This window comes from Emys orbicularis, chromosome 1 (genome assembly GCF_028017835.1).
Source record: "Emys orbicularis isolate rEmyOrb1 chromosome 1, rEmyOrb1.hap1, whole genome shotgun sequence".
In the NCBI taxonomy this organism is placed as follows: domain Eukaryota; kingdom Metazoa; phylum Chordata; order Testudines; family Emydidae; genus Emys; species Emys orbicularis.
This window is the reverse complement of record NC_088683.1, coordinates 143,027,064-143,170,333: the sequence shown is the minus strand read 5'-3', so window position 1 is coordinate 143,170,333 and position 143,270 is coordinate 143,027,064. Positions and strand designations below refer to the sequence as shown.

The following is a 143,270-nucleotide window of genomic DNA, read 5'->3' as shown; positions in this document are numbered from 1 at the left end:
TGTCACAGATCTTAGTGAGTGCCCTTTGTTGGCCACCCACTAGGATTGCTGTGAGGGAATTCAAGCCTCTGTGCTCTGGTTCCCCAGGGTCTTTCAAGTCCCTGGAATCTGAACAGAGCCGAGCCAGTGTCCTAATCTCACAGTCCCTAGACATGCCTATTGCTCTATCTTCTATCTGGCACCTTCCTCCAAGTGTTGGAACCCACTGTCCAACCACCTAGCCTTCTGGGCACAGTGCTGACCCTTTAGACTCCTCTATACTTAATCACACTCTCTCCCAGACCTCCACCCAAAGGTGTGAAGCTTCTGGTTTACAATTTAACTCTCTCAGGGACACACAGATGTTGTAAAGCAATCAACACTCGCACACCCATTGCCCTGTCTAACATCTCTATGGTCTTTTCTATTTAATCATGTAAGGCACAAGAGAGTACAGATCATACTGAACAATAAAACATCTTAAACACAATGTCCCTCATTAGCTCACCTGTCCCTTGGGAGTTCTTGGGGGCTCATCAGTGTTCCATCAGGCAGGCAGGGTCTTCCATCCCCTTGTCTACGCCACCCCTGCAGCAGCCTCCCTCATCTTAATCTGGTGCAAAACATGTCTCTCCCTGTGAGTCCCTTTATAGACTCCTGCTGGGATCCCTTGCTTCTTTTGTTCCCCTTCTGGTCACTTCCCATTACTCTCAAACCTTCAGACAAGAGGAGGAAGTGTCTTCTCCCAGCTAGAGCCAACTCATTGTCCTAAGGTGTTTTATTTTGAATAGACCATTGTTGAGTGCTGATCACTCACCATTGTCTCTGGTCTGGCAGAGATATGACACAACCCTCCTAACTCATGGGATCCACATCCATATAGACATTCCATGACACAGTAACTTCATAAAACAAATTTCATAAAATCATCCACAGTTCAGAACTGGTACAGACAGAACTCCCAACATTGTCTCAAAAAGTAGTTGCCAATGGAGAATCATCCTCGAAGGGGGGAGTTTCTAGTGGGGTTCCAGTACTAGGCCCAACACTATTCAACATTTTCATCAATGATCTGGAAGTAAATATAAAATAGCTGCTGATAAAATTTGCAGATGACACAAAAATTGGTAGAGTGGTAAATAACAGTGAAGACAGAGTATGCGTACAGAGAAAGCTGAAGGAAAGGGTAGATCCATTACTTAATGGGGAAGGAGAGCAATTAACATATAACAGAGAAGGCTGAAGTGCTTAATGCCTTTTTTGCTTCAGTCTTCACTAAAAAGGTTAATTATGACTATATGTTTAACACAATGAATATTAACAGAGAGGAAGGATCTCAGGCCAAAATAGGGAAGAACATGTTAAAGAATACTTAAATAAGATAGGTGTATTTAAATTGGCAAGGTCTGATGAAATTCACCATAGAGTACAGTATTTAAGGAACTAGCAACAGCAATCTCTGAACCTTTAGCAATTGTCTTTGAGAACTCATGGAGGACAGGTGAGGTCCCAGAGGGCAAATATAGTACTTATCTTCTAAATGGGGACGGGGGGAGGGAAAACCCAGGGAATTAGAGACCAGTCAGCCTAACTTTGATACCTGGAAAGATATTGAAACGAATGATTAAACAATAAATTTGTTCAAACCTAGAGGATAATAAGATGTGATTTGTCAGGAACAAAGCATGCCAAACCAACATAATTTCCTTCTTTGACAGGACAACTGGCCTAGTGGATACTGGGGAAGCTGTAGACATGATATATCTGGAATTTAGTAAGGTTTTAACACAATCCCACATGCCATTTTCATAAGCAAACTAGGGAAATACGTTCTAGATGAAATTACTATAAGGTGGATGCACAAGTGGTTGAAAAAACATTCTCCAAGAGTAGTTATCAATGGTTCACTATCAAACTTGGAGGACATATCAACTGGGGTTCTGTAGGTGTCTGTCTGGGGTCTGGTACTCAGGTGATGGTGTGGAGAATATGCTTATAAATTTTCCATGTGACGTCAAGCTGGGAAGCGATGCAAGTACTTTGCAGAACAGGATTAGAATTCAAAATTATCTTTATAAATTGGAGAATTGGTTTTAAATCAACAAGATAAAATTCAGTAAAGATAAATGCAATGTACTACATATAAGGAAGGAATAATCAAATGTACACTTTTTTTTTGATTAAGCTAAAGAAAATCTGATGATCTCTTCTTGACCCACCCAGCTCTGCCAAATGCCCCTCAATCCTGCTCTTCAGCAGCACCCCTTATTCCAGTCCTGGGCTCCCCACACAGCTCTGCCAGTGCCCCTCAATCCTGCCCTGCAACCCCCCTGCTATTCCAGTGCTGGGTTCCCCACACAGATACACCTTCATCTGGAGATCCTGTACAGTCACAATTTTAATCCTCTTCTCCTCTGGCTAGAAATCAGGGGCCCCCTGAGAGGTATGTGGAAGCAGCTCTGGTGTGTTCAGATGAACTTCTTCACAGCATTAGAAAACATAGAGTAAAAACCTACAGGGAAAAGGAAGTTGGTGAGCCAGGCCTGCAAGTGTAGTGGGGGATGGGAGGGGAACATTCCAGGCATGTCTGGATGAGAGTAAATTCCAATCGCTGCATCCCTCTTGCTCACTCTCCCAGCCGCATCATGTCATTCATGTGACTACCTCTGTACTTTTCCCACTTGTTGAAGAAGAGCTCTGTGTGGCCGAAAGCTTGTATCTTCCACCAGCAGAAGTTGGTCTAGTACAGTCAGTGGTTTTCAAACTTTTTTTCTGGTGACCCAGTTGAAGAAAATTGTTAATACCCGTGACCCAACGGAGCTGGGGATGAGGAGTTTGGGATGTGGGAGGGGGCTCTGGGCTGGGGCAGTGGGTTGGGGTGCAGGAAGGAGCTCCGGGTTTGGGGGGGGGCTCAGGGCTTGGGCAGGGGATTGGGCCACGGGCTTACCTCTGGTGGCTCCTGGTCAGTGGTGCAGCAGGGGTGAAGAGGCAGGCTTCCTGGCTGTCCTGGCACTGCGGACCCCACTGCACCCCAGAAGCGGCCAACAGCAGGTCCGGCTCCTCGGTGGAGGTACGCTAGTGGCTCCATGTAGCTCTCATCTACAGGAACCAACCCCCCTCCCCCCCCCAGCTGGTGCTCAGAGTGGGGGCAGCGTGCGGAGCCCCGTGGTCCCCCCACCTAGGAGCTGGCCACTTCCGGGGCACCGCACAGTATCAGAACAGGTAGGAACTAGCCTGCCTTAGGTGGGCAGCACCGCTGATGGGACTTTTAACGGCCTGGTCGGTGGTGCTGGCCAGAGCCGCCGTGACCCAGTCCCTTCCATTCTGCTACCCAGTACTGGGTCGCGACCCGCAGTTTGAAAACCACTGATCTAGTAAAAGACATTCTCACCCACTTTGTCTCTGTACTTTTCAGCCTGCCCCATCTCCCCCTCTCTCTTATCTTCCTCCTTCTCTGTCTCCTAGTCTCCCTCCTTCATCTCTCTCTGTCCCCTGACCCTCCACTGTTCTCTTTCTTGAGTTCCCCTATTCTCTACCGTCTGTTTCTCTATCCTTCCTCCTGTCTCCCCCCTTCATCTCTTTCTCTCCCTTTTTCTTCTTTAAAGTGAATTTGTTCCTGCCAAAAGGTGACAGATAAGTAGCCCCCAGACACTGAATCCTCTCTTAGCTACCAGATTGGTACAGAATGGGCAGCAGCAAAGCAATCTCTCCCTTACCCCCACCAGCATGCTTCAATTAGGGTTGCCAACTTTCTCTAATCGCACAAAACCGAACACCCCTGTTCCTCCCCCTCCCCTGCCCCTTCTCCAAGGCCCTGCCCCCTGCTCGCTCCATCCCTCCTCCCTCCATCGCTCACTCTCCTCACCCTCACTCACATTCACTAGGCTGGGGCAGGTGGTTGAGGTGCAGGAGGGGGGTGAGGGCTCTGGCTGGGGGTGCGGGCTCTGGGGTGGGGCTAGGGATGAGGAGTTTGGGGTGCAAGAGGGGGCTCCGGGCTGGGGCAGGGAGTTGAGGTGTTTGGGGGGTGCGGGCTCTGGGAGGGAGTTTGGGTGCAGGAGAGGACTCCAGGCTGGGGCAGAAGGTTCAGGGTCCTGGCGGTGCTTACCACGGCTTCCAGGAAGCAGCCTCCAGGTCCTTGCAGCCCCTAGCCACATAGGCAGCCAGGGAGGCTGCACACACAGCCTCGTGCCTGCAGGTGTCACCCCTGCAGCTCCAATTGATCCCAGGTTCCCGACCAATGGGAGTTGTGGAGCTAGCACTCGGGGTGGGGGCAGCGCGCAGAGCCTCTCTGGCCGCTCTGTTGCCTATGGGCCGCAAGGACCTGGCGACTGCTTCCGGGAGCCACACAGAGCTAGGGCAGGGCTTAGCCCTGGGCCCCTGCTGTGCCACCGACTGGACTCTTAACGGCCCAATCAGCAGTGCCCACCAGAGACTCCAGGGTCCCTTTTCGACCGGGCGTTCTAGTTGAAAAATCGGATGCCTGGCAACCCTAGCTTCAATCCTGCCCTGGAGCAGTTAAGAGGGGAGCTCAGTCTCCATAGCTCATTCAGTCCTTTGCCTCTTAGTCTTTGTAGCTGAGACAAGTGATTCAGTAGTGCTAACTGGAAGGAGCGTGATGATGAAACCCAACCGTTATTTTATGATGTGGGTGTGTCTGTCCCTCTGGAGACCAGACTGAGACTCACCAACTCATTTCACACAGACCTTGCTAATAAGCATCAGATGGGCATGACTCATGTTCATTAATGACTGCATGGTCTGGTACATAAGGCACTAGACTAAGGCCTTGTCTATAGCAACACTTCTTGCATCTAAAGCCAGGGTGTAAATCTACCTCACATGAGCCTGCTATGCACTAAGGTCTTCTCTACACAGTGGGGTAATGCACAGTGGGGTGGGGAGGAGGCAGAGGAGGCAGCTCTGGGGAGAAGGGATCAGCCTGCATCCAGTGAGGGGGATCTGGGGGGGGGGAGGGGCAGAGGAGGCAGCTATGGGGGGCAGGGACCAGCCTGCACCCAGTGAGGGGGATATCTGGGGGGGGGGGGCAAGGAAGCAGCTCTTGTGGGCAGGGATCAGGACAACTTTAACTCTGCTCCCTTGTGCTTCTGCATTATGATACAATCTTTAGTTACATGGACACAAACTATTTTTTCCATTCCCTTCCAGCCCCATTTGGTGCACAAGATGGACTGTATAGATTGAAGGTGTTAACTTGCCCACTGGAATTCAGCCATCTGACTGATCTCCCCTTAGCAAAAACCCTTTTCCTGCCATGCAGACTACTGAATCCACTCTCCCTGGATTGAAAAGAGTTTTGTGGCTTGTTGCTGCTTGTGCTCAGGATCTGTAAGGATACTTTAAACCAGAGGAGCAGTGATGCTTCTTGTTAGTTGTGCCGCTGTTTGGGACTCTGAGTATTCAGAGGCTTTCTAGACCAACTAAATTAAAAACAAAACCAAAAAAACACCACTAAAGAAACAGCCCTTCTCTTCACCTTGTGAGGCTTTTCTATGTCTTTCTTTAATGTTAAGTCAACCAAAGTCAAATCTCTGCGGGTGAGAAGGAGGATCCTCTCCAATCAACCAACCTCTGCTGGGACATGAAAAACGAACTCATATTGTGAGGTCCAAACCAATGTGAGTAAAACATTCTTTTCACATGGGAGCCTCTATTAACATAATCAGCGAACTATGTTCCAGAAAATCACTGAGAAAGGTCTGGCTCTGGGTTTTTCTGGTCTCTTTTCCTTTTTCTACATTAGTTTTTCTTCTGCATTTTCCCCTACAATCTGTCACCCCATTTTAAGCTGTTGTCTCTTCACTCCAGCTTCCTTGTCATGTTACTACAGATTTAATCTCTTTCCAGTTTCTCTTTCACCAATTTCAGTTTGGCTCTTTTATTCATTTACTCCCTCCATTTTCTTTCCTTTCCCTTATGCTGTTGCTTCTCTTCCTTCTACTGAGCTAAACCTTTATCTAATGCTGGAGGTATGTATATGCCCACCCCCCCCTTACTGAAGCATTTGAGCACCTCACAATCTTTAATGTATTTCTCCCCATAATACCACCGTGTGGTAAGGAAGTACTATTATCCCATTTTACAGCTCAGGAACTGAGAAACACAGAGCCTAAGGGCTTGTCTACATGGGAGGTATTTCCAGTTGTACTAGTATAATTATACTGGTATAGTTAAACCACAATAATTACACTAGTATAACCCCCATGTGGCACTCTTGTTCCAGTATCAGAGTGCCTTCCAAAGCGACAGCTGCTAAATTGGAAAAAAGGCACTTTTATTCTGGAAAAAGAGCGTCCACACACAGAGTTTTTTGGTATAGCTATAAAGGTGTTTAAATTGACATCTTTGCTTATACCGGTCTGACTTTCCTGTGTAGAAAATCCCAAAGGGCCAGATTTACAAAGTGATTTGAGGTATCTAAAGAGGCAGATTGGTGCCTTGTGGGATTTTCAAAAGTGAGTTAAGCACCTAAAACAGGGACTGTTGCAGCAGCAGCAGAGGCTGGAATGACACCAGGAGGAGATAGATGGCCCACATAAAGCTTGACTGACAGCTGATTGCTTCCCAGGGGCTTGATGTGAATGGTGAGAGGGAAGGGCGAGCTGGTTGCTATGGCAACAGCTGAAGTCATCTGACTGGTTGGAGGTCAAAATGACAATTGACAATACAGGAGCAAATTAGTTTAAATCCGATGATAAAATCTAGGGAGGCCATTGGGATCACCACCTGCCCTGCAGCTGCCTCTGATATCCAGTCTTGGGACCCGCTACAAAGCTTTGCAGATGCACCTCAATCCTGGCCTGCAGCCCCCCTGCTACTTCAGTCCGGGGGGGCCTCCCAAAGCTGTGATGATACACTTCAGTACTGCCCTGAAACAACCCCTTGCTATTTCTGATTTCCTGTGTCTGGGTGCCCATCTGGTTAGCATCACACTTTCAGCCAGCAAAGTGGTTGAAATACAGAAGTAATATATGCCTTGCCAGTGAATATGTTCACATAGATATTTATTGCCATCTGGTGGTTAGTTGAGGAATAGCTGGAATAAATACAAAGATTTTTCTCCCTATACTTTCCTATCCATTCCTTTAGAAAAGCTCCGTTCTCTTCCCTTCATTCCAGGAACCTTATTCTGTGTATAAGGTTCTTTCTCAGACCCTCATCTTTATTTGCACCAAGAATAAAGTTGCCACATTATTCTTATTTTGGGTCAAATTTGTTAGGAATGTTAGAGTCATAGATTCATAGATTCCAAGGCCAGAAGAGACTACTGTGATCATCTTGTCTGACCTCCTATATAACACAGGCCATAGAACTTCCCCAGAATAATTTTCTAGAGCGGATCTTTTAGAAAAAAATCCAATTTTGATTTTAAAATGGTCAGTAACAGACAATCCAACACAATCCTTGGTAAATTGTTCCAATGGTTAATTACCCTCACTCTTAAAACTTTATGCCTTATTTCCAGTCTGAATTTGTCTACCGTTAGGGTTGCCAGGTATCCAATTTCAACCGGAACATCTGGTTGAAAAGGGACGCTGGCAGCTCCGGTCAGAACTGCTGACCGGGCCATTAAAAGTCCAGTTGGCAGGGCTGGCAGGCTCCCTACCTGGCTCCACGTGGCTCCCCAGAGGTAACGACATGTCCCTCCGTTCCACCTCGTAGTGGAGGCGCAGCCAGGGGGGCTCCACGTACTGCCCCCACCCGGAGCGCCAGCTCCGCAACTCCCATTGGCCAGGAACCGTGGCCAATGGGAGCTGCAGGGGCAGCACCTGCGAGAGGAGGCAGTGTGCGAAGCCCCCTGGCCGCGCCTCCGCCTAGAAGCCCAGGGATGTCGCCATTTCCAGGGAGGCCCCCGAGGTAAGAGCCACCTAGAGTATGCAGCCCTCCTGCACCCCAAACCCTGCCCCAGCCCTGAGCCCCCTCCTGCACCCAAACTCCCTTCCAATGCTGGCACCCCCTCCCGCACACCAACACCCTTCCCCAGTCCGATAAAAATGAGCGAGTGAATGAGGGTGGGGGAGAGCGAGTGCCAGAGGTAGGGGGGAATGGAGTGAGCAGGGGCGGGGCCTTGGAGAAGCGAGGGGGCAAGGGTGTTCAGTTTTGTGTAATTAGAAAGTTGGCAACGCTATCTAGCTTCAACTTCCAGGCACTGGGTCATGTTACGCCTTTGTCTGTTAGTTTCGAGAACCCATTGTTAAATACTTGTTTCCCATATAGATATTTATAGACTGTAATCAAATCACCCTTTAAACTTCTCTTTATTAAGCTAAATAGATTGAGCTCCTTGAGGCTAACACTATAAGGCATGTTTTCTAATCCTTTAATCATTTTAATGGCTTTTCTCTGAACCCTCTCCAATTTGTCAACGTCCTTCTTGAGTTGTTGACACTGCTGGAACTGGACACAGTATTCCAGCAGTAATTACACCAGTGCCAAATACAGAGGTAAAATAACCTCTCTATTCCTACTCGAGAGTCCCGTTTATGCATCCCAGGATCGCATTAGCTGTTTTGGCCACAGTGTCACACTGGGAGTCCATGTTCAGAGAACAGATTAACCACCCCAGCTCATACCACGGCTGCCATCCTGCCCTCAGTCATCATGTTTCCCTTTCACCTAGCATGTTAGGTCTCTCTGAAGTTCCTCACAGTCTTTTCTGCTCCTGACTGACCTACATAAATTTGGGTCATCTGCAAATTTTGCTACCTCACTACTCAACCCCCCCACCTTTCCATGTAATTAATAAATACATTAAACAACATGAGACATAATACAGAACCTTGATACCCACACCTTAATCTTTTGCCATAATGAAAACTGACCTTTTATTCCTTCTCTGCTTTCTGTCTCATAGCCAGTTTTTGATTCATGTCAATACTTTCCCTCTCACCCCATGACAACTTAGTTTCTTTGTTAGCCTCTTGTGCAAGACCTTGTTAAATGTATTTTGAAAGTCTAAATAAATTGTGAACTGGTTCTCCTTTATCTACTGACTACTACTTTACTGACACATTCAAAGAAATGTAAGAGATTTATGAAACACAATTTTCTTTTGCAGCATCTGTACAGGTTAGACCCTATCACATCATCATCTTCCAGGTGTTTTGTTATTGTTTTAAATTATCTTTTCAACCATTTTCTAGGTACAGGTATAAGCCTGACTAATTGATCATTTGCCAGATCACTGCTAGACCCTTTTTCAAATACAGGAACAACATTTGGTACCCTCCAATCCTCTGGAACAATGGTTAGTTTTTTTTATGAGAGATGGCATATTTTTGCTAGCAGCTGCTCGACTACTTCATACTTGGGCTCCTTCAGAACTCTTGGATGTAACCCATCTTGGCTTTGTGACTTATTGATTTTCAAATGATTAGGGCTGTCAAGCGATTTAAAAAATTAATCGCAATTAATCGTGCGATAAAAAAATTAATTGCAATTAATCGCACTGTTAAACAACAATAGAATACCATTTATTTTAAATATTTTTGGATGTTTACTACATTTTCAAATATATTATTTTCAATTACAACACAGAATACAAAGTGTACAGTGCTCACTTTATATTTATTTTTGATTACAAATATTTGCACTGTAAAAAACAAAACAAAAAATATTTTTCAATTCTCCTCATACAAGTACTGTAATGCAATCTCTTTATCATGAAAGTTGAACTTACAAATGTAGAATTATGTACAAAAAAACCTGCATTCAAAAATAAAACAATGTAAAACTTTAGAGCCTACAAGTTCACTCAGTCCTACTTCTTGTTCAGCCAATCACTCAGACAAACAAGGTTGGTTACAATTTGCAGGAGATAATGCTGCCTGCTTCTTGTTTACAATGGCACCTGAAAGTGAGAACAGGCATTCACATGGCACTGTTGTAGCCGGCATTGCAAGATATTTACGTGCCAGATGCACTAAAGATTCATATGTCTCTTCATGCTTCAACCACCATTCCAAAGGACATGCTTCCATGCTGATGATAACGATCCAAAGCAGTGCGGACTGACGCATGTTCATTTTCATCATCTGAGTTAGATGCCACCAGCAGAAGGTTCATTTTCTTTTTTGTGGTTTGGGTTCTGTAGTTTCCACATCAGAATGTTGCTCTTTTAAGACATCTAAAAGCATGCTCCACACCTCGTCCCTCTTAGATTTTGGACGGCACTTCAGATTCTTAAATCTTGGGTCGAGTGCTGTAGCTATTTTTAGAAATCTCACATCGGTACCTTCTTTACGTTTTGTCAAATCTGCTGTGAAAGTGTTCTTAAAACAAACAGGTGCTGGGTTATCATCCGAGACTGCTCTAACATGAAATATATGGCAGAATGCAGGTAAAACAGAGCAGGAGACATACAATTCTCCCCGCAAGGAGTACAGTCACAAATTTAATTGATGCATTATTTTTTTAACGAGATCATCAGCATGGAAGCATGTCCTCTGGAATGGTGTCCGAAACATGGAAGGGGCATACAAATGTTTAGCATATCTGGCACGTAAATACCTTGCAATGCCGGCTACAAAAGTGCCATGCGACCGCCTGTTCTCACTTTCAGGTGCCATTGTAAATAAGAAGCAGGCATCAGTATCTCCCATCAATGTAAACAAACTTGTTTGTATTAGCGATTGGCAGAACAAGAAGTAGGACTGAGTGGACTTGTAGGCGCTAAAGTTTTACACTGTTTTATTTTTGAGTGCAGTTATGTAACCAAAAAAATCTGCATTTGTAAGTTACACTTTCACGATGAAGAGGTTGGACTTCAGTACTTGTAAGAGGTGAACTGAAAAATACTATTTCTTTTGTTTATAATTTTTACAGTGCAAATATTTGTAATAAAAATACTACTACAAAGTGAACACTGTGCACTTTGTATTCTGTGTTGTAATTGAAATCAATATTGAAAATGTAGAAAAACATCCAAAAATATTTAATAAATTTTAATTGGTATTCTATTGTTATAAGTGTGATTAATTGCGATTCATTTTTTAATCACAATTAACTTTTTTGAGTTAATCGTGTGAGTTAACTGTGATTGACAAATTATCAGTTTGCTCCAGCACCTCTTTTTCTGACACCTTAACCTCTGAGACCTCAGCTTGGTTACCAAAAAAGAGCAAGAAGGAGTAGGTATCTTCTCAACATCCTCTGTGCCAATAAAGCATTTAGCTTCTCAGCAATGTCCTTATCTTCCTTAATTGCTCCCTTTAACCTCTGGTGATCCAGAAGACCCACTGATTCTTTCACAGTCTTTCTGCTTCTGATATACTTAGAGAGTCATTTTTACACCTTTAGCTATTTGTTCTTCAAACACCGTTTTGATACTTCCCAGAGAGGAGATGGGCACTGCCGAGATAAAAGCACCGCCCATTGAAACATCATGGAATGACAAGTTGGTCACGGATGCACACACACACACACACACACAATTTCCCTCTTACATATTGCCTGCTTTAATTTACATTCCTGGTTATTGGCTTAACTAGGGTCAGGTTTCCAAATTTTGAAGGATTTCTGACTCAAATAGCCTCTCTCAGGCCTGGTCTACACTAGGCTTTTATGTCGAATTTAGCGCCGTTACATCAAATTAACCCTGCACCCGTCCACACCACGAAGCTATTTAGTTCGACATAGAGCTCTCTTAAATTCGACTTCTGTACTCCTCCCCAACGAGAGGAGTAGCGCTAAATTCGAAATGGCCATATCAAATTAGGCTAGGTGTGGATGGAAACCGACGCTAATAGCTCCCGGAGCTATCCCACAGTGCACCACTCTGTTGACGCTCTGGACAGCAGTCCGAGCTCGGATGCTCTGACCAGCCACACAGGAAAAGCCCCGGGAAAATTTGAATTCTTTTTCCTGTCTGGGCAGTTTGAATCTCATTTCCTGTTTGGACATCGTGGCGAGCTCAGCAGCACTGGCAACGATGCAGAGCTCTCCAGCAGAGATGTCCGTGCAATCTAATAGAAAGAGGGCCCCAGCATGGACTGATCGTGAAGTCTTGGATCTCATCGCTGTGTGGGGTGATGAGTCCGTGCTTTCAGAGCTGCGCTCCAAAAGAAGGAATGCAAAGATCTACGAGAAGATCTCTAAAGCCATGGCAGAGAGAGGATACAGCCGGGATGCAACGCAGTGCCGCGTGAAAATCAAGGAGCTGAGACAAGGCTACCAAAAAACCAAAGAGGCAAACGGACGCTCCGGATCCCAGCCCCACACATCCCGTTTCTACGAGGCACCATCCTAGGTGCGGCCGCCACCACTACCCCACCAGTGACCGTGGACTCTGAGGATGGGATATTGTCCGCGGCCGGTTCCTCGTCAGACATGTTAGCGGACGGGGAAGATGAGGAAGGAGATGAGGAGGACGAGGCAGTCGACAGCGCTTGCACCGCTGATTTCCCCGACAGCCAGGAGCTCTTCATCACCCTTATCGAGATCCCCTACCAACCGTCCCCATCCGTTACCCCGGACACAGAATCAGGGGAAGGATCAAGCAGTAAGTGCTTTAAACATCTAAACATTTATTTTTAACAGAACTGGAATATTTATAATATTAACAATGGGTTTTACATGAAGTGATTTAAACATCTAAACTTTTATTTTTAACAGAACTGGAATATTTATAATATTAACAATGGGTTTTTCATGATTTCTTTGCCTTAGGCGCTTAACTATTTAGTCCCAACTATTTAAAAAAAATCTAACAATGTCCGGTTTTTCATGATTCTGCTGCCCAAGACGCTCCACTCTTTAGTCCCTGCCAGTGCAGCTACACCAAAATCCGGTCTATATGTCCGGATATAGAGACGAAATCCTCATGGGAGATCTCAACGTAGCTCTCCTGGAGGTAATGTTCAAGCCTGTTCATCAGGTTCCTGGGGAGAGCTATCTTATTGGGTCCTCCATGGTACGAGACGTTTCCGCGCCAGGAGACAATCAAGTACTCAGGGATCATTGCACGGCAGAGCATGGCGGCATACGGCCCTGGTTTTTGCATGCTTTCCCTAAGCATCCGTTCCTTCTCACTGTCCGAGATCCTCATCAGGGTGATGTCGCTCATGATGCCCTGCTTTGAATTAGGGAGGGGAATGTTAGTATTGGGACTGCTTTACAGCCACGCGGTGGAGGCGGGAGAGGGGCAGCATACAGGGATCTTTCCCTGGGACAGCCGCGAGGGGGTGGGACAGGGGCAGAGTTCATGCTTGCCTGATTGCTGGCAGCAGAGACTGGCATTGCTTTCAATGTGAAAGGAGGCCAGTGCTACTATTAAAGTTTTAAGCAGCCACAAGTCTACGGCTTACCATGTTTGCCTGCTACACAAGTTCAGGTGTCCTGCCCCGCTTCTCAGATCGCCACTGCAAGACCCCAGGCACTGAAGTCGAGGGCCGAAAATTCGACCTTGTCCTGAGTGCGCATGTGAGAGGTGCAGTGCATGGTCTTGTTCACAGAGAAAGACTATGTTCTTTGTTCACAACTTCATTTATCTGTCTCAGGAATTCACTCCCTTTTTCCCATTCCCACAGACACATCTGCGACTATCTCCCAACCCAGCCTGGCATCACACTCCCAGAGGCTAGCGCAGATTAGGCGGCGGAAGAAGAAGACGCGTGAGGACATGTTCTCAGAACTAATGGGCTGCTCCCGAGCCCAGGCAGCCCAGCAGACACAGTGGATGTTCTGCAAGACCGGAGGCAGGAGGACAGAGCCCCGCTGCAGTCTATCTCTAACCGCCCTCCCCCGCCACCAAGTCCCACACCCCCCTCACCCAAAGTCCAAAGGAGGAGGGGCGGCAAGGGCCGTTAAAACTTTCAGTCAACCCCTGCAGACTGCTCTAGCACTAGAAGGCTCTCATTCCCCAAAATTTGAAAAGTCCTTTCCTACCCACCTCACACAAGCCCCCGTCCAAGTTTCACACGCCCCCCCCCCCGTTTCATGTGTGGTTCATAATAAAATATTCGTTTCTGTTAATTACTGTTTCCATGATTTTCTTTTGGAGGAGACTCTGTCTGAAGGGGGGGAAGGGGATTGGTAATTGGACAGGACAGTCACCTTTAGCAGGGTACAGAGGCGGGGGCAGGTCCAGCATCAGGACACATACACAGTGCAGTCACTAGTTACCCTGGTCAGTCTGGGAGGTGGTTTTCATGTTCTGTGTGTGTGTGTGTGGGGGGGAGCGTTTGATCTGTGACTTTGTGGCGGGGGAGGGCAGTTACAGATCTTATGCCGCGGTCCTTATCCTGGATCACAGAGCCACGCAGCAGGGGATCTGTAACCCTCCTCCCCCTGCCAGAAAGTCACATAGCCGACACATACACGCTGTCCCGCCCAGGAGTGCTGGCAGGCTCCGTTGAAACAACCAGTCCACCACTGCGGAGCCTGTCATTCCTGGAGTTTAGAAGCATCATTTGCATCAGAACACTAAACCCGCCCCCCGCCACAGTCTGCGTCCCTGGTTTAAAACATTCCCTCGAAAACAGTAATAAAGACAACGGTGTTCATTAACAAAACAGAACAGATTATATTTTTTGGGAAGGTGTTGAAGGGGGTATGTAACTTGGAAGGATAGTCAACATTAACTGGGTAAAGAAACGGGGGCAGGTTCAGCTTCTGTGTCCACAAACTTAACAGTCACTGGTTACCCTGCTCAGTCTGGAACCTAGCTTTCAAAGCCTCCCGGATGCACAGCACCTCCCGCTGGGATCTTCTAATCGCCCGGCTGTCTGGCTGGGCGTAATCAGCAGCCAGGCTATTTGCCTCAACCTCCCACCCCGCCATAAAGGTCTCCCCCTTGCTCTCACAGAGATTGTGGAGCACACAGCAAGCTGCTATAACAATGGGGATATTGGTTTCGCTGATATCACAGCGAGTCAGTAAGCTTCTCCATCTCCCCTTGAGACGGCCAAAAGCACACTCCACCACCATTCTGCACTTGCTCAGACGGTAGTTGAACAGTTCTTTTTCTGTGTCCAGGGCGCCAGTATAGGGCTTCATGAGCCAGGGCATTAGCGGGTATGCTGGGTCCCCGAGGATCACTGTAGGCATCTCCACATCCCCAAGAGTTATTTTGTGGTCCGGGAAGTAAATACCTTCCTGCAGCCGTCTAAACAGACCAGAGTCCCTGAACACGCGAGCGTCATGAACCTTGCCCGGCCATCCGACGTTGATGTTGGTAAAACGTCCCCTGTGGTCCACCGGTGCTTGCAGCACCATTGAAAAGTAGCCCTTTCTGTTAATGTACTGGCTGGCCTGGTGGTCCGGTCCCAGGATAGGGATGTGAGTCCCATCTATAGTCCCACCGCAGTTTGGGAATCCCATCGCGGTGAAGCCATCTATGATGACCTGCGCGTTTCCCAGGGTCACTACCTTTGTGAGCAGTACCTTAACGATTGCGTTGGCTACTTGCATCACAACAACCCCCACGGTAGATTTGCCCACACCAAAGTGGTTCGCGACTGACCGGTAGCTGTCCGGCGTTGCAAGCTTCCAGAGGGCTATGGCCACTCGCTTCTGGACAGTCAGGGCTGCTCACATCCGGGTGTCATTGCGCTTCAGGGGAGGGGACAGCAACTCACAAAGTTCGAGGAAAGTCCCCTTCCGCATGCAAAAGTTTCGCAGCCACTGGGATTCATCCCAGACCTGCAGCACTATGCGGTCCCACCAGTCCATGCTTGTTTCCAGGGCCCAGAATCGCCGTTCCATAATATCCACATAACCCATTGCCACCGTGATGTCCTGGGCGCTGGGTCTCGTGGTTTCTGACAGCTCTGTGCTACTCTCCGACTTCAGGTCCTCACGGCGGTGCCGTAGCCTCCTCTCCTGATTTCTCTGCATCTGCCTCAGGGAAAGGTGTATGATAAGCTGCGAGGCGTTGAGAACGGCCACAACTGCAGCGATGGTCGCAGCGGGATCCATGCTCGCAGTGCTGTGGCGTCCGCGCTGTCACTGATCAGAAAAGTGCGCGAACTAATTTCCCGCCGGCGCTTTCAGGGAGGGAGGGAGGGCGGTAGTGACGGACGGATGACGACAGTTACCCAAAAGCACCCTCGACACATTTTTTTACCCAGAAGGCATTGCCGGCTCGACCCAGAATTCCAATGGGCAGCGGGGACTGCGGGAACTGTGGGATAGCTGCCCACAGTGCACCGCTTCCAATGTCGACGCTTGCCCCGTTAGTGTGGACTCACAAAGTCGAATTACTGTCCTTAGTGTGGACACACACGTTCGACTTTGTAATATCGATTCCACATATTCGATTTAAGTGAAATCGAACTACTCTCGTAGTGTAGACATACCCTCAGACATTGCCATTTAGCCATACTGGCTTACTCCTTACCTTCCTGGTTCCCTTTTTGCTCAGTGGTGCTCAGCATATCTTCTCAGACTCTTTTTTTTTTAAAGTAGCGTACGTGCAACCTCAATGGATTTCACGTCCTTTACTTTTTGATATGCTTGCCTCTCATTCAGGATGAAATGGCATGACTGTTCAGTAGTTTGAGCTATTGTGATCAAATGTTACGTCCAGCCTACGTTCTCAGACTGGCCGCCTCCAAAGTGGAAAACTGACTGTAAAGGAGTACTGCTGGGTTTTAGAGTCTGTGAGGTGTGGCTCTTCTCTGAAAAGCAACTGGAAACATGGCATTGTGTGAGTCTGTGTTTATTGTTTCACAGCCACTCCTGAATCAGATCTGCTCAAGCAAAAAAAGAAAAAAGTTTTTTCTACTGCCAGACCAACCACCTCAGCCTCAGATCCGAGAATCAACCTTTCCTTCTTGTGCATCATTGCCAATAACAAGGTTCTGCAGGCCAAAATCTGCCCTCAGTGACACCTATACTGCACAATCTTCAATGGGTTTGCACAGGTATAACTGATTGAAACATAGCACACAATTCTGTTGATGTTGCAAAGGAAGGAATAGAATTCAGCTTCCGCTCGCTGAGCTATTTTGACTCAGCAGGGCGAACGGGCATAAAAACAGTAAAAACTTATTTTAATCAGTCGAGTCAGCAGATTAGTCAGAGCACATCCTGGGAACATATCTGCTGAGTAAGAAGGCACCTCTTTTATATAGTAACTTTTGAAAGGACTGGGCTATATCTGAGGTCTGCGCTTTGAGCCTGTAATGACACACCATACACAACTGTATCTCAGCAAACTTCTGGGCCCTACAATCTGAGGCTCACTATCTATCTGAAATACTTACATGGCTCCCATCCCAATAGTATCGGTGTGCCTCACAATCGTTAAGGTATTTATCTTCATAACACCCCTGTGAGGTAGGAAAGTGCTATTATCTGCATCTCACAGATTGGGAACTGCGGAACAGATAAACTATAGACCTGATCTAAAGCCCAATGGAGTCTTTCCGTCAGCTCTAATGGGCTTTGGATCAGCCCCTAAGGGTCAGATTTTTAAAGGGAATTAGGCTTCTAAAGAGGCAGATAGTCGACTAAATCCACCATGTAGGTACTATGACATTTTCAAAACTGTCGCTCAGGCACTGCCTCACTCCGTAGGTGCTTAAGGTTCTACCAGTCAACAGTTTTAAAATAGCCTAAGTCAGTGGTTCTCAACCCACAGCCTGCTTGTGGCCCAATCAGCACACAGCTGCGGCTCATGTGACTTCCTCAGGGCCATGCAGGTAGTATATATATTGTGTGGATGCGGCCCACATAACACAGAGAGAAATGGGCAACACATGAACCGCCGGCTTGGGGAGGCTAGTCACCAGCCCTGCCCCTTCCGCCCAAGGCTCCGCCCCTTCCACCCCCACCCCCCCCCACTGGAGCCCAGAGCCCCCTGCCACACGGTGGCCACCAGCCCGGTCCTGCCCCAGGCTAGCCCCCCAGCCCCGGAGCGTTGGGAGAGCGGCCAGCATGCAGCCCCAGCCTCCCCAGCTCCGGTGTGTGGGAGGGAGGTTGGGTAGCGTGCAGCCGCAGTCCTCTCAGCCCTGGAGCGCCGGGAAGGCGGGTAGCCCCAGCCTCCCCAGCTCTGGAGCACAGGCAGCATGCGGCCCCAGCCGGAGCACTGGGGGGCTGAAGCAGGACTAGAGCCGCTGCATGCAGGGAGGCAGGGCCCCATGCCTGGCTGTTTGGGGAGGCACAGCCTCCCCCAGCCTATGTGACCCGCAGCCCATGCATAGAGAGCTGCATATGTGGCCCACAATGGTAAATAGGTTGAGAACCACTGACCTAAGGGCTGCTGCTGCCCCAAAGCGAATGAGCTGCTCAGAGCCCTAGCTCAAGCCAAAAGCCCAAAGCAGGATTTTTAAACTAGGTGAGGGAACGCCTATTTTGCCAAAAGGGCCCAATGTTGTAGGTGTACTCTGAGATTGCCTAAAATTCATCAGACCCCACAGAGGGAGGTGGATGGAAGACAGCTGGGTGAGAGAGGTATCAAGCATGAGCTGGAGACAGAGAGGGAGAGAGATGACTGTGGCTACTAGGGCATGGGCTACCTAAGCAGCTGACCTGGTTTAGGTGCCTGACTCCAGGAGAGCATTCACAGCTGAGGATCCTGAGTAGATCAGCCAGGCACACCAGGTCAGCTGCTTAGGCAACTAAGCCTCCCCGCGACCCCATCTTCCCTCTCTTTAACATTTAATTCTTGGCTAAGTTAGGCGGCTCCACACACCGCTATCTGGCTCCTGAGAACACCTTTCTTAAGGCATTTAACTATCCTCATGCATTCTATAGGGAGCCTAGGCAAAGCCACCTCACACAGGGCTGAAAATTCCAATTGGATTGTAGGCATTACTCCGCTCAGCCGAGCAACACCTAAATCTTTTTTAAAATCTGGCCCTAAGTGACTTGCCCAAGGACATATAGGAACACAGGAATTGCCATAGTGGATCAGATGTAAGGTCCATCTAGTCCAGCATTCTGCCTCTGACAGTGGCTAATACCAGATGCTTCAGAGTGAGAGGTCAGTATCCTGTAGTAGGCAGATGGGAGCTAATCTGCCCTCCCCCACATATATCTCATCCTGGTCCCTAATAGTTAGAGACTGACTGAAACCCTGAAGCACAAGGTTTAATATCCCTTCAAAATTTGTCACCATTAATTATAACTCTGGATATTCTTGATATCCATACAAATGTCCAGTCCCTTTTGGAATCCTGTTAAGTTCTTGGCTTCAATTACTTCCTATGGCAATGAGTTCCACAGTTTAATCACACATTGTGTGAAAAAGTATTTCCTTTTATCAGTTTGAAATTTCCCACCTTTTAATTTAACCAAATGTCTCCTTGTTCTTGGGTTATGAGACAAGGAGAACAGAAGTTCCTGATCTACCTTCTCTAAGCCCTTCATTATTTTATATACTTTTATCACATCCCCTCATATCCGTTTCCTTTCTAAAATAACAATACTAATCGTCTCTCTTCATATGAGAGATTTCCCAAGTCCTAGATCATTCTTGTTGCTCTTCTCTGAACACCCTTTAGTTCTGCAATATCCTTTTGGAGATGGTGTGACTAAGGCCTGGTCTACACTACGAGTTTAGGTCGACTTTAGCCGCGTTAAATCGAATTAAGCCTGGACACGTTTACACGACGAAGCCCTTTCTTTCGACTTAAAGGGCCCTTTAAACCGGTTTCTTTACTCCACCTCCGACGAGGGGATTAGCGATAAAATCGGCCTTAGGGGGTCGGAATTGGGTTAGTGTGGACGGAATTCGATGTTATTGGCCTCCGGGAGCTATCCCACAGTGCTTCATTGTGACCGCTCTGGACAGCACTCTCAACTCAGATGCACTGGCCAGGTAGACAGGAAAAGCCCCGCGAACGTTTGAATTTCATTTCCTGTTTGCCCAGCGTGGAGAGCACAGGTGACCATGCAGAGCTCATCAGCACAGGTAACCGTGATGGAGTCCCAGGATCGCAAAAGAGCTCCAGCCTGGACCGAACGGGAGGTACGGGATCTGCTCGCCATCTGGGGAGATGAATCAGTGCTGGCCGAACTCCGAAGCAGTAAAAGAAATGGCAAAATATTAGAAAAGATCTCCAAGGCCATGAAGGACAGAGGCCATAACAGGGACGCACAGCAGTGCCGCGTGAAAATTAAGGAGCTAAGGCAAGCCTACCACAAATCCAGAGAAGCAAACGGAAGGTCCGGGGCTGAGCCGCAAACATGCCGCTTCTACGCAGAGCTGCATGCCATTCTAGGGGGTGCAGCCACCACTACCCCAACCGTGTGCTATGAGTCCCTCACTGGAGAAAGACACAGGGAAGCGGGTTCGGCGGACGAGGAAGATGAGGATGGAGAGAACATAGATAGCTCACAGCAGCAAGGAAGCGGAGAAACCGGTTTCCCCAACAGCCAGGATATGTTTATCACCCTGGACCTGGAACCAGTAACCCCCGAACTCACCCAAGACCCTGTGGGCACACAGGGGACCTCTGGTGAGTGTACCTTTGTAAATATTACATATGGTTTAAAAGCAAGCGTGTTTAATGATTAATGATTAATTTGCCCTGGCAATCGCGGCCAGTACAGCTACTGGAAAAGTCTGTTAACGTGTATGGGGATGGAGCGGAAATCCTCCAGGGACATCTCCAGAAAGCTCTCCTTCATGTACTCCCAAAGCCTTTGCAAAAGGTTTCTGGGGAGGGCTGCCTTATCCCGTCCGCCATGGTAGGACACTTTACCATGCCAGGCCAGTAGCACGTAGTCTGGAATCATTGCATAACAAAGCATGGCAGCGTGTTTGCTGGCATGCAGACAACATCCATTCCTTATCGCTCTTTGTTATCCTCAGGAGAGTGATATCATTCACGGTCACCTGGTCGAAATGGGGCGATTTTATTAAGGAGACATTCAGAGGTGCCCCTTCCTGCTCTGCTGAACAGAAATATTCCCCGCTGTTAACCACGCGGTGGGGGGGAGGGGTGAAGTGACCATCCCAGAGAATTGGGTGTGTGGGGGAGGGGAGTTAGTTGGGTTTGTGCTGCACGTTAAACCTGAAACCGTAGCCCCTCCTTTTACATTGCAAACCCATTTTAAATGGCCAACCCAACGGGTGCTTGGTATGGTTAATGAGAGCAGTACTGTTTTAAACCATCCCCACTTGATTACAAGGTTAAAAAAGCCAAAAGACTGTGTCTTACCATGGCTGCCTGCTAGCTGAAATCTGTGGCCTGGCACTGCGTGAGTGATCTCTCACACCAAACCTGCAGGCTCTCAATATAAGAGGAAAAATGCGACCTTGTAACGAAAGCACATGTGCTGTGTGATGTGAACAGCAAAATCTAACGTGAAAGACTGTACCCATTGTTCTCCAAAATGTATCTTTTTTAACCACCTCTCCCTTCTCCTCCACCAGCTGCAAATGTTTCACCTTCACAGAGGCTAGTGAATATTCGAAAACGGAAGCGAAGGACGCGTGACGAAATGTTCACTGAACTACAGACTGCCTCCCACGCTGACAGAGCACAGCAGAATGCGTGGAGGCAGTCAATGACTGATTTTAGAAAAGCCCAATATGAGCGAGAGGAGAGGTGGCGGGCTGAAGAGCAGAGGTTGCGTGCTGAAACGCGGGCTGAAGAGGAGAAGTGGCGTCAGCTTGTAAACAGAAAGCAAGAGTCGATGCTCCGGCTGCTGGAGCATCAAACTGATATGCTCCTGCGTATGGTTGAGCTGCAGGAAAGGCAGCAGGAGCAGAGACCGCCGCTACAGCCCCTGTGTAACCAACAGCCCTCCTCCCCAAGTCCCATTGCCTCCTCACCCAGACGCCCAAGAACACGGTGGGGGGGCCTCCGGCCACCCAGTCACTCCAGCCTAGATGATTTCCAGAGCAATAAGTTTTAAAGTTTTAAAGTGCAGTGTGTCCTTTTCCTTCCCTCCTCCCCCACCCATCCCGGGCTACCTTTGCAATTATCCCCCTAGTTGTGTGCTGAATTAATAAAGAATGCATGAATGTGAAGTAACAATGACTTTATTGCCTCTGCAAGTGGTGCTTGAAGAGGGGAGGGGAGGGGAGGGTGGGGTGCTTGGTTTACAGGGAAGTAGAGTTAACCGGGTGGGTGGGGGGGCGGAGATTTCATCAAGGAGAAACAAACAGAAGTTTCACACCGTAGCCTGGCCAGTCACAAAACTCGTTTTCAAAGCTTCTCTGATGCGCACCGCGCCCTGCTGTGCTGCTCTAACCGACCTGATGTCTGGCTGCGCGTAATCAGCGGCCAGGCGATTTGCCTCTACCTCCCACCCCGCCATAAATGTCTCCCCCTTACTCTCACAGATATTGTGGAGCGCACAGCAAGCAGCAATAACAATGGGGATATTCTTTTCGCTAAGGTCTGAGCGAGTCAGTAAGCTGCGCCAGCGCGCTTTTAAACGCCCAAATGCACATTCCACCACCATTCGGCACTTGCTCAGCCTGTAGTTGAACAGGTCCTGACTCCTGTCCAGGCTGCCTGTGTACGGCTTCATGAGCCATGGCATTAAGGGGTAGGCTGGGTCCCCAAGGATCACGATAGGCATTTCAACATCCCCAACGGTTATTTTCTGGTCCGGGAAGAAAGTCCCTTCCTCCAGCTTTCGAAACAGAACAGAGTGGCTGAAGACGCGAGCATCATGTACCCTTCCCGGCCAGCCCACGTTGATGTCGGTGAAACGTCCCTTGTGATCCACCAGGGCTTGCAGCAGCATTGAAAAGTACCCCTTGCGGTTTATGTACTCGGTGGCTTGGTGCGCCGGTGCCAAGATAGGGATATGGGTTCCGTCTATCGCCCCACCACAGTTTGGGAATCCCATTGCAGCAAAGCCATCCACTATGTCCTGCACGTTTCCCAGAGTCACTACCCTTGATATCACCAGGTCTCTCATTGCCCTGGCAACTTGGATCACAGCAGCCCCCACAGTAGATTTGCCCACTCCAAATTGATTCCCGACTGACCGGTAGCTGTCTGGCGTTGCAAGCTTCCACAGGGCTATCGCCACTCGCTTTTCAACTGTGAGGGCTGCTCTCATCCTGGTATTCTGGCGCTTCAGGGCAGGGGTAAGCAAGTCACAAAGTTCCATGAAAGTGCCCTTACGCATGCGAAAGTTTCGCAGCCACTGGGCATCGTCCCAGACCTGCAACACGATGCGGTCCCACCAGTCTGTGCTTGTTTCCCGGGCCCAGAATCGGCGTTCCACGGCATGAACCTGCCCCAGTAACACCATGATTTCCACATTGCTGGGGCCTGTGCCTTGTGAGAGGTCTATGTCCATGTCAATTTCCTCATCACTGTCGTCGCCGCGCTGCAATCGCCTCCTCCTCGGCTGGTCCCGGTTTTGCTTTGGCATGTCCAGGCTCTGCATATACTCCAGGACAATGCGCGTGGTGTTCATAGTGCTCATAATTGCCGCGGTGATCTGAGCGGGATCCATGATCCCAGTGATAGCTATGGCGTCTGGTCTGAAAAAAGGCGCGAAACTAGTATCTAAAGACCAGGGGAAGGAGGGAGGGAGGGAGGGAGGGAGGGGCGAGTGACGACATGGCGTACAGGCAGAAAATTATAGGGAATTAAAATCAAGAAAGGTGGCTGTGCATCAGGGAGAAATACAAACAACTGTCACACAGAATGCACACCCGCCCCCCCCCAGAGATTGAACTCCTAAGCCTGGGTTTAGCGGGCCGTTGATTTGACGGAGGGAGGGGGGAAGGAAATGAATACAGAACAAATCTATTTTTTACATCTTAAGACGACAGTGCAGCATGACTGATAGCCCTCGGCATTTTCTGGGTGCTTGGCAGCAAATACTGGGCGCTTACCAGTATGACGATGACGGATACCAATCATAATATACTATTTATTGCCAAAAGGCAAGGGGTTGCTGCTGTGTAGCAATGTAGCCCTACGTGTGCCAGCCACATGTCTGCCAGCACCCAGATCGCCCTCGGCCTTTTCTGGGTGCTTAGCAGACAATACTTGGCAGAAAATAGTATACTACGACTGATAGCCATCATTGTCCGACGAGGACGGTTAAAGGCAAGGGGTTGCTGCTGTGTAGCAATGTAGCCCCACGTGTGCCAGCCATATGTCTGCCAGCACCCAGATCGCCCTCGGCCTCTTCTGGGTGCTCAGCAGACAATACTTGGCAGAAAATAATATACTATGACTGATATCCATGATTGTCCGACGAGGACAGTTACCAGTCGTAATAAACCATCTACTGCCAAAAGGCAAGGGGCTGGTGCAATGCAGCCCTACGGCTGCCAGCCCCACAGCTACCAGCATCCCGATCGCCGATGAAGGCTACCACTCATGCTGCACCGACTACCGCCAAAAGGCAGTTAGCTGCTGCTGCTGTGTAGCAATGCAGTCCCACGTCTGCCGGCACCCGGAAGACATATGGTGACGGTGAGCTGAGCTGAGCGGGCTCCATGCTTGGCGTGGTATGTTGTCTGCACAGGTAACCCAGGTAAAAAGGCGCGAATCTATTGTCTGCCGTTGCTGTGACGGAGGGGGAGGGGCCTGACGCAATGTACCCAGAACCCCCCGCGGCACTGTTTTGCATCATTCAGGCATTGCGATCTCAACCCATAATTCCAATGGGCACCGGAGACTGCGGGAACTGTGGGATAGGTACCCATAGTGCAATGCGCCGGAAGTCGACGCTAGCCTCGGTACTGTGGACGCGGTCCGCCGACTTCATGCACTTAGAGCATTTTATGTGGGGACACACACAATCGGCTGCTACAACCGGTTTCTATAAAACCGGCTTCTATAAATTCGACCTAATTTTATAGTGTAGACATAGCCTAATACTGCACACAGTATCCAGATCAGGGCACACCACTGATATATAAAGGCATTATAAAATTCTCTGTACCAACCTCCATGCCATTCCTTATGTATCTTAACATCAAACATTTTTCTGACTGCATGTGCACATTGAGCAGAAGTTTTACTGAACTGTCTACAATGAGGCCCAGGTGACAGTTAGTTTAGAACCCTGTGAAGTGTATGACTGTCACACAGGAAGCCTGTGGCACAGCAAGGACTTAAATCTGCGTCACACAAGTATCAAGCTTTAGTGCCCTAACCACACTCTACCATCATTCCTCACTCTGCCCTTTCATTTCTCCCCGTCTTCTTAAGGTTTACCAACACCTTAAAGGGCAGCTCTACCTTGAAGTGACTGTATTAAAATGACTTCTTATTCAGGTCTGGTCGTCACTACGGGTGAAATGTATCCCTGTGCAGTGGGCATGAGTGGAACTTAAGTAGGCATAGGCCTTGTGCTACCCCTCTATGAAGAGATGGATTTCACCCTATGTGATTTCAGTCATATCTGCTAACTTCAGTGAATAAAACAAGATTTTAACTGCTATTTTACTCCTGTCTACCCTGCAGAGTTCACACAGCTAAGGGATAATGACTGGGATACTATTCTGACTCATGCATCAACAGAAGAACTTTTAACTGAGTTCTGAATGCAAAATGTTTATTGTTTGTGATGCATGAACCAGAAGAACCAAGCCCAACTGTCAGATCCTATCTTGTGTTTGCAGGACCAGCCATTAGAGAAAACACCGTTTTACTAGTAAACTGAACAGATCTAAAGTGGGGATTGCTGAGACACCAGCATGGAGCCTCATGATGCCATTTTTAGTGGCAATACTCACTTGAAAGGATTTTTTTCCTTACAAAGGTGTTTTTTAGGAGAACCACTGATGGCATTATATTAATTCCTTTCCCCTATGATCCTTAACCTTCCCTTGTTTTGAATCCCTTTCTTTGTCTTGTGGTGTTTGTATTATTAGACAGTGGCATTTCATAATGTGTTATTGATACAGCACTTGGGTTTTATTTTGTTGTGCAGTCCTGAACGGGTTGGAGATGGGGATTTGCGCATGACAGAAAGTCTCACATTATTAATTATTAGTTTGTAGAATTTCTCTTCTAAATCCATGTAAGATCCAGGTCTCTTCTCGTTAAAACTATTAATGAGCAAGATCCATATTCTCTCAAAGACCCTCTCTTTGCACCCCACTGCAGTAACTGTGGTCAGCTAGAATCTTCATGGGAGCCAGGAACAGAGCACTCTCAGTGGGGAGTCTTCAACTGTGCTACCACCAGACTCCAGAAGCCCAAACTTAGTAAGCACCTATAGGGAGCAATACAAAACCAAACCTTCACACAGGCCATACCTAATAACAAAGCTAGAGGGTAGGCTAACATTGTTCCTCCTGGAAAACAGTCTCCAAGTCTGATCCAGATTAAGGCCTGAATCCACAGTGACTTAGGTGGTGAAATATACCCAAATGTTCCCAGCAAGTGACTCACACCCCAAGCTGTAGATGAAGGTGAACACCCCCCTCCACCCTGGTCACTGCCAATCTGACCTGAGGGGAAATTCCTTCTCGACCCCACATATGGCCATCAGTTAAACCCTGAGCATGTGAGCAAGACCCAGCTAGCCACATACATGAGAGAGAGAGATGCCACCTCAGAGCACCTGCCCACCCTGTCCAGTGTCCCATCTCCAGCTGTGGCTATCTGATGCTTCAGAGGAAGGAGGGAGAAAAAAACCCACACACCACAAAAACCCTAAGAATACATTAGGGGGGTGGTGCAGGGAAGAAATCCCTTCCTGACCCCTGCAAGCAAGTAGCTGAGGCCATGAAGCATGAGATTTTAGGAGCATACGACATAAACCGAAATGGACCTCCAAGGCTGCCGAGACCTATCCCCCACCAGCACAAGCAATCCTATCATACAATCCCACTCATAAATTTGTCCAGTTGTCTCTTAAAACTGTTTGCCCCCAAAGCTCCTATTGGCAGGCTTTTCCAGAACTTCACTCTTCTGATAGTTAGAAACCTTGTTCCAGCCTGAATTTTTTCGTGGCCAGAGTACACCCATTTGTTCTTGTGCTATGCCAACTTAATAATGCCACCTTCACAAGAGGTGTAGAATCAATGTAAATGTAGTTAGGTCGATAGTGCCAGTGTAAACACTGTGTTGCTTACATCAGCGGTTCTTAACCAGGGTTTCAGGGCTCCCTGGGAGGGCACGAGCAGGTTCCAGGGGGTCCTCCAAGCAGTCAGCATTAGACTAGCTGGGGCCCAGAATGACATTATTACATTGAAAGCCAAAAGCCCCACCACATGGGGCTGAAGCCCAGGGCCTTGAGCCCCATCACCCAGGGCTGAAGCAATGCAGCTTTGCGTGGGCCCCTCTGGCATGGGGCCCCAGGCAATTGCCCTGTTTGCTACCCTCTAATGCTGGCCCTGGCTTTTATATGCAGAAAACCAGTTATTGTGGCACAGGTGGGCCGTGGAGGTTTTTATAGCATGTTAGGGGGCCTCAGAAAGAAAAAGGTTGAGAATCCCTGGCTTACATAAACGGTTATTGGCTTTCAGAAACCATCCCACACTGACAATCCAATCGGTACAAGTGCACCTGGTCAGGACATGCACCAGAGACACAAGGAACAAAGTGTAGACACATATAAGCAATGTAATTACTTGGGCAGATGTATGCCAACATTTGGTGCATACTTGCCCTCACAGTGTCACAGATAAATACAAGGTGGAACAGATTATTTAGCATAAATAGTTAAAACATATTCCAAGGGACCATTCAAGGTGAAGTGTCCTGTTAACACCCCTCCAGTCATAGGGAGGGAGGGAGGGAGGGAGGGAAGGAACAGGAAAACAGCTGGGATTGTTAATGGGTTATAGACTGTTGTAATAAACCATAAATCCAATTTCTCCATTCAGTCCATGATTTTTAGTATATATAGGGTTACCATATGTCCGGATTTCCCTGGACATGTCCGGCTTTTTGGTGCTCAAATCCCCGTCCGGGGGGAATTTTCAAAAAGCCGGACATGTCCGGGGAAATAGGGAGGCATAAGCCAGGGTCTGCCTGGCCCCAGCACGATCCGCCGGGTCCGCAGCGCAGCCCAGCCGCCCCGGCTACATTGTAGCAAGCTCGGGCGGGGGGGGGGGGGGGGCGCAGCCGTAGAAGGCGGCGGAGGGGCTGCTGCTGCCCCTGCAGGCTGGGCGGACTGCGCGCCCCAGCCAAGCCCGCAGGACCACGGGGAGGCCGGGCCAAGCCAGCAGCTCGGGCTTCCCTCGCGGGCGGGGACCCCCCGGCCACTGGGGGACCCTTCCTGCGGCCCCGGCGCTGCGGGAGCTGTTCCAGCGGGGACAGGCCGGGGAACGTGCTCGGCGGCAGCAGGGAGTGCGGCGTGTGCCGGGGCTGCAGGGACCCGCGCCACCCCGGTCACCGTTGAGCTGCTGAAGCCGCCGCCAGGCAGAGGCTGCCAGGTGAGCGGGGGAGCAGGGCAGGCGGGGGGTGCAGAGGCTGCAGGGCGAGAAGGAGCAGGGCAGGGCATAGAAGCTGCAGAGGCAGGGGGGCGCAGGGGCAGGGCAGGCGGGGGGCGCAGAGGCTGCAGGGGCGGGGGGGTGCAGGGGCTGCAGGGCAAGTGGGGAGCAGGTGTCACAGAGGCTGCAGGGCAAGGGGGGTGCAGAGGCTGCAGGGGTCACAGAGGCTGCAGGGGGGGGGGTGCAGGGGCTGCAGGGCGAGTGGAGAGCAGGGAAGCACTTAGCAACCCCCAACCAAGATCAGAGCAGGAGGGAGAAAGGGGAATGCAGGGTGCTCAGAGGGGGCAGAGTTGGGGCAGGGACTTTGGGGAAGGGGTTGGAATGGGGGCGGGGAAGGGGCGGAGTTGGGGCAGGGCCAGGGCCCCCATGGAGTGTCCTCTTTTTTCAGTGTTGAAATATGGTAACCCTAGTATATAGCAAAGTTATGAATTTAAGCTTCCAGGTAAGTCTTTTGAAAGCGCTGTGCAGGTTTCCTTTGGAGCTGAGGACTGACAGGTCAGATACAGAGATCGCTTTGTGGGTGAGTACTTTTCACAAAGCAATCACTCCGTCTCTCTAATAGCCTGGGACCAACCTGGCTACAACGCCACGGCAGGAAACACTGGGGCGGCATAGCAAGGGCTGCACAGAAACAGTCGCTTAGGGAAACACACTTACAAACGTATCTTGAATACTGAGGTAAGGGACAGGGCATCAACAGGCTCTGCTCAGCCCCGCGCACAGTCACGGCAGAACAAGCCAGTCCTGACCCCCCCCGGGGTTCAGCCGCCTCAGCGCTGACCCCTTCTAAGGGGGTCGAGGGGCTTCTGCCCGCCCACGTGGGCCCGGCCCCAGCGGAGCCTGCCGCGGGCGGTGCCAGGGGACGGGCCACTGCTGAGAGCAGGACTGACGTGGACACCTGAGATCCAGCCTGAGAACACCGCAGCCCGCGAGACCACACGACATGCACCGTCTGTATCGCCCCCCACCCCTGACCGTTCAGGGTTCGCCGGAAGTTGTCACGCTGGACAGGAAGTGCCCCCGTTTTACAAGCAACAACCGCTCCCCACCCCCTTCTTCGTCTCCGGTCCTTGCTCCCTGAGCCGCAACCAAACCGCATGGACACGCTCAACACGACACTTGATTGACATGTCGTTGGTAACCCATGGGAGCTCCTTCTTACTCGCGCTCTGGACCGCCTCCTCCCCATCCTTGACCAATCGAAGGGGCAAATTACCCTCCATCCGCTAGCTGATGGATGGGATCACCAGCCAATCAGCGACGGAGGTTGGATTTTCATCCCCTTCCAATTAGCATCGAGGAATGAGGGAGGTAGCGGGAACGGGCCTGAAGTGGGGGGTGTCAATCCCCCTTGGAACCACTGATAAGGGGGGGAGGGGCGGAGAGTGCGCGCGGCAGGGCCCCTGCCCAGAGCGCGGTGCTCCCGTAGCCCGACTGGGCGCCCGCGCAGGGGGCGGGGTCAGGCTGCAGCGTTTGTCCAGCGCTCCCCCCCGCCCCCGGGAATGGAGGGTTCGGGCCCCAACCCCGGTGCGGGGAGCAGCTGCCTGGAGCCCTGATAACGCGCCGCCCCGCGGCGCTTCCCGGGTGGCTCCCCCTGCGGCTCTTCGCCTCAACCACGTTCCCAGGCTGGGTTCGACACGGGCCTGGGTGGAGCCGCTTGGGCTCTGCGTGTGGGGCTTAGTCAGCTCCTTAAGGTGGATCCGCGCAATTGGCCAGAAAGTCCTCGCACATCCCTGCAGTCCCCCCAGCTACGCTCTCCCGCCCTGGCTCCTCACACAGCCCTGCCAATGAGCCTCAACCCTGCCAGTCTCTCTCCTCTCTGAGCTCCCCACACAGCCTGGCCAATGTCATAGAATATCAGGGTTGGAAGAGACCTCAGGAGGTCATCTAGTCCAACCCCCTGCTCAAAGCAGGACCAGCACCAACTAAATCATCCCAGCCAGGGCTTTGTCAAACCAGGCCTTAAAAAACCTCTAAGGATAGAGATTCCACCACCTCCCTAGGTAACCCATTCCAGTGCTTCACCACCCTCCTAGTGAAATAGTGTTTCCTAATATCCAACCTAGACCTCCCCCACTGCAACTTGAGACCATTGCTCCTTGTTCTGTCATCTGCCACCACTGAGAGCAGCTGAGCTCCATCCTCTTTGGAACCCCCCTTCAGGTAGGTGAAGGCTGCTATCAAATCCCCCCTCACTCTTCTTTTCTGCAGACTAAGCAAGCCCTGTTCAGTCAGCCTCTCCTTGTAAGTCACGTGCCCCAGCCCCCTGATCATTTTCGCTGCTCTCTGCTGGACTTTCTCCAATTTGTCCACATCCTTTCTGTAATGGGGGGCCCAAAACTGGATACATTACTCCAGATGTGGCCTCACCAGTGCTGAATAGAGGGGAATAATCACTTCCCTCAATCTGCTGGCAATGCTCCTACTAATACAGCCCAATATGCCGTTGGCCTTCTTGGCAACGAGGGCACACTGCTGACTCATATCCAGCTTCTCGTCCACTGTAATCCCCAGGTCCTTTTCTGCAGAACTGCTGCTTAGCCAGTCAGTCAGTCCCCAGCCTGTAGCAATGCATGGGATTCTTCTGTCCTAAGTGCAGGACTCTGCACTTGCCCTTGTTGAATCTCATCAGATTTCTTTTGGCCCAATCCTCCAATTTGTTTAGGTCACTCTGGACCCTATCCCTGCCTTCCAGCGTATCTACCTCTCCTGTCAGTTTAGTGTCATCCGCGAATTTGCTGAGGATGCAATCCATCCCATCATCCAGATCAATAATGAAGATGTTAAACAAAACCAGCCCCAGGAACCTTAGCCCTGCTATTCCAGTCCTGGGCTCCCCACACAGCTCTGCCAATGCCCCTCTGTCCTGCCCTGCAGCTCCCCTGCTATTCCAGTCCTGGGCACCCCACAGCGCCTGGCCAATGTCCCTTGGCCCTGCCCTGCAGCCCCCTTATCCTCCCTAGGGGAGAGGGATAGCTCAGTGGTTTGAGCATTAGCCTGCTAAACCTAGGGTTATGAGTTCAATCCTTGAGGGGGCCACTTAGGGATCTGTGGCAAAAATCAGTACTTGGTCTTGCCTAGTAAAGGCAGTGGCCTGGACTCAATGACCTTTCAAGGTTCCTTCCAGTTCTAGGAGATAGGATATATTTATTTATTTGTCACCCCATGGGTGAAAATGTCTATGCAACTGTGGATGGTTAAGAGGGTAGGTATTTTATATCCTGGAGATATGAGCGTCGCATGGGACCACATATGAGAGCTGTGTGTTATATACAGCAGGAAAATGTAAATTTATCACATTGTGGTGAGGTGGACAATTATTATATGGAACAAGGCATTTGGAGTGGAGCTGGGGGGTGGGTGAGGGGAGCTCCAGAAAAGATCTATCGTTTGGAGGAGATATTCTTTCATGATCATTTATGTTATTAAATGGTTATCTTTTATTATATTCAGTGAAGGACATAGATTATTTCAGGTAGGGATTATCATTGGAAGATTAAATTATCCCACAGGGAAATAGGAGATAATCACAGGGGTCATGAATTATTCTAAGGGAGTATGAGATTATTTTCGTTATCTTAAAGGGGTATATTAGATTATAAAATACAAAATTATGAAATTAACATGTAGGATATATCATGCCAGAAAGGTATACAATTATCATATTGTGTTTGTGAAATTATTACTCAGGATACGTGGCTATCACAGTGCAGGGCATAAGATTACCACATGGGAGGATGTATTGCACCAAAGGAAAAGAATTTAGCATATGGGGAGATAGGAGTTTGTCACATGAAACTTTATGTGTTGAGACACAAGAAACTATACAGGTAAGAGATGGCACTTGAAGAAATAGGGGTCTAAAATTAGGTTTGTAAATGCATGTTTAGGCATTGACCTCAGTGTCACCTATTGGGTGCTCAGCATTTTTGCAAATCAGGCAAGTACCTAAACACGGATTTAAAGTGCCCAATTTTAGGCTCCTATTTCTGAAAATCTTGATCAAGATTATCACACGAAAAATAGATGGCACTAGCTAATATATTACATAGGGATATACAGTATGTATTTCCACATGGTAGTATGAGATTTTAACACGGAAGAATGAGACTGGGGAACATGGTATTTAGGAAATTTTCATTTGTACATTTTTTCAGGAATAGTAAAGTAAAACCCAAAGAAACATGGTTTTGAAAAACTATTGTTAGGGGGAAATAAAAATATTAGAGTATCTTCAGGTCACATTAGATTACAAAGGTATCTGTTTACCACTACTGTTAATTGTGAATGAGAAAACAGGCCTTTATTAGCCAGGATGTAGAAATTAACCACCATCCCACTATCAAAAGCTGTGGGGTCCTGACTGCCAAAAACAAAGCCACCTTTCTCACCTCTCTGGATACCAGAAACCACAAGTGCTGACCATCCAGCTGTCAAAATCTCCAGCTTTCCTGGATATATTCACCATTCAGTCAAGTGTTTTCTACATAAAAATCTGTGAAAACTTGAAAATATAGGGGCATCATAAATTGAATTTAATATAAAAATAAATTACACAAGGACTACTCTATTCTTTTTCTGACTCCATCTGTTGTCTCTTGTTTTACACTTAGATTGTAAACTCTTTGGGGGTAGCGACCATCACTTTGTTCTGTGTTTGTTCAGTACCTTGCACAATAGGGTCTGGGAAGGAAGGAAGATTATTACACTGGCTGGGATTTGATGGAGGGGATTACCACAAGATTTAGAGGGTTAGGAAATTTATCACCTGGGTTGGGGGGAGATTATCATATGAGTTGAGGACCCCATGAGGACATGGGAGATTGTCAAACTGGGACACTAGGTGGAAGGTTGGGAGTAGGTTATCAAATAGATTGTGGGGATTCTTAGGTTTGATGAATGGTTTTGAGGAGATAATCACATGGCAGGGTTAAAAGATTATCTCAGATTGGGGGGATATCACCAAAGGATCTACAGTCACATAGGCTCAGGGATGGTAAGAGATCATTATGAACTGGGACATTACATGGGTTGGGTGAGGTTATCACGCATATCTGAATTATCCCACTGAGATAAAATTATCATCTGGGTTGGAGGGATATTATTACATGTGGGATTGCAGGAAAGTTGTTATATATTGATGGATAATATCAATATTCACTTTAAAGCATTTTTTAGATTTGTATTTAAAAATTTACAGCTGTGGGAAATTAGGGGGGGGTAATAGTAGTATTTAACGACAGTAGATGCTGAGATTCAAGAAGTTAAAGCTTTATAACCATTAACAACTAACTGTCAACATCACATGTCAACATATACAAATATCATTAAATCAAACTCTAATAAATTCGCAACTAGCATTTGTTTTACTTTGCCTAGCTGTACATTTTGATTATCGGTGGAAATATTTTTTTCATTAGTTTGTGTGTGTGTACCGTGAACCACGGTCAAATGAATTGACATTTACCAACATTTACTGATAAAAATCTAATCTTTCCAAGCCTGATTATTGCCTGATTTGTCATAGGGATACTGATGTGTGTGTGTGTGTTAGTGTTATTGAGAAGATGATCATGTAGGGGGAATATTACATGGGTTGGGATTATGGATCGGGGCGTTATTCCCCAAACGGATTGGGGGGGGTGGGATTTTCCAGGTGGGTTTAGGAAATTATTCCTTGGGGTGGGTTTAGGGGGGTTATTCTCTAGGCGTGTTGCGGGCGGGGGGGTTATTCCCGGGGTAGGCTGGGTATCCCCCTCTCTAGGAGCCTCCTTAACCCGGGGAGGCGGGGGCGGCCGCAGCCGGGGGGAGCCGGGGGAGGCGGAGCGGAGGCCGGGGAGGAGCCGGGGCCTGCAGTGGAGCCGCAGCCCGGAGCAGCAGCCGCAGCAGCCGTGGGAGCGGCGGGGCCCGGGAAGACTCAGCGCCGCCCGGACGGGGCGCCCCGCAAGGAGCCCGGGGAGCCCCCCAGGAACGAGCCCGAGGCCCAGCGGGAGGTGGCGGAGGCGGCCGCCCAGCCCCGCTCAGGCCCAAGAGCCGCCGCGGCCTCCAGTGGCAGCCGGGCCCGGGCGAGAGGAGCCGGGGCCTGGGGAGGGGGAAGCCAGGGAGAGCCCCCAGCTAGCCCGGGGTGACAGCCCCGTCCCCCGCCGCGGGAGAGACCCCAAATCCCAGCTGTGGGGCGAGAGCCTCATAGGCAGCTCCCTGATCCGCAGCCACGGGGGAGAGACCCCGATTCCCAGCCCCAAATATCTGCCAAGCGGCGGACTCAGCCCACTGACCGGGGCGAGACCCTCTGCAGCCCCCTACCCATCCGGGGTGGAGCCACCCTTAGCTCCCCAGTACTTCGTCAGAGGGCGCAGAGAGACACCCTCCCCCATCCCTCCAGATCTAAAATAGACGAGGAGACACCCCCTCCCCCATTTTTCCCAAGCCCAGCCAGACAGTCAGTGGGGAACCTCCAGGAGAGAGACCCCTTATGTCCATCGGGGACAGAGCAACCCCTCAAATACTTAGCCAGAAAGAAGCAAAACACCAAATAGTTACCCAGTAATTAATTAACAACCATTCAGTACCCAACAAGAAAGTAAGGCCTGGGGAAGAGACACCTCTCACCGACTGGCAGTGCCTAGAACACAGTTTTAGATACCAACCTGGCAAGGGGCACTCCCCCCTGAAAGAGGAAATATCTTCACACTCCTATAAAGAGACTGTCCCAGTATCCCATGTAAGGTGGGGGAGAAACACCTGCCAGCCAGCCACCAGGGAAGAGAATAGAGACTTCCCTGAAATATTCACAGTTAGCAAGAGGAACTCCCCCAGAGAAGAGGGAGATTTGCCTGCCCCAAAAGGGGACGTGAACCTATAGGGAAGAGAAAAGGGACCCCCAGTTAGGGAGGGAAGGGGGAATTGATCTCCCATATAACCAGAAAGCCAGTGGGGAGAAGAAAACAGTATCTCCCCAGAGTGACAGCCCTTAAATAGTTAGCTATTAAAGAAGAGAGAAAGGAGGAGATCCCTATCCTAGGATACCACCAGCAATTTAGGGGGCAGCCAACCCCAAGCAGATCATTCTACCTCTCAGGGTCCCGACTTCATCCACAATCCCCTCCCTCTCAAAATCTGAAGAAGATCTTGGAATAGCTGGCAGCAATGCTCTGAGGATGGAGTCCAGGGGAGGAGTGTGAAGGGCAGCACCCCAAAAACCAGTGCTGGAGATAACGCCCCCCTCCCTACAGAAAATCTTCCAGACAGAGTGAGTGACCACATTACATCACCCCTCTTTTCCCCTCAGTTCTCCTTCTGTCTATTCCTCTCTATCCTTCTCACTTCCCATCAATTTTCTCTTCTATCTATACCTCTCTGTAGCTCTCTCCATCTTCTCTCTGTCTTCCCATTTCTGAATACTCCCCACCCTTCTTTCCCGGTGTGCCTTTCTCCATTTTTATTTCTGGAATTAATTGTCTCCTTTTATTCATTATAAAGAACCAGCCTGATTTTCTTTCCAGTGCATTGCTTTTTGGAGACCCTAGCCTCAGGGTATTGTATCCAAGTCCCTCTGGCATTCCCCATCCACCATCAGTCATTAGTGTATTGACTTTATTGTGGACTCAGCCTTCATCATCACTGACATGAAATACATTTCTCTCATCCAGGGGGCAATACGTGGGATCATGCTGATTGAAAAGACTGTGGAGGGGGAGGGTGAATCCTAGCACTGGTGCTCTAGGGGTGTGTATCATGTAATGCTCATGTGTGAATCTTGCTGCTAGTAACCTAGGGGTTGCAGAAACCTACTGTGCTTGGGACTGGGAGTTGTGTGAATATCAGTATTAGTACTCTCGGATGTAGATCCCACTGTACGCAGGGGCTCTGGGAATGAGCCCTTTGGTGTGAATCCCATTGTACCCAGGGTCTAGGAATGAAAATCTCAGTGGTAGTACTGGTGGAACCCACTTTCAAAACTAAGAGGATCCATTCCATTGCTACTACCCTTCACATGTGGATCCTGCTCTATTTAGGGTCTGGGAATGTGAATGCTGATGCTTGTGTCATGGGGTACAGGCCCTGCCGCCTTGTGAAAATGGGATAGTTAAATCCCACACCAAGGGAGCCCTCTGACACTACCACAGTGCTCCCTCTCCTTCCCCAGAAAACACAGTTACCCTGAGTCATTCACTGGGAAATCAAGTCCAAAAGAGACATCACCTCAGAAGAGACAAATTCAGATTCCTTTAGCAGATGCAGCACCCCAAAGACAGTCCCATAAAAATCCCAGTCTGAGGTATCCCTTTCCCTGTTCAAGATACTGGCATAAGTTCATTCTCCTGAGACAGTCGCAAGGAAATCCAAGGCCAAAGGATCCCTTGCTGTGACAGATACCAAGTCAGACTCCAGTAGGAAAATACATAGTAACAGGGAAATCCAAGAATGAGGATCAAGAGGGATTCCTTGGTGTAACTGGACAGTAAACTCAGACAAAAGAGTGTGAGGTCACCCCCAGATGACTCCCCACCTTTGCCATTGCATTTTGACCTCTCTGTGATTCTTAGGGTGGCACAGTGGATTTTACAGAGGGAGACTGAAATCATAATGTTTGTGTTCTGGGGGTGCTATAAGATGCCCTCCCACATGTTGCCTCTCTAGTTTTGAAATCCATCTGCTTTGAGTAGAATACATTGTCTAGTGCAAGGAAGGCAATAACAGACATTTTGGCCTTCGTACACTCAAAGGGATTTACTGACTCTTCCTGCTCTTGGGGTTAATTTACCTTCCTCTGCCCCAGCTCTTACAATAATGACTTGACATTTTTCTAGTGCCTTTGGTTCAGTCGGATGCCACAGCACTTTACTGAATGTGTATGCCAGCCTTGCAAAATTCTGCTTGTCCACAGCAAGTAATATTTTGAAGGGTGTATAAAAGATTTGTATTTTCATTCTTCTCTGTCATTGTGATAAAGGATGAGTTTTTAGATTTTGTGGCTGAACTGGTCAATATGACAATTTTGCAAGGCGGAATGCTGTGTGGGGCCTGTGCATAATTGTTTGTTATTTATTCATTAATTGCTGACAGAGTACTCAGTGCTGTTCACAAATTAGGACAATCTCTGCCCTGAAAAGCTTGCAGTCTGAAAGACAGATATGCAGAAGCCAGGACATGCTGGTAAATCCAGGGGAGGGAGTAACTTGAGGGGTGTATGGTTTGCTGGTTTTTGTTGTTGTTGATACTTATTTACCTGGATTGGGTTAGGGATGGTCTTAATACTTACTCCTGCCTATGAGTGAAGGACACTGGACTAGATAACCTCTCGAGGTTCCTTCCAGTTATATGATTCTACAATTCTGTGATTGTTAACCCAAGGCTGAAATGCTGCTGCCTCTGGGGTGGAATGCTGCAGCCATCCTGCACCAAGGATGTTACATAAAGGTGTAAGGTGGGAGGGGAAGGGAAGAACATTATTTATCTCCATAAATGTGCAAGGTGCTTTACAGACAAATAACAGGTTTATGTCCTTAGGAGTGTAACGAAGACATTCAAACCTGGGTGCCAGTCAGGCTTCTAAATCCACCTAAATAAGTGACCTGATTGTCATAAGTGTCCATCAGCCCACAGTTGACTTCAGTGAGAGCTGCTAGGTGCTCAGCAGTTTGAAAATGAGGCTACTTATTTAATTGCCTGAATATAGATTTAGAAGCCTAACTTCAGGCACTCAGGCTTGAAAATTTCATCTTTACAGTATAAGCAATATGATCCTTTGAGGTGCTGAGTGTCCTCAATTTCCAAGGAAGTCAATGAGAGTTGAGGGTACACAGTACCTTTCAGGTTCAGGCCCTAAATAAGATTTCACATTAGATGAGAGAGATTAAAGGGGCAGGACATGAGTTACCTAAATGAATGATAGCATATAACATTAGTCTCATCACGTCTTGTTGGTTCCTTGGATTTTGTTTTAAAATCCATGGTTTTATGGACAGTACCTGGGATCAGGATAAGGGGTCAGGCAATACCATATTGAACTGAAATAGCAGGGGCAATTTGAGGAGGCTGAATGTTAGTACCCAATTTGGAATCTGATTGCGACCCCTGATTCTTGTGAAAATTATTGAATTCAGGGAGGTGGGACACTTGTAAATTCAATTTTTTTGCTTTAAGAAATGTTACTGACCTTGAATGCTAGAGGCTGTTCCTTGGTTCTCTTTTTAACCCCAGGGGCCACAGCAATGCAGGCATCTTCCATACACTACCCCCACCAATGGACCTCAGCCCTGGCCTTGTGTAGCCTCCTGTAGCGGGGAGTTCAGTCTCCATGACCTGTTCAGACCTTTGGCCTCTGCTGAGAATGTCAGCAGGGAGACCTATTAATGCCATCTGTGATGTGGGCATCTGCCCATGAAGAACTGCACTAAGACAAGTAATTCATTTCCCCAATTCTCCCCAGCAATCAACTAGTCCCCCTAACCTAAGGCCAGATTGTAACCATTATCTTACAGGCAGAGCACTGTGAGTTCTACAGCTGCAGAATAGTGCTTCAGAATCTCAGCTTTCATTTTAAAATAAATTATATTTCTAGGCCTGATGGTTTTGAAGATAACCTTGAAAACATGAATCAGGTATTTGAGTCTGCAGAAGCTACTCATTCAGGCTCTAAGAAGTGTGAACTGCCCATTCATCTCTATTGGATGTTAACCTGGAAATCTAAAGATAACCATTTAAATGTCAATAATCACTAACTATTTCACTGCTGATTATTTAAGAGAAACATCCAGCTAATGTGCTCTTTCCATTCCCAAACTGCCTCCCACACCTCCCTACGTACCAATAGCCCCAACTGTTCCCTATCCTGCTCTCAAAATCTTCAGCTTGAGCTATGAAAATGTCTATGATACAAGTTATGCACTGTAAGTACAAAAATCTGTGGCATATTAAAAAAGTGAAAATGTGGAGACAGTTTAAAATAAATTGCATTTAATGTACAAATGAATAACACAGGGGAGACTGTACTGAATGCACTATTCATTTTCATATTTAACTCATTTTAAAACCTCCATTTTAAAATGTAAATGAAGCTGGTGCAGAATATCCAGAAGGGCTCAATCCAGAGACCTTGTAGCAGAGTTCAGGGCCATCTGGTTAAGGAATTCTTGGGGCTTTATTGAAATGTGAAAGGCTCATTATCCATTTCCCCATCACAACATGGGGCCTGATTGGGATTGGTGCCCTAGAGGTGAAAGACTCAGAATCCCATTGCTGCAACTAGTTATCTGTTTTCCTCTGCTGATTCTCACTCCATGTCAGCACTCTCCTCAAATCCCTTCAGTGGCTTCCTATCTGTTATTGCATCAAATTTAAGTTCAGCTTCTGCACCTTTAAGGCCCTGCGCATTTTCACCCCACCTACGTCTCTGCTCTGATTTCCTCCTACTCTCCTGCACTCCTCCCAGTTCTCTCTTTACTGATCTTTGCATCTCTTTTTTCCACTCTTCTTTGGGTCTTCTATCCTGCTGCCCTGTATGCCTAGGACACTCTCCCTGTCCTCATATGCCAAGCATCCTCCATCTCCTCCTTAAAACCCATTTCTTCCAGGAATCTTTCCTAGCTGCAGTGCACTGGGCCCCTCATCAGTGGTCTTCCACACTGGTGTTGTGACCCTGTCTTGCCTTTACCTTTGTTAGATCATATGCTTATGGGGGCAGGGAGGTCTCTTGACCTCCAAAACACTCCCCAGAAAAGATAAGCCTAGTGTATAGAGCACCTGATTGGGACTCAGGAGATCTGGAGTCTCTGTTAAGCTCTGCCACTGGTCTGCTGGGAGACCTTGGGCAAATCACTTTGCCTTTCTGTGCCTCGGTTTCCCCACCAGTAAAATGTGAGGAATGAAACTGATCCTTTATAAAACACTTTGAAATTTAAGGATGAAAAGTGCTATCTAAGAGCTAGGGGGTATTATTATTCCAGATCTATCTAAGGTAATGAATATTAGGAAAAACCTTCTGAAATTAAACAAAAAGCCTTTCAGACCTTGCTTATGCATCATGAAGGAGCAAATAGAGAGCACAGACTCAATTTTTTTCCTTTGCAGGTCATCTGTAAGCTGAAAGGCCCCATAGCTTGTCAGTGTAGTTTTAAGTTGTTTTAAACTAAAGTAAACTAAAACTAAACTAGCTTTAAGTTGTTTAAATATGTTTTAAATTGACTTAAGCAAAGACTAGGCTGACCTCTTCCCTTCTCCCCTTTTCCATAAGGATACCACAGGGCTCCATCTTTGGCTCACTCCTCCTCACTCTTCTGTACACACTCTTTTGGTGATCTCATCTATTCAGTTGGCTTCACTACCATCTTTATGCCAATGACTTGCAAATCTACCTCTCCACTCCTGACCAGTCTTCCTCCATACAGTCGTACATCTTAGCTTATCTCTTGGACATCTTCCCTTGGATGACTCAGTACCAACTCAACATGGCCAATACGGAACTTTGAACTTCCTTCTGAAACCATGCCCATTGTCTCCCCCCCCCCTTCTCTGTCCCTTTTTTACAACAACACCACACTTCTATCACCCAGACTCACAATCTATGTATCCTTTCTGACCACTCCCACTCTTGCCCCACAAATGGAGGTTGTGTCCATATCCTGCTGTTTCTTCCTCCATAACCTAAGATCAACCATTTCTCTCTATCCACACAGCTAAAATTCCTGTCCAGGCCCTCATCATCTCCCATCTTGACTGCTGCAGCCACTTCCTCACTGCCCTCCTTGAAACAACATCAGCCCCTGCATAACACAGCTGTTAAAATCATCTTCCTGGCTTGTTGCTCTTGCCATGTCATCCCCCTCTTCAGATCCATCTGTTGGTTCTCCATTGTCCACCCCATCACGTCAAGCTTCTTGTCCTCACTTAATGCCCTTCACAATTCTGTGTCTCCCTTCTTATCTGCCCTTGACTTCTATTGCGTCAATGCCAACATAAGAACGGCCATATTGGGTCAGATCAATGGTTCATCTAGCCCAGTATCTTGTCTTCCGACAGTGGCCAATGCCAGGTACTTTAGAGGAAATGAAGAAAACAGGCAGTCATCGAGTGATCCATCTCTTGTTGCCCATTCGCAGCTTCTGGCAAACAGAGGCTAGGGACACTTCAGATCATGGTTTTGCATCCCTGCCCATTACGGACCTATCCTCCACAAACTTATCTAGTTCTTTTTTGAACACTGTTATAGGCGTGGCCTTCACAACATCCTTTGGCAAGGACTTCCACAGATTGACTGTGCATTGTGTGAAGAAATACTTCCTTTTGTTTGTTTTAAACCTGCTACCTATTAATTTCATTTGGTGGCTCCTAGTTCTTGGGTTATGAGGAGTAAATAACACTTCCTTATTTACTTTTTCCATACCAGTCATGATTTTATAGACCTCTATCAAATCCCCCCCTTAATTGTCTCTTTTCCAAGCTGAAAAGTCACAGTCTTATTAATCTCTCCTCATATGGATGATGTTCCATACCCCTAATAATTTTTATTGTCCTTTTCCGTACCTTTTCCAAATCCAGTATATCTTTTTTGGGATAGGACAACCAGAACTGCACACAGTATTCAAGCTGTGGGTGTACCATGGATTTATATAGAAGCAATATGATATTTTCTATCTTATTATCTATCCCTTTCAGGGCCGCCCGGGGGGGGGGGGGGGGGGGCGGGGCAAGTGGGGCAATTTGCCCCGGGCCCCGCAGGGGCCCCCATGAGAGTTTTTCGGGGCCCCTGGAGCGGGGTCCTTCACTCGCTTCTTCCGCTCCGGGTCTTCGGCAGCAGTTCGGTGGCGGGGGGTCCTTCCGCTCCGGGACCCGCCGCCGAAGTGCCCTGAAGACCCGTGGCAGGGGGTCCTTCCGCCCCGGGACCCGCCGCCGAAGTGCCGGGTCTTCGGCGGCAATTTGGCAGGGGGGGCCCCCTGCTACCGAAGACCCCAGGCCCCCTGAATGCTCTGGGCGGCCCTGATCCCTTTCCTAAAGATTCCCAACATTCTGTTAGCTTTTTTGATTGCCACTGCACATTGAGTGGATGTTTTCAGAGAACTATCCATAATGACTCCGAGATCTCTTTCTTGAGTGGTAACAGCTAATTTAGACCGTATCATTTTATATGTATAGTTGGGATTATGTTTTCCAATGTGCATTACTTTGCATTTATCAACATTGAATTTCATTTACCGTTTTGTTGCCCAGTCACCCAGTTTTGTGAGATCCCTTTGTAACTCTTCGCAGTCTGCTTTGGACTTAACTATATTTAATAGCTTTATATCTGCAAATTTTGCCATCTCACTGTTTATCACTTTTTCTAGATTATTTATGAATATGTTGAACAGTACTGGTCCCAGTACAGACCCCTGGAGGACACCACTATTTACCTCTCTCCATTCTGAAAACTGACCAGTTATTCCTACTCTTTGTTTCCTATCTTTTAACCAGTTATTGACCCATGAGAGGACCTTCCCTCTTATCCCATGACAGCTTACTTTGCTTAAGAGCCTTTGGTGAGGGACCATGTGAAAGGCTTTCTGAAAATCTAAGTACACTATATCCACTGGATCCCCCTTGTCCACATGCTTGTTCACCCCCCTCAAAGAATTCTAGTAGATTGGTGAGGCATGATTTCCCTTTACAAAAAACATGTTGATGTTTCCCCAACAAAACATGTTCATCTATGTGTCTGATAATTCTGTTCTTTACTATAGCTCAACCAATTTGCTGGGCACTGAAGTTAGGCTTACCAGCCTGTAATTGCTGGGATTGCCCATGGAGCCTTTTTTAAAAATTGGCGTCACATTAGCTATCCTCCAGTCATCTGGTACAGAAGCCGATTTAAATGATAGGTTACATACTACATGACCAGTATGACCTTCTGCTTGTTCTCTTCTTCCAGAAACATTCCATGTACTTACTTCCACACCATACTTGTGGAATGCCCTCCCTAGTCTAGCCAGTCCATAAAGCCATTACCTTATCCTCCTTCAAATCCCTCCTCAGGTCATTCTACCATGATACCAACAGGAAACTGCCAACCTGTAATGGCCAAGCAGGGGGCAGTGAGGATCATATATTTATGTATTTATATATTTTAAAATTATACATAAAGTTCAGATTATCAGCTTGTTACCCTCGTCCTCCCTCCCTGTTTCCCTTATAGAGAAGGAGGATAAAAAAGAAGAGGCTGGAGAAGTAGAGACACCCTGCCACCCCACCCCCCAAAGCAACCAGGAAGATGAGGGATGGGTTAGAGTAACAGAGAATCCCTGTCACAGTGGTCAGGAGGGTCTGGGGTAGGGAAGAGAGAAAAGGCTCCTTCCAGCATCTAGAGGGGACTGGAAGGGGGATTTAAGATCTTATCAGGTAGCTACTATTCAGAGGATGGTATGAAAAATGTATCCCCTTAGGAGTCCAAAACTGCAGGATGCAGAATTCCCAGTAGAGATTCTAGCTTCCCAGCCGTAGAGAGTTGTTAGAGGGTGTAGGCTTTCCACTAGAACATTGCTTCTTGGCCTTGCTGTTGGCCATCCTGCTCATAGATTTCATATAAACTTTTGGCTAGGAAGTCTGACTGATGGGTGTTGGGTGTTATGCCTCCCAAAATCCCATGTATCAAATATGCTTCTTTTAATTAATTGGAGTGACTTTAACTGGCTCATAACAATAACAAAAATAAAAAGACAGAGAGTCCTTGCATCTGAAGAAGTGAGGTTCTTACCCACGAAAGCTTATGCTCCCAATACTTCTGTTAGTCTTAAAGGTGCCACAGGACCCTCTGTTTCTTATTTACAAGCTACATCTAGCATCCCTTCATTCCTACGTTCAGTCTCCAACTTCAGCTCCAGCGCATCTGCTTCCAAACTCCTTGGGCAACCACATGCAGTGAACACATTCCACAAATGTCTCAGTAATCTTATCAGTGGAAGTGTTTGTCATATGTCCTTCTGTCCACCTGGAATAAGCATCAACTACATAGAAGTCCATTTGCTTATTATGTGCAAAATGAACGTGGAATCTTTGCCAAGTCTTAGGCTATGTCTACGCTACCACTTAGGTCGGTATAACTTATGTCGCTCAGCTCTCCCCCCGAGCGACATAAGTTACACCAACCTAAGCACCGGTTTGGATAGCGCTGTCAGGGGGAAAGCTCTTTCCTGTCAACTTAGAGCGGCTACACTAGAGAGTTTACAGAGGCGCAGCTGCACCACTGTAAACTTTCCAGTATAGCCGTAGTAACCAACTTCTATGGACGGTATGGAACGGTTTGTGACATGTGTTGGTGACTACTTCAGAGTTCACATTGACTAATCTCTTTCAGTGTTTTGTTCAAAGCCTGGCCGCCAAAATCAACTTCTAGTCAGTTTTTCATTTTCACTATGCAGGGGTGAAGTTCATGTAACTCAGCCGGGCTCCTACTGTGTAAGCCTTGTATTACTGTTGTTATACCCCATAGTGAACAGTCATTTTTCACTGATGAATCCATGTTTGTTACAGGAATTAGAACTAAATTTCTCCTATACGAACAGTCCTGCAGAAAGAGTATATTACATTATTTTAACCCAATAGGTCTTTTCATTTCTGTGACTATCTTTTTTGCAGTAATGGGAAGATCTTCTGAGTGGGTGATTCTGAACAGTGATCTACTTCTGAGTCTGTCTCTAATTTCAGAGGCAATCTCGATAGCGTATCAGTGTTAGTGTGTGCTGTACCGAAGGTTTGCACTGGATATTATACTGATATGCAGCTAAGATTAAAACCCATCTCTGCATCCTGGATGCTTCCAGGCCCGGAATACCTTCTTTTGGAATTAGTTTTCCTATCAGAGGTTTGTAATTGGTTTCCAAAGTAAATTTCATTCCAAATAAGTACTCATAAAATTGAGTTACTCCAAAAATAATACCCAATGCCTTTTCCTCAGTATAAAAGTAATTGTTCTGTTAATGTTCTTGAAGAAAATGTGGTTGATTTATCTTGCTCATCTTTGCATATGTGTGAAATTACAGCTCCTACCTCTACTGGTGAAGCATCACTTAGTAATAGTGAGGAAAGCTCTGGATTAAAATGTACCAGCACTGTAGAACTCCTCAATGTGCATCTTCAAAAGCCTTATTTTGTCCTTTGCTTCAAACCATTTTACATTTTTTTCTGTAACAGTGTAAACATTAGGCTTATTGTGTATATATATTTGGGATAAATCTTTTATAGTAGTTTTAACAAAGTTAAAAATGACCTCAGCTGTTAAGCATTTTTAGGTAGAGCCATGTTCTCAATACCTTTTGTTGTTTCTTGTAAGGGTTGTGTTGTCTTCCCCTGTACCTGTGCTAGGCCGTAAATAAGTAACTTGGTTATTTTTCTTAACTTTAAAACCACATTTTTTGCAAAGTTTTCAGAATCCCTTCAACATTTCTCAAGTGTTCCTCTGCATTTCTACCATATGTCTAAACAGCCGACAAGAAAATAAAAACCTTGGTGAACTTGATCTATCCATTTTTAAAAAAAATCTGGCAGGTCACTGTCTACACTGAATGGTAGCCTTTTGTGCCTATACAGCCTTTTATATGTCTCCATAGTAAGGATATTTTAGAATCTGGCTCTAACATGACCTTATGATATGTTTGAGGCAGGTCAAGCTTTGTAAACTTTACCCTTCTTGACAGTTTAACACATAAATCCTGTGGTTTTGGAATTGGATTCTGATCTGCTTGCCACCTGGGGCTTATGGTGACTTTATAGTCCTCACAAATCCTCACACTTCATCAGTTTCAGGAACACACACAGGCAGTGCAGCCCATTCACTAAACTCAGCAGATGAAATTATTCCCTGCTCCTGCAATTCTTCTAAATGCCTTTCTGCAGGTTCTCACAAAACATAAGGCACCGGATGAGCCTTAAGAAATGTTGGTTTGGCTTTTAAATATATATTCTGTTATGCTTTTCACTAAACCCGTGACTGTACCAAAAATAGATTTTTCTTTTTCTTTCGCCACCAGACCTAACTTGTGGTATACTTTATGTTCTTGAGCCAGTTTGTGCCAATTAGAGAAGGTCTGTATCCTAATACAACAACAATAATAACAGCAAACAAGTACCCCAGTAGTTTACATTTATTTGCGGACATCCTAAAACTTTGATTGTCCCTTGATTATAGCTTTAAAGTGCTGTGTTAGTTTCTCTTAGTGTAACATTAGCAAATTTCCCGTTCAAAAAATCAAAACTACTGCATTACTTTTATCCATTTACATGAACACAGAATAAAACATTTGAATCCCTTCTGTCTTGCACTGCAAATAGTTCTGAGTAGCCATCTTGTTATGGACAGGCTCAGAGTTTGTAACAGGCCCCTCTATATTCGCTAGTTGTTGTACTTCATTCTTGTAGGTGACAATAATTTCCTTTTATTGAATTCCTTTCTCCTCTGTGGTTTATGGCCAGCACAAGCTACATGTCCTCTGTAACCACATCTCCAGCACTTCAGCTTGTTGGAAAATATATTACTCTGCTTGCTGGGTTAGTCCTAAACAATGGAACCACCGACTCCTGGGTACAGTGACTCCTGTCAGCTCCTTGCCCTGTGGGCTGGGCTTTCCTTTTTCCATGTGGCATGTAGGCAGAAGTGCACTCTCAAACTGCAGTGCTTTCTTTTGGCTGACTCAGATACCAATAGCGTGTCCACCACTCCTTCCAAGATAAGTTTCATTTGTGAATAATACAGAGCAGCCTCTCTCTTCATTCTGGATTTCTAGTTCCAGAAACAAAGCAATTTCCTGAGTCTCACAGATAGTTACCAGTATGGCAGGTTATAGATGGTGATTTGAGACTAGCCAGGAAATCAGATATGCTTTTTCCTTTCTGGTTTCTTAAGTGAAATGTATCTCTCTCAGTGAGGAAGTTTGTTTGGGGCAGATAACATTTTTAAGCACTTCATTCTAGTCTCCCTCATTCATATCTCGTGGTTCTTGAGGGAAAACAAAAATCTCTCAAAACTGCAAATGTTTCTCACAGACAAACTTAAGAAAATTGATTTCCCCCCCGTTATTCCCTTCAGTGTTATTGGTATAAAAATATTGCACAACCTTTGCACATAAACTTCAAAATCCTCGTTTCTTTCATCGGAGTAGAAGTTATCCATATTTCCATACATGGCTAGTTTTATCTTTTCTTTTTCTTCCTTTCTTTTTCTAGGCCTCCTCCTTCACTGCTGTCACTCTGATCATCTTGCTCTTTCAAAGATAAGGTGACCCTGGCATTGTCAACAGTGATTTTCTCCCAAAAGCCGACTGTATCTTTTTACTGCCTGAGCCAAAACCTTTCAAACCAGGGAGCCCAAAGTTAGGCTTCTGTATCTATATTTTAGGCACCTAAGTAGAAGTGGCCTGATTTTCAGAGGTGCTGTGCAACCTTAGCTCCATTGATTTCAGTATGAGCTGCAGTGCTCAGCACCTGTAAAAATCAGGTCACTTCCATTTAGGTGCCTAAAATATAGATTTAGCAGCCTAACTTTAGGTTCCTAAGATTGAGTATTTTGGCCACTGATTTTCAGGGGATCAAAATGAAACTAAAGTATCTAATTGGTACAGTTTTGGGGTCCTTTAAAAGCTACACCCAGCCTCATTTCATTCATAGTTTCACTCCAGCTGCACCTGATTCTAAACTGACAAGTCTATTGAGCCCTGCCTCAAAGAGTATTCCAGACCATAAAGGGGCAGTAACCACACATTTGCACAGTTCTTAAAGCTACATACACCACCTCTAATACGTTTTCAGCCCTGCCATGTGAAGTTAGCAGTGGTGCAAGGAGGGGCATGACTGATTGAGTGGAAGAACTTTGCAAATTAGCTGGTCAGGCAAAATAATAATTTCTTCTGCCAGCTAGTCAGTGGCATGTACAGTACAGGGAACCTGAGATGGGGGAGGCCAGCTTCCATTTTCAGCCTCAGGTCGAACATGCTGGTCAGTCACCGCACCCAGGATGTTTATTACTGCTCACTGAACAAGCTGTTGACTTGCCTTAAAGTATCACTTGTCCTGAGTGAATTTGTGGTTATTCAATGTCAACTGATTATGGGATTTTTCTTAGTCATTTTCTCTCTGTCTGAACCACGCAAACCACTGTTTGCTTAAGTACAGATTTGGACGAGTGCTCTAGAAGTTAAAGGCTCTAGACCCCATCTCTCTGACTCTTCCTGAGCTGGGGTTATGTTGAAACTAGTGACCAAGAGGTGAAAGACTCTATCCCATTTTCAATCCTGTCTGATATTATGATTGTACATCTTTACATTTATGCCTATAGGTGATGTGAATAGTGTTAGTGTAGGTATTTGACTGACCGTAAAATAGATGTGTACAGTTAATTCTAGCTGGCTAGATAATGTAGTAGGGCCTACAAAAACACATTGATTTGGATTCATCCAGTTCATTCTGTGGTAGCAGGTTTTTCTGTAGTCGAGAGAGAGAGAATAAGAGAGGTGGTAGAGGGAAGATTTGCCAGACAGTACAAAGGCCTGAGTGGGTAGTGGAAGTTGAAAGAACCATGAGTGTTGTAGTTGTTCTGGTTTACCCTGTGATGCCAGATGTTACATGCTATGCAGTGTTGAGCTGGTTCACTATTTGGATAGGAGACATCTAAGGAAAACCCAGTGTGCTGCCCAAAGTAGAGTGAGGGCACTCTTCCCTACAAGTCAGCAGTGACTTAATTGTACAGATTGATTCTAGAGCAGGGGCATGCAAACTACGGGCCACATCCAGCCCATCAGACCATTTAATCCGGTCCTCAGCTCCAGCCGGGGAGCGGGGTCGGGGGCTTGCCCCACTCCATGGGGCTCCCAGGAAGCAGCCGGCATGACTCTCCTCTGGCTCCTACGTAGTACGCGGAGGCCCAGCCAGACGGCTCTGCGCGCCGCCCTGTGTGCAGACACCACCCCCGGAGCTCCCATTGGCCGCGGTTCCCGGCCAATGGGAGCTGCAGGGGCAGCGCCTGCGGACAGGGTGGCGCGCAGAGCCACCTGGCTGCGCCTCGGAGACAGAGGGGGGACATGCTTCCAGGAACTGCTTGCGGTAAGCGCCACCCTGAGCCTCGTCCCGTGACCCAATCCCCTGCCACAGCCCCGATCTCCCTCCCGCCCTCCGAACCCCTCGATCCCAGCCCAGAGGATCCTCCTGCACCCCAAACCCCTCATTCCTGGCCCCACCCCAGAGCCCGCGCCCTCAGCCGGAGCCCTTCCCCCCTCCCGCACTCCTACCCCCAATTTCATGAGAATTCATGGCCCGCCATACAATTTCCATACTCCAATGTGGCCCTTAATCCAAAAAGTTTGCCCACCCCTTTTCTAGAGTTACCATGCTGCTGGAGGTACGATCTTAAGATAAGTTGTCAAACTGAGAACCTGACCAGCCTGACTGCTCATGGTCATTAAATATCCCATAGCACCTCTCATAAGAGACAGAACAATAAATCCAACATCGTGGCCAAACTTCATTTTAGGAAATTATACTCTTTCCCCCAAATTTTCCATACAGTTTCTATTGGATACAGGATTCTTCTTCACTTCCCATCCTAAACTGTTATTTAGTGTGGCTGTGTACTCTTAAACAATTGCTGTGTTTCACCCCAGAGGCAGCTGTGTTAAGCAGTGCCTTGTGTATGTATAAATTCAAAACTTGCATTACTTATGGAGATAATTTAGGAGTCACTAATGCAAGCTTGAGGGTAATATGAAAGTTATATTTAAAAAAAAACCTCTCAAAAGTTAGGAAATGAAAAAGCTAAGATACTTAACCTGTGTATGCAGTGTACATATAATCCAAATCTACCCTGGCATGAGTCCCCCAATGAAGGCAGGGGTGTTGGGCTTGCATTTATAACACTATTGTATATTAACCTTATATTTAACTACATACATAATAATCCAGAATGCTCCATCTATGCAACATAAACAAATTAAAAGTCCTGTGAAAACTGTAACTTTTGCATTTGCTGAATTTCGGATGTTTCAAATTTGAATCTTAAAGTAGGATAACATTGAAAAAGAGAGAGAGAATTTTTTAAGCTCTGTTTTTATTTTACTTCATAATTCCAGGGTTGCATAGTTAAAATCTTACACAAATATTCATTTCCATAATGAAATAGCAGCATGAAATCACAGCTCCATATTAGTTTTGTTATTCTATAGTCCTGTACATATTAACATGACTGAGGTTTTGTAATGCACACTTACAAAATGGAATATTTAGTTGCTATTTATTTTGTTTCTTTTCTCCCGAGTTGGCCTTGAGTCTAGTCCTTAATGAGGCCAGACTATGTGGAAAGTTGCATGCTATTGAAGTTCTGCTGTTTTTAAGTTATATAGACACTAAGAACGTTTTTTGTTTGTTTGCTTGGTTTTTTTACACTGGGAAAATTTATAGTTATTTCACCCTTGTATAATTCCAAAAAAGGGTGGATGGATTCTGCTCAAGTTTAAAAAAAAAAAAAAAAATCTTTGGGATGAGACCAGTTTCAGTCTTCAGCCTGAGAGGAGATATTTTCAATAAGATATGTGCAGCTGAAAATGGGCTTGCAATGGAAGGCCTGATGCAACGCTACCTGTCAAGATTGCTGTATTACTCTAGCTCAGGGGAGGGCAATCTATGGCCCACGGGCCGGATCCGGCCCGTCAGCGCTTTCAGTCCGGCCCGCGGGATTGCCAGCCCCGTGGTGCAGCGGGGCTAAGGCAGACTCCCTGCCTGCCTTGGCCCCGCGCTGCTCCCGGAAGCGGCCAGCACCATGTCCCTGCGGCTCCTGAGGGAGCGGGCGGGGCAAAGGGCTCCATACGCTAACCTCAGCTGCAGGCACTGCCCCCCGCTGCTCCCATTGGCCGAGAACGGGGAACCACGGCCAATGGGAGCTTCAGGGGTGGTACCCGCAGCAAGGGAAGCACGCGGCGGAGCCCCACCCCACCCCCAGGAGCCACTGCCGGACATGCTGGTCACTTCCGGGAGTGGAGCCTGCCTTAGTCCTGCTGTGTGCCGCTACCACCCCAGAGCCGCTCGAGATAAGTGGCACCGGGCCAGAGCTTGCACCCCACACCCCAACCCCCTGACCTGAGCCCCCTAACCTCCTGCCTTGAGCCCCCTGCTGCACCCCTGCCTGAGCCCCCTGCCACACCCCTCCTGTACCCTAACCCTCTGCCTTGAGCCCCCTACTTCACCCCACCTCCCTGCCCTGAGCCCCCTCCCACACTCCATACCCCCTCCTTCACCCCCTGCTCTGAGCCCCCTCCTGCACCCCTCCTGCACCCCTTGCCCTGAGCCCCTTCCTGCACCCCCTCCTGCACCCCGCACTCCCTCCCGCACCCCAACCCCATGCCCCAGCCCTACATTCATGTCCCTGCATACAATTTCCCCACCCAGATGTGCCCCTCGGGCCAAAAAGTCTGCCCACCCCTGCTCTAGCTCATCACTATTGTATCTGATGGAATGGCTGATGCTGGGAAGATAAGTAAGTTGCAGTTGGGCCTTTCCTTTCCTCATTCCCTCCACTCCAGAAGCAGAATAATGTTTCCACCAGCTACAGATAGGGTGGTGGCATAGTTTCACTTTTGTGTATGTGTGCTGGCTGTGTGATTAGAGAGGTGTTGTCTGAGTGCTGGGTGTTTGAGACAGTGTTGGTTGTTGTCTTTGAGCGCTAGATAATGTCTGATTGTTTGGGTGCATGGGTGTTTGAGCCCTGAATATTCTATGTAGTGAGTGAGTGTGTGTATGAAAATGCAAGCCCTGTGTGTGTGTATGTGAAAGCCCTGGGTTGTGTGTGTGTTGAGAGTGAAGGCTGGGTGTAGAACCTTGTGTGCTTTTGTGTTGTGAGAACACTGTGGCGTGTGAGTGCAGGGTGTTGTGTGAAAGAAGCTGGGAATTGTGTCTGTGTACAAAGGTGCTGGGTGCATGCATGTCTGGATCTATGCGTGCACACTGTGTCGTCTTGGAGTATCTATATTTAGAAAGGATATCTACTGGTTACACTCACTCAGATGGGTGTCTCCGTGCCTCAGCTGATCCAGTCAGTGTGGGTGATGCACTTAGTAGGAGGCGCCACCTGATGGTTTTTCCTGAGTAGGGTGTGTGTGTGTGATCTGTTACCGGAGTGTGTTGTTTGTGTTCGACTGTTGCCTTTATGTGTGCTGACATGCATCTCTATACAGTGATCTTTTTAAAAGTGAATTTCATATTGGTGAAAGGTGCAGAACTTGCAGCCCCTAAAGACTTAATTCCCCTCTTTATCTCCAGAACAGGTACAGTGCAGGCTGCAGTCGTGCAAACTAACTATCTCAGCTCAGATTCAAAGGGACCATCACTGGCAGGGATGAGAGGGAAATTCAGTCCTTGGTGCAGCCAATTAGTGCCAGTTGTGATGTTGTTTTTTAATGATGACCTGACCCCCTAGAACCTGGATGGTGATATACCTGCCCATTTCACACAGGTTACCAAATATATTGTTTTATTGTAAAAATGTGGCCTCTTGAATTGAATGCTTGGGTATAATTACTGCTCTCACTGGGCAGGGGTGCTTTATTTTTATGAGGGGAAATATGGTCTTGTGACTAAGGCAAGGATCAGAGTCAAGAGACCCCAGTTCGGTTCGACCCCAGTTCGGTTCTCTACCCTACTACAGACTCACTGTATCATAGGACTGGAAGGGACCTTGAGAGGTCATCTAGTCCAGTCCCCTGCACTCATGTCAGAACTAAATTTATCTAGATCATCCCTAACATTGTGTAACATTGGACATGTCACTTCTCTATGTACCTCAGATTTTTCAACTTGGGGATAATAATACTTACCTACATTTCATGAGGCTTAATTCAGTCAAATGCTTTGAGATCCTTAGGAAAAAAGGGCTAAAGAAGAGCAAAGTCTTAATTATAATGATTCTGTTTTCAGTCCAATCTCAGTCCTTCCTTGATGTGGTTGATATAATTATGTGTATATACCACTAAAGGTGTGTCCTTTGGGGGGGATTTTTTATGATCCCTGCCCCAAGGAACTTACAAACTGGGTTGGATACAATGTGATATGATGTAGGGAGAGATTACCTTGGGCCATGGGGAAGAAATTCCTCCCCCCACCCCCAATGAATATATTGCCAGTCCTGACCCATACAGGTGATCTTATTTAGGTGTGACTTGGATACAACATGAGGGACATTCCTCCCTAGCTATGATCCCACTCCTGAGCTGAGGAGGTGACTTTATCAGGCTACAGCTGGGCGATGGTGAGAGGGATGATCCCCCTGGATACCATACCAGTCTTGGCTTGCTGAGGTGATGCTATCGCGGTGTGCGTGCCTGGGCAAGTGGAATGGCCCCACTCCCCGGGATAGATCCCTCTCCTCTCCTAGTTAGCTTACCTGAGTCTGACTGGGATACACAGAGCAGGACTAGGTTACTATTCCAGGACAAACTGTGTAACCTTATCAGAAAGCCGGATTGTCCTCCCAGGGATACAATCCCAGGTCTGTAGTGACACAACCTTCCCTGGCTGTGACCAGTGAGCAAGGTACGCTGATGTGGGGGAGTACATCTTTCCCTCCATTATCAAGGTACAGTTTGCTTATACTCAGCAGTCCTGTTTGTTCCTCTCTTCCAGGGAGACAGTGCGGCTTCCGGCATCATGGCCTCTGACCTGGAAAGCAGTCTCACTTCCATAGACTGGCTCCCCCAGCTCACCCTGCGAGCTACTATTGAGAAACTAGGGGGTTCCTCGCAGGCGGGGCCCCCAGGGGCTGCCCGGAAATGCCCCCCAGGTTCCCCCACTGACCCCAACGCCACCCTGAGTAAGGATGAGGCTGCAGTGCACCAGGATGGGAAACCGCGCTACAGCTATGCCACTCTGATTACCTATGCCATCAACTCGTCGCCTGCCAAGAAGATGACACTTAGCGAGATCTACCGTTGGATCTGCGACAACTTCCCCTACTACAAGAACGCTGGCATCGGATGGAAGGTGAGGAACGCTGTGGCTGGAGCAAAGTCTCCACCACCTTAAGAGAGCGCTCGTTCTTTTCTCAATACAAAACGTACCCACTAAGCAAAGAAAAGAGCCAGGTGTAAAGGCAAAGGTCTAGTTACCAGCTGGAGGAAGTGCAGAGCCAGATGACCCTTCACAAAAGTATTCTCTGCCAATCTCTTCCTGGCCCAAATACCATCCTCACTGTACCTTCTGTGGGCGTACAGAGAAAGCCTTGGCCTCCAGAACTGTCCCTCCCTCTCCTTTCCTTAGCCTCTGTCCTGGTCCATCCTGCATGTACACAGACAGCTTTGGCCTTGAGTGATCTCTCACCCCATCCTGGGCATACACAGCAGTCTTCAGTTTCCTCTGCAGCCCTTATCCTTCCTACGTAGCATTTATTTACTTCTCTCCGTCCCTCTGCAGAACTCCATTCGCCACAACCTGTCTCTGAATAAATGTTTTCGAAAGGTGCCTCGACCGAGGGACGATCCTGGGAAGGTAAGTAATTGACGTGTTCCCGGGTGAGTCACTTAAACCACAGGGAATAAGCTAGTGTTGCCCTTTCTGCCCAGGTGGTTAAAACTTTGAAATATGTAGTATATATGTTAAAACAATGAGATGTACTGCTGTATTCGATGACTCCAGAAACATACACTGCAAAGAAATGAAAATGGCTTTCAGCCCACTTTTTTCACCCTGCCTTGTGATCTTTAATTAGATTGAAATATTTTTTTCAAAGATTTTTTTTTCTGCCTTTTTTTTTTTTAATATTAGAAATGCAGATCTTGTATAACCTGTTCTGCCTGAAAGACGTCATGGGTGACTAAAGAACTGGTAGGATTATTACATCATGGGTACCGGGGAAATGAAATCCAAGTACCAGAGAGCAGAACTGATATTTGTTTAAAGCTGTTTTATAACTTCGGGTTTTAAAAACAATTATCACCCACTGAACTCAAATACCCCAAAACAGTTGTAAGAAAAGCTCGCTTTGCTAAAAATTCAGCATCTCTGCACCTCCAGTTAGGTCTAAAGAGGAAACACCCAAGCTGCATCTCTGAGTTCCCAAGGGAGACTACCAAGAAAAAAAATATTCTGATATTACTAATGTAAATATATTGACAGGAACATCATGAGTCTTTTTTCTATATCATAATGCTTCAGAAAAGGGCCCAAGCCCAGATTCTTTTTTTCTTTGCAGATCACCTTTAAGGGACTGGGTGCTCAGTTGACATCACTTAGGTATCTAGGTAATACAGAATCATCATTTTGGGGATCACAACTCGTAAGGCTCAGTTAGTTAGAATGCCCTGTTTCAGTAAACCCTAACTGACTGCATGCTAGTGTGCGGGTTGGCCTTCACTTCTAAGGCCACCATGTCCTGCCTCTGTAATGATCAATCTAAATCACAATCAGAGGTTAGTAACAGTCCTTGAGTTTAAGGCCAGAAGGGGCCTCCAGTTCAGCTAGTCTGACCACCTGTGTATCATAGGCCACTAACACCTGCGTGCTAAATCCAACAATCGAAATGAGACCAAACCGGTGTGCACCACAGGCAGAGAATAGAAGGGACTGAGGTGCACAAGACCCCCATGGCCCTGCAGTGGCATTGAAATGAGTGAGATATACCCAGATAATCCTGGCAAGTGACCTGTACCCACATGCTGCAGAGGAAGGTGAAAAACCCCCAAGGTCACTCCCAGTCTGACCTGGGGGAAGATTCCTTCCCAACCCCACATATATTATCAGTTAGACCATGAGCAAGAGCCAGCCAGCCAAGCACCAAACCACAGTCTGGAACTGGGTCTTCAGAAATTTCCTAGCAAACATGCTTTTAGGTCATCTTGCCCACTCGGATCATTATAGCTTAATTGGTCTATACTCTTATTACTAACAAAGAAATTCCATGAAAGGCAAAGGACATTGATGGGGTGGGCAGGCATAAAGGATGTGCTAGGCCAGGCCATCTCCTTCCATGCTGGATCAGACCCTTCGTTTATGTTTTCTCTTGACCTGTCTCTCAAGGTAGCTGGCACCTGGAGTTTCAGAGGAAGGCATGAAACTCCCACAATAGCAATGTACTTCACTGTGCAGTCCTATACTACAGGAGGAGAACATCTTCCTGATGCCCAGTTGGCATTAGCTCATGTGCTGTAGCATGGACATTGATGGCCCTGACAATTGATATATTAGTTGATGTTGTGCGCGGTGGGTCTCAGTAACATCCTGCAGCAGGGAGTTCCTCTCACCATTGGGTTTTCTTTCCAGGGTTCTTACTGGACAATAGATTCCTGTCCAGATATCTCCCGCAAGAGGCGGCACCCTCCAGACGATGATGTGAGTGTGATTCTTTTCCGGGAGCGGATGGGGCTGGGGGTGGGATGAACTCCACCCTTACTCCAGAAGGGAGTCTTTCCAGGGCCAGCTTGGGGTCCTGGTGGGGGAACAGGACGTGTCTGTAGGGAGGTGAACATGGAGTCTGAATTCTCCTCTTGTCCCCACCATGTGTCTTCCATTGCCGTCACCCAATAGCGCCATCTAGTCCTGTCTGAAGAGCGGCTTTGTCCTCTTGAATGTTCTTCCACTACAGCCAGTACCTCGCTTTCCTAGGGCAGAAGCGTGTACAATGTGGGAGCTGGCTTCTCATCTGCAGCTTCCCTTCTGTCTGTTTCTAATTTCCTCTCCTCTTCTTTTCTCCCCCTGCTCACAGTTATCACAGGACTCCCCAGAACAAGAGGCAAGTAAGAGCCCACGGGGGGCTGTCCCAGTCAGCACAGAAGCCTCTCTGCCCCCTGAGGCTACCCCTCAGCTATCACTGCAGAGCACCACACCCATTGCCAACTACAGTCAGGTGAGTGGCAGAGGAGGGGGCGGAGATGGGCGAAGTGGGAGACGGGGTAAGGGAGAAAGGGGGACAGGGTGGCAGAGATGGAAGAGTAAATCAGTGATGGGGAGGGCCATAGGGAAGAATGGAAACAATGGGCAAAAGAGGGGCTGAAGAGGGGAGATCAGTGACCAGCAGGGAAGTAGGGAGGAAGTGGAACAGGGGAAAGGAGCAGACGGGGCAGGGATAAAGCCATTAGGGTGTGAAGTGGCTTGAGGATGGGCTGGAGCTAGTATGTCCTTGGGAGGGAGAGGAGGATGCAGTCCCCCATTCTGGTAGGAGAGTTGCGAGGATTTTGAGGGGGAGACAGACAGGTGATATGGGATTTGCTGGGTGTTCTTTTTCTGGGAGCAACCCTCTATCTTCCCCCTCAAATTCCTGAAGTTACAAAGCCAACAATCTATATAGATATTTTTTTCCATACTATTGTCTGGTCTTTAGCAGGGCACAGGGCCCGTGGATGTGGCAGCCACTGTGGCGGGAGGGCAGGGCCGTGAAGGGGCAGATGTGCCACCCCCGCTCTACAGTACTAACCACGACTTCAAGTTCTCCTACTCTGAGATCAACTTCCAGGACCTGAGCTGGTCTTTCCGAAATCTCTACAAATCCATGCTGGAGAAATCGTCCTCTTCCCAGCACGGTGAGTATCAGATCTAGATGCATGGCGCATTGCATGTGTGACCCTGTGATATCCCCTAGTGATGCCCCTCCCGGCATCTCTGAGTCACTTCCTCTTTCTAGCAGCATGTGAAAAGAGGGTTCCCCTGCTTTCAAATGCTAGCTCCCCCCCGCACACACACAATGTGTAGTCCAGAAATTCTCCTTTCTCAGGCTGTCAGCTAGGGTGACCAGACAGCAAGTGTGAAAAATCGGGATGGGGATGGGGGGTAATAGGAGCCTATATAAGAAAAAGACCCAAAAATCAGGACTGTCCCTATAAAATCGGGACATCTGGTCACCCTACTGTCAGTCCTTCTCTCTCTTTCTGTAGAACTAACAATGATTTTTAAAAATATCTGATGTTGAATCAAAAGGAGCAAGAAAAATTCCTAAAGGGCTAGAGGGATCAGCTTGTGAAGAAAGGCTTGAAAAGATAAATATGTGGAGGTCTGAGGTCATGAATTACCATCTAAAGGTGCAAGTATTGTCAGGTTGTAAATCGCAGGAGACCGACAGTTATTTGGCATAAACTAGAAGTAGTGGGATGAAATTAGGCTGTGGAAGGGTCTCTTCAAAGGAAGGAGTGCAAGGTCCCATCACTTGGGTCACTTAAAAGTAGGACTGGACAAAGCCCTAGAGAATAACTGTAGAGGAAGGGATAGGGTGGAGTGGACAAGATATAACCTACTAATCCAGTCTCATCTTGAATTCCTCTGGATTCTGTGATTCAGGGATCAGCCACTAGAGGGCAGTGTCACACTTGCGACAAGAATAGGGGATGCAGAAAACCTTGAACAATTTCAGCTTGCTGTCCCTATATTTAAAGAGAGACATCCTTGAAAAGATCAATCTGGTATGGGTAGGGCAATATTATTAAACCAGGACCTACCATATATCAATAATCACTCAACTTTCAGTCAGTCAGTCTTTCCACACTGCAGTCAAAATCTGCTACTCTAGCAGGATCAAACAAACCTACAAGCAGAAGGACTCCAGTGGGTCACAGCTCTTCTGTGACAACAATAATAATGATTTATTATTTGTATTACCCTAACACCGACAAGCCCTAGTCATAGAGGAAGGCCCCATTGTGCTAGGTGCTGTACAAAAAGTCCAACCTCTAAACTGTTGGGAGCCCAGCAGCTCTCATAAGCTAAGCAGCGTCAGGTTTTGTCAGTACTTGGACACCAAAGGGAAACTCATGGTGCTGCAAGAAGTGGTGCTGGTGACTTTCCCCTCTGAGTCAGCACTGACCTCAGCGCTAGGGGTGCTGTGCTCATAGAGCTGCTGCTGTTGGTTCAGATGTAAAACCAAAGCCTACTTTTGATGATCGATTCAGGAGCCCCATTGCAGGGAACGGATAGCTCGGGGATTTGGCAGTGGTATACTGGGCCTTTCATTTAGATTGCTCAAATTCTGGTCCTGTTGATACTGAAAACAGTTGTGGTGCATGTGACTTGTCTGGCTGTTCTCCGTTCTGTTCCCATCATCACCAAAACTAGCTAATCCCTCCCTAGCGATCTTAGCTGAGAGCCAAAGGGTTGAACCAGCCAGGGAGACTGAGCTCCCCTTTCGCTCAAGTTAGGGTTTTTGAAATCAGTGGAAGTTTCTGAGTGCTCAGCTCTTCTGAAAATTAGGCCCCTACTTAGGTGGCGAGCTATGGGCATAGCCTAATTTTGGCAGCCAGTTTTGAAAATCTTGCCTAGGAGTGTTATCTCCATTCTCCATGCCAAAATACTGCTTGGTAAATATTTGTGCTGTCCTAAATTCCTTTCACAGCTTCAGTTGAAGGCAGTTTTTATCTCTTCTTCTGTGTTGTGTGGCTGTTAAACAGTTGCTGCCTTCCCCCCAGAGGCAGCTGCGTTTCAGCAGTGTGAGAGTGACCCTTGTATATAACTCTGTAGAGCACTTTAGGATGAAAGCTGCTAGAGTAGTATTAGAAAGCCCAGATCAAAAAAATGGAGATTATTAATTCGTAACAGTGACTTAAAGGTGATCTCTGAAGGCAAAACCAAGTGTGCATGTGCCCTTTTATTGCTACTTTTACAGTGTCCTAAAGAAGCCTGAGAAATTGAGATGGGGTTGGGGGTTTTTTGCTTGTTGGCCAACCAAAGCAATATCTCACGTTCAGCTTGATGGCAGGCATTTCTGTGTTAGGATGTTTGTCAGTAGCACAGTACATTTGAATGCTGCATCTGATCAATTGCAAGATTTCAGGGAATGTTCTGGGCATTAATGGGCAGAACCCTGTAGATTTTGGTGAAGACTGGAAAACCAAAAGGAGAAAATGGCAGGCACATAGAGCCCCTGGTATCTGGTTAGCAGATCCAGCAGTTTCAGCCACCTCTGTAATTGTCTAGAGATCAAAGGACAAATTGATGACAATTATTAATACCTTCCTGCAAAACAATATCCCCACCTCAGCTCTTCCCTTCTTTCCAATACAGTTTTAAAATGTTGACACCTTGAATGACATGTCCCAGACAGAAAGAAAAGAAATGAGAAGGGGTTGGAGGGTGTGGGAGGAGGGGGGAAATGAGGGTTCACACAGAATTCTTGGCATGGCGGGGATGGGGTACTCTAGTGTGGGGGAGAACCGAGGGCCATGGGAGAAATACAGAGCCCCTAGCATGGGGGGAGGGGATGGGGAACAGTGATATTGGGGGGAGGAGACATGGGGGTACACAGACCCCCCTGGCATGGGGAATGGTGTGGAAGGGTTGCAGAGTCCTGAAATAGAGGGGATGGAAGGGTGGCGCACAGGGAGTTTCTGGAGGGCATAGAGGAAGGCAAGGAGCCTCTGATGTGTGCAATGCACTCAGCCGACAGAAACAACAGTGTGTGCAGCCCTCTAGTTATTTACATTAGAGAAGTGGCAAAGTTTCTAGCCCAAGTGCTTTTGAGCTACAAACTCAACAACAACAACAACAAAAACCATACCACACCCACAAAAGGAAACTCGGGGGGGGGGGGGGGGGAGAGGGGGGAAGGAACCAAATCTCACATGTCAACACTCATGTCATCTAAATGTCTTGTCTGACTTCGGCTTTGTGCAACACAGTCTCCTCTAGCAGAACCACACGTATGTGATATTTCAGGAGAATGAGTTCAATTTTGGTAAAACTGCATTAAATAAAAACGTGGCCATTACTTAGCCCAGGGGTTCTCAAACAGGGGGTCAGGACCCCTCAGGGGGTCACAAGGTTATTACGTGGAGGGTCATGAGCTGTCAACCTCCACCCCAAATCCCACTTTGCCTCCAGCATTTATAATGGTGTTAAATATATAAACAAGTGTTTTTAATTTATAAGGGGGGGTCGCACTCAGAGGCTTGCTATGTGAAAGGGGTCACCAGTACAACAGTTTGAGAACCACTGACTTAGACTATGGAAAGGCCTGGGTCATGTGCTATCTGTTTGAGCCTCTAGAGGGCACTCTAATGACTGAGTGCATTATTAGGGTAAGTAGGATGAGGTCACACACAGGCAGGTGTTTGAGCTTGGCAGCCACCTTACCCACATTTCTTAACTCTTGTTACTCTCTCCCTGCAGGTTTCTCTTCTCTCCTTGGCGACATGCAGCCCTCCAATCACAACTACTACATGTACCAGCAGCAGCAGGGCCCCTCATCAGTGGGGGCTGCTCCCCCACTCCACACCCCAAGCCCAGAGGGCTGTCCACCCCAGGGGGGCAAGCAGCAGGGTGGCGATGGCTATGGCCCCCCACCTGTGATGTCCATGCACCCACCCCCGATGCAGCATGGAGGGTACCACCAGCACCAGCAGCACCACCCGCACACCCACCCACAGCAACAGCAGCACCAACACCAGCAGCACCAGCAGTCACAGGCTTCAATCAACAACGCTGGCTTTGGTGAGCTGCAGGCGATGAAGGGAACTGCTGGGGGCAGAGGGGGCTGGGATAGTGTTGGGGTTCAGTAGGGTGCCCAGGGCTCCAGTGGTGAGCTCCCTCACAGCAGCGCCCATGCACTACAGAAGATGAGATACAAAGAGGGGGGAGAGGCTGAAACTCAGGTCTGAGTGAACTTGGAAACTGCATTCACCTTTCGCCTCCAGCAGAGGGGGATCCAGCCCCACAAGGCATGGGGTGCAGAAATGAGGGGGGAGTTGAGTACTGAATGACCAGGGAAGCTGAATTTCCTGTCCAGTGCAGATTTAGGGTCTTTTGGCAAGTAAAGGACAGGGCCAGGTTCTGTTTATTTTGTATTACATGGGGGCAGACAGGGTCGGATTAACTTTTTGTGGGCCCGGCGCCAAACATATTTGTGGGCCGCAATGGAGCATGGTGAGGGGAGGTTGGTCCTGGAGCAAGGGGCTGGCCCAGGGAAATGGGGCATGGAATGGCGGAGATGGTCCTGCTCTGCCCATCCCAGTGCGAGGGCACTGTTTACACACCAGCAGTCGCCAGATGCACACTGGCCTTCCCGGCCCTGTGTTGCCAGCCTACCCCTTCCCCTCAGGGGCGGGCCCATGCTGCGCCACACAGCCCCCCTGCCCAACACCCCCTGACTCCCTATGCCCATCCCCCACCACAAATACACAGCACCCTGCACACCACCACCCCTGCCAGTGCCCCCCCCATCCACAGCCCCACCACAACTGCCCACTGCCCCACACAGAACCCCCACTCCCTAGTGCCCCAACACACACAGATCTCCCCCACCCACCACTGCCCAGTGTCCTTCCCCACAGCCCCATCACCACAACTACACAGTACCCGCGACAGACCTCCCCCCAATGCCCAGCACCCCAACACACACAGACCTCCCCCCACTGCCCAGCGCCCCTCCAACAGAGCCCCCCACTACCTAGCACTCCAAACACACAAGCCTCCCGGACTGCCCAGCGCCCCCACCCCCTCACAGCCCAGCACTCCCCGACAGACCCACTCCCTCACGCCCTGCCCCCTGGGCACACTCACTGGCCTTGCTGAGCCAGCGCAGAGCAGGGATCCCCCCTCCCATCACAGTGCTAGGGAGCAGGACCGCTAAAGCTTGGGAGCACAGAGCGGTCCCGTCCGCCGGGGCCCCACCCGGCCCTGCCTGCCTGGCGCTGGTGCCTGCAGTGGAGGAGGCGTTTCCTTGCAGTGGCGAGAGGGGGAGGAGCCGCTGGCTTCCCCAGCCCGCTGCTTCTGCAGAGCGGCAGGGAGAGGCTGAGGGCTCCTCTCTGCCCCTGTCACTGGCAGGCAGTCACCGGGGCCGGAGAGGAGCACTCAGCCGGTTGGCCGGCCGAGAGGAGTGAGCAGTGGCCAGAGGTGGAGAGGAGCCAGCAGCTGCGGGTGCAGCGCAAGTGGAGTGGGCTGAGCCAAGGCCCCTTTTTGTGGATGGGCCCGGCACCACTGACGCGATTGTAAACCTGGTACTGGTGGGAGAAGAGGGGTGTTACTCCCTTGTAACTGTCTTGTCTGCCTGGCTTTCCAGCATTCCCCCCTGAGTGGTGCTCCAACATTGACTCGCTGAAGGAAAGCTTCAAGATGGTGAACCGGCTGAACTGGTCTAGCATTGAACACTCCCAATTCTCAGGTCAGTGGGAGATCCCACCTCTTGCTTGGCCCAGTGGGAGACCCAGGTTCAATTCCCTGCTCTGCCACACACTTCCTGTGTGACCTTGGGCAAGTCACTCAGCCTCTCTGGGCCTCAGTTCCCATCTGTACAATGGAGATAATAGCATTGCCCTGCCTCTTGGATTGTGGGGAGGAGAAATCCATTCAAGATTTTGGGGCCCTCAGATACAGCGTTGATGGGGGCAACTAGAAGATAGATGGATGGCTTCCCAGTCCCTGCTGCTGCTTGTCCCACTCATGTGTCAGAGATAACACGCTGCGACTAGAAAAAGGGAGGTCCCCAGAGAATGCACAGCGAAGATTAAAGGCGCACATGGGGTGGGGAAGCCCTGAGTGTGGAGAAAGGGACTTTATGAGGGGATACAGCCATTAGAAAGGAAATGGTGAGCCCCTGAGTGTGAGGAAAGGAGGATTCCCGGGGGAGTACCCATAGGGTTAGGGATTAGGCAAGGGGAGGGAGCAATATGCATGAAGTAACTGGATTTCATCCCCCCCCATTGCCCTTGCAGAGCTGATGGAGAGCCTGCGCCAGGCTGAGCGGAAGAACTGGACCCTGGATCAGCACCACATTGCCAACCTCTGTGACTCCCTCAATCACTTTCTCACCCAGACTGGTCAGCTCCCTCACCTGGGGGGCCCTCAGCAGCCCCCCCGAATCTCTGATTCTTGCGCCCTGAATAGTGGCAAGCAGGAGCAGTCCATGAACCAAGGTACACAGGAGGGTGGGCAGGAGGGGGACCCAGGATGCCGTGCAAATGGGTGAGGCAGATTCCCAGTTGTGTAGAGGTGGTGGACACCTTGTCACCATGCTAAGCACCATGGCACTGAACAGCCCAGTGCTACGCTGCTCAAAAACACTCAGTCTTTGTCAGTGTCTTTCATATGGACTGTGTCCCACCCAGTGCTTAATTTGTAATGAAAGAGGTGCCGGGGCTCAGCCCTGACCAGCACTGGCACAAATTAAGCACTGGAGAGAAGAAGACGGTCTCCTCTGCATTGAAGATCCTGTGGTAGGATTGAGAGTAGGATGATGCACTATGAGGAGCAGACAAGGGCAGCGCAGAGAGATCATGGCCTTGCAGCAGCTTGATTTTGACCCGACTTTGGACATGTCTAGGGAGGGGGCGATGGGCCAAAATTCCCCACTTTAACCCAGTAGAATAACAATATAGTTTTGGTACCGTGGCTGAGCTGTAACGCACTGTCAGGGCCTGTCCATTGAACACTTCCTGATTCTCCCTGGAGTGTGACAGTCAGTCTGTTCTGCGGCTGAGCTGCGACGCCCAGTCAGTGCCAGGCGAGCTGGGTGAGGGGATCACTCATGGTTCTTTTCCCTTTCCTTTGGCAGTGAACTCTTATGGTCAGCCTCAGCCTCCCCATCTCTTCTCCGGGCCATCTCCTATGTACCAGATTTCCACCCAGGACAATCCAGGGTATAATCGCCCAGGTAAGGGGTGAAATGATGACATGGTATTACGACTCCCACCCCAGCTGTCTCTGCCGTCCAGCAGCACATGCTGGCAGGGCCTTTCCCCTCTGCTGTTAGAAAGCGGGAGTAGGGCTGAGGGAGCCTAGACTGCAGGAGGTCCCCCAGCAGGACACTGCCACAGCACCGGGGAGAGCAAGTTCTGTTGCCCGACTCCTCTCACCCCCCACATCTCGTTGCCCATTCACACCACTTTCCCATAGCTGGGTGCTCCCTGGGCACTGCTGTGAGGGAGCTCATGTTGACAGACTCCTTAGGCCTTAGTTAGATGCTGATTGAACACTGTTGAGGGCAGCTCATGGGGAAGCTCCCATTGCTGCAGTTACCCTTAGACCACCTGACCCCCTGCTGCCAATCTGGACACTGATAGGACATTGCCTTGGGGTGGCAACGTGTGCTGCCTGAGGGGGAGTGTGTCCCAGCAGGTCACTGCTGTGGGGAAGTTCACGCCGCCTGAGTCCTTCCCCTTTTATTGTTCCCAAGAACCCAGTAGGACAGAGCTTGACTTCTCCTCTAACCATCTCTTTCCCCTTCTCTCCCTCTTCCCCCTCCACTCAGCTCACCATCTGGTCCCCCGGCCTCCAGTCCCTCCTCCAGGCGCCAATGAGGAAATCCCCGACGATTTCGACTGGGACTTGATCACCTAGCGTGTTACAGACTCGAGAGCCCGTCCCTTGTGAGGGACTTGGGGGGGAAGGGGGGCATGGGGTGAAAGGTCGCAGGTCCAGCTGCCCATGCCTCCCTGCCTTGCCTGTATATAGATATATATTCTCTCTCTGCGCCAGAGAAGACACCGCAAGATGCTGCCGAAGATAATCCTTCCTTGCGTCCTGTTTTACCTTCTTTTTTTTCTTTTGTTCATTATTATTATTATTATCAGTAATCGAGCACGGCCCTCCCCCACTGGCCTCGGACACATCAGATCGGCTTCCCCACATTGCGTGGTGCCCTGCGTGGGGCGGAGGGTGGAGAGATGGCTCCCTGGTGCCATGACAAGACCTCGGAAGGCCGAAACCTCAAGAGCATCTTTCTCTGCCTCCCTCATTTTGCGTTTTACAATCCCTCTTTGCCGGTGAATCTGTTGTATTGGCTACCGGAGTGAGAGAGCCTAGTGGACCCTGGGAGCCTGTAATTATGTTGTTTCGTAAATGTTGTAAAGGTCAGGGGCTCAAAGGGACATTGGAGGGGTGATTTTAGCTTCGTGATCGTTCTCACACCAGCAAGGGACGGCAAGAGAAGGAGGGAAGACCCTGAAGATAAAGAAAGCAGAATCTCTGCGGGGGTGAGATACAGCTGGGATTTGGGCCGAGCTGGGAGAGGGAGGCCCTGAGTGCAGAAAAAGGAGAATTTCTAGCACAGATGCATTTGGGAATCAGAGAACACTGCCGTTTGTAAGGAGATCAGAGGGAATCCTGACCTGTTTTCTAGGCTGACTTCTGCAGTCTCTGGGAATGTGAAGCCCACCCGTCAAGTAGGGGAAGCTCAGCAGGTGTATTTTGCACAAGCATTGGGGGGATTGGATACAGCACATCAAATAAAATTCCCTGAGGCTTTTAACGTCACCATTTCCCCCCCCATCGCCATCCCTACAAATATGCAGTGAGGCTTTTATTTGCATCTCCAAAGAAGACACATGCAAATTAGGAAGCACTCCCCCTACCCCCTCAGTTCTTGTTCAGTTAGTTATTTCCCCCATTAATTTCTTTGGAGACTGTCCTTGCCTGTGGTGTAAGGATGCAAGCAAAGGGAGTCTTGTCTGAATAAATACCCGGTCGGTGGTTCCCATTTGGGGAGTGAACCAAGGGTGGAAAGAAGAAGCCACTGCTCAGAGTTGAGGGAGATTTGGGGACTTGTAGGTTAGAGATTGGAGTCATCCCCCTCCCCCCAGTTGAAGAGGTGTGAGGCGTCACAGTTGTTATGTTTCAGAAGCACCGATGACAGGACAGGAGGTGTGGGGTAGATATTTAAACTGCACAGCCAAAGTGAGGAATGGGGAGGATGGGTCAGACCCCTCACACGTCAGCTGGAGAGAGAGGGTGAAGAGTCGGTACATCCCAAAATCCAGACTCTGTGTGAGCACTTGCAAAGCAGGAAGAAGAGCTGTTGAAGCAGGAATGAGTGTTGAGTTGCCCTTCCCCCAGCTGTGTCCCCCGGCTGTCCCCCTGTTTCTAGCGTGGCTCTGTTCTGTCAAACCTCATGTTTCCTCTTTCTGTTTTGTAACCCCCTAGCCCCTGTTTATCGGTGAGGGGAACCAAGTTGGAAGCAAACCATCATGGGGACTCAACATCCCAAGGGTGGGGGAGATAATTTAGCATCGCTTTAGAATTTGCTGTTGAGATAAACCAATTGGATCTTTGTCGGGAAGATGGACAGTCTTGGATTTGACGGGGGGTGGGGGGTACTATTTTTTGTTGTTGTTGTTTTTTTTAAGTGGGGGCGGTCATCATTGAGCATTCCCAAGAGGAGTGGGGAATCCCAGAGCCGACTTCAGCATGGAGTTAGCCAGCGGTTCTGTCTGCTGCCCAGGATGCGACTGATAAGACCAGGAAGCCATGTTCAGCTGGGTTTCTGTGGCAGACAGCAGCAGAGATGACCTCCCTCCGGATGCCACTCAGTGCTTTGCTGGGGATGTTTCCAAGAGCCGGGCCTGTGGAAGTTGTTCAGAAGGCTGCTTGGCCTTTCAGAGAACCCTGAAAACAAACCAAGATGGCTCCTTTGTGTAGTCAAGTGCTCCTCACTTGCATATTCATTTGCCTTGTTTGCATATTCAGTTGCGCCTCATTTGCATATGTAAATATATGCCGGTCAGTGTGCAAATTAGCCTCGCCCCTCACCCTTGAAATACTGTGCATCATTTGTGGGCAAGATGGCATCGGATTGGACACATGGAGTCAAAGGGCTTCGCACTGGAACTGCACTGCAAGCTGGTGACATAGACTGTCAGGAGTGAAGGGATGCAGTCAACGGGGATCAGCCTGCAAGTGAGAGGAGTCCCTTGCACACCCTTGCACTGTGGTGTGGCCCATGATGCTTGTGTCAAAGAGAGAGGAGAGGGGGTGTGGCCTCACAAGTTTATTTTTGTGCATGCTTTCTTAATAAAAACAAAAAGTGAATGTTTATGGTTTAACCCTTTTGGTGCTGGTGTTGAGTTATTTTTCAGTGGCGGCTGCTCAGGTGAAACACAAGATTTATCAACTTTATTGTGAGGGTTTGGCTCCTACCTGCATAGCCTGGAGAGAGAGGAGGAGCTGCCTGCACCAAAGTCAGATATGAAATCAAGACCCTCTGTAGGGAAGACAGCCCTAGGAGCTAGTGAAAGAGCTGCACTGTTGAACCTTTTCACTTCATATAGATCAGTCAGTCTTTCGGCCTGTTCATTCTGTCCATTGCATGATGCACAGCAGAAAGGCAGCATGGAACTACCCCAAATGTAATGGGAAATGTTTGTGTTTTTAATTATTTGCCTGTCACTGCAGTGCATAACTTTGCATTTATTAACACTGAATTTCACCTTTTGTTGCCAAGTCACCCAGTTTTATGAGATCCCTTTGTAACCCTTTGCAGTCAGCTTTGGAATTAACTGTCTTGATTGATTTTTGTATCACCTGCAAACTTTGCCATCTTACTGTTTACTCCTTTTTCCAGATCATTTATGAATATGTTGAACAATACTGGTCCCACCAGAGATGCTGGGGGGAGCCCACTAATTACCTCTCTCCACTGTGAAAACTGATAATTTATTCCTTACACAGTTTCCTGTTTTTTAACCAGTTACTGATCCATGAGAGGACCTTCCCTCTTATCCCATGACTACTTACTTTGCTTAAGAGACTTTGGTGTGGGACTTTATCAAAGGCTTTCTGAAAGCCCAAGTAAACTATAGCCACTGGATCACCCATGTCCATGTGCTTGTTGACACCTCCAAGAATTCTAGTAGATTGGTGAGGCATGATTTAGCCTTCCAAATGCCATGTGGGCTCTTCCCCAACATATCACATTCATCTCTGTGTTTGATAATTCTGTTCTTTACTATAGTTTCAACAAGTTTTCCTGGTACTGAAGTTAGGCTTACCGGCCTGTAATGTTCAGGATCACCTCTTAAGTCCTTTTAAAAAATTGGCATCACATTTGATTTCCTCCAGTCATCTGGTACAGAGGCTGATTTAAGCAATAGGTTACATACCACAGTTAGTAGTTAAACTGTGGTGCCCAAAACTGAACACAGTACTCCATGTGAGACCTTACTAGGGCTGAGTAGAATGGAAAAGTTACCTTCTGTGTCTTAAATACAACACTCATGTTAATACACGCTAGAACATTAGCCTTCACATTGTTGGCTCGTATTCAATTTGTGATCCACTATAACCCCAGATCCTTTTCTACAGTACTACCATGCAGCCAGTTATTCCCATTTTTGTAGGTGTGCATTTGATTTTTCTTTTTTAAATGAAGTACTTTGCATTTGGCTGATTGAATTTCATTTTGTTGAATTCAGACCCATTCTACAATTTATTAAGGTCATTTTGGATTCTAATCCTGCCCTCTAAAGTCTTTGCAACCCCTCCCAGCATGATGTCATCTGCAAAATTCATAAGTACACACTGCATTATCCAAGCCATTAATGAAAATATTGAATAGCACCTGACCCAGGACTGACCCCAGTGGGTACCCATGAGCTATTCTTCCCCCCCCCACCCCATTTTGACAGCAAACCATTGATAACTCCTTGAGTGAGTACAGTGTTTCAACCACTTGTGCATCTGTCTTATAGTAACTTAATCTAGACCACATTTCCCTAGTTTGCTTATGAGAATGTCATATGACACGTGTCAAAACCTTACTAAAGTCAAGATATATCACGTCTACTGCTATCCCTCCCTTGCCCCCCCTTCACTAGGCTAGTAACAGTGTCAAAGAAGGAAACTAGGTTGGTTTGGCATGATTTGTTCTTGGCAAATCCAGGTTCGCTGTTACTTACCACCCTATTATCCACTAGGTGCTTACAAATTTATTGTTTAATAATCTGTTCCAGTATCTTTCCAGATATTGACGTTAGGCTAACTGGTCTATAATCTCCGGAGTCCTTTTTGTTCCTCTTTTTAAATATAAGTACTAAGTTTGCCCTTCTCCAGCTCTCTGGGACCTCACCTGCCCTCCATGAGTTCTCAAAGATAATTGCTAGCAGTTCAGAGATTGCTTCAACTAGTTCCTTAAATATCCTAACTTGAATTTTGCGAGGCCCTTCTGACTTGAATACAGCTAACTTACCTAAATAATCTTTAATGTGTTCTTCCCTATTCTGTCTTGTGTTCCTTGCCCCTTGTTGTTAATATTAATTGTCTTAAACATTATCTTACGATTAACCTTATTAGTGAAGACTGAAGTAAAATAGGCATTGAACACCTCTGCCTTCTCTATGTCTCAGTTGTTAGCTCTCCTCCACTAAGTAGTGGCCTTACACTTTCCTTCACCTTTCCCTTGCTCCTAATACATTTGTAGTACCTTTTCTTATTGCCTTTTATGTCCCTTGCTGGGTGTAATTAATTTTGTGCCTTAGCTTTTTTGATTTGGTTCCTACATGCTTGTGCTATTCTTTTGCATTCATCCTTAGCTATTTATCCACATCTCCACTCTTTGTAGGATTCTTTTTTGGTTTCCACGTCATTAAAGAGCTCCTGATGGAGCTATATTGGCCTCTTACTATTCTTCCTATATTTCCTTCCATCAGGATTATTTGCAGTTGTACCTTTAATATTGTCTCTAAGAAATTGCCAACTCTGCTGAACTCCTTTTTCCCTTAGATTTTCTTCCCAGGCGACCCTACCTACCAGTTCTCTGAGTTAGTTAAAGGCTGCTTTTTGGAAGTCCATTGCTTCACTCCTTCCTTTCCTTTGAATCATTAAATCTTGCGTATCATGATCACTTTCACCCAGTTTGCCTTCTATCTTCAGATTTGCAACAATTTCCTCCCTATTAGTCAGAATCAAGGCTAAAATAGCTGCCCCACTTGTTACTTGTTCCACCTTCTGAAACAAAAAGATGCCCCAATACATTCCAAGACTTAGGGAATTTTGTGGTTTGCTGTGTCACTTTCCCAACAAATATCTGGGTAGTTAAAATCCCCCATTGCTACCAAGTCTCATGTTTTGGATATTTCTGTTATTGGTTCTAAAAATGCCTCATCCACCCCACTTCCTGCTTTGTGGTGCATAGTAGACCCTTACCATGATGTCACCACTGTTTGGTGCAGCATTTATTTACACTCAGAGACTTGGGAGTCATGGTAGTGTCCATGTGTATAGATAGCGCTCCCTTGCTTTAAAACTTTTCCATATGCATCTTTTACTTTGCACATCTAGTCGAATTCTAGATTTGGAATACTCTAAGCATTGGGGAAGTTTATATCTGATCAGAACTGTGGCTTTGGCCTATCTCTAAGATTTTGCACTGAAGGAAACAACAGGCTGCTTGTGTGCATGAGTATTTATAGCACTGTGTGTTTTTGTGTGGTCACTTCCTTCCATATCTCTCAGTCCTTTCTCGTGTCTAATAGACGCATACAGTTTGAATTCAGGCACACCACCTTCCGAGCCATCTCACTTCTGAAATTTTACAGAAGGGGTGACTCAGCTCCAGCCTGCTCAGGGTTACTTGCTGGATAGCAGTCGGTGCTCTGATTACTTGGGTATCCAGCAGCTTTAGATGCAGTAGGGACATCTTCATGATTGGTGGGACCTACCTCAATTGCATCATCACTGTACCTCAGGCTGTAATATCAAGGGGACCTTCTAAAGCCATAAAGGAGGGTCCTACTTCTAATGAACTCATGTCCACAGCATGAGGTTTGTTTTTCAGAAAATTGCCCCTTATGCCCCAGTTACTGATTTTGTGCAGTGATGTATTAGCTGCGATGTAGAAACTCTCCTTGAGCTGCCATGAAAATAAGAGAAGTGGCCCTTTGGGGACAGGAATAGTAGGGTGGATGGCCATGGTTAACTGAAACTGAAAGGCCGTAGGAATACTGGCCTGAAAGGCAGCTTCCAATGCTGATGAGCAGGTAGGGGATGTCTGCTACAATGTACTGTTGTGAGGAAAACTAGAATTCCCAGAGTACACTCCTTCTGGGCACTGCTGTGAAAAAAGTTCAGGGTCCCAGCTGAAGCAGAGTTAAGGGTGGGGAAAGGTACAATGACAAATTCCAAGGAGAAATGTCGAAATAACTTCTCCCTGTAATTTAGCAGGTAGAGATGATGTGATACATGCTCAATAAATGTAGTACATAGCTATTCTGCAACCACATTCTTATTTAGTAATGTCAAGGAGTAACTACATAATCTTCTCACAAGTGCACTTCTCTCTCTCTCAAATAGTGGGCTCTCTGCCTCCCTTGTATGTCTCATCAGAAGATTCCTTTTTTTTGGCATGTCTAACTCTCCTCTCTTCAGGAGGCTATTAAAGGGGAGGTTGGCCTGCTTGGAACTGCTCCAGTCCCCATGGGCATCCCATACAGATTATTGTCAAACTCATTGTTCTGGCTCTGCTGTCCTAAAGCAAAAAGTCACTGCCATGGAAAGTGCAAATGTCCCCGCCCCCCGCCCCCTCGCCCTGGTAATGCTGTCTGGAAGACCCATTTTAGAGGGTGTTGCTGCTGATATCCCTGTATGCTGAGGTCTTGGTCCTGTCCCGTGAGTAGGAAGTGGAGCGTGTAACTTCCTCGCTGAAGGCGCCCTCCAAGATGCCCTGCACCGATTGGCGTGCCTTCTGCCTGAAGTCCCGCCCCACAAATACGTAGAGCAAAGGGTTGATGCTGCTGTTGGCATAGGCCAGTGCTGTAGAGAGGTGGTCCCACAATGTCACTGCCTCCCTAAGTCCAGTGCCTGGCATAGCTAGGAGAGACAGTGCCCCAACTACATGGAACGGAGCCCAACAGACAAAGAATGCAACCACCACAACCAGGATCACTCGCAGGGTCTTACCACGGGGTTTGGTAAATTGAGCTCCATGCATCTTGATGACTATAAGGATGTAGCAAGCTGCCATTATGATAAAGGGAAGGAGGAAGCCAAAGACAATCCTGGTAATACTGATGATCAGTAGGGTGGTTGGCCGACTGCTGTTGGAGAAGTAATCATTAAAGTTCCCCAGTAAGATAGTATCATTGTCAAGGCTGCCAGGAATATCAGCACTGGAGAAACCATCAGGATATTCACCTGGGGATACGCCAGAGATCATGGCTGAATCATTCCCATAATCCATATAATCTCCATAATCCCTATCATCTCCAAATTGATAACTACAAACAGTTTTGCCAAATTCACCTTTGAAGGTCTTACGGTAGAGGAAGGCAGGACAACACATAACGAAAGCCAAGAGCCAGATACAACCGCACATCACTGATGCAAGCTTCACAGTACGGTGGTTCTGACACCAAACTGGCTTCATCACCATCAGGCACCGGTCAATGCTGATGGCAGTGAGGAGGAAGACGCTGGCAAACATGTTGAGGATGATGGCTGATGGGATAACCTTGCAGAGGAAGTGGCCATATGGCCAGTACTCATGGAGGATCAGGTGAATGATGGAGAATGGCAGAGACATGCAGCACAGGAAGTCAGCGATGGCAAGGTGCAGGAACCACACAGTGTTCACGGTCCGCTTCATTTTCAGGCCAGCCACCCAGATCACCAAGCCATTGCCCAGGAGGCCCAGGATAAAGGTGAGAATGAAGATAATTAAGGAACCAATGATTTCTGGCGCGTAATGTAGTGTGGCCCCATCATCTGGCTTGTATGTGCTGTTACTCCTCAGGAGCAGAGACATAGTCTTTAGATACTGGTGGGGAAAAAATAGAAGATCATTTGCTATACCATTAACACACCCCACTGCCAGCTGTATGTGCCCATCCCCAAGATTACACTTTCTGTATGTATCAGAACATCCTTGTGTGGGTTGTCAGCAGTCGGGATTGAACCTAGAAGCTATCAATATGAAAGCACAAGTCCCCCCTACTGCCTGAGCAGGAAGACCTGGCTGTACTAGTGCAAAGGCTGTAGCAAAATCCTACGTATCTATGTGGTCTAGTCACTAGAAGTGGTCATAGTGCCAAAGTATAAGTGTTGGTGTACTCAGGTTCTCCTATGTCCAAAATCGCCTTTAATGCCAGTACTATCCTTAGTAGATATTATCCTTTATTTACACTCTCAGTTACCCTAATTCCAGCTGTCCCTCCTCATTTCCTTTTAACTCTCTATAAAAGATATATATATATATATATATATATATATATATATATATATATATATATATATATATAAAATTCTCTCTTTTACTGCAAAAACTCAGTCTTAGTTCCGCTTTCCTTTAAAATAGAAGTGGTTCCCTCTCTCTTGGGTGGTGAGGTTTATGCCTTGAAAGCAATTTTTGTATTCCCATGAGCCTCTGATTTGCAACTGTTTCCATGATGTAACAACTAAAACGGTGGAGTCAGCGATTCCATACAGAAGGGGACATTTCCAGCAAAAGTCTTGTGTAAACCTTCCTTCTCCCCTGCTTTCCTACCCAATGCAGCTTAAACCTGAGCATCCCCCAACCCCCACTATTCCAAGGAAGGAGAGACACAGGATGAAGAGTAAGAAATAGATGGATAGAAAAAGGAAAGGTAAATAAAGAGGTCTATTGAGAGAAGAAGAGAAATTGGAATATGGAGTAATAACAGTACTTAATAGATCTCAAAGACCTCTACATACGTCAGAAAGTGTGATTATGTAGCACTTAGTCCTGCCATGAGTGCAGGGGACTGGACTAGATGACCTCTCGAGGACCCTTCCAGTCCTATGAGTCTGTGATTATCTCCAGATGAAGAAAGAGGCACAGAGAGATTAAAGTACAGTTTTACTCTGAAAAGCGGCAATGTAAAAACAACACCTCTCCCTCAGCCCTTGGATGTGTTCAGAACCAGATTTACTCACGTGAATGACTAAAATAGTTTTGACTGCTTTTCACTCGTGTTCCCCTAGCAGAGCCAAGATAGCTCAGTGAGAGGGAGCTTGATTCTATTTCTTCCTGTGCATTAACAGAATTGTTTACAAGTTCCAGGCAGTTAGACCGATGCCAGACCCATAAAGAGAATCAGGTTGCAGACGTATCACTCAGGGCATGATAGGAATATAGTGAAGTTGCACAGGGATAACCAAGGGTTTAATTCAGCATGCAACATCTTCATTATTGCTGGTGAAGCATGAGAAGGACAGAACCCAGCGTGATTCTGTTATGATTATTATCATTATTATACATTTCTGTTACACTAGCAACTGGGCTCCAATCAGGCACTGAACACACATAATAAAAATGAAACAGGCCCTGCCCCAAAGAGTTTACAGTCTGTAACATACGATGAGACAAAAGATGGATGAAACACAAAGGAGGGGAGGACAAGGTAAACAATGAAACAATAATGATTAACATAATAAGCAGCAGTCTTACCACATCAGCTGCCTACCCATTGTCAAGAGATTTAGGCATCACAGCAGAGGTGATTTTTAAGAAGGGACACTATGGATTGTGATGCGGGAGCTGCTCCCAAGTCAAGGGGCAGCATAGCTGAAAGCATGAAGGTGCTTGAGGAAAATGGCCAATAAAGGCTTGGTAAGGGAGGGCTAAGCTGCCTTCAAAGTAAAGACTAGTACTTTGTATTCGATACAGTGAAGATGGGAGAGCCAATGAGGGAAACAAAGGGGTGGTGGGTGTGGGGGTGACGTGGTCAGAGAGACCACTGAGGAAGAGTAGCATTTTGAATTGATTTGAGGTGTGCATTCCAAGATCCCAGAACAAGGCCAGGTCTACGCTACAGACCTATATCTGTATAACTGCATCGCTCCAGGGTGTGAAAAATCCACAGGCCTGAGCGACGTAGTTACATTGACCTAGTCCCCTGTCTGGACTGCGCTACATCGATAGGAGAGCTTCTCCCACCAACACACCTGCTGCCTCACGGGGAGATGGATTTACTACGCAGGTGGGAGAAGCTCTCCCGTTGGCATAGGAGCATCCTCAATAAACACTGCACTGGTGCTACTGCGGCCCTGTATCACTGTATGTGAAGACAAACCCCAAGTTTGTTGGGCTGGGAGTTAGAGCAAAAGGACCTTGTTTTACTTGTCACCAGATTGCATTTGATATGTACATACATAAATCCTTGAGAGAGACGGTCAATGTGGGACTCACAATGCTGCTTTTCAGAGCAGAAATGCACTTTAAATGATATCCCCTCATGGAGTCAGTGACACAGATGGACTTGAACCCAGGTCTCACTATTCCTCATCAAGTTGTAATAAATCCCAGTTCTGCAGGCAGGAGGCAAAGTTACTGTATAAACCACACACCCCTTGAAGGGCTGAGGCTAAATGCCTGCTCCTTCAACTCCAAATCACAGGCCATTATTATTCCAGCTAGAGATCAACCCTGTCCTGCTTATTGTACTAGCAGGTCCCTTATCCTTCCTGAGGGGGTGCTGCTATGGAGAACCTCCTTCGCTGATACACACACAGAGCCAAGACAGAACGCTGCCCTCGCCACTGGACCAAGCTGCCTCTCAGAATATATACAGTGGCTAGTCAAAAGAAGATGCTTTATACAAACTGAAATCAATCCTGTTCCAAGACAGGGAGCTGGATGAATCCATCTAGAGGGTCCTGTCACACTCTCCCACCCAATGTTTTCTAGATCCCTAAAAGAGAGAGGCATAGGGAGAGAGAGATGCTTTAAGAGTGATAGAGAAATTGCAGAACAGAAAGACAGAATCCTGTCTGTCTTTTGTACATACCCCGGTACAGCAGATTCCTCAATGGACTGGGGAGCAAGAACCACTCTGATCATAGGTCTTGTCTTAAGCACTGGCTCTGGAGTCATCAGAGAACAACATATATGGTCAGTTTAGGAACTGACTTTTTTTTTAAGCCCGTTATCTTAACATTTTTTGCACCCAAGCGGAAGGACAAGAATGAGTCACTTCTGTAATCAAATAACATGAGCTGCGAAATATCTGGCCTGATGCTGAAACAGTGGCATGTGGGGTAGTATGGTGCTTACGACAAGAAGGAATGGAAGAGTAAGCAGACCTATAAGTTATTAGGGAGCATAGATATGCCTATAGGAAATCAAAGTTTTCATAAGAAAATTGGACTCACCGCATGAGATCAAAGCAGTAGATTTTGTCTCTTGCCTCTTGCCAAGCTAACACAGATCATTGCTCCATCTAGTTCAGTATCCCATAGCCTGCTGGACCACATCACATTACTGGTCTATTTTGTCTAGTATCCCACTTCCTGGTGTACCAGATCAGAACACTGATCCATCTGGTCGTGTATCCTGTCTCCTGTATATTGGATCCATCTAATCTTATATTCTAACTCCTGTTAACCTGGTCCATCTAATTTGGAATACCATGTCCAACAGAGGCGAGTGCCAGATGCCTCAAAAAGAAGACACAAACCCCTATAATGCACCTCACTGCAAGGAAATTTCTTCCCAACCACCAGCTGATGATCAGATTTTACTCTGAAGCATGAGGACTATTAGCGTCAGCCATTTTTACCGTAGGTAGCATCACTGAAAATACTACAGCTTTCGATTCATGTAGGTGTCAAATCTTGTTACTTTTACTCCACTTTTTACCTCAATAGTATCATGCAGTGAGAAGTTACACAGATTAATTTGCCAAGCACAGTGGGGCCTTACATTCAACTCGACAGTATTTCTATTTGTCTGTGTAAACCTTACACTCAACTAAGTGCCATTTCTGTTTCTCTGTCTGTCTGTAACTCAATGGCAGATGAGTCTAATGACAATGGCCAGCACATGAAAAATACCTTTAGTACCTTCCAGTGACTTTCACTCAAGCCAGACCACATCACCATAAATAAATTACATAAAAGAGGAAAGAAAAATATAATGAGCTTCACAAAGCTCTGTACCCTTTCCCCAGCAGAACTGTAAGGAAATGAATTTGCATCTCTTTTCAATGATGTTGTTTTCTGTTCTGAAGCAATCAGAGGAAATGGATTTGAACACTTTATTTCCTTATATGGCAGGGGGCCAGTCATGAAGAAGCAGGGGGGCTGCAGGGCAGGTCTGAGGGGCATTGGCAGAACTGTGTGGAGAACCCAGAACTGCTGTTAGAAAGCGGGAGTAGGGCTGAGGGAGCCTAGACTGCAGGAGGTCCCCCAGCAGGACACTGCCACAGCACTGGGGAGAGCAAGTTCTGTTGCCCGACTCCTCTCACCCCCCCCCATCTCGTTGCCCATTCACACCACTTTCCCATAGCTGGGTGCTCCCTGGGCACTGCTGTGAGGGAGCTCATGTTGACAGACTCCTTAGGCCTTAGTTAGATGCTGATTGAACACTGTTGAGGGCAGCTCATGGGGAAGCTCCCATTGCTGCAGTTACCCTTAGACCACCTGACCCCCTACTCCCAATCTGGACATTGATAGGACATTGCCTTGGGGTGGCAACGTGTGCTGCCTGAGGGGGAGTGTGTCCCAGCAGGTCACTTGTGGGGAAGTTCACGCCGCCTGAGTCCTTCCCCTTTTATTGTTCCCAAGAACCAAGTAGGACAGAGCTTGACTTCTCCTCTAACATCTCTTTCCCCTTCTCTCCCTCTTCCCCCTCCACTCAGCTCACCATCTGGTCCCCCGGCCTCCAGTCCCTCCTCCAGGCGCCAATGAGGAAATCCCCGACGATTTCGACTGGGACTTGATCCCCTAGCGCGTTACAGACTCGAGAGACCGTCCCTTGTGAGGGACCTGGGAGGGAAAGGGGGCATGGGGTGAAAGGTCGCATGTCCAGCTGCCCATGCCTCCCTGCCTTGCCTGTATATAGATATATATTCTCTCTCTGCACCAGAGAAGACACCGCAAGATGCTGCCGAAGATAATCCTTCCTTGCATCCTGTTTTACCTTCTTTTTTTCTTTTGTTCATTATTATTATTATTATCAGTAATCGAGCACGGCCCTCCCCCACTGGCCTCGGACACATCAGATCGGCTCCCCCACATTGCGTGGTGCCCTGCGTGGGGCGGAGGGTGGAGAGATGGCTCCCTGGTGCCATGACAAGACCTCGGAAGGCCGAAACCTCAAGAGCATCTTTCTCTGCCTCCCTCATTTCGTGTTTAACAATCCCTCTTTTCCAGTGAAAGTGTTGTATTGGCTACCGGAGTGAGAGAGCCTAGTGGACCCTGGGAGCCTGTAATTATGTTGTTTCGTAAATGTTGTAAAGGTCAGGGGCTCAAAGGGACATTGGAGGGGTGATTTTAGCTTCGTGATCGTTCTCACACCAGCAAGGGACGGCAAGAGGAGGAGGGAAGACCCTGAAGATAAAGAAAGCAGAATCTCTGCGGGGGTGAGATACAGCTGGGATTTGGGCCGAGCCGGGAGAGGGAGGCCCTGAGTGCAGAAAAAGGAGAATTTCTAGCACAGATGCATTTGGGAATCAGAGAACACTGCCATTTGTAAGGAGATCAGAGGGAATCCTGACCTGTTTTCTATGCTGACTTTTGCAGTCTCTGGGAATGTGAAGCCCACCTGTCAAGTAGGGGAAGCTCAGCAGGTGTATTTTGCACAAGCATTTGGGGGGGGGGGGGGATCGGGTACAGCACATCAAATAGAATTCCCTGGGGCTTTTAACGTCACCATTTCCCCCCCCCCCCCCATCACCGTCCCTACAAATATGCAGTGAGGCTTTTATTTGCATCTCCAAAGAAGACACATGCAAATTAGGAAGCACTCCCCCTACCCCCTCAGTTCTTGTTCAGTTAGTTATTTCCCCCATTAATTTCTTTGGAGACTGTCCTTGCCTGTGGTGTAAGGATGCAAGCAAAGGGAGTCTTGTCTGAATAAATACCCGGTCGGTGGTTCCCATTTGGGGAGTGAACCAAGGATGGAAAGAAGAAGCCACTGCTCAGAGTTGAGGGAGATTTGGGGACTTGTAGGTTAGAGATTGGAGTTGTCCCCCTCCCCCCAGTTGAAGAGGTGTGAGGCTTCACAGTTGTTATGTTTCAGAAGCACCGATGACAGGACAGGAGGTGTGGGGCAGATATTTAAACTGCACAGCCAAAGGGAGGAATGGGGAGGATGGGTCAGACCCCTCACACGTCAGCTGGAGAGAGAGGGTGAAGAGTTGGCACATCTCAAAATCCAGACTCTGTGTGAGCACTTGCAAAGCAGGAAGAAGAGCTGTTGAAGCAGGAATGAGTGTTGAGTTGCCCTTCCCCCAGCTGTGTCCCCCGGCTGTCCCCCTGTTTCTAGCGTGGCTCTGTTCTGTCAAACCTCATGTTTCCTCTTTCTGTTTTGTAACCCCCTAGCCCGTGTTTATCGGTGAGGGGAACCAAGTTGGAAGCAAACCATCATGGGGACTCAACATCCCAACGGTGGGGGAGATAATTTAGCATCGCTTTAGAATTTGCTGTTGAGATAAACCAACTGGATCTTTGTCGGGAAGATGGACAATCTCGGATTTGAGGGACGGTGGGGGGTACTGTTTTTTGTTGTTGTAATTTTTTTAAGTGGGGGTGGTCATCATTGAGCATTCCCAAGGGGAGTGGGGAATCCCAGAGCCGACTTCAGCATAGAGTTAGCCAGCGGTTCTGTCTGCTGCCCAGGATGCGACTGATAAGACCAGGAAGCCATGTTCAGTTGGGTTTCTGTGGCAGACAGCAGCAGAGATGACCTCCCTCCGGATGCCACTCAGTGCTTTGCAGGGGATGTTCCCAAGAGCCGGGCCCATGGAAGTTGTTCAGAAGGCTGCTTGGCCTTTCAGCGAACCCTGAAAACAAACCAAGATGGCTCCTTTGTGTAGTCAAGTGCTCCTCACTTGCATATTCATTTGCCTTGTTTGCATATTCAGTTGCGCCTCATTTGCATATGTAAATATATGCCGGTCAGTGTGCAAATTAGCCTCGCCCCTCACCCTTGAAATACTGTGCATCATTTGTGGGCAAGATGGCATCGGATTGGACACATGGAGTCAAAGGGCTTCGCACTGGAACTGCACTGCAAGCTGGTGACATAGACTGTCAGGAGTGAAGGGATGCAGTCAACGGGGATCAGCCTGCAAGTGAGAGGAGTCCCTTGCACACCCTTGCACTGTGGTGTGGCCCATGATGCTTGTGTCAAAGAGAGAGGAGAGGGGGTGTGGCCTCACAAGTTTATTTTTGTGCATGCTTTCTTAATAAAAACAAAAAGTGAATGTTTATGGTTTAACCCTTTTGGTGCTGGTGTTGAGTTATTTTTCAGTGGCGGCTGCTCAGGTGAAACACAAGATTTATCAACTTTATTGTGAGGGTTTGGCTCCTACCTGCATAGCCTGGAGAGAGAGGAGGAGCTGCCTGCACCAAAGTCAGATATGAAATCAAGACCCTCTGTAGGGAAGACAGCCCTAGGAGCTAGTGAAAGAGCTGCACTGTTGAACCTTTTCACTTCATATAGATCAGTCAGTCTTTCGGCCTGTTCATTCTGTCCATTGCATGATGCACAGCAGAAAGGCAGCATGGAACTACCCCAAATGTAATGGGAAATGTTTGTGTTTTTAATTATCTGCCTGTCACTGCAGTGCATAACTTTGCATTTATTAACACTGAATTTCACCTTTTGTTGCCAAGTCACCCAGTTTTATGAGATCCCTTTGTAACCCTTTGCAGACAGCTTTGGAATTAACTGTCTTGAGTGATTTTTGTATCACCTGCAAACTTTGCCATCTTACTGTTTACTCCTTTTTCCAGATCATTTATGAATATGTTGAACAATACTGGTCCCACCAGAGATGCTGGGGGGAGCCCACTAATTACCTCTCTCCACTGTGAAAACTGATCATTTATTCCTTACACAGTTTCCTGTCTTTTAACCAGTTACTGATCCATGAGAGGACCTTCCCTCTTATCCCATGACTACTTACTTTGCTTAAGAGACTTTGGTGTGGGACTTTATCAAAGGCTTTCTGAAAGCCCAAGTAAACTATAGCCACTGGATCACCCTTGTCCATGTGCTTGTTGACACCTCCAAGAATTCTAGTAGATTGGTGAGGCATGATTTCTCTTTGCAAATGCCATGTGGGCTCTTCCCCAACATATCACGTTCATCTGTGTGTTTGATAATTCTGTTCTTTACTATAGTTTCAACAAGTTTTCCTGGTACTGAAGTTAGGCTTACCGGCCTGTAATGTTCAGGATCACCTCTTAAGTCCTTTTAAAAAATTGGCATCACATTAGATTTCCTCCAGTCATCTGGTACAGAGGCTGATTTAAGCAATAGGTTACATACCACAGTTAGTAGTTAAACTGTGGTGCCCAAAACTGAACACAGTACTCCATGTGAGACCTTACTAGGGCTGAGTAGAATGGGACAGTTACCTCCTGTGTCTTAAATACAACACTCATGTTAATACACGCTAGAACATTAGCCTTCACATTGTTGGCTCGTATACAATTTGTGATCCACTATAACCCCAGGTCCTTTTCTACAGTACTACCATGTAACCAGTTATTCCCACACTGTTAATACACGCTAGAATATTAGATAAGACCAGGAAGCCTGATTTCCAAATTCTAGATTTGGAATACTCTAAGCATTGGGGAAGTTTATATCTGATCAGAACTGTGGCTTTGGCCTATCTCTAAGATTTTGCACTGAAGGAAACAACAGGCTGTTTGTGTGCATGAGTATTTATAGCACTGTGTGTTTTTGTGTGGTCACTTCCTTCCATATCTCTCAGTCCTTTCTCGTGTCTAACAGAAGCATACAGTTTGAATTCAGGCACACCACCTTCCGAGCCATCTCACTTCTGAAATTTTACAGAAGGGGTGACTCAGCTCCAGCCTGCTCAGGGTTACTTGCTGGATAGCAGTCGGTGCTCTGATTACTTGGGTATCCAGCAGCTTTAGATGCAGTAGGGACATCTTCATGATTGGTGGGACCTACCTCAATTGCATCATCACTGTATCTCAGGCTGTAATATCAAGGGGACCTTCTAAAGCCATAAAGGAGAGTCCTATTTCTAATGAACCCATGTCCACAGCATGAAGTTTGTTTTTCAGAAAATTGCCCCTTATGCCCCAGTTACTGATTCTGTGCAGTGATGTATTAGCTGCAATGTAGAAACTCTCCTTAAGCTGCCATGAAAATAAGAGAAGTGGCCCTTTGGGGACAGGAATAGTAGGGTGGATGGCCATGGTTAACTGAAACTGAAAGACCCTAGGAATACTGGCCTGAAAGGTAGCTTCCAATGCTGATGAGCAGGTAGGGGATGTCTGCTACAGTCAGGAGCACCGCCAGCTTTCGGCAGAAGGTTCCGCCCCGAAATGCCGCCCCCCACAGAGGCGGCGGAAGGTCCCGCCGCCGAAATACCGCCGCGGTTGCCGCCCCCCAAATTATAGCGCCCTAGGCAATCGCCTAGGTCGCCTAATGGGTTGCGCCGGCCCTGGCTAGAGTGCACTGTTGTGAGAATTCCCAGAGTACACTCCTGCTGGGCACTGCTGTGAAAAAAGTTCAGGGTCTCAGCTGAAGCAGAGTTAAGGGTGGGGAAAGGAACAATGACAAATTCCAAGGAGAAATGTCGAAGTAACTTCTCCCTGTAATTTTGCAGGTACAGATGATGTGATACATGCTTAATAAATGTAGAACATTGATATTCTGCAACCACATTCTTATTTAGGTTTCAGAGTAGCAGCCGTGTTAGTCTGTATCCGCAAAAAGAACAGGAGTACTTGTGGCACCTTAGAGACTAACAAATTTATTAGAGCATAAGCTTATTTAGTAATGTCAAGGAGTAACTACATAATCCCACCACACATCTTCTCACAAGTGCACTTCTCACTCTCAAATAGGGGGCTCTCTGCCTCCCTTGTATGTCTCATCAGAAGATTCCTTTTTTTGGCATGTCTAACTCTCCTCTCTTCAGGAGGCTATTAAAGGGGAGGTTGGCCTGCTTGGAACTGCCCCAGTCCCCATGGGCATCCCATACAGATTATTGTCAAACTCATTGTTCTGGCTCTGCTGTCCTAAAGCAAAAAGTCACTGCCATGGAAGGTGCAAATGTCCCCCCCCCTGCCCTGGCAGTGCTGTCTGCAAGCCCCATTTTAGAGGGTGTTGCTGCTGATATCCCTGTCTGCTGAAGTCTTGGTCCTGTCCCGTGAGTAGGAAGTGGAGCGTGTAACTTCCTCGCTGAAGGCGCCCTCCAAGATGCCCTGCACTGATTGGCGTCCCTTCTGCCTGAAGTCCCGCCCCACAAATACATAGAGCAAAGGGTTGATGCAGCTGTTGGCATAGGCCAGTACTGTAGAGAGGTGGTCCCACAGTGTCACTGCCTCCCTAAATCCAGTGCCTGGCATAGCTAGGAGAGACAGTGCCCCAACTACATGGAACGGAGCCCAACAGACAAAGAAGGCAATCACCACAACCAGGATCACTCGCAGGGTCTTACCACGGGGTTTGGTAAATTGAGCTCCATGCATCTTGATGACTATAAGGATGTAGCAAGCTGCCATTATGATAAAGGGAAGGAGGAAGCCAAAGACAATCCTGGTAATACTGATGATCAGTAGGGTGGTTGGCCGACTGCTGTTGGAGAAGAAATCATTAAAGTTCCCCAGTAACTCAGTATCATTGTAATGGCTGCCAGGAATATCAGCGCTGGAGAAATCACCAGGATTTTCATATGGGGATATGCCAGAGCTCATGTCTGAATCATTCCCATAATCCATATAATCTCCATAATCCCTATCATCTCCAAATTGATAACTACAAACAGTTTTGCCAAATGCATCTTTGAAGGTCTCACGGTAGAGGAAGGCAGGACAGCACATAATGAATGCCAAGAGCCAGATACAGCCGCACATCACTGATGCAAGCCTCACGTTACGGTGGTTCTGACACCAAACTGGCTTCATCACCATCAGGCATCGGTCAATGCTGATGGCAGTGAGGAGGAAGACGCTGGCAAACATGTTGAGGATGATGGCTGATGGGATAACCTTGCAGAGGAAGCGGCCATATGGCCAGTACTCATGGAGGATCAGGTGAATGATGGAGAATGGCAGAGACATGCAGCACAGGAAGTCAGCAATGGCAAGGTGCAGGAACCACACAGTGTTCACGGTCCGCTTCATTTTCAGGCCAGCCACCCAGATCACCAAGCCATTGCCCAGGAGGCCCAGGATAAAGGTGAGAATGAAGATAATTAAGGAACCAATGATTTCTGGCGCGTAATGTAGTGTGGCACCATCATCTGGCTTGTATGTGCTGTTACTCCTCAGGAGCAGAGACATAGGCCTGGTCTACACTACGACTTTAATTCGGATTTAGCTGCTTTAATTCGAATTAACGCTTGACCCGTCCACACAACGAAGCCATTTAATTCGAATTAAAGAGCCCTTTAATTCGATTTCTGTACTCCTCCTCGACGAGAGGAGTAGCGTCAAAATCGGTATTGTTAATCCGAATTAAGGTTAGTGTGGCCGCAATTCGAAGTTATTGGCAATTCAATGTTATTGGCTACCCACAATGCAACGCTCTGGAAATCGATGCTACTATGGTAGCTTGGACGCACACCACCGAATTAATGGTGCCTAGTGTGGCCGAATACATTCGAATTTATAAAATCGGTTTCCTAAATTCGAATTATATAAATTCGGATTAATCCTGTAGTGTAGACATACCCTTAGTCTTTAGATACTGGTGGGGAAAAAATAGAAGATCATTTGCTATTAACACCATTAACACACCCCACTGCCAGCTGTATGTGCCCAACCCCAAGATCACACTTTCTGTATGTATCAGAACATCCTTGTGTGGGTTGTCAGCAGTCGGGATTGAACCTAGAAGCTACAAATATGAAAGCAGAAGTCCCCCCTACTGCCTGAGCAGGAAGACCTGGCTGTACTAGTGCAAAGGCTGTAGCAAAATCATACATCTCTATGTGGTCTAGCCACTAGAAGTGGTCATAGTGGCACAGTGTAAGTGTTGGTGTACTCAGGTTCTCCTATGTCCAAAATCGCCTTTAATGCCAGCACTATCCTTAGTAGAGATTATCCTTTATTTACACTCCTGGTCACCCTAATTCCAGCTGTCCCTCCTCATCTCCTTTTAACTCTCTATAATATATATATAATTCTCTCATTTCTGCAAAGCTCAGTCTTAGGCTAGGTCTACACTACAGCGGGGGTCCGACCTAAGATACGCAACTTCAGCTACGTGAATACCGTAGCTGAAGTTGCGTATTTTAGGTCGGCTTACCTAGCGGTGAGGACGCGGGAAAGTCGACCGCTGCCGCGCTGCCGCCGACTCCGCTGCCGCCTCCTGCCGAGGTGGATTTCCGGAGTCGACTGCAGAGCGATCAGGGATCGATTTTACCGCGTCTTCACCAGACGCGGTAAGTCGATCCCCGATAAACCGATTGCTACCCGCCGGATCGGCGGGTAGTGAAGACAAAGCCTTAGTTCCTTTAAAATAGAAGTGGTTTTCTCTCTCTTGGGTGGTGAGGTTTATGCCTTGAAAGCAATTTTTGTATTCCATGAGCCTCTGATTTGCAAGTGTTTCCATGATGTAACAACTAGAACGGTGGAGACAGTGATTCCATACAGAAGGGGACATTTCCAGCAAAAGTCTTGTGTAAACCTTCCTTCTCCCCTGCTTTCCTAGACAATGCAGCTTAATCCTGAGCATTCCGCAACCCCCACTATTCCAAGGAAGGAGCGACACAGGATGAAGAGTAAGAAATAGATGGATAGAAAAAGGAAAGGTAAATAAAGAGGTCTATTGAGAGAAGAGGAGAAATTGGAATATGGAGTAATAACAGTACTTGGTACTTCTTATCTCAAAGACCTCTACGTAAGTCAGAAAGTGTCATTAGAAAGCACTTAGTCCTGCTATGATTGCAGGGGACTGGACTAGATGACCTCTCGAGGTCCCTTCCAGTCCTATGACTTTATGATTATCTCCAGATGAAGAAAGAGGCAGAGAGAGATGAAAGTACAGTTTTACTCTGAAATAGGGTTACCATATTCAAACATTTAAAAAAGAGGACACTCCACGGGGCCCCTTCCCCGCCCCCGGCCCCACCCTTTCCCCAAAGTCCCTGCCCCAACTCTGCCCCCTCCTCTGAGCACCCCGCATTCCCCCTCTGATCTTGGTTGGGGGTTGCTAAGTGCTTCCCTGCTCCCCACTCGCCCTGCAGCCCCTGTACCACCCCGCCCCTGCAGCCTCTGCGCCCCCCGCCTGCCCTGCCCCTGCTGCCTCTACGCCCCTGCCTGCCCTGCTCCTCCTTGCCCTGCAGCCTCTGCACCCCTCCCGGAGGGTTACTATATTTCAACAATCAAAAAAGAAGACACAGGGTGCCACCCTAGCCCTGCCCCAGCCCCACCCCCCTCAGAACCCCCCTACCCCCTACCTGTCCCCTGACTGCCCCCTCCTGAGACCCCCCACCCTAACTGCCCCCAGGACCCCACCCCCTATCTAAGCCTCCCTGCTCCCTGTCCCTTGCCTGCCCCAACCACTCTCTACACCCCCTTCTCCCGACAGCCCCCCCAGAACCCCTGACCAATCTAACCCCTGTTCCCTGTCCCTTGCCTACCCCAACCGCTCTCTACCCCCCCTTCTCCTGACAGCCCCCCCCAGAACCCCCGACCAATCTAACCCCCCGTTCCCTGTCCCTTGCCTGCTCCCCCCCTACCAGGCCGAGGGAGAGCTGCGGGGCCCAAGTAGAGCCAAACACCGTTCTGGGCTGCTCTATGGGGGAGGAGGGAGCGGGGGAGGGGGAGGGACTCTGGCTGCTAGAGGCCCCAGTGGCTGCGAGCGGCTTTCAATCAGGCCAGGCGTCCAATCAGCCGCGCCGCACTCTTCATGAGGGGAAGGGGGAAATCCCGGACATTTCTACTTGATTAGAAATTCCCCCCAGAAGGCCATTTAAAGCTGAAAAAGCCGGACATGTCCGGGGAAACCCGGACGGATGGTAACCCTACTCTGAAAAGCAGCAATGTAAAAACAACACCTCTCCCTCAGCCCTTGGATGTGTTCAGAGCCAGATTTACTCACGTGAATGATTAAAATTATTTTGACTGCTTTTCATTCGTGTTCCCCTAGCAGAGCCAAGATAGCTCAGTGAGAGGGAGCTTGATTCTATTTCTTCCTGTGCATTAACAGAATTGTTTACAAGTTCCAGGCAGTTAGACTGATGCCAGACCCATAAAGAGAATCAGGTTGCAGAAGTATCACTGAGGGCGTGATCGGAAGATAGTGAAGTTGCACAGGGATAACCAAGGGTCTAATTCAGCATGCAACATCTTTATTATTGCTGGTGAAGCATGAGAAGGAGAGAACCCAGCGTGATTCTGTTATTATTATTATCATAATTATAAATTTCTGTTACACTAGCAACTAGGCTCCAAGCAGGCACTGAACACACATAACAAAAATCAAACAGGCCCTGCCCCAAAGAATTTATACTCTGTAACATACGATGAGACAAAAGATGGATGAAACACAAAGGAGGGGAGGACAAGGTAAAAACCGAAACAATAATGATTAACATAATAATCAGCAGCAGTCTTACCACATCAGCTGCCTACCCATTGTCAAGAGATTTAGGCATCACAGCAGAGGTGAGTTTTAAGAAGGGACGCTATGGATTGTGATGCAGGAGCTGCTCCCAAGTTAAGGGGCAGCATAGCTGAAAGCATGAAGGTGCTTGAGGAAAATGGCCAATAAAGGCTTGGTAAGGGAGGGCTAAGCTTCCTTCAAAGTAAGGCCTAGTAGTTTGTATTCGATACTGTGAAGAAGGGAGAGCCAATGAGGGAAACAAAGGGGTGCTGGGTGGGGGTGACGTGGTCAGAGAGACCACTGAGGAAGAGTAGCATTTTGAATTGATTTGAGGTGTGCATTCCAAGATCCCAGAACAAGGCCAGGTCTACGCTACAGACCTATATCTGTATAACTGCATCGTTCAGGGGTGTAGAAAATCCACAGGCCTGAGCGACGTAGTTACATTAACCTAGTCCCCCGTGTGGACTGTGCTACATGGATAGAAGAGCTTCTCCCACCAACACACCTGCTGCCTCACGGGGAGATGGATTAACTACGCAGGGGGAGAAGCTCTCCCGTTGGCATAGGAGCATCCTCAATAAGGACTACCATGACACAGCTGCACCGGTGCTACTGCGGCCCTGTAGCACTTTAAGTGAAGACAAGCCCCAAATTTGTTGGACTGGGAGTTAGGAAAAAAGGACACCAGATTGCATTCGATACGTACATACATAAATCCTTGAGAGAGATGGTCAATGTAGGAGTCACAATGCAGCTTTTCACAGCAGAAATGTACTTTAAATGACATCCCCAGAATCTCTCATGGAGTCAGTGACACAGATGGACTAGAATCCAGGTCTCACTATCCCTCCTCAAGTGTAATAAATCCCAGTTCTGCAGGCAGGAGGCAAAGTTACTGTGTAAACCACACACCCCTTTGAGGGCTGAGGCTAAATGCCTGCTCCTTCAACTCCAAATCACAGGCCATTATTATTCCAGCTAAAGATCACCCCTGTCCTGTTTATTGTACTAGCAGGTCCCTTATCCTTCCTGAGGAGGTGCTGCTATGGAGAACCTCCTTTGCTGATACACACACAGAGCCAAGACAGAACGCTGCCCTGGCCACTGCACCAAGCTGCCTCTCAGACTATATACAGTTGCTAGTCAAAAGAAGATGCTTTATACAAACTGAAATCAATCCTGCTCCAAGACAGGGAGCTGGATGAATCCATCTAGAGGGTCTTGTCACATGCTCCCACCCAATGTTTTCTAGATCCCTAAAAGAGAGAGGCATGGAGGAAGTAACAAATGACTACAAAGATAGGGAGAGAGAGTCACTTTAAGAGTGACAGATGGAGGGAAAGAGCAATGTTTTCTAGATCCCTAAAAGGGAGTGAGAGATACACCTATCTCATAGAACTGTAAGGGACCTTGAAAGGTCATTGAGTCCAGTCCCCTGCCTTCACAACAGGACCAAGTACTATCCCTGACAGATTTTTTCCCAGATCCCTAAATGGCCCCCTCAAAGATTGAATGCACAACCCTGTGTTTTGCAGGCCAATGCTCAACCCACTGAGGTATCCCTCCCCTCTCCCCCAAGAGAGATGCTTTAAGAAGGAATGGAGGAAGAAAGAAACGACTACAAAGATAGGGAGAGAGAGATGCTTTACGAGTGACAGATGGAGGGAAAGAGCAATACGGAGAAATTATAGATCAGAATGCTGTTTATCTTCTGTACATACCCTGGTACAGCAGACTCCTCAATTCACTGGCGAGCAAGAACCACTCTGATCATAGCTCTTGTCTTAAGCACTGGCTCTGGAGTCACCAGAGAACAACTTCTATGGTCAGTTTAGGAATTGACTGTTTTTTTAAGCCGGTTATCTTAAAATGTTTTGGACCCAAGCAGAAGGGCAAGAATGAGTCACTTCTGTAATCAGAAAACATGAGCTGCAAAACATCTGGCCTGATGCTGCTGAGCTAATGCAACAGTGGCATGTGGGCAAGTATGGTGCTTACGACAAGAAGGAATGGAAGAGTAAGCAGACCTAGAAGTTATTAGGGAGCATAGATATACCTATAGGAATTCAAAGTTTTCATAAGAAAATTGGACTCACCGCATGAGGTCAAAGCAGTAGATTTTGTCTCTTGCCTCTTGCCAAGCTAACACAGATCATTGCTCCATCTAGTTCAGCATCCCATAGCCTGCTGGACCACATCACATTACTGGTCTAATTTGTCTGGTGTAGCAGATCAGAACATTGATCCATCTGGTCATGTATCCTGTCTCCTGTATATTGGATGCATCTAATCTTATATCCCAACTCCTGTTAACCTGGTCCATCTAATCTGGAATACCATGTCCAACAGAGGCCAATGCCAGATGCCTCAAAAAGAAGACACAAAACCCTATAATGCACCTCACTGCAAGGAAATTTCTTCCCAACCACCAGCTGATGATCAGATTTCACTCTGAAGCATGAGGACTATTAGCCTCAGCCATTTTTACCGTAGGTAGCATCACTGAAAATACTACAGCTTTCGATTCATGTAGGTGTCAAATCTTGTTACTTTTACTCCACTTTTTACCTCAATAATATCATGCAGTGAGAAGTTACACAGATTAATTGGCCAAGCACAGTGGGGCCTTACATTCAACTCGACAGTATTTCTGTTTGTCTGTTTAAAACCTTACTCTCAACTAAGTGCCATTTCTGTTTCTCTGTCTGTCTGTAACTCGATGGAATATGAGATTCTAATGACAATGGCCAGCACATGAAAAATACCTTTAGTACCTTCCAGTGACTTTCACTCAAGCCAGACCAGATCCTTGATTTGCAGCCAAGCGGAAGTGAAACACATGCCTTAGCGCATATCTTGGGAAAAATGAGGGGGTCTCCCCATATCACCACACTGCACCCTCATTTCCTCCTTTGTGGATATAAATGTGCTGTTTCGTAACAGCTCCCTCCTCATCACCATAAATAAATTACATAAAAGAGAAAAGAAAAATATAATGAGCTTTACAAAGCTCTGTATCCTTTCCTCAGCAAAACTGTAAGGAAATGAATTTGCATCTCTTTTCAGTGATGTTGTTTTCTGTTCTGAAACGATAAGAGGAAATGAATATGAACATTTTCTGTCCTTATATGTGAGGGGGCCAGTCGTGAAGAAGCAGGGGGGCTGCAGGGTAGGACTGAGGGGCACTGGCAGGGCTGTGTGGAGAGCCCAGGATGGGGATAACAGGGGGGCTGTAGGGAAGGACTGAGGGGCATTAGCTGAGCCCTGACTGAGGGCGGGGGTGAGGAAGAGGAGGATTGTAGTATGAGAGGCAGCTGTTAGTCACATTGTATGGAGGTGTTGGGGTGATTTTTGTAGCAGAGATTGGTGGGGCAGGAGTGGTTTGGATGATGCTCTATAAGGAGCGGACAAGGGCAGCGCAGAGAGATCATGGCCTTGCAGCAGCTTGATTTTGACCCGACTTTGGACATGTCTAGGGAGGGGGCGATGGGCCAAAATTCCCCACTTTAACCCAGTAGAATAACAATATAGTTTTGGTACCGTGGCTGAGCTGTAACTGTCAATGGACAGGCTCTGTCAGGGCCTGTCCATTGAACACTTCCTGATTCTCCCTGGAGTGTGTCAGTCAGTCTGTTCTGCGGCTGAGCTGCGACGCCCAGTCAGTGCCAGGCGAGCTGGGTGAGGGGATCACTCATGGTTCTTTTCCCTTTCCTTTGGCAGTGAACTCTTATGGTCAGCCTCAGCCTCCCCATCTCTTCTCCGGGCCATCTCCTATGTACCAGATTTCCACCCAGGACAATCCAGGGTATAATCGCCCAGGTAAGGGGTGAAATGATGACGTGTTATTACGACTCCCACCCCAGCTGTCTCTGCCGTCCAGCAGCACATGCTGGCAGGGCCTTTCCCCTCTGCTGTCAGAGAGCGGGAGTAGGGCTGAGGGAGCCTAGACTGCAGGAGGTCCCCCAGCAGGACACTGCCACAGCACTGGGGAGAGCAAGTTCTGTTGCCCGACTCCTCTCACACCCCCCACCTCGTTGCCCATTCACACCACTTTCCCATAGCTGGGTGCTCCCTGGGCACTGCTGTGAGGGAGCTCATGTTGACAGACTCCTTAGGCCTTGGTTAGATGCTGACTGAACACTGTTGAGGGCAGCTCATGGGGAAGCTCCCATTGCTGCAGTTACCCTTAGACCACCTGACCCCCTGCTGCCAATCTGGACACTGATAGGACATTGCCTTGGGGTGGCAACGTGTGCTGCCTGAGGGGGAGTGTGTCCCAGCAGGTCACTGCTGTGGGGAAGTTCACGCCACCTGAGTCCTTCCCCTTTTATTGTTCCCAAGAACCCAGTAGGACAGAGCTTGACTTCTCCTCTAACATCTCTTTCCCCTTCTCTCCCTCTTCCCCCTCCACTCAGCTCACCATCTGGTCCCCTGGCCTCCAGTCCCTCCTCCAGGTGCCAGTGAGGAAATCCCCGACGATTTTGACTGGGACTTGATCCCCTAGCGCATTACAGACTCGAGAGCCTGTCTAGGGTGACCAGATGAGGGGAAGAAAATATCGGGACACATGGGGGGCGGGGTGCCCGCCAGCAGAGCAAAAAAACAACAACACAGTGCTGCCGGCCAAAGATCGGTCGGGACGCGGGACAGACACCGAAATATCGGGAAGGTCCCGATTTTATTGGGACGTCTGGTCACCCTAAGCCCGTTCTTTGTGAGGGACCTGGGAGGGAAAGGGGGCATGGGGTGAAAGGTCACACGTCCAGCTGCCCATGCCTCCCTGCCTTGCCTGTATATAGATATATATTCTCTCTCTGCGCCAGAGAAGACACTGCAAGATGCTGCCGAAGATAATCCTTTCTTCCATCCTGTTTTACCTTCTTTTTTTCTTTTGTTCATTATTATTATTATTATCAGTAATCGAGCACGGCCCTCCCCCACTGGCCTCGGACACGTCAGATCGGCTCCCCCACATTGCGTGGTGCCCTGCGTGGGGCGGAGGGTGGAGAGATGGCTCCCTGGTGCCATGACAAGACCTCAGAAGGCCGAAACCTCAAGAGCATCTTTCTCTGCCTCCCTCATTTCATGTTTAACAATCCCTCTTTGCCGGTGAATCTGTTGTATTGGCTACCGGAGTGAGAGAGCCTAGTGGACCCTGGGAGCCTGTAATTATGTTGTTTCGTAAATGTTGTAAAGGTCAGGGGCTCAAAGGGACATTGGAGGGGTGATTTTAGCTCCGTGATCGTTCTCACACCAGCAAGGGACGGCAAGAGAAGGAGGGAAGACCCTGAAGATAGAAAGCAGAATCTCTGCGGGGGTGAGATACAGCTGGGATTTGGGCCGAGCTGGGAGAGGGAGGCCCTGAGTGCAGAAAAAGGAGAATTTCTAGCACAGATGCATTTGGGATTCAGAGAACACTGCCATTTGTAAGGAGATCAGAGGGAATCCTGACCTGTTTTCTGTGCTTTCTTTTAAGAACATAAGAACATAAGAACGGCCGTACCGGGTCAGACCAAAGGTCCATCTAGCCCAGTATCCTGTCTACCGACAGTGGCCAATGCCAGGTGCCCCAGAGGGAGTGGACCAGCAGGCAATGATCAAGTGATCTCTCTCCTGCCATCCATCTCCATCCTCTGACAAACAGAGGCTAGGGAGACCATTCCTTACCCATCCTGGCTAATAGCCATTAATGGACTTAACCACCATGAATTTATCCAGTTCTCTTTTAAACGCTGTTATAGTCCTAGCCTTCACAACCTCCTCAGGTAAGGAGTTCCACAAGTTGACTGTGAGCTGCGTGAAGAAGAACTTCCTTGTATTTGTTTTAAACCTGCTGCCTATTAATTTCATTTGGTGACCCCTAGTTCTTGTATTATGGGAATAAGTAAATAACTTTTCCTTATCCACTTTCTACACATCACTCATGATTTTATATACCTCTATCATATCCCCCCTTAGTCTCCTCTTTTCCAAGCTGAAGAGTCCTAGCCTCTTTAATCTCTCCTCATATGGGACCCGTTCCAAACCCCTAATCATTTTAGTTGCCCTTTTCTGAACCTTTTCTAGTACCTTTTTTAGATGGGGAGACCACATCTGTATGCAATATTCGAGATGGGGGCGTACCATCGATTTATATAAGGGCAATAATATATTCTCAGTCCTATTCTCTATCCCCTTTTTAATGATCCCTAACATCCTGTTTGCTTTTTTGACCGCCTCTGCACACTGCGCGGACATCTTCAGAGAACTATCCACGATGACTCCAAGATCTTTTTCCTGACTTGTAGCTAAATTAGCCCCCATCATATTGTATGTATAGTTGGGGTTATTTTTTCCAATGTGCATTACTTTACATTTATCCACATTAAATTTCATTTGCCATTTTGCTGCCCAATCACTTAGTTTTGTGAGATCTTTTTGAAGTTCATCACAGTCTGCTTTGGTCTTAACTATCTTGAGCAGTTTAGTATCATCTGCAAACTTTGCCACCTCACTGTTTACCCCTTTCTCCAGATCATTTATAAATAAGTTGAATAGGATTGGTCCGAGCACTGACCCTTGGGGAACACCACTAGTTACCCCTCTCCATTCTGAGAATTTACCATTAATTCCTACCCTTTGTTCCCGGTCTTTTAACCAGTTCTCAATCCATGAAAGGACCTTCCCTTTTATCCCTTGACAACTTAATTTACGTAAGAGCCTTTGGTGAGGGACCTTGTCAAAGGCTTTCTGGAAATCTAAGTACTCTATGTCCACCGGATCCCCCTTGTCCACATGTTTGTTGACCCCTTCAAAGAACTCTAATAGATTAGTAAGACAAGATTTCCCTTTACAGAAACCATGTTGACTATTGCTCAAGAGTTTATGTTTTTGTATGTGTCTGACAATTTTATTCTTAACTATTGTTTCGACTAATTTGCCCGGTACCGACGTTAGACTTACCGGTCTGTAATTGCCGGGATCACCTCTAGAGCCCTTTTTAAATATTGGCGTTACATTAGCTAACTTCCAGTCATTGGGTACAGAAGCCGATTTAAAGGACAGGTTACAAACCTTAGTTAATAGTTCCGCAACTTCACATTTGAGTTCTTTCAGAACTCTTGGGTGAATGCCATCTGGTCCCGGTGACTTGTTAATGTTAAGTTTATCAATTAATTCCAAAACCTCTTCTAGTGACACTTCAATCTGTGACAGTTCCTCAGATTTGTCACCTACAAAAGCCGGCTCAGGTTTGGGAATCTCCCTAACATCCTCAGCCGTGAAGACTGAAGCAAAGAATCCATTTAGTTTCTCCGCAATGACTTTATCGTCTTTAAGCGCTCCTTTTGTATCTCGATCATCAAGGGGCCCCATTGGTTGTTTAGCAGGCTTCCTGCTTCTGATATACTTAAAAAACATTTTGTTATTCCCTTTGGAATTTTTGGCTAGCCGTTCTTCAAACTCCTCTTTGGCCTTTCTTATTACATTCTTGCACTTAATCTGGCAGCGTTTATGCTCCTTTCTATTTGCCTCACTAGGATTTGACTTCCACTTTTTAAAGGAAGTCTTTTTATCTCTCACTGCTGCTTTTACATGGTTGTTAAGCCACGGTGGCTCTTTTTTAGTTCTTTTACTGTGTTTCTTAATTTGGGGTATACATTGAAGTTGGGCCTCTATTATGGTGTCTTTAAAAAGCGCCCATGCAGATTGCAGGGATTTCACTTTAGTCACTGTACTTTTTAACTTCTGTTTAACTAACCCCCTCATTTTTGCATAGTTCCCCCTTTTGAAATTAAATGCCACAGTGTTGGGCTGTTGAGATGTTCTTCCCACCACAGGGATGTTGAATGCTATTGTATTATGGTTACTATTTCCAAGCGGTCCTGCTATAGTTACTTCTTGGACCAGCTCCTGCGCTCCACTCAGGACTAAATCTAGAGTTGCCTCTCCCCTTGTGGGTTCCCGTACCAGCTGCTCCATGAAGCAGTCATTTAAAGTATCGAGAAATTTTATCTCTGCATTTCATCCTGAAGTGAAATGTTCCCAGTCAATATGGGGATAATTGAAATCCCCCACTATTATTGGGTTCTTAATTTTGATAGCCTTTCTAATTTCCCTTAGCATTTCATCATCACTATCACTGTCCTGGTCAGGTGGTCTATAATAGATCCCTAATGTTATATTCTTATTAGAGCATGAAATTTCTATCCATAGAGATTCTATGGAACATGTGGATTCACTTAAGATTTTTACTTCATTTGATTCTACATTTTCTTTCACATATAGTGCCACTCCCACCCCTGCACGACCTGTTTTGTGGTCTCTGGGAATGTGAAGCCCACCTGTCAAGTAGGAGAAGCTCAGTAGGTGTATTTTGCACCAGCACTGGGGGGATTGGGAACAGCGCATCAAATAGAATTCACCGGGGCTTTTAGCGTCACCATTTTCCCCCCCATCACCGTCCCTACAAATATGCATTGAGGCTTTTATTTGCATCTCCAAAGAAGACACATGCAAATTAGGAAGCACTCCTCCTACCCCCTCAGTTCTTGTTAAGTTAGTTATTTCCCCCATTAATTTCTTTGGAGACTGTCCTTGCCTGTGGTGTAAGGATGCAAGCAAAGGGAGTCTTGTCTGCATAAATACCCAGTCGGTGATTCCCATTTGGGGAGTGAACCAAGGATGGAAAGAAGAAGCCACTGCTCAGAGTTGAGGGAGATTTGGGAACTTGTAGGTTAGAGATTGGAGTCCCGTCCTCCTCCCCCCAGTTGAAGAGGTGTGAGGCTTCACAGTTGTTATGTTTCAGAAACACAGATGACAGGACAGGAGGTGTGGGGCAGATATATAAACTGCACAGACAAAGGGAGGAATGGGGAGGATGGGTCACAGGTCAGCTGGAGAGAGAGGGTGAAGAGTTGGCACATCCCAAAATCCAGACTCTGTGGCCTGGTCTACACTATGAGTTTAGGTCGAATTTAGCAGCGTTAAATCGAATTAAGCCTGGACACGTCCACACGACGAAGCCCTTTTTTTCCGACTTAAAGGGCCCTTTAAACCGGTTTCTTTACTCCACCTCCGACGAGGGGATTAGCGCTGAAATCGGCCTTTGCGGGTCGGATTTGGGGTAGTGTGGACGGAATTCGACGTTATTGGCCTCCGGGAGCTATCCCATAGTGCTTCATTGTGACCGCTCTGGACAGCACTCTCAACTCAGATGCACTGACCAGGTAGACAGGAAAAGCCCCGCGAACTTTTGAATTTCATTTCCTGTTTGCCCAGCGTGGCGCGCACAGGTGACCACGCAGAGCTCATCAGCACAGGTAACCATGATGGAGTCCCAGGATCGCAAAAGAGCTCCAGCATGGATCGAACAGGAGGTACGGGATCTGCTCTCCATATGGGGAGACGAATCAGTGCTAGCTGAACTCCGTAGCAGTAAACGAAATGGCAAAATATTAGAAAAAGTCTCAAAGGCCATGAAGGACAGAGGCCATAACAGGGACGCACAGCAGTGCCACGTGAAAATTAAGGAGCTAAGGCAAGCCTACCACAAAGCCAGAGAGGCAGACGGAAGGTCCGGGGCAGAGCCGCAAACATGCCGCTTCTACGCGGAGCTGCATGCCATTCTAGGGGGTGCAGCCACCACTACCCCAACCCTGTGCTTTGACTCCATCAATGGAGAATCACGCAACAGGGAAGCGGGTTCGGGGTACGAGGAAGATGATGATGAAGACAATGAAGATAGCTCACAGCAGCAAGGAAGCGGAGAAACCGGTTTCCCCAACAGCCAGGATATGTTTATCACCCTGGACCTGGAACCAGTAACCCCCGAACTCACCCAAGGCGTGCTCCCAGACCCTGAGGGCACACAAGGGACCTCTGGTGAGTGTACCTTTGTAAATATTACACATGGTTTAAAAGCAAGCGTGTTTAATGATTAATGATTAATTTGCCCTGGCAATCGCGGCCAGTACAGCTACTGGAAAAGTCTGTTAACGTGTATGGGGATGGAGCGGAAATCCTCCAGGGACATCTCCAGAAAGCTCTCCTTCATGTACTCCCAAAGCCTTTGCAAAAGGTTTCTGGGGAGGGCTGCCTTATCCTGTCCGCCATGGTAGGACACTTTACCACGCCAGACCAGTAGCACGTAGTCTGGAATCATTGCATAACAAAGCATGGCAGCGTATGGTCCCAGTGTTTGCTGGCATGCAGACAACATCCATTCCTTATCTCTCTTTGTTATCCTCAGGAGAGTGATATCATTCACGGCCACCTGGTTGAAATGGGGTGATTTTATTAAGGGGACATTCAGAGGTGCCCGTTCCTGCTCGGCTGAACAGAAATGTTCCCCGCTGTTAGCCACGTGGTGGGGGGGAGGGGTGAAGTGATCATCCCAGAGAATTGGGTGTGTATGGGGGGGTAGTTCGGTTTGTGCTGCATGTTAACCCAGAAACCGCAGCCCCCCCTCCTTTTACATTGCAAACTCATTTTAAATGGCCAACCCAACGGGTGCTTGGTATGGGAAATGAGAGTGCTGCTGTTTGAAACCATTCCCACATGTTACGAAGGTTAAAAAAGCCAAAAGCCTGTGGCTTACCATGGCTGCCTGCAAGCCGAATTCTGTTGCCTGGCACTGCGTGAGTGATCTCTCACACCAAACCGGCAGGCCCTCAATATAAGAGGAAAAATGCGACCTTGTAACGAAAGCACATGTGCTGTGTAATATGAACAGCAAAATTTAACGTGAAAGAGTGTACCCATTGTTCTCTAAAATGTGTCTTTTTAACCACCTCTCCCTTCTCCTCCACTAGCTGCAAATGTTTCTCCTTCGCAGAGGCTAGAGAAGATTGGAAGGAGAAAACGGCGGATTCGGGATGATATGTTCTCAGAGCTCCAGATGTCCTCCCACGCTGACAGAGCACAGCAGAATGCGTGGAGGCAGTCAATGTCAGAGTGCATAAAAGCACAATATGAATGAGAGGAGAGGTGGTGGGCTGAATCGCGGGCTGAAGAGAGCAAGTGGCGGGCTGAAGAGGATAGGTGGCGTCAGCTTGCTGACAGAAGGCAAGAGTCGATGCTCCGGCTGCTGGAGCATCAAACTGATATGCTCCAGCGTATGGTTGAGCTGCAGAAAAGGCAGCAGGAGCAGAGACCGCCGCTACAGCCCCTGTGTAACCAACAGCCCTCCTCCCCAAGTTCCATAGCCTCCTCACCCAGACGCCCAAGAACACGGTGGGGGGGGCCTCCGGCCACCCAGCCACTCCACCCCAGATGATTGCCCAAGCATCAGAAGGCTGGCCTTCAATAAGTGTTAAAGTTTTAAAGTTTTAAACTGCAGTATGTCCTTTTCCTTCCCTCCTCCCCCACCCCTCCCGGGCTACCTTGGCAGTTATCCCCCTAGTTGTGTGATGAATTAATAAAGAATGCATAAATGTGAAGTAACAATGACTTTATTGCCTCTGCAAGCAGTGCTCGAAGGAGGGAGGGGAGGGTGGTTAGTTTACAGGGAAGTAGAGTGATCCGTGGGCGGGGGGAAGGGTTCATCAAGGAGAAACAAACAGAAGTTTCACACTGTAGCCTGGCCAGTCACAAAACTGGTTTTCAAAGCTTCTTTGATGCGCACCGCGCCCTGCTGTACTCTTCTAACCGCCTTGGTGTCTGGCTGCGCGTAATCAGCGGCCAGGCGATTTGCCTCAACCTCCCACCCCGCCATAAATGTCTCCCCCTTACTCTCACAGATATTGTGGAGCGCACAGCAAGCAGCAATAACAATTGGAATATTGGCTTCGCTGAGGTCTATCCGAGTCAGTAAACAGTGCCAGCGCACTTTTAAACGTCCAAATGCACATTCTACCACCATTCAGCACTTGCTCAGCCTATAGTTGAACAGGTCCTGACTACTGTCCAGGCTGCCTGTGTACGGCTTCATGAGCCATGGCATTAAGGGGTAGGCTGGGTCCCCAAGGATAACGATAAGCATTTCAACATCCCCAGTGGTTATTTTCTGGTCCGGGAAGAAAGTCCCTTCCTCCAGCTTTTGAAAGAGACCAGAGTTCCTGAAGACGCGAGCATCATGTACTTTTCCCGGCCATCCCACATTGATGTTAGTGAAACGTCCCTTGTGATCCACCAGGGCTTGCAGCAGCATTGAAAAGTACCCCTTGCGGTTTATGTACTCGGTGGCTTGGTGCTCCAGTGACAAGATAAGGATATGGGTTCCGTCTATCGCCCCACCACAGTTTGGGAATCCCATTGCAGCAAAGCCATCCACTATGACCTGCACGTTTCCCAGAGTCACTACCCTTGATATCAGCAGGTCTTTGATTGCGTTGGCTACTTGGATCACAGCAGCCCCCACAGTAGATTTGCCCACTCCAAATTGATTCCCGACTGACCGGTAGCTGTCTGGCGTTGCAAGCTTCCACAGGGCTATCGCCACTCGCTTCTCAACTGTGAGGGCTGCTCTCATCCTGGTATTCTGGCGCTTCAGGGCAGGGGAAAGCAAGTCACAAAGTTCCATGAAAGTGCCCTTACGCATGCGAAAGTTTCGCAGCCACTGGGAATCGTCCCACACCTGCAACACGATGCGGTCCCACCAGTCTGTGCTTGTTTCCCGGGCCCAGAATCGGCGTTCCACGCCATGAACCTGCCCCAGTAACACCATGATTTGCACATTGCTGGGGCCTGTACTTTGTGAGAAGTCTATGTCCATGTCAATTTCCTCATCACTCTCGTCGCCGCGCTGCAATCGCGGCAATCGCCTTCTCGCCTGGTTTTGCTTTGGCATATTCTGGCTCTGCATATACTCCAGGACAATGCGCGTGGTGTTCATAGTGCTCATAATTGCCACGGTGATCTGAGCGGGCTCCATGATCCCAGTGCTATGGCGTCTGGTCTGAAAAAAGGCGAGAAACTATTGTCTGACGGAGGGAGGGAGGGGCGAGTGACGACATGGCTTACAGGGAATTAAAATCAACAAAGGTGGCTGTGCATCAGGGAGAAACACAAACAGCTGTCACACACAATGGCCCCCCCAAAGATTGAACTCAAAACCCTGGGTTTAGCAGGCCGTTGATTTCACGGAGGGAGGGGGAAGCAAATGAATACAGAACAAATCTGGTCCATCTATTTTTTACATCTTAAGCTGGCAACAGATGGTGCAGCATGACTGATAGCCATTGGCATCTTCTGGGTGCTTGGCAGAAAATGCTGTATTACGACTGCTAGCCATCATCGTCAAGACGGTTCAATAGGACAGCCGGCAGGACTGAGTCTCCAGGAGACAAAACATGTCTGCCCAGGTGCCTCTGACCGAACTCACTGAGGAGTACGACGACGACAGATACCAGTCATAATACACCATCCACTGCCAAAAGGCAAGGAGCTGCTGCTGTATAGCAATAGAGCCCCACGTCTGCCAGCACCCAGATAGCCAATGATGGCTACCAGTCATACTGCACCATCTACTGCCAAAAGGCAATTAGCTGCTGCTGTGTAGCAATGCAGTACCACGTCTGCCGGCACCCAGATGACATATGGTGACGGTGAGCTGAGCTGAGCTGAGCGGGCTCTATACTTGCCGTGGTATGTCGTCTGCACAGGTAACCCAGGTAAAAAGGCGCGAATCGATTGTCTGCCGTTGCTCTGACGGAGGGGGAGGGGCCTGACGACATGTACCCAGAACCCCCCGCGACACTGTTTTTGCATCATCAGGCATTGGGATCTCAACCCAGAATTCCAATGGGCGGCGGAGACTGCGGGAACTGTGGGATAGCTACCCACAGTGCAATGCTCCGGAAGTCGACGCTAGCCTTGGTACTGTGGACGCGGTCTGCCGACTTAATGCACTTAGAGCATTTTATGTGGGGACACACACAATCGACTGTATAAAACCGATTTCTATAAAACCGGCTTCTATAAATTCAATCTAATTTCATAGTGTAGACATACCCTGTGTGAGCACTTGCAAAGCAGGAAGAAGAGCTGTTGAAGCAGGAATGAGTGTTGAGCTGCCCTTCCCCTAGCTGTGTCCCCTGGCTGTCCTCCTGTTTCTAGCATGGCTCTGTTCTGTCAAACCTCATGTTTCCTCTTTCTGTTTTATAAGCCCCTAGCCCCTGTTTATCGGTGAGGGGAACCAAGTTGGAAGCAAACCATCATGGGGACTCAACATCCCAACGGTGGGGGAGATAATTTAGCATCGCTTTAGAATTTGCTGTTGAGATAAACCAACTGGATCTTTGTCGGGAAGATGGACAATCTCGGATTTGAGGGACGGTGGGGGGTACTGGTTTTTGTTGTTGTAATTTTTTTAAGTGGGGGTGGTCATCATTGAGCATTCCCAAGAGGAGTGGGGAATCCCAGAGCCGACTTCAGCATGGAGTTAGCCAGCATTTCTGTCTGCTGCCCAGGATGGGAATGATAAGACCAGGAAGCCATGTTCAGTTGGGTTTCTGTGGCACACAGCAACAGAGATGACCTCCCTCCGGATGCCACTCAGTGCTTTGCAGGGGATGTTCCCAAGAGCTGGGCCCGTGGAAGTTGTTTAGAAGGCCGCTTGGCCTTTCAGAGAACCCTGAAAACAAACCCTGAAAACAAACCAAGATGGCTCCTTTGCATAGTCAAGTGTTCTTCATTTGCATATTCATTTGCCTTGTTTGCATATTCAGTTGCCCCTCATTTGCATTTGCAGCTGTTAGTCACATTGTATGGAGGTATTGGGGTGGTTTTTTTAGCAGAGATTTGTGTGGCAGGAATGGTTTGGATTTGTTGTTCAATTTGGGGTGCATCGTCTTCATCATAGTGACAGGTGGCAAGGAGGGGAAGTGGGCCATTTCCCCTCAGGTACTTTGTGATTGGTCAGTGTTGCCAAATCTTTCAATTTTTACCATGAGTCTTGCGGTACTTGGTGTTTTTCTTAAAGACTCAGCTCCTAGATTAATGTGATTACAGTAGAATTCTAGCTTTAATTTAAAACAACCGTTTCTAGCCCTTGCGGTTACAGAGAAAAGCTTGCAAACAGGAAGCCAGTGCACGCTAACGGTGCAGAAACCAGCAGACAAAGAATCCCATAAGGATCATTTTAAAAAAGAAAAATCTCCTGATTTCTGGGGCCTGATTCGATTTTTGGAATGCTCGGGTCAGAAGTGGTTGCGCTGCGCTCTTCTTGTCGGTATGTCCATGGTTTAGCGGTGCTCATTTTAGCCCTACCCTGGGCACTGGGGCAAGGAGCGGCTGATGCCCTGTAGGAGCCAGTTGCCCATGCCATGTTAGGGCACTGGCAACTCAGCCTCCCTCCTGAACCACCACAGCCTTGAAACATGCCCCCATGCTGCCCTGCACCCCTCATCTCTATCGACACACCCCACTTCAATACCTGCCCCCTCAAAATCTCCCAGGGCCCTTTAGCCCCTGGGCCAGCACAAGCCACCACCATCACACTTGGGATGCCCCTCTGTGGAACCACAGGGCCAGGGCCTGATCTGCCAGGAACCAAGATGGCCTTCTGTGATTGCTTCACGCTGCCCGTTTCCAAAATGGCGGGTGAAGACGAAAGGCCGAGAAGGTGCCAGGATTAAGGATGGCGACCGCCATAGCTTCATCAGCCCGCTTCCACCATGGCCACCCAAAGCGGCGACACAGCTGCCAGGATCCAAAATGGCGTCCGTCACCGCTTGACATGACCGACTGCCAATATGGCTGCCCTCTGCCAGTGTGAAGCTGCCAGGATCCAAAATGGCTCTCACCACAACTTTAACGGGCCTGATTTGAACATGGCCGCCATCTCCCACGGAGCAGCCTTTGCCCTTAACAAAAATGGCGGTCGCAAGCATCCCCGGTTACTAGGACCCCCCGCCCCTTCGCTCCCCCCGCTGGGGTCTCAGATCCGAGATGGCGGCGGCCGAGGCGGAGTACGAGTCCATCCTGTGTGTGAAGCCCGATGTCAGCGTCTACCGCATCCCGCCGCGGGCCTCCAACCGGGGATACAGGTAGCGGGGCCGCATCTTGCCCTGCCCCGCCCCGGGTGAGCGGGGCCGGCGTGTCCCGCCCTGCCCCCGGGGGCAGCTTCACCCTCCTCCCCTGGCCCGCTTGCTGCCCCCCGTCGCGGGGGCAAGGCCCTGCCCGTGGGCCTGGCGTCGCGCTGCCGGCCCCCGGCCGTGCTCCCCGCTCTGCCCGCCGGCGCCCAGCGGGACTGTCCCGCGCTTGTCTCATCCCGGGGGCTCCGCTCTCCGAAAGCCCGGATCGGGGGGGGAGCAGGAGACTGGGCTGCGGAGCCTTGGGCCGGTCCGGCTGCGGTCACGGAGGGGGGCACTCGGTCTGGGGTCGCTCAGCCCCCCAGGACTGGGCTGCTCAGGCCCCTCTGCTGGCAGCGCCGGGGCAAGTGAGCTCTCCCCCCCAGCGGGCTCTCCCCGGGGCAGGGCTGGGGCGCACGGGCAGGAGGGTCGCCTTTGAGAGACGCTTGTGCTGCCCCTGTGTTTGCTGCACTTGTTCTCCGGATAAATGGAGCCTCCTTGTCTCCAGCGGTTGCCTGTCTGGCAGTCTTCAGCAGTGCTAAAATGCACAGGCAAACTAGTAGGGAGGGGGAATCCTCCGAGCTATTTCTCTCTCTCTCTCCCCCCCCCCCCCCCGGATTGTTAAAATGAGGGATACAAACAAAGCCAACTATCTCTTTGCCATTTGTAGATGTTTATTTTCCCCCATCTGACTGGTTAGTTTCACTGTCCTAATGCCAATCGGTTTCACTTCCTAATGCTTGTGTCATAGGCGGTGTGGTGTTCAATTTTCTGACACTGCAAGGGAAGGAAAAATGACTCTATAAAAATGGCACCTTACTCAACAGTTCTGCTCCCTGTGTGTGCTCTGAGTCATACAATACCTGCTCTCTCCAGTGACAAATATGTTTTACCTCCCATTATCCCTGCAGATCCAGGACATCTAGGGAAGAGTGAGCTGGATTCTGTTCTGGCTCTTGCACAGTCACAGATTTGACTGGAGTCAGCATGACTTGTTCTGCATGAATAAGCAGAGGATTGGAGGGCAGATGCTTCTACGTACTAATACCTGCCCTACCACTGATCCTCTCTGGCCTTGAGCATGTCAACTGGGGCCTGACTTTGAGGTGTTGAGCATCTGCAACTTCACTGGCTTCAGCTGAAGTAGTGGTTGCTCAGCTCTTTTGAAAATCAGAAACAAAATCAGTCTCATGCTCTTCATTTTATGGATGGAAAACATTCTTTCCATGTTGCAGAGGTTTGGGGATTAACTAGTTGATCTTATACCAATTGTTTTGATTATAAAAATAAAATATTTAGCCAAATTCCAGGGCTAACTTATGTCCTCAGTTACACCTGTCTACTTTGTCAGACACCAAGAGTGAATGGGCTTAACTAAAAGTTGAGCTTACCTTATACAACATCGCTTCATAGTGATGTATGAGCCAGAAGGAATTCATCTTGACCCTCAAATCCCGGGATGAGTTTGCAGGGCCAGCAGTTAGCAAATCTTTCTCCTTGCCTATAGATGGACCATATGTCATCTGGAATTGCAGGACATGATTATCAAACTCTACAATGCCATCCTTACAAAGTCACTGGTGTGACTGACTTACACCTTGAAGTGCAAGTGTCGCTAGCCTTAGTAATTTTTATCTGAAGTGTCACTGCAGATACTATTACCGGTCATATAAATATATAATCTGGTCTCCGAAATCCCTTAATTGCTTTGCTTAAGTAACATCCTGCAACAGAGAGTTCCGTGGTTAATGATATGGTATGTGGATATGTGAAAGTGTAACTTCCTTTTTAATCCATTTTAAACACACTCTGTTTAATTTCAGAGCGTCTCATTGTTTTCCTGGAACAGAATGGGGTAAATAGCAATAACAGTGTGGTTTCCTTCTCTAGGCCATTAATCATTTTTACAGGCCTTCCCTGTTTCAACTCAGCAGCCTTGTACTCTGAACATTTCCCTGGACTGAAGCCTTTTCCCCTGTCTGTATCTCTAATAACTTTGGATGCCTTTCTCGGGGTTATTTCTATTTCTGCCTGCACAGGGGAGTAAATACAGAAAGATGGGCCATCAGAGTCTCCTGTGTGGAGCTGGTAACAGCTGAGAGAAGTTTGAGAGTCTGAGACTTGTACTTAATTTCAGAAGAGATGTGAAATAAGGGAGCAGTGGGTGCTGCAGGTCAGAACTGAGATGCAGCAGCTGAGCTGTGTGGGAAGCGCGGGACAGGAAGAGGCTGCAGGGCAGGCCTGAGGTGCTGTCAGTGAACATACCTTGCTGTTCATTTCCCCGCCCAGGGCATCTGATTGGAAACTGGACCAGCCGGACTGGACAGGGCGTCTCCGTGTCACGTCAAAAGGCAAAATTGCATATATAAAGCTAGAGGATAAAGTTTCAGGTAAGGCAGGGTGTGAGGTTGTTTTATGGCTGCTACCTCTGACTCATCCTAGGGGGGACTCCCTAGTTAATAGCTCAGTATAGCAGTTTTCTTTGTGGGAAAGAATGCATGGGGTTCCTTTCCTTAACTCCCTGCCCTTTATCCCCCAGGAGAGCTCTTTGCTCAGGCTCCCATAGACCAGTTCCCTGGCCTTGCAGTGGAGACTGTGACAGATTCCAGCCGGTACTTTGTCCTCCGAATTCAGGATGGGAATGGTGAGTAGAAAGGGAAGATGCTATGTAGTGCAGCAGGGAGTGTGCCATGGAAATGAGGTGCATTCAGGCCAGGGCAAAGGAGATCTGGCCATAGCTTGTTGACTGAGTTACATGGATGCTAGCTGCCCTCTTGAGTGCTGGTGTATGTTTGGAATGGTGAGGTGGCTGGGATTGCTGGGGGGGATTGCAGTAGGCTGAGCAGGGCTGGTGGATTGGCGAGTGAGGGTATGTGACATCTGGGCGAGGAGTGGGTTGATACATTGGGCTGATAAGGAATCTGCAAGGCTTCCCCTCCCATGCTGACATCTGTTTCCCACCAGGGCGAAGCGCTTTCATTGGCATCGGCTTCTCAGATCGGGGTGACGCCTTTGACTTCAATGTCTCCCTGCAGGATCACTTCAAGTGAGTCCCATCTCCCCTAGGGCATTGTTCCTCTGCCGGTATGCAGCATGTGGTGGGTGCTCACCCATGGCACCATGGGGGCAGGATTCCTTTGGGCCCTGGTGCAGCCCAGCTGTGCAGTTTCAGCAGTGGCACTTGAGGACACGGTCACCCAAGGTATGGGCTCAAAGTTAACCTGGGTCACGGAGTTGCTCTTGCCTCTGACGTGGCAGTCTCCCAATTGGTGCCACTGCAGGGCAGGATGGGGTGGTTGGAATGTACTGTAGTGTTAAAGGGACTGTCCTTCTGGGGACATGGTAGCTTGAACTCTCTGCTGCCTGTCACTAGTGCTGACCCTGCAAGGCAGTACTAGGAATAAAGCCAGACAGTGTGCTCCCCAGGAGAAAATTTCCCATGGTGCCTTTGAGGCCTCCATTTGTCAAGAGCTCTCAACTGCTTCTCCCTTTCTTCCTTCCTTGAATCCAGGTGGGTGAAACAGGAGACAGAAATCTCCAAGGAGTCACAGGAAACTGACACACGCCCCAAACTGGACCTAGGGTTCAAGGAAGGACAGACCATCAAACTAAACATTGGGGTAAGGATCTCCCCAGCCTAGCCAACTCTGAGCCAAGTGCCATTTCCAGGCTAACAGCTGTATTCCACTAGAGAATCCTCTTCAAATCCATTTCGGTGTCTTTACAGAACATGCCAACAAAGAAAGGAGGGGCACCCAAACCCCGTGCAGCTGGATTGGGGGGGCTGAACCTGCTCCCACCCCCTCCAGGTGGCAAAATCACAGCCCCTCCAATCCCTCCCCCATCTTCAACAGCCATTTCCAACCATGTGACGCCGCCACCAGTGCTGAAATCCAGCAACATGGGCAATGCTGGTAAGTGCTGAGTATGGATGGGAGGGGTCACCAGCACAGGGCAACTTATTCTAGTTCAAACTGGAATTATTTTGGGGAAGTTCTATGGCCTTTGTTAGATAGGAGGGCGGGCTAGATGATCTGTGCTCCGTTCTGACCTTGAAATCTGTGAATCTCTCAAGCCCTATCAGTTGCCCGTTTGGTCACTCATTTGCGTTCAGCCCTGATCAGTACTAATCTAAAGTAGTTCCTATCTGTTCAGTGGCTTGTGTGAAATGAATTGGTGGTCTCAGTCCTCTGTCTTTTTGGAGCTAGTGTTCATGATGAGGCTGCTATGGTGGAAAAGGATTGAATGGGTCATGAGGATGTCACGCATCCCTGAGGTGATTGCAGCAAAACAGCTGGAAGCATGGTGGAGACCCAGCAAGAATAGCCAAGAAGAGCTAGTAATATAGTCCTGTAACCTTCACATCACTTCTCCTGAAGGCAGGGTTGTCTCTACAGGTGATCAATGTATTTCAATAGCAGTGACCTTGCAGGGAGGAAATATCCTGTAGGATGATGGTATTTAAACACTCCAGGGCTGTGAGTCCGTTTTATCGACAATTTTGAGTGTGTGTGTATTTCTTCCTTCCCTCAGATATCCTGTTAGATTTGGACTCTCCTGCATCCATCTCTAAGGCACCAGCACTTGCTTCTGTTCCAGCCACCACAGACCTCTGGGGAGACTTCAGCACTGCATCCAGGTAACTAGCAGGGAAGGGGACAGAAGACAGAGACTACATGATCTGAGGAATGGAAAACCTGTCTTATGAAAGGAGACTCAAAGAGCTTGGCTTGTTTAGCGTAACCAAAAGAAGGCTGAGGGGAGATATGATTGCTCTCTACAAATGTATCAGAGGGATAAATATCAGGGAGGGGGAGGAATTATTTAAGCTTAGTACCAATGTGGACACAAGAACAAATGGATATAAACTGGACATTAGGAAGTTTAGACTTGAAATTAGATGAAGGTTTCTAACCATTAGAGGAGTGAAGTTCTGGAACAGCCTTCCAAGGGGAGTAGTGGAGGCAAAAGACATATCTGGCTTCAAGACTAAGCTTGATAAGTTTATGGAGGGGATGGTATGATGGGATAGCCTAATTTTGGCAATTAATTGATCTTTGATTATTAGCAGGTAAATATGCCCAGTGGTCTGTGATGGGATGTTAGATGGGTTGGGATCTGAGTTACTACAGAGAATTCTTTCCTGGGTGTCTGGCTGGTGAATCTTGCCCACATGCTCAGGGTTTAACTGATCGCCATATTTGGGGTCGGGAAGGAATTTTCCTCCAGGGCAGCTTGGCAGAGGCCCTGGAGGTTTTTCGCCTTCCTCTGCAGCGTGGTCACTTGCTGGAGGATTCTCTGCACCTTGAGGTCTTTAAACCACGATTTGAGGACTTCAGTAACTCAGGCTTAGGTTAGGGGTTTGTTACAGGAGTGGGTGGGTGAGATTCTGTGGCCTGTGTTGTGCAGGAGGTCAGACTAGATGATCATAATGGTCCCTTCTGACCTTAAAGTCTATGAGACTATGAGAAGAAAGGGAGCACTGCAGGGCAGGATTGAGGGGCATTGGCAGGGCTGTGTGGGGAGCCCAGCACTGGAACAGCAGGGGGGTTGCAGGGCAGGTCTGTAGGGCATTGGCAGGGCTGTGAGGGGAGGCGGGCTGCAGGGCAGGTCTGAGGGGCATTGGCTGAGCTCTGTGGGGAGCCCAGGACTGGAAAAGCAGGCGGGCTGCACGGCAGATCTGAGGGGCATTGGCTGGGCTCTGTGGGGAGTCCAGCACTGGAATAGCAGGGGGGGGGGCTGCAGAGCAGGACAGCAGAGCTGTATAGGTGGGACAGCAATCCCAAAACTGGAACTGGGCCCTCTGACAGTTTTTTTTGTCCTTTCAGCGCTGTTCCCAATCAGGGTCCTCAGCAGTCCAACTGGGTCCAGTTCTGAATGGCAAAGGCAGTGGAGTGGGAACAGACCGATGACCAAGAGGCTCTAGGGGCATCAAGTGGGATGGGAGGGATCCAAACCTCTCAAGACTTCAATCAAAAATCCTGGACAATCTTTCCTTCTAAAGTTTCCACTTCAATTGAGACTGATTTTTGATCTCACAGTAAAACTGCCAAACCCTGAGGGAACATCGCAAAATTCCACCATATGATAGCCAGGGAGAGGAAGGGAGTTGTCTCCTCTATCCACCTGGCTATTGAGAGATGCATCCTGTTTCTTGTTTCTGAGCTATCCATACAGGGAAATCAAGAATCCGTAATGTGAGGCCCATGAAGAGGGTTTGAAGTTGTCTGAGGCTTTTGTGTTTTTAAGCTCTCCATCTGGCGAGGGCCAGCTCCCTCCCACTGTTAAAAACCTTTCACAGGTATTCTACAGTAAAGACCCAAATCACTACAGCTTGGCTTGCAGGGCTGAGGGCTGTTAAGGTTTCATGCAGCCGTGTTTGGGGCACTAGTTTGTATTGATGGATTAGCTATGGCCGTAACATAGGAACAGCTAGGAGATTGGAGCAGTCTGCCTTCTCTCTCCTATGGAACAGGATCTTGTGCATTAATCCTTAATCATGGCATGTCTGTCCAGGCTGAGCCATAACCACCCCCTTGTCCTCTCTCCTTGGTCTGATATGCAGATCTTCCCTGTGATGGGTGTTCCCTGTGGCTTTGCGGGAGGAGACACAGGTCCATGTATAGACCGACCTGCCTCCGGGCCACAGACCTGGCACTTCATGATCATGACTTTCTCTTACTTGGTTTGTTCTTTTAGAAGCTGATCTTGGTGCTGCTTCCCTCCCTGCCCTCCCAAAGCACTCTCCTGTTTCCCTCCTCCCCCACTGAGATCTCAACATGCCATTGAGCTGTTTTAACTGGAAGTGTGTAAAAATGCCTGTTTTTATAATTGAACAGCCATGCTAGTGGTGTGGCTGGTTAGCGACTGGATTATCCCACCTCCATCAGCACTTCATCTCCCTAGCCTCTGCTGGGATACGTCCTGGTGAGACACCTGCATCTGGCAGTGCTATGCCGAAATCACTTGCATTACAACAGTTTCCCTGCGCCCATAGATAGCTCAAGCTGCACTGAGGGAGGGTGAGGAAGGGACAGATCCCATAGGACACCCCCCACACCCACTCTATTTGGGGAGGGATTGATTGCAGGTGGGAAGCTGGCTGAACCCTGACTAGGGTCTGGTCTTGCATGACGTGGGCTATGACAGATAGGCCATTTTGGAGCTGGGTGTTCTCTCCTTGCGCGCACGCACGCACAGACACACACACCCTGTAATTTTCCACTTGTGGGATTTATTTGCCATGATGACTTAATGTGCCCTGAACCCCCCTGTCCCTCAAGCCCTTCTTAAGGGCATACAAAGTCTCTGAGGCAGAGGGGTCTTGTACCTCATTCCTTGTTCTGTTGGGGAGACTCTTAAAGCCCTTTTGCTTTTCATTCCCCCCCACCCTGTTCCCAAATAGCCATGCAAGTCTGCTTGCTAATCTGGGTCATTTTACAGGGAAGCCTGGCCTCCTACCCACTTCCACCATATGGGCTTCAGTGGAGTCCCTAGCAGAACAGCCAGTCTCCCCAACCCTCCTGTAGCTGGGATCCGCTTTCTAGAACACTAGACGTGGGCTTTGCAGGCAGGTGTCTTCTTGTTTGTGACACTCAACTAGTGGCAACACGTCTATCCTCAGATGTACTGTGGAATCATTAAAACTTTGCTCACTTAATTTCTGCCCTCCACCTCTAAAATCGCAGGGCTAGAGTTCTAAAAGGGGAGCAGCTAATTGGGCACTTTTGTACTTCCAATTGGTCTCCAACCCTTTTTCTCTCTTCTCCACTGTTGCGATTGTAGACTACCTCTCTGCAGGCTCGCTAGTACTGAGGGCATTGAGAGGCCAATTTGCACTTGGAGCATCTCTCTAGGAAGCAAAAACTATTTTGAAGAGACTTGTGGGAGTGCCATGTCTCTGTAAAGCTGCTGCAGTTCTACTTGTGGAAGTGGGGACCAGATTGCAGGCTTGGATGGATAGATGTATTTTAAATAGCCACCTATTCCTGATCCCCAGATGTATTTTCCCCTCTTGATATTTGCTCCTGAATCTCACTGTTGGTTTAGCTCCCTGTCTCCGAGGCTTCCCTTTCTCCTATGAATTTATTACATGGATGGGTGTAAATCATTAACCCCTTCCTCTCCTGGTGTTCTCTACACCAGGCCATATGCCCTGGCTGTTGGCTCAAATCTTCCATATCAGTGGCAGGTCCAGTCATTTCAATTATATATCAGTTTCCAAAACTAAGGAAGTTCACAGCATCAATTAGCAACTAACCAGGAGCCTCTCCCTCTGTGTAATGTCTCTTAGCTAGTATTCTGGAGATAATATATTATGTATTTGCAAAGCTGAAGAAGCAAAAATTAAAGATGTATGTATATAAAGCATAAAATGTACTGGTGCAATAATGGTAATTAAAAACAAGAAAAAATTGGGAAAATGAAAACTCTTAAATGAAGTGAATTTTGTGCTGGGGCAGCTGCCCTGTTGACTAAAGGCCTCTGTTTGTACCTAAGAACTGCCATACTGCGTCACACTAATGGTTCATCAAGTCCAGCATCCTGTCTCTACAATGGACAGTACCAGAGCTTTATGGGGATTGTACAGAGCAGGGCAGTTGGGTGATCCACCTCATACCCTGCCCCCTCTTCCCCCCCCCTCCCCCCCACACACATACAGGGCTTCTGGCTGTCAAAAGTTTGGGGTCATCCAAGCATGGAGTTGTGTCTCTCACTATCTTGCCTAATAAGCATTGACGGACCTATCTTCCATGAACTCATGAAGTTCTTTTTTTAATCTGATTATACCTTTGGTCATCACAACGTCCCCTGGCAATGAGTTTCACAGGTTAATTGTGCGTTGTGTGTAAGGGTACATCTACAGTAAGAAATTAATCCAAACTTATTCTATTTGAATTTTCGGAAGCGATTTTATACATTTGGTGTTGTGTGTCCCCACTAAAGCGCGTGACTTCGGCGGAGTGCGTCCACAGTACCGAGGCTAGCATCGAATGTCGAAGCGTGCACTGTGGGAAGTTATCCCGCAGTCCCCGCCGCCCATTGGAATTGTGGGTTAAGCTCCCAGTGCATGGTGGGGCAAAAACATTCTCGCGGGTGTTTCTGGGTGTGTGCTGTCACTTGCTCCTCCCTCCGTGAAAGCTATGGCAGACGCCATACTGCCAGCAGACGGTGCAGTACGGTGCACCGCCTGTCTCCTGGTACTATGAATCCACCTCGCATGTCCTCTTATCTTTCTATCTACTCTTTTATCTAACCATTTCCCGCCTTTTTGTGGCTACGGTGAACCGAGCAGCATAGCTTCTGCCGCAAACTCTGCTCTCCCGCTCTTGCATCGCTAGCTAATTTTTTCATGTTGTCGGTCCTGGGCTCCCGTGGAAGCTACAGACGGCAACAATTCCCCGCCATTTTTCGGCCATCGTGAACTGAGCCGCACAGCTTCTGCTGCAAATTCTGCTCATGCTTCCGCCGCAAACTTGCTCTCCCGCTCTTGCAGCTCTAGCGAGCTTCCCGACTCCGTGAAAGCTACAGAAGACAACCATTTACCACCTTTTATCAGCCATCTTGAACCGAACAGCTCTCCTACGTTTCGCACCCTTTTTCCAGGATTACTCGTGCAGGCACCATAGCGCGGCAAGCATGGAGCCCGCTCAGATCTCCGCTGCAGTTTTGACCATTGTAAATACCTCGCGCATTATCCAGCAGTATGTGCAGTACCTGCAAAACCAGGCGAGGAAGCGACGACAATGCAATTACTATACTGATGAGGACATGGACACAGGCGTTCCTAGAAGCACAGCATGTGGCGATTGGGAGATTATGGTGGCATTGGGCCAGGTTCATGCCGTGGAATGCCAATTCTGGGCCCGGGAAACAAGCACAGACTGGTGGGACCGTATAGTGTTGCAGGTCTGGGATGATTCTCAGTGGCTGCGAAACTTTCGTATGCATAGGGCCACTTTCATGGAACTTTGTGACTTGCTGTCCCCTGCCCTGAAGCGCAAAGACACCAAAATGAGAGCAACCCTCACAGTTGAGAAGCGAGTGGCCGTAGCACTGTGGAAGCTTGCAACGCCCGACAGCTACCGGTCTTGGGAATCCGTTTGGAGTGGGCAAATCTACTGTATTGGCTGCTGTGCTGCAAGTAGCCAACGCAATCATTGACCAGCTGCTATCAAGGGTAGTGACTTTGGGAAATGTGCAGACCATTGTGGATGGCTTTAATGCGCTGGGGTTCCCTAACTGCGGCGGGGCGATAGACGGAACGCATATCCCTATCTTAGCCCCGGCACACCGGGGCGGCTAGTACATAAACTGCAAGGGGTACTTTTCCATGGTGCTGCAAGCACTGGTGGATCACAAGGGATGTTTCACCGACATCAACGTGGGATGGCCGGGAAAGGTGCATGACGCTCGCATCTTCAGGAACTCTGGTCTGTTCGAACAGCTGCAGGAAGGGACTTACTTCCCAGACCAGAAAATTACTGTTGGGGATGTTGAAATGCCTATAGTTATCCTCGGGGACCCAGCCTACCCCTTAATGCCATGGCTCATGAAGCTGTACACAGACACCCTGGGCAGTAGTAAGGAGCAGTTCAACTATAGGCTGAGCAAGTGCAGAATGGTGGTAGAGTGTGCTTTTGCACGTTTGAAAGGGCACTGGCGCAGTTTACTGACTGGGTTAGATCTCAGCACAACCAATATTCCAATTGTAAGTGCTGCTTGTTGTGTGCTCCACAATATCTGTGAGAGTAAGGGGGAGACGTTTATGGCGGGGGGTGAGGTTGAGGCAACTCGCCGGCCAGCCAATTTCGCACAGCCAGACAACGAAGCGATTAGAAGAGCGCAGCAGGGCGCGCTGCGCATCAGAGAAGCTTTGAAAGCCAGTTTCATGACTGGCCAGGGTACGGTGTGACAGTTGTTTGTTTCTCTTGAAGTTACCTGCCCCCTATATATATGAAAGGAAATAAAGTCAAAATTGTTTAAAAACTGTTCTTTATTATTTGTTGCACAACACATTGAGAGAAATCAGATGGTAGACCGGGGTGGGGTGGGGTATTGGGTTTGGGGGGTGGAGGAGGAGGGAAGGACAAGTCCAGAAACCAAATCAAAAGTTCGCAGATGCCAGCTTTCTGCTGCTTGGGCGATCCTCTGGGGTTGAGTGTGTGGGTCCCCGTAGCCTCCCCGCTCGTGTTCTTGGGCGTCTGGGTGATGAGGCTATGGAACTTGGGGAGGAGGGAGGGCGGTTATTCAGGGGCTGCAGCGGCAGTCTGTCTCCTGGTCTACACTACGAGTTTAGGTCGACTTTAGCAGCGTTAAATCGAATTAAGCCTGGACACGTTTACACGACGAAGCCCTTTCTCTCGACTTAAAGGGCCCTTTAAACCGGTTTCTTTACACCACCTCCGACGAGGGGATTAGCGATAAAATCGGCCTTAGGGGGTCGGAATTGGGTTAGTGTGGACGGAATTCGACGTTATTGGCCTCCGGGAGCTATCCCACAGTGCTTCATTGTGACCGCTCTGGACAGCACTCTCAACTCAGATGCACTGGCCAGGTAGACAGGAAAAGCCCCGCGAACATTTGAATTTCATTTCCTGTTTGCTCAGCGTGGAGAGCACAGGTGACCATGCAGAGCTCATCAGCACAGGTAACCGTGATGGAGTCCCAGTCCCAGTCCCAGGATCGCAAAAGAGCTCCAGCCTGGACCGAACGGGAGGTACGGGATCTGCTCGCCATCTGGGGAGATGAATCAGTGCTGGCCGAACTCCGAAGCAGTAAAAGAAATGGCAAAATATTAGAAAAGGTCTCCAAGGCCATGAAGGACAGAGGCCATAACAGGGACGCACAGCAGTGCCGCGTGAAAATTAAGGAGCTAAGGCAAGCCTACCACAAATCCAGAGAAGCAAACGGAAGGTCCGGGGCTGAGCCGCAAACATGCCGCTTCTACGCGGAGCTGCATGCCATTCTAGGGGGTGCAGCCACCACTACCCCAAGCGTGTGCTATGAGTCCCTCACTGGAGAAAGACACAGGGAAGCGGGTTCGGCGGACGAGGAAGATGAGGATGGAGAGAACATAGATAGCTCACAGCAGCAAGGAAGCGGAGAAACCGGTTTCCCCAACAGCCAGGATATGTTTATCACCCTGGACCTGGAACCAGTAACCCCCGAACTCACCCAAGACCCTGTGGGCACACAGGGGACCTCTGGTGAGTGTACCTTTGTAAATATTACACATGGTTTAAAAGCAAGCGTGTTTAATGATTAATGATTAATTTGCCCTGGCAATCGCGGCCAGTACAGCTACTGGAAAAGTCTGTTAACGTGTATGGGGATGGAGCGGAAATCCTCCAGGGACATCTCCAGAAAGCTCTCCTTCATGTACTCCCAAAGCCTTTGCAAAAGGTTTCTGGGGAGGGCTGCCTTATCCTGTCCGCCATGGTAGGACACTTTACCGCGCCAGGCCAGTAGCACGTAGTCTGGAATCATTGCATAACAAAGCATGGCAGCGTATGGTCCCGGTGTTTGCTGGCATGCAGACAACATCCATTCCTTATCGCTCTTTGTTATCCTCAGGAGAGTGATATCATTCATGGTCACCTGGTTGAAATGGGGCGATTTTATTAAGGGGACATTCAGAGGTGCCCCTTCCTGCTCTGCTGAACAGAAATATTCCCCGCTGTTAACCACGCGGTGGGGGGGAGGGGTGAAGTGACCATCCCAGAGAATTGGGTGTGTGGGGGAGGGGAGTTAGTTGGGTTTGTGCTGCATGTTAAACCTGAAACCGCAGCCCCTCCTTTTACATTGCAAACCCATTTTAAATGGCCAACCCAACGGGTGCTTGGTATGGTTAATGAGAGCAGTACTGTTTTAAACCATCCCCACTTGTTAACAAGGTTAAAAAAGCCAAAAGACTGTGTCTTACCATGGCTGCCTGCAAGCTGAAATCTGTGGCCTGGCACTGCGTGAGTGATCTCTCACACCAAACGGGCAGGCCCTCAATATAAGAGGAAAAATGCGACCTTGTAACGAAAGCACATGTGCTGTGTGATGTGAACAGCAAAATCTAACGTGAAAGAGTGTACCCATTGTTCTCTAAAATGTATCTTTTTTAACCACCTCTCCCTTCTCCTCCACCAGCTGCAAATGTTTCACCTTCACAGAGGCTAGTGAATATTCGAAAACGGAAGCGAAGGACGCGTGACGAAATGTTCACTGAACTACAGACTGCCTCCCACGCTGACAGAGCACAGCAGAATGCGTGGAGGCAGTCAATGACTGATTTTAGAAAAGCCCAAAACGAGCGAGAGGAGAGGTGGCGTGCTGAATCGCGGGCTGAAGAGCAGAGGTTGCGTGCTGAAACGCGGGCTGAAGAGGAGAAGTGGCGTCAGCTTGTAAACAGAAAGCAAGAGTCGATGCTCCGGCTGCTGGAGCATCAAACTGATATGCTCCTGCGTATGGTTGAGCTGCAGGAAAGGCAGCAGGAGCAGAGACCGCCGCTACAGTCCCTCTGTAACCAACAGCCCTCCTCCCCAAGTCCCATTGCCTCCTCACCCAGACGCCCAAGAACACGGTGGGGGGTTCTCCGGCCACCCAATCACTCCAGCCTAGATGATTTCCAGAGCAATAAGTTTTAAAGTTTTAAAGTGCAGTGTGTCCTTTTCCTTCCCTCCTCCCCCACCCATCCCGGGCTACCTTTGCAATTATCCCCCTAGTTGTGTGCTGAATTAATAAAGAATGCATGAATGTGAAGTAACAATGACTTTATTGCCTCTGCAAGTGGTACTTGAAGAGGGGAGGGGAGGGTGGGGTGCTTGGTTTACAGGGAAGTAGAGTTAACCGGGTGGGTGGGGGAGCGGCGATTTCATCAAGGAGAAACAAACAGAAGTTTCACACCGTAGCCTGGCCAGTCACAAAACTAGTTTTCAAAGCTTCTCTGATGCGCACCGCGCCCTGCTGTGCTGCTCTAACCGACCTGATGTCTGGCTGCGCGTAATCAGCGGCCAGGCGATTTGCCTCTACCTCCCACCCCGCCATAAATGTCTCCCCCTTACTCTCACAGATATTGTGGAGCGCACAGCAAGCAGCAATAACAATGGGGATATTCTTTTCGCTAAGGTCTGAGCGAGTCAGTAAGCTGCGCCAGCGCGCTTTTAAACGCCCAAATGCACATTCCACCACCATTCGGCACTTGCTCAGCCTGTAGTTGAACAGGTCCTGACTCCTGTCCAGGCTGCCTGTGTACGGCTTCATGAGCCATGGCATTAAGGGGTAGGCTGGGTCCCCAAGGATCACGATAGGCATTTCAACATCCCCAACGGTTATTTTCTGGTCCGGGAAGAAAGTCCCTTCCTCCAGCTTTCGAAACAGAACAGAGTGCCTGAAGACGCGAGCATCATGTACCCTTCCCGGCCAGCCCACGTTGATGTCGGTGAAACGTCCCTTGTGATCCACCAGGGCTTGCAGCAGCATTGAAAAGTACCCCTTGCGGTTTATGTACTCGGTGGCTTGGTGCGCCGGTGCCAAGATAGGGATATGGGTTCCGTCTATCGTCCCACCACAGTTTGGGAATCCCATTGCAGCAAAGCCATCCACTATGTCCTGCACGTTTCCCAGAGTCACTACCCTTGATATCACCAGGTCTCTCATTGCCCTGGCAACTTGGATCACAGCAGCCCCCACAGTAGATTTGCCCACTCCAAATTGATTCCCGACTGACCGGTAGCTGTCTGGCGTTGCAAGCTTCCACAGGGCTATCGCCACTCGCTTCTCAACTGTGAGGGCTGCTCTCATCCTGGTATTCTGGTGCTTCAGGGCAGGGGAAAGCAAGTCACAAAGTTCCATGAAAGTGCCCTTACGCATGCGAAAGTTTCGCAGCCACTGGGCATCGTCCCAGACCTGCAACACAATGCGGTCCCACCAGTCGGTGCTTGTTTCCCAGGCCCAGAATCGGCGTTCCACGGCATGAACCTGCCCCAGTAACACCATGATTTCCACATTGCTGGGGCCTGTGCCTTGTGAGAGGTCCATGTCAATTTCCTCATCACTATCGTCGCCGCGCTGCAATCGCCTCCTCCTCAGCTGGTCCTGGTTTTGCTTTGGCATGTCCAGGCTCTGCATATACTCCAGGACAATGCGCGTGGTGTTCATAGTGCTCATAATTGCCGCGGTGATCTGAGCGGGATCCATGATCCCAGTGATAGCTATGGCGTCTGGTCTGAAAAAAGGCGCGAAACTAGTATCTAAAGACCAGGGGAAGAAGGGAGGGGCGAGTGACGACATGGCGTACAGGTACAGGGAATTAAAATCAAGAAAGGTGGCTGTGCATCAGGGAGAAATACAAACAACTGTCACACAGAATGCACCCCCCAGAGATTGAACTCCTAAGCCTGGGTTTAGCGGGCCGTTGATTTGACGGAGGGAGGGAGGGAGGGAGGGGGGAAGGAAATGAATACAGAACAAATCTATTTTTTACATCTTAAGACGACAGTGCAGCATGACTGATAGCCCTCGGCATTTTCTGGGTGCTTGGCAGCAAATACTGGGCGCTTACCAGTATGATGATGATGGATACCAATCATAATATACTATTTATTGCCAAAAGGCAAGGGGTTGCTGCTGTGTAGCAATGTAGCCCTACGTGTGCCAGCCACATGTCTGCCAGCACCCAGATCGCCCTCGGCCTTTTCTGGGTGCTTAGCAGACAATACTTGACAGAAAATAGTATACTACGACTGATAGCCATCATTGTCCGACGAAGACAGTTAAAGGCAAGGGGTTGCTGCTGTGTAGCAATGTAGCCCCACGTGTGCCAGCCATATGTCTGCCAGCACCCAGATCGCCCTCGGCCTTTTCTGGGTGCTTAGCAGACAATACTTGGCAGAAAATAATATACTATGACTGATATCCATGATTGTCCAACAAGGACGGTTACCAGTCGTAATAAACCATCTACTGCCAAAAGGCAAGGGGCTGGTGCAATGCAGCCCTACGGCTGCTAGCCCCACAGCTACCAGCATCCCGATCACCGATGAAGGCTACCACTCATGCTGCACCATCTACCGCCAAAAGGCAGTTAGCTGCTGCTGCTGTGTAGCAATGCAGTCCCACGTCTGCCGGCACCCGGAAGACATAGGGTGACGGTGAGCTGAGCTGAGCGGGTTCCATGCTTGGCGTGGTATGTTGTCTGCACAGGTAACCCAGGTAAAAAGGCGCGAATCTATTGTCTGCCGTTGCTGTGACGGGGGGGGAGGGGCCTGACTCAATGTACCCAGAACCCCCCGCGGCACTGTTTTGCATCATTCGGGCATTGCGATCTCAACCCATAATTCCAATGGGCGCCGGAGACTGCGGGAACTGTGGGATAGGTACCCATAGTGCAATGCGCCGGAAGTCGACGCTAGCCTCGGTACTGTGGACGCGGTCCGCCGACTTCATGCACTTAGAGCATTTTATGTGGGGACACACACAATCGGCTGCATACAGCCGGTTTCTATAAAACCGGCTTCTATAAATTCGACCTAATTTTGTAGTGTAGACATAGCCTGTGGTCTTACTGCAATGAGATTCAGTACCTCCCGTTCGGAGTTGGAGCTCGTCTGCGAATCCAGGACTGTGTGATCTCTTGTGATGGTGGACTCTGCATGGTCGCCTGTGATGGTGGACTGTGCTGATGGTCATCTGTGCTGATGGTGACCAAACAGAAAATTAAATTCAAAAGTTCCCAGGGCTTTTCTTGCCCACCTGGCTAGTGCATTGGAGTTGAGAGTGTTGTCCAGAGCGGTCACAAGGGAGCATTCTGGGATAGCTCCCAGAGGCCAATAACGTCGAATTGCGTCCACAATACCTTTAACCCGGGATTGCGATCTCGATTTAAGCACTACTCCACTTGTCGAGGTGGAGTACAGAAATCAGATTAAAGAGCCCTTTAAATTGAAAAAAAGGGGTTTAGTAGTGTAGACCAGGCCTAAGAGTATTTGTTCTTGTTTGTATTAAACCAATGGCAGGAGTATATAGTAGTTGAAGTGCTTTAGGATGAAAGGTACTACGGGGAATATTTCTCACTGAAACCCACTACCATTGTGCTCCTGCAGCAGTACCACAAAGTGAAGCGATAAACCCCTGGCACTGAGCAGCCAAACTTCATGGTGCTCCCTGGGAGAAGCACAAGAGTACAGCAGCCTCGATAGATGCGAGAGTTCTTCTGCACTCTTAGAACATATTCAGGGGTAATGGGCTGGCAAGTCTAGTAACGTGTTACATGGGTTGAAAATTTTGAAGTACAAATGAAAATGAACAGCTATGTTAATGCTCAGGTAACTGTTCGAGGGAGCTAGAGACTTTGCCGTCTAGGTCACCAGTAACTTCAACCCAGATCAGTATAGATAGGAGCGGCTGGGAACAATTTTCTGTGGTGGCTGATGTGAAAGGTATTTGATAGCTTTCAGTTACCAGGGGGGAGACGTGTCCCATACCACAAAATGCTTATTTTCCCAGTGTTAGGCATAGCAGAGAGGCTAAGGATTGGCCCTGGAGGCTAAGCACTCCCGCAGTCTTGGTGTGAAGCATGGTATTAGAGTTGGCTGGTAATGTAGTCCTGCCTGTTCTCTGAGTAAATGGAGGATTATATACAGCAGCTCCTTTCACCAGAATCAAATCTGCATGGAAGTAACAATGCGGGGAGGTACTAGAAAGGGGGAGAAAGAAGAGGGTTGGACAGAGCAGTATGGGAATGTGTAAGGAGGAGGAGCGTAGGGAAGAGGAAGGGAGATCCTACTGCTTTGGTAGCTTTGATCTTGGTTTTGCATATAACGCAGCATGGAAGTGTCTAGTAGGAACTAGTAAGGGAACCAGTTTGAATTGCATCGTCTTGATAACATCCTATAAATCTGCCCCCACACACACGCACATTATGAGCAGGACAGGGAGACAGCTCCTCTTCTCTGTTTGCAGTGAAGAGGGTTTGGTTCTGGCATTAGGTTATTGGTGCAGTGACCCTATGTCAGCACCTCCCATTCCCCCTCTCCCACACCTTGCATTGCAAATGCTTTCTTCTAACCCAGCCTAAGCAAAGGGCTGGCTGTTAAGACCTCCTCCTACACATGACGTTGTACACAACAGCTGTCTCCAGATGAAGGATTAAGGCTAGGCCTTTGAGTATAAGTCTGTGATTTGATCTCCTGATCATCTCCCAAGTAACGGTATTTATTTTGTACTGCAGAATGAACCAGCAGGCTTACTTGGTCTGCTGGGAATAGCTGCTTCTAGGCCCATAGCAGTGAGCGGAGAAGCTGGGTGGGAGGTGAGCCGTTGCGTTGGTTGAATGAGAAGAGAATGCTACCACCACGAACATAGGGTGTGAAAGATGGTGGGGGAGAGTTTGTGACACCTGGCCAAAACTAGGACCTATAATCTGAAAATGGTTCAGCTCCACTGATGGTAACTGTAGTGTAGCTGGGCATTTTTCCCATTATGTCATCTAACCCTGCTTTGGGCAGGCTGGGCAAAAATACCCAAGCCCTGGTTCCACCACGGCTTCCGTGGTTGATGCCATTAATAGTGCGGCATCGGCTGTGAATTACAGGCATGAATTTTCTGGCGCAGGACAAGGTCTTGGGCCTGCACCGCATAGAATTTCTGAAGGATGAGAAGAGGAAGGCAGTTCATAGTTCTCAATATTCAAACGGAACTTCCTTCCAGCCTGGGACCAATCTCCCCAGTTCAAAGTCTTTGTCTTCCAGAGGATCTTCCAGGTGTTGAAATGTGTTGGTGGGGGGAGGGGAAAGAGGCCAAGTGATGATGTCACAGTTCCTCATTTATACTTTCTTCCAGCTACTAGAAAGATCCTTGCCCTGACTTGAGGGTCAGGCAGTCCCCATTGCATACGTGCCCTCTCTAAGGAGTCTCTGGGAGATGGGATTCTGCTGGATCAGCCATCAATGCCTTTCTGGCCAGTGACAGCTGCTCTTTTGTCCCTACTGAAAGGCCAGCTGTGGGCATATCATAGAATATCCGGGTTGGAAGGGAACTCAAGAGGTCATCTAGTCCAACCCCCTGCTCAAAGCAGGACCAATCCCCAGACAGATTTCCCCCCCAGATCCCTAAATGGCCCCCTCAAGGAGGGGGCTCACAACCTAGGGTTTAGCAGGCCAATGCTCAAACCACTGAGCTATCCCATCCCCTTTCCCAACCTCACAACATATTTCAGTAACACACACACATAACAATACTTCATAACTTCCCATACAATGATAGCATATCCAATCCAGGAGGATATTAATGTTCAACAGCTCAAGACTTTTAAAATGATACCTCACAAGGCATACTTTGTACAAAACATATCATGATATCACAGTGGTGACTATAGGGGTTCCAGAGTGCTACTTTGAGGTACCGAGTGCCACACCTCCCCACTATCTCCCAACAATCTGATGACTGCAATAAGGGTAATTGCCAAAATGCTTAACTGACCAAGAGCCTAAATGATAGAATTGATTTAGGGCCAGATTTTTAAAGGTATTTAGGTGCCTAAAGGTGCAAATAGGTACCTAGCAGGGTTTACAAAAAAAAGTGCCTAGGCACCTAACCTGCATAATTCCCACTGATGAGTCAGTGATGCTTGGACTCCTTAGTACCTGTTTATACTCAAGTTGCAGTGCTTTAGCTATAGTGGTGTAGTTAAAGCACTACAAACACCCCCAGCTGGAGCAATAGAAAGGTGTTTATATCCGTAAGCCTAATTCCCATGTTGGAAAGGGCATAAATGATACTGATACAACCCCCCTAGTGGTAGCACAGTTGTATTACCTTAACTAGATTGGTATAGTTAAGGCAGTATAACTCTTGGCTGTAGACAAGCCCTTAGATACTTAAGTATCCTTGAAAGCTAATGTGGTTAAGGCTAAACTAAACTAAACTATTGAGGTTACAAAATTGCACCCTGAACTGAAATATTTATGCTGGTGTAAAATGTGGGTGCTGACCAGGCCTCAGTCATGTCTGGAAATGGAACTTGAGTGTTTCTGAAAACCTTAGAATCACCGAACTATAGAGCTAGAAGGGGCCGCAATGGTAACCTAGTCTAACCCCCTGCCAAGAGGCTAGAAGTTGATAGGCACCTGCCCAAGAGAGACTTTCTGTAGGCAAAAGGGGAAATAAAGCCAGCTAGAGAAATGTAATAAGCAATATATTCAACAGAGAAACAGTTTCTACCAGTGTCTCTGCTGATTCTACCCTTCTGCTAGGAACTAACCAGCAGAGTGGAAGGGGACAGCCTGCTGTTACTTTAAAAACAAATTAAAGTGTCATTGGAGGCCTAGTCTAATACAAATAAGCCTACGTGCTGCAGGGAGTGGTGTGAGTGACTCAGAAGGGGGCACTTTACCCTCTGAGTCAGCACTGCCCCCAAGGTCAATGTCAGGAAGGGCTGGGCTGCAGGGCGTGGTGGGGATGACTCAGGAGAAGGTGCTTTTCTGGCTGTGTCAGCACTGACCCCCAATGCCTAGGGCTGGTGCCAGGGAGCGCTGTTCTGCAGGGTTTGCTGTTCTGCTGTCTGTGCCAGTACTGAGCTCAGCGTTCAAGCATGGCAGGAGGGGGGCTGTGCTGTAGTGAGGGGTGTGCGTTTCCCTTTGTGTCAATACTAACCTCAGTGCCCCAGTGTGGCGTGGGGGGCACTGTGGTTTGGAGGTGACATATTCTGGATGAAATCTAAAACTGGGGAGCTGACCCCTTGTCATGAAAAGTCCCACAGCGTGTTTAATAAAAGGTGGGGTGTTAACCTTGGCTGCATGGGAAATTCCAGACTTTAGTTTACCTCAGTCCCCCCTTTCCATTGTAACTGGAGATGGCTTTCTTCTTCACTTCCTGTCCCGAACTGTTGTGTAGCACCATTGTGAGCTGTAACACGTGGAGGCAGCTACATTTGCCTAAGAAAATCGGCAACTGGGGATAGTGGCACATGCTCTGCCCAGAGTATAGGGGGGAAATACAGGAGGATTCAGAAGGGAAAGAGTGAATGTGCATACAGCCTACTCAGCTATACAGCTGGGGCAGAAGAGAAGGATCGGTGCAGAACATTTATAATCATTGTGATTAATCTTGGCAACAGTGAACCATTTAATACCAGTGCCAAGTAAATGCACATAAAGCCTCTGAGATGTTGTAGTTCTTGCAGTGCCATCTGGTGGGTAACTATAACAGGTGCAGCTTTCCTACAAATATTTATCCCTTGGTATTGCTGGCCCAGATCCTCAAAGGTATTTAAGGTGCCTAAAAAGCAATGGGAGTTAGGTGCTTAAATACCTTTGAGGATCTGGGCCACTGTGCCTGTATTCAGCCCGGTAGCAACAGAGAATGCCCTGAAGACAGGAGAACACTTACTAGTGCAGCTTGAACTCCTATAAGCCCATAAAGAGGAGGAGTGGCTGTGTGGTCAGAGCCCAGGACTGGGAATCCAGAGATCTGGCTTCTATTCCTAGATCTACCATTAACTTGCTTGGTTTAGTCACTTCCCCTCTCTTCCTTTTCCTACCTATAAAATGGGGTAATGATACTTACTTCCCTCACAGGGGGGAGATTGAGTCTATGAATTAACATTTGTAAAGCATTGTACAATCCTTGGATGGGAAGTGCTGATGAAATGCCAAGGATTATAGCTATAGCAGGACATTGTTTAATTTGGGCTTCCCTGAACTGCATCCCCCCAACTCACTTCCACAAATGTCACATTTTTCCTCTACAGATCCAAACTTCGCAGCCTGCCCCTGGCACTGTAACTGACTGAAAGCTCTGAGCCAGGGTATGGATTTGGCCCAAGGAAGGAGGGTGGGGGGCGGGCAACCATGATGGTTGGAACGGACCTTTGGCAAGGTGAGAGTTTCTGGCACATTTTGACTTGGCCATTAGACAGAGGGGTGAGCTGTGACATTTGGACTGAAGGCAAACAATGACTGACTAATGCACCCTATGGTGCGGACTATTGACTTTGGGGTATAACTTAATTATGATTGGGAAGGTTAATGAAATGTAGCCTGCTTCTGTGGAAAATAGCCCCTAGTAAACAGATGAGATAAATGGACAGGGCTGCGGTTTACAACCTCCCTTCCCCTACTAGTTTGAAGTTTTCCCTGGACTATTTGGACCTCTTCTCCTTTCTCCTCTCCCCTCCTTTCCTCAAGCCCAGCTGCCTTTCTGCAGTTCTTTGTGCCTTTGTCTATCTTGTGGATTTTAAGGGCCCTGTCCCCACAGATGGTCACAGTATTTGAGCTCCACCGTGCAAAGAACAAGTTTGAACCCCCCACACTCTTAGCTCCACCTTGTACACCTGGCAGGTTGGTTTCTGTGCAACTTGTAGCCCACTAGGTTTTGTGACATAAGGCTAGTCTACACTACAAAGGCTTTGCCGATACTGCTAAATTTTAAACTTTAAATTCACTGGGGTTTTCCTGGTCCGGCTTGCAAGCTAGGGGGCTCTGCAGGGAAGCAAGTGATCAGAGTCAAACTGCAGCCAGTCAACTTAGAGTAAGGTGGATGGAGTTGTGGCTACCTGTTTTAGGGAGCAGCCTGCTTTGTCTCTCTCTGTTTTTGGTTCTTGTTATTGTTCTGAATCCTAAGAAATGAAGTAGTGTAACTGCTAAGGGGTTTCCCTTCTCCCTCCCCTGGTTCTTGCCATGCAGACAGAAAGCAGAAGACCAGAAGTCCAAAGTGCAGGCAATGCAATGTTTATTGGGGTTAATCAAGCAAGCATATCCATAGCTCTGACCCCCCCTCCCAGGGCCTTCCCAGTGTCCTTCTTTCCCTTCCTTAGCAGGCATAATTAGCTTAGCACACCCTTGATCCCACCCTTACAATTTATGGTTATCTTCTGTTTTGGAGGGTCGTGAATCTGGGGGCTTCTGTATCCCATGGGAGGGGTAAGGAGTGAGGTTATGCTTCGGTCAGGGACAGGCATTTCTTTGGCCTTAGTGTTTCTTATCATAGGCGCCAACTTCTCCTGGCGCCGGTGGGTGCTCAACCCCCCTGACCCCCAGCCTGACTCCACCCCTGCCCCACCTCCTCCCGCCCCCATTCCAACCCCTTCCCCAAAGTCCCTGCCCCAACTCCGCCCCCTCCCTACCCCTATTGGACTCCTTCCCCAAATCCCCACCCCGGCCTCGCCTCTTTCCCGCCTCCTCCCCTGAACACGTCGCGTTCCCGCTCCTCTCCGCTCCCTCCCACAGCTTGTTACGCCGCGAAACAGCTGTTTTGCGGTGGCAAGCGCTGAGAGGAGAAGCGGGAACGCAGCGCGCTCAGGGGAGGAGGCGGAGGTGAGCTGGGGCAGGGGGGGCGGGGCGGGGAGCTTGGCTGCTCTGCCCCCACCAATTTTTCCACGGAGTCAGCGCCTATGTTTCTTATACCTTCCCCAATCCCCCTTGCCCCTCTTGACTGGTTGCTTGACCTTATCTCGGGAGAGGAGCTGAGGCAGGACTGTCCTTCAAGCATGCTCTCGTATATTAAACTCCCACTCTACCCAGCAATACTTTAGCTCTATCTCTTATCTCTTTTCACCCGATCTGCTTGTGGGCATCTGTAACACCCAGTGTCTTTCTTCTTTGTTCACACATATTAGTAAGGATATAAAAGTATCAAAAATCAAACCCCAAATTCTATCTCAAGCCAAAAAACAGGCCTATAGACTAATAGTTACTTTGAAACCTTCTGACAAGGGTGTGTTTTTATCTAACTTCTCTGTGAATGCCGGGAACATAACACCCAGGAGTGCACCATGGATGCTGTTGGTCAGGGCAGAGGATCAAGAATATAGTTCTGGGTGGCTGTGGTAATAACAGTGAGCACTGGGTCTAATTCCAAACTGGCTGCAGTGAGACATCTGCCCCTGAGGAGTCTGGGTCATGACTCACTGAAGCCAGCCTAGAATAAAAGGCCCTTCCTCTCCCTCCCACCCTTTGCTCTAACCCTTCTTTCCCCCTCTCCATTCAATTCCTCCCTTTCTTTCTCCCTTAGGGTTTATTCCTTTTCTGCCCATTCCCCTTTTCCCTCCAAGTCTCGCTTTCCTCTCTCCCTTCACCCAAGAATGCTTATTTTTGTACCCTGATGTATCCTCCTGTTCTGCAGTCTCATCCTGTGGTGCTTGTAGTCAGGTCTGGCAGCCACTCTGCTGCCATGCCATGGGGTTGTCCACTCTTGGCATGGCTGCTCCCATAAAGGCACTCTTCTCCTGCATCCTTCCCTGATATTGCTAGGAGCCTGTGGACATGCAGCCTTGGTCCCTGCCCCCATCAGTTGCACTGTCCCAGCACAGCAGGAGGAGAAGGTGGAGCTGATCAGCTGAACTGTGCCAACTTTCTACTCGCACAAAACCGAACACCCTTACCACACCCACCCCTCCCCCGAGGCTCTGCCCCCACCCCTTCTCTGAGGCCCTGTCCCCGCTCACTGCATCCCCCCTCCCTCTGTCGCACACTCTCCCCACCCTCACTCACTCGCTCATTTTCACTGGGCTGGGACAGGGGGATGGGGTGTGGGAGGGGGGTGAGGGCTGCGGCTGGGGGTGCGGGCTCTGGGGTGGGGCTGGGGATGAGGGGGTTGGGGTGCAGGAGGGTGCTCTAGGCTGGGACCGAGGGGTTTGGAGGGGGATCAGGGCCAGGGCAGGGGGTTGGGGAATGGGGGGGGCGAGGGCTCCGGCTGGGGGTGTGGGATCTGGGGTGGGGCTCTCCATTGTTGTGTGCATGATGATCATGATGGCTACACCCTGCAGATGTGCTCCAGCCTGGAGTAGACAGGAGGTGGTGGATCTCTTGGGCCTGTGGAGAGAAGTGGCTGTGCAGGAACAGCTCTGAAGCAGACATAGAAATGTGGACAGCTACAAGCAGACTGCTCGGGGGATGCAGGAGAAGGAGTACGACAAGGACCATCGGCAGTGCTGCATGAAAGCCAAGGAGCTGCAGCAGGAGTACCAGAAGGCCAGGGAGGCCAACGATCGATCTAGTGTTGAACCGCAGGCCTGGTGTGTTTTCAAAGAGCTATGTGCCATCCTCGGTGGAGACCCCTCCGCCCCCCAAGAGAACCCTGGATACCTCCAAGGAGCCCGAGTTTGACTTTCCCAAGGGTACAATCTAGACTGTTGGACAGCTGTGTCCCCTCAATTCTCCAGCCTGGGGTGCCTTTTACACTTCTTTACTGTGAGAGCAACCACTCCTGGCCTGCTCACACACAACCTCCAGCATGTAAATCACTCCCACTTATTCTGTATAAGTGCAATAGCCAGCCATTCATGAATTACACTGCAGAGTGACACCAGTCCCAGACTTTCCCCCATAAATGTGCATCTCATACTGCCCAGCTCCCTCCTGGAGAATACACACTCACATAAAGTCTGTTATTTTATTAATAAAAAATTATATGCATATCTCTTGTTATCCCAAATGAAGTTTCCCAAACACTTCAGTCCCAACACACTGGTATAGATAAAACGAATTGATTAACTGTAGAAAGATAGATCTTAAGTGATTACAAGTAATATCACACAAAGTCAGAATTGGTTACAAGAAAATAAAAGGTAAAACAGAGGTAATCCCTGCGTTAACAAGCTAAGTGAATTCAAAGCAAAGGTCTCACTCCCCACAAGTTCCAACAGTCTTACTGGCTTAATCCTTCAGTCGGGATCTCTCCCCCAGTTCAATGCTGCTTCCTTTCTTCTTCAAGTGTTGTTGATGCCGTTGGGAGAGAGAAAGGGAGAGATAATTTGAGGCATCTGCCCTCTCCTCTTATAGCCCTTTCTCTTGTGCTAGAATCATCTGAAGTTGAGGTCCAGGAGACAAAAAGTCTGTGTGGACAAGAACCTCAATCTGTTTCTTTGACCAAGACGTAGATTTTTGCCCACCCCCTCTCTCCTGCTGAAGAGTGGCCACTGAATCAGCTGATAGTCCACTTGATACCGTTGACACCTGACTGAGGCATTGGCTAGCCTTTTGTCTCTGGGGAACTGGTTTGTGGCTGCCCTCCAGAACATGTTGGAACATGTCTGGGGAACATCACACAGTGGAATGTCATAACTGTACATATAATGGTGCCACACATATTTTACCAGGACAATGATGATCAGCAAATCACAAATTTTCAAATGATACCTCATAAGAATTTGTACCAATTCTATGAGAGGGGTGAACGTAGGGGTACAGACTGTCACACTGAGTCACAGGCCCCTGCCGTGAACAGCGAGGAGGAGGTGGACGAGGAAGAAGAGGAGTCCAGCCAATCATGACAGTAGAGCATGATGCAGGGGAAGGAACCTCTGGTAAATATGCAGTTTGTTTTGAGATTACAGGGATGGAACCCCCAAAGTAGCAGGACACATGAGTTGATTTACTCTTTTGTACTTATGCTAGAAGAGGGAGTGGAACAACCAAGAGAGGTAGAGTTGCTATCTGCTTTTCATTCCCCTCTAGAGTTAGTCAGAGGGGGCTGCGCGGAGCAGTATGTTTATGTGCACTAGGGCTAGGTCTACACTGCAGCGGGGTTCCGACCTAAGATACGCAACTTCAGCTACGTGAATACCGTAGCTGAAGTTGCGTATTTTAGGTCGGCTTACCTAGCGGTGAGGACGCGGGAAAGTCGACCGCTGCCGCGCTGCCACCGACTCCGCTGCCGCCTCCTGCCGAGGTGGATTTCCGGAGTCGACGGCAGAGCGATCAGGGATTGAATTTACCGCGTCTTGACTAGACGCGGTAAGTCGATCCCCGAAAAACCGATTGCTACCCGCCGGATCGGCGGGTAGTGAAGACAAAGCCTAGGATGTCCTGTGAATCTTCCTTAGAGATCTCGATGAAACTTTCATGGAGGTACTCTGCAATCCTTTGCTGAAGGGTTCTGGGGCAGGCTTCTTTATTTCTTCCACCACGGTAGGGCATTTTCCCATGCTACTCAGCGATTACTTCAGCAGTACATTGCAGTACACAGGCTAGTAGCAAACAGGCCTGAGCGGCACCAGGACGCCAACAGCAGCTGTGCTATCTCTGCTCCTGTTACCTTCAGGAGTGAGTTATCAGCTAAAATAACCACTGTCTGTGGAAAATGGTGCCAGTATTCAATTCCATTGCCCTATACAACTAGACTCATGCCAGTTAGCTATTCCCCACTCATTTCCCCAACCCCCTCCCCCAGGACCATACTCACCATGGTTGGTGCTGTGACTGGCGCTGTGCTCCATCAGTCCCTACCAGAAATGAGAATGTCGTTATTACAACTTTGAAGGATCAAGGGGAGTGAGTTCAGTATCTTAAGTTTTGCTTTCTGTCATGAATACACTGACAATGGTACCTCTGCATGCTGTATCTTCAGCTGCTGGTATTGTGGCCTTCAGGGTGTTCCCCTCCACATCCGCAGAATGCCTGAGCCAGACAAGGAGAGGAAAGAAGAGGACTCGGAATGACGTGTTCCAGGAGATCCTGCAAGCCAGTGCTGCCTCAGAGAATGGGCACAAGGCCTGGAGGATGACCCTTGCAGACAGCATGAGAAGGATAGAGTGGAGAGGAGAAAGGCGCAGGAAAAGGAGAAGCACACACAACAGGAGATGCTTGTGCTTCTCAGACAGCAAACAGAAATGCTGCAGACTCTGGTAGATCTGCAGGTTCAACAATCCCATGCTTGCCTCCCTCTGCTGCCCAGAGAGAACTCAATATCGGGACGTCCCTATACCCCCCTCAGCATTCCATGTGGCATCAGGGGTTGGTGCACTGCCCCCACCACTCCACCTGGGGGACATTAAAGACATTCACAGCTTCACATATGCTGACTTATGAAAGCCACAGTTGGTGTGTGTGTACTTGGAAAGGAAATGAGTGTTCTTTCCCTTTCACAAGTTTTGCTGGCATAAGTGGTAGTGTAGACAGCATAGTCGTAGTGCTGTCTTAACCAGGAGTTAAGTCACCATAGCTACGTCTCTCAGGGGGGTGGATTTTTCACACCCCTGAGAGACATAGCTAGGCCAACGTTTTCAGCATATACCGGCCTTAGGGGTTTCTTTCCTTTTCAGTTTCAATGTCTTTCCATTAACTTTAATAGTCCACCACTGTGTCTTCCTGGCTGGACAAAGGGGAGGGTGAGTATTTGAATTTGGTTTCCTGTAAGCCCTGCCTAATTATTTCACTCCCTGTTGTGAGTTGTTGCTGTAGTTGCACCACAGTTACAATTACAATTTTATAGGCATACATTCATAACCATAACCTGTCTACATATCTCCGCATGACCATCAAATTCAGAAAATTACAAACATTCATAAAAGGCTTTGCCTGACATATGTTTATACACAATAACATTGTATGCTGCCAGTTGATTCTAGTGCTTATTTTGGGGGGTTCAGACCTCTTGTTCTCCCCTTGGGGTGTCTGGATCCTTATTGTCACAACCTCCCTCACCTTGTGAGTTTGATGCTGGAGTTTTGGCCACTGGCCATGGTGTAAGCTTCACCTCTGTACCCTCTTTTCTGGATAGGGCATCAGCTACCTTGTTCTCCAATCCCACAATATGTTTAACCTCCATATACTCCTGCAAAGCTCTGCTCCACTCCAGCGTAGCAATCTGGAGTTGGTTCCTTTTGTTCTATGGAGCCATAATAATGGTGAGCGGTCTGTTAATACCCTCCACTGCCTATTGAACATGTACCTTCTGAGTTGTTTCACAGGAGAAACACTCTTTTTCTGTTAGAGTAATTTTGTTCATCAGGAGACAGTTCTTGCTCAGAAATGCAATGGAGCGTTTCTTGTTATCCTCCCTGGTTTGCATTAGTGCAGCTCCAAGACCCGTGTTGCCTGCATCGGTGCACAAGTCAAACATTTTGTTAAAATCTGTACTGGCTAAAAGGGGCGTGTCTGATAAAATTTGCTTCACTGTAACAAACCCTTTTGACAGGCATTTGACCAAACCGCTTTTTCTGGTTTTGTTTTCTGGCATAGATCTGTGATAGAAGGAACAGCATCACTGAAACCTCACACATTTTTGATAATAGTTAGCCAGACCTATAAAAGATTGAACCTCTTTCTTAGTTTTGGACACAGGCCAATTCAAATAACTTCCATTTTCAGGGGATCTGGGTGGACTTGGCCTCCACCCACCCAGTGACCCAGGTCAAGGATCTCTGCTGCCACTTCTGTATGCTTTGACCCCTTGACTGTGAGTCGTGCCTCCCTGAGGCTTTTCAATACCTTCCCCACATGTGCTGTGTGTTCCTCACAAGGACTGCTAAATATAGCAATATCATCAACGTAGCTGAGAGCAAAATCCTGGAACCCCTTGTAGTACCTGATTAACCAGCCTCTGGAATGTGACCCCTGCATTAATCAATACAAAGGGTGGTGCCTGAAACTCAAAAAGTCCACAATCAGTAATGAAGGTGGACTTTTTTTCTGTGACTCAGTTTCCAAGGGAATTTGTCAGTATCCCTTAGTTAAATTTACAGTAGTTAAATAGTTAGGTCTGCTCCATTTATCTAACTTATCATCCACATGAAGGATGGGGTAAGCATTGGAGACTGTAACCACATTAAATTTTCTATAATCCACACAATACCTTACTGCACAGTCTTTCTTTGGGATTAAGGGCTGGTTTACACTGGAAGCTTACATCAGGATAGCTACGTTGGGTGTGGAAAAATCCAGTGCCTGCAGTGATGTAGCTGTGTCTACCTCATCCCCAGTGTAGACAGAGCTAGGTGGACAGAACAATTCTTCCGCTGACCTAGCTCCACCTCTCAGGGAGGTGAAGTAACTACAGCAACAGGAGTACCCCTCCCATCACGTAGTGAGTGTCTACACTGAAGCGTTACACTGGTGCAGCTGCAGCAAGGAAGGACATGCAGGTTTGTGGGGATTTTGAAAAGAAGGTGCAAAATATTATGAGATGCAGATTAAATTATGGGATGGAGAACACTGCATTATGGGAAGTTAACTCCATGCTCCCAGTCACCCCTGCACAACTCATTTTGGCCCCATCAGGTATTGCCAAAACTTTCCAAAAGACCCTGTGCTGGACGGTGGCGAGTTGCACTTGCAAAAACAGCCCCTAATAGATTCAAAAGTAAGGGAGCAAAGAACAAGCTTTTGGGTTTATTATTTTCTTTTATTTATTTTGGTTAAAGGAAATAGAACAAGGAAAGGGGAAAACGCGCCAGTTATTCCTTGGTCACAATGGATAAAAAGCAGCTTGGGAACTTATGTCTGAAATATGGTTGACCCACAAGGGGAAATGAGCAGAGGATCTGAATGCCTCACTCACTAAGTATTTTGAGCAGGAGGAGGAGAATGAGGTGGGAGGTGACCCAGGGTTGGGAAACCAGCCAGACCACACTTCCCTGCAGGAGATGGCCACTCAGGACCAGCCAGAGGTGAAAGTAACTTAAAGGACTTACCGGTACGCGGGAGTCCTGAGCAAGGGGGGCGGGGCCTCAACCAGAAGAGGCGGGGCCTTTAAATCCCCGGGCCCATTAAATCACCGCCGGAGCCCCGGACTGCCGTCGCTACCCCAGAGCTCTGGCAGCAGTGCTCTGGCAGCGATTTAAAGGGCCCGGGGCTCTGTCCGCCGCTACCACAGTGGAGCCCCTGGCCCTTTAAATTGCCGCTGGAGCCCCGGGGGCTCCCGACTGCCACCGCTACCCCGGGGCTCCAGCAGCGGGGCTCTGGCGGTGATTTAAAGGGCCAGGGGCTCCGCTGTGGTAGCGGCGGCGGGAGCCCCGGGCCCTTTAAATCACCGCCGGAGCCCCCGGCTGCTGCTGCTACCCTGGGGCTCTGGCAGTGATTTAAAGGGCCCAGGGCTCCTGCCGCCGCTACCGCAGCAGAGCCCCTGGCCCTTTAAATCACCACCGGAGCCCCGGCTCCCGGCCGCTGCTGCTACCCGGGGGCTCCGGCAGCGGGGCTCTGGTGGGGATTTAAAGGGCCCGGGGCTCCAGCTGCTGCTGGGAGCCCTGGGCCCTTTAAATCACCGGCCTGGGGAAGCTGCCCCCTGCTAGTATGGTCGGCGGTGTACCTCCGTACCAGACCGTACCAGCTTACTTTCACCTCCGGGACCAGCTGACCTAATTACACTTCTGCTGAGATAAGGAGAGGTCTGAGCCCCAGATGCAGATGGCAGAGCTCAGAATGCAAGAGAAGAAAGCCACTGAAGAGGCAGAAGAGTGGGACCAGCAGCGACGAATGGAGGTGATCGAAGCAGTGGAGAGAGCATACAAGCAGCAGATGGAGGCACAGCAAGTACAGCTGAGTGCTAGAGCTGCAGAAATGTATTCCCCAGCCTGGGGGTAATCGCCCCCAGCATTCATCCAGCTGGGACGGACTGTTTGCACCATTTAAAGACTCAGACCTTGTCTACAAACTTTTGTCAGCAAAAGCCGCCTTTTGCTGACAAAACAGGGGAGGTGTACACACCACAAAGATATTTTTGGCAGCAAAACTCTGCTATTTTGCCAACAAAATAAAACCACCTTGATGAGAGGCATAAAGCCTTTTGCGGCAAAGTTAAAGTGACAAAGCATCACTGCTGTTTGTTTTGTCGACATAACTGGCTTCCACCAGTATCCCACAATGCCCACCATGACCGCTCTGCTCACTGTTTGGATGTCTGCTGCACCGCAGGCATGTGCTCCTCCCAGTAGCATAGCTAGCGGGGTGCAGGGGAAGCAGCCGCTTCCCCTCAGCACATTTTCTAAAAGCGGCGCCTTCCAGGCCGGTACTGGGGGCAACATGGCTGGAGGAGCCATGGGGGGGTGGGGGCGGCGGGCGCAGCCGGAGGAGCGAGGGGGTCGGCTCCTCGGCCATCGCGCCCCACGCTCAGCGCGGCCCCAACATCGCCGCAGCTACCTCCTGCGGCGGCTCAGGGCTCGGCGGCCAAGCGCTCCCCGCCCCTTGCTAATGCGGCAGCATCTCCCGGCAGCGGCTCGCGGCCCAGTGAAATATTCCACGGCCCCTGCATCCCATCATGGCGGGCGGGGGGAGATGAAAGGGCCCCTGCGCCTTTAAGGCCGCCTAGCTGGTGAGCCCCGCGTGGAGCGCACCGAGCGCCGGGAGCGGGGCGAGCTTGTGGATCCGGGCTGGTGTTTACCCCGGACAGCGACGGGAGGGTCAGGGCCCAGCCCGGCCCGGCACAGCAGCGCCATGGAGTGAGGCTCGGCCAGCGACTCACGAGCCAGAGCTGGAGCCGGGATCTGCCCGCTGCGCAGGGCCGGGATCGGCCGGGGACAGGGCTCGGCCCCCCCACCTCACCCCTCCCCTCCCCAGCAGGGACACACACATACACACAGAGCTGGGCTCACACACCCACGCGGGATCCTCCACAGCCATGCTCCTGGTTTTCTCATGTGCACAATGCTCCTGCCTGGCCCAGCGGCGCAGGATGGAAGGTGAGTGGCGGGGGTCTGGTGCCTTGCACTGGGGGGTCCGGGCGAGGGGCTCCCCGGGGCCGGGCCCGCAGGGCAGGGGCGCAGGCCGCGCTGTCTGGACGGGGGGCCCTGGTGCGGCGCAGGAGCCTGGAGCCCGGGGCGGGGGGGACGGGACCCCATGGGTGGGGCCGGGCGGCGCAGCCCGGGAGGGGACACCTGGAGAGCGGGCTGGGCAGGAGAGACTCTCCCGGGACCGTGGGGGGACGGGGTTATCCGCGCCCCCGGGAAGCTCACAGGAGTCCTGAGCCGGGCCCCGGGGTTAATCTGGGGGGGAAACGGGAGGAGCCGGGGGGCGTGGCCAGAGGAGGAGCCAGGGGGCGTGGCCAGAGGAGGAGCCAAGGGGGGTGCCTTTTTTATGTTTGCTCCCCCTACACTTAGAAGCTGGCTACGCCACTGGCTCCTCCCCTTTCAAAGTTCCGGGAAGTATCTGACAGCTCTGTATGGGGAACAAAGAGCATATTATTAGTGTGGAATGCTCCTGTTCTGCCCTGCACTAGGAACACAGCAGTAGGCAGGCTACTGCAGGGAGCCTGGGGTGGGAAGGGCGGGGAAGGGGGGACGACTGCTGTGCTGCTTTGACATTCCTTAGCATGGAGAGGTCACAGAGCTGCTCAGGATGCTGCTCCTGGCTGTAGGAGAACTATGAGGGAATGACAGAACCATAGGCAGGCAGAGCGGGCTGCTTTGGGGGAGACTGCTGTGCTGTGCAGAGCCGGGGGCTGACGTGGGAGAGGTGTCCCGCTCCAACTCCTGCCTCAGAATAGGTCGGTCAGCCTGCTGTCTCCCCCGCCCCCCCCACACTACTCTCCTCTCCCCTCCCCCATATACACTTCAGTTGAAAAGCGGCTGACAATCTACTAGGATGTCCCGGGAATGATGGGATTGAGAAACCTGCATCATGTGACACTGTACCTGCCCCACAAGGCATTGCAAACCCTTCCCAAAGCACCCTGCAGCCAGTTGCACAGTGGCATAGCTATCCACAGTGCCCTGCTTTCTGTGTTGACGCAAGAGCTGCTAATGTGGATCTGCTCCAGTGACACAAGAAGCTAGTGTGAACATGCAACAGCGGTTTTAATTAAAGCAGCATAACTTTTGCCGACAAAACTTTGTAGTGTAGACAAGGCCTCAGACTGTATAGAATAGTATTTAGCTGCTTTTGAAAGACTGTACCAGGCCAATGGCATCCCTAAGGGCAAACGAATGTCTGCACTGGTCCCCAGAATTTTGGATAAAGTTTTCCAGGTCTGTACTGGCATGGATCACGGGAAAGCAATGAACTATGATAAACATAAGGAAGCTGTGTTGCTAAGGTTTCAAATTGCTCCAGAATCATACTGTGTAAAGTTAGAAACTGCAGAAGCATGACAATATTAGTCATGAGGAGTTTATGCATCAGACGGGTGATTATATGAAAAAAATGGGTGAAAGGTAAAGGGGCAGAAGGGGATTGGGGGAAATTGTTTGGTTTATTCACCCAAGAACAGTTATTTAACCCTGGCTCAGATGAAATCGGAGCTGCCATATGAGTGTCCAGACACAGTGCAGGTGGCTGCTTGGGCTGCCAATTTGTATGTGCCGGTCAGAAAGCTCCAAAGGGAAGTATACAGGCCCATTGTAAAAGGGGGTCCCAGATTTGTTCAAGGGAAGGAGGAGGGAGTAGGCGAGGCCAAATATTCCACAAGCCCTCCAAGTAAGCCCACAAATGATCAAATTGCCACTGTGTATTAATTCCAGCAGCAACCACCATGTGTAGAAGACACATAAAGATTGGTTATCTTTCAGAGACTGTGTTTTTATTAAATATCTATTAACAACAGACATAAAAGGCTTGGTGGGAAGGGAGATAACAATGAAGGGCAGTGTAGGCTCTTATAGCTGTGTGTAAGTCCAGCTGTCATTTTGGAAGCTGTCCAAAGGGGTGGAGTGAATGGGGTACCGAGAAAGGCCGGGAAGCTGCAAGGAATGTGTGGGAGGAGTTTGGGAAGGGCATGAAAAACAATTCTGTATTGGCGGGGGGGGGGGGGGGGGGGCTGGGGCGGGGGAAGCACGCATGAATTCACCTGAAGCATGATTAGGAACTTCAACATCTCCATTTACTCCTCCATCACTTTTATCATCCGCTCCTGGACCATTATAATTCACTCCTGGCTCTCCTTTCTGTCCTGCCTGCCTATTTTATAATTTTCTTTTAAAGTCTCTGTCCATGCCCTATGTTCTTGTTTTTTGGCCTCTGAGGATTGGAGCACCTCTTGGAACAGGTCCTCCTTGGTCGCTTCCTTAACCGGCGGAGGCGCTCCACTAGTGTGAAGGGAGTTCCCCTGAGGGCCACATCTGCAGAACATAAGAAACAATAAACAGAAGCACGATTGTTAGTGCATGCACAGCATCAAATCATTATAGTAAAATGCTTTTTAAATATGAATCAGTTCCTCACTGTCCCTTGGAAAGCACACAACTTGGTGAATGCTGTAAATATGGTGAGTTCGGCCTCGGGGTGGTGGTGGGGGTGTTCAAGATGGGGCAAAGGGTCTAGATCAGGGGTTTTCAAACTTTTTTGGGGGGGACCCTGTAGCGGGGTGGTTACCCCGCTGCTGCCTGGAAGGGCTTAAAACAGCCCTGGCAGAGGGCTGCAGCTCTAAAAGCTGGGCTGATTGGGGAAGTAGCCACAGCTGGGCCATGCCCCAATCAGGCCACAGCTGGCCTGTATAAAAAGGCTGTGAGCCAGGAGCTCAACAGTCTCTCTCTGTACTCAGAGAGAGAAGGGCCTGGCTGCAGGGAGCTAAGATAGAGTACCTGGGTGGAGCAGGGCTGGGGAAAGGCTGAGGAACTCCAACCTGGATAGCCCCTGGCTGTGGCCTAGTAGGAGGCCAAGAGGTACTGGGGGTTGCAGAGGGCAGCCCATGGGTAGGCCAAGGCAGCAGGTCCAAACCCAACCTTGCCTGTGATGTGTGGCCTATACTGCAGTCTGCCCCAGGGAGCGGGGGCTAGTTGGTGACTGGCAGTGGCCTTATTCTGAGGTGAGGTAGGGATAGTGGGTGGGGGTTCCCTAGGGAGGGGAGACCCTAGTACTGAGGGGTGTACTGCCAGGGGGCAGCACCCCAGATACAAGGGCACCGGGGTCCGGGAGGGACATAGGGGCCAGAGGACAGGCGGATCACCGGCCTGCAGGGGGCGCTCCAGGATGCTGGAAGAGCTAATTCCCAGAAGAGACCAGCAGGAGGTGCCACAGGGGTGAGTCCGCCCCTCTAGAGACCCCCTTTGAAAATATTTCAGGCTGTGACCACCCCACCCACCCAAAAACCCATACCATGCCACCCTTCTGTTGCACTGCTGCTGGGGGTGGTGCTGCCTATGGAGTTGGGCACGTGGCCAGCAGCCCCTGCTCTCCAGCCGCCCAGCTCTGAGGGCTTGGGTTGACAGCCGGAGCCCCGGCATGCGCAGAGCTGAATTGCAGTGGAGTTACTCCTTAAGCTACACAATGACAGTGAGGAGTCCGACGATGATGTCGACTCACATAAACGCATACGACACGAGATTGCTTGTGGCATTCACGGACATGCTCACCACAGTGGAACGCCGCTTTTGGGCTCGGGAAACAAGCACTGAGTGGTGGGATCACATCGTCATGCAAGTCTGGGATGACGAGCAGTGGCTAAAGAACTTTCGGATGAGGAAAGCCAACAACTCCCTTCTCCAAATAAAAGTTGCTTACGGGGCACCTCCTTTGCTGTTTGTTCTTCCCCAAGCACCGTCCGCTGCGACTGGCTCCCTTCCTCCTGGCTCGAAAACAGCTCCTGGCTGCATGCATCTAGGGATGCCAGGCCATCCTCTGGCTCTGGGCCCTCCTCCTCGGCACCCTCGCTCTCACTTTCTTCCTCCTGCCTTGTTGCACTCTGGGCTGCCACAGCCTCTGAAGTGTCCATGGTGCTTTTCAGAGTGGAGGTGGGGTTGCCCCCAAGTATCTCGTCCAGCTCTTTGTAGAACCGGCAGGTCGTGGGGGCAGTACCGGAGCGGTGGTTTGCCTCCCACGCTTTGTGGTAGGTGTTCTGCAGCTCCTTCACTTTAACCCTGCACTACAATGTGTCCCGGTCATGGCCCCTTTCTATCGTGGCCCTTGATATCTGCCCGAAGGTATTGTAATTCCTACAGCTGGAGCGCAGCTGGGACTGGACAGCTTCCTCCCCCAAACACTGATGAGATCCAGCACCTCCCACACTGCCCCTCTTAAGCAAGCGTTCCTGGCGAGGAGGTGCACTACTGACAGAAGGAGGGAAGTGTGGACATGAAAAACTGCAGTAATTACTGCGATGGCTGTAAATCAATCTAATATAGGTCAACTTAATTGTGTAGTGTAGATATGGCCTTAGTAAAATCAGCAGGTTGACTGGGAGCTCACAGAAAGCTGGTCTGTAGGGGCGCAGAGGTTCTATTTTTACCATCACTTTTTAGACGAGAAACCCTTATGTAATCTCAGAGTAACTCCCCTCTTCCCACATCCTGGCACTTTCACACCCACATCAGATGAAGAGATGGAGAGGGTAGGATACTTCCAACCTGTCTGTGGCCAGAAGCTGAGAAGACACTAAAATCTAGTCAGAAAACCAGTCACCTTCTGGTGAGACAGAGACTCTGCAGTCCAGTGTGGTTTGGATACAGGAAGAAGGTCAGTCTGAGTGGAATTTCTGATGTTGTGCAGCCTGCAACTGTGTTTTGCTTGCCAGTTTTGAATGCCCATTCCTTATCCAGCCTGGGAGTGTAGTGCCCTATTCGTATTCTCCCGACTGAAGACAGAGAGATTGCAGCAGGACATACCTCGCCTCAAGGAAAATGTGAGCTGAAGTGGTTCCCTGTCTCCTCAGCCCTTCCACCCCTGCTTTTGTCACACTCTGTGCAAAAAAGAGGAACTGAAACAAGCACGTGTCATAAAAATCAGAGAACTTCGGATGCTGTGGACTTCACATGATTGTGGGAGGGGGTAGCTCTCCAGAAAGGGTGTTCTGTCCTATCTCCTTCCTCTCTGTAACGTGTGCACTTTGATTCCTCAACTCTACCCCGCCCTACATCTTCTCTTTCATACCCAAATCATCCTCTTCCTCTAATGTCTAATCTTTGCACCTTCCCTGGTCCTCTCCTACCTCCCCTGCATGGATAACCCCCACCCTACCCCAAGCTCCCCATGAACATGACAACCAACCGCATATCCCCACCCACCTGAAACAAGCCCTGTTCCTCTCCCCCCAGAGCCACTCTCTGATATTCCCTCCTGAGCAAGCCCTCATGATCCTCTTTCCCTCACTCCATTAAACTCCTGACTCAGTTATTGTCTCCTTGCAAACCCCTTCTCTGTGACTCAATAAATCTCAATTCCCCTTTTACCACCAGAAAGAAAGAAAGAGAGAAAAATATCTGGCCCTACTCAGGAGCATCATTATTATTTGTATTAAGTGTTTTGTGGGATCTCTTACAGGCTCCAGTCAGGACTGTGGCCTGATTGTGCTGGACATTGAACCAAAATAGAATAACACAGGGGCCTTAAACAGAGGGAAGGACTGAGAGAAGGAAAAGGGAGAAAAACAATACCTTGTGGAAAAGGAATATAACTATAGGAGCATTGCCAGCAGATCAAGGGAAGTGATTATCCCCCTCTATTCGGCACTGGTGAGGCCACATCTGGAGTACTGTGTCCAGTTTTGGGCCCCCCACTATAGAAAGGATGTGGACAGGAGCGCCGCCAGCTTTTTTGCTGCCTTAGGTGGTGGAAGGTCCTGCCCCCGAAATGCCGCCCCCGACAGAGGCGGCGGAAGGTCCCACCCCCAAAATACCGCCGACAACCGGGGCGGCCGAAGATCCGGCCGCCACAGTCACACCCCCCCAAATGTTAGTGCCCTAGGCGACCGCCTAGGTCGCCTATGGGTTGCGCTGGCCTTGGATGTGGACAAATTGGAGAGAGTCCAGCGGAGGGCAACGGAAATGATTAGGGGGCTGGGGCATTTGACTTATGAGGAGAGGCTGGGGGAACTGAGCTTATTTAGTCTGCAGAAGAGAAGAGTGAGGGGGGGATTTGATAGCAGCCTTCAACTACCTGAAGTGGGATTCCAAAGAGGATGGAGCTAGGCTGTTCTCAGTGGTGGCAGATGACAGAACAAGGAGCAATGGTCTCAAGTTGCAGTGGGGGAGGTCTAGGTTGGATATTAGGAAAAACTATTTCACTAGGAGGGTGGTGAAGCACTGGAATGGTTTACCTAGGGAGGTGGTGGAATCTCCATCCTTAGAGGTTTTTAAGGCCCGGCTTGACAAAGCCCGGGCTGGGATGATTTAGTTGGGGTAGGTGCTGCTTTGAGCAGGGGGTTGGAC

At 48.8% G+C, this 143,270-nt stretch overlaps 4 protein-coding genes across 4 annotated transcripts; 2 read left to right on the top strand and 2 right to left on the bottom strand.

The window, feature by feature from the left end:
* The first annotated feature begins 34,433 nt into the window (after window positions 1–34,433).
* On the top strand, window positions 34,434–68,046 carry FOXJ2 (forkhead box J2). The gene is made up of 11 exons (XM_065404699.1): window positions 34,434–35,567; window positions 53,945–54,301; window positions 54,731–54,805; window positions 56,576–56,644; window positions 57,018–57,158; window positions 57,633–57,831; window positions 61,403–61,723; window positions 63,291–63,392; window positions 63,943–64,143; window positions 64,782–64,880; window positions 65,478–68,046. Exons 2-11 carry the CDS (start codon window positions 53,969–53,971, stop codon window positions 65,564–65,566), a joined length of 1,629 nt encoding a protein of 542 aa, XP_065260771.1. The 5' UTR covers window positions 34,434–35,567; window positions 53,945–53,968; the 3' UTR covers window positions 65,567–68,046.
* Window positions 68,047–72,551: 4,505 nt separating this feature from the next.
* On the bottom strand, window positions 72,552–76,806 carry LOC135895165 (C3a anaphylatoxin chemotactic receptor-like). The gene is made up of 2 exons (XM_065423235.1): window positions 76,741–76,806; window positions 72,552–73,751 (listed from the first exon to the last, which is right to left on the bottom strand). The coding sequence occupies exon 2, from the start codon at window positions 73,737–73,739 to the stop codon at window positions 72,552–72,554; it is 1,188 nt and encodes a 395-aa protein (XP_065279307.1). The 5' UTR covers window positions 73,740–73,751; window positions 76,741–76,806.
* Window positions 76,807–84,043: 7,237 nt separating this feature from the next.
* Window positions 84,044–85,231, bottom strand: LOC135895236 (C3a anaphylatoxin chemotactic receptor-like). The gene has a single exon (XM_065423313.1). It carries the CDS (start codon window positions 85,229–85,231, stop codon window positions 84,044–84,046), a length of 1,188 nt encoding a protein of 395 aa, XP_065279385.1.
* Window positions 85,232–104,338: 19,107 nt separating this feature from the next.
* NECAP1 (NECAP endocytosis associated 1) lies at window positions 104,339–112,910 on the top strand. Its single transcript, XM_065400426.1, has 8 exons — window positions 104,339–104,467; window positions 106,781–106,881; window positions 107,031–107,135; window positions 107,456–107,537; window positions 108,003–108,111; window positions 108,219–108,405; window positions 109,025–109,130; window positions 110,320–112,910. Exons 1-8 carry the CDS (start codon window positions 104,370–104,372, stop codon window positions 110,366–110,368), a joined length of 837 nt encoding a protein of 278 aa, XP_065256498.1. The 5' UTR covers window positions 104,339–104,369; the 3' UTR covers window positions 110,369–112,910.
* Window positions 112,911–143,270: the final 30,360 nt, after the last annotated feature.

Bases quoted from the DNA above. Each gene is read 5' to 3' on its own strand.
- LOC135895165 (XM_065423235.1), bottom strand. From the start codon at position 73,739: ATGTCTCTGCTCCTGAGGAGTAACAGCACATACAAGCCAGATGATGGG.
- LOC135895236 (XM_065423313.1), bottom strand. From the start codon at position 85,231: ATGTCTCTGCTCCTGAGGAGTAACAGCACATACAAGCCAGATGATGGT.
- NECAP1 (XM_065400426.1), top strand. From the start codon at position 104,370: ATGGCGGCGGCCGAGGCGGAGTACGAGTCCATCCTGTGTGTGAAGCCC. The intron at 107,136-107,455 runs GTGAGTAGAAAG...GTTTCCCACCAG, and splicing joins CCGAATTCAGGATGGGAATG to GGCGAAGCGCTTTCATTGGC. The intron at 108,112-108,218 runs GTAAGGATCTCC...GTGTCTTTACAG, and splicing joins CCATCAAACTAAACATTGGG to AACATGCCAACAAAGAAAGG.
- FOXJ2 (XM_065404699.1), top strand. From the start codon at position 53,969: ATGGCCTCTGACCTGGAAAGCAGTCTCACTTCCATAGACTGGCTCCCC. The intron at 57,832-61,402 runs GTGAGTATCAGA...CTCTCCCTGCAG, and splicing joins ATCGTCCTCTTCCCAGCACG to GTTTCTCTTCTCTCCTTGGC. The intron at 61,724-63,290 runs GTGAGCTGCAGG...CTGGCTTTCCAG, and splicing joins AATCAACAACGCTGGCTTTG to CATTCCCCCCTGAGTGGTGC.